The sequence below is a fragment of the Girardinichthys multiradiatus genome, chromosome 2, assembly GCF_021462225.1.
Source record: "Girardinichthys multiradiatus isolate DD_20200921_A chromosome 2, DD_fGirMul_XY1, whole genome shotgun sequence".
Classification (NCBI taxonomy): Eukaryota; Metazoa; Chordata; class Actinopteri; order Cyprinodontiformes; family Goodeidae; genus Girardinichthys; species Girardinichthys multiradiatus.
In genome coordinates, this window is record NC_061795.1 from 10,598,395 (window position 1) to 10,742,573 (window position 144,179).

Sequence of the window (144,179 nt, forward strand, 5' to 3'; positions counted from 1 at the left end):
GAGAAGAGGTCCAGGGAAGGTGGATGATATGGTCCAATGTTGAAGCTTTCATCGTGCTCAGGAGAGAAGTGGATCTCTGCTCGGTGGTTGTAGAGATCCCTGTATGGTGTTGGCTCACTCATTCTCAGGATACGGTTCTCAGTGTCTGTGAGCTTGCTGTTATCCCCCCCCGTATATATATCATAGGAAGGGGGCGTGTCCTCAGAAGAGGGTTTGTTTTAGACGTAAAACAGGAAACGTCAGCGTTTTTTTCACTGACATGACATCGATCCAACTGCGTGAGTTGTGGAAAAGGTCGAAAAGACGCTACGCTGTCCAATTTCACTCATCTTTGCCCAAGCTTCAAACGGCAGAGCCAGCATTGTCTTGAATATGCCGCAGTCCTGATTGAAAGCCTCCAACACAAATAGATCTGAGGGGTTCATCCGGTTGTTCCTGCGTCTGCTTGCCCGAAAAGACCAGTGACCATTTTCTGTGGTTTTTGACGCCCACACTGCGCTAAAGAGAGGTTCTCTCTCAGCTATTTCAACATCGGATGGTACATGAAACATTCTTGCCCATTTTGCAGGTCGAGGAGACAGTTCATTTTCCTCTTCTTCTTCTTCCTCCCTGTCCTGCATTGAGACTGCTTCAGAGCTATCATTAAGGTGCGGGATTGCAAACCTTAACACAGCCCAGTTGCTGTGGGTGAGAGTACACAGAGCCATTGATCAATTAAATACCTCGTATTGATCTGAGGCTGGATCTCGGTGTAAATTTTATCTCCGATCGATAGCTGCGTCATCGGGGCAGAAAATAAGTCCAGCTCTGCCAGCGTGCACTCTGATGATTTGTTATGTAAAAGAGCCATTATTTACATATATCAAAACTTCCGTCCTCTTCGTTTGTCAGCTCCAACTGATCTCCTTTTTCGTGTTTGTCGTTGTTTTTTAACCATCCTTAAACGATCACCAGGGCGTCTTGTTCTGGGTCTTTTGGATAAAACCATAATTCCTGAACCTTCTTGACCTTCGGTGTGTGTAGAACCACTCATTTTACTCACGGCTCTACCTATGACATCCGAAGCTATATTTGATGCAGCCGTTTTAAGATGGGGTTTTGCAATAGCAAATACTTTTTTAACCAGAGGGGATACGAAGCAGAATAATTTTGAAAATAATGATCCAATTCCACGTCCGTACATTACCGGAGCCCCATAAAAACCTGGCAGATTACCGCCTGATTGACTTACATAGTAATTTACAAAGCGATTTGGATCACGTCTCAGACTTAGCTGTGCCATGTTCTCTCTTGCCTGCTTGATACAGTGTTGAAGGACCAGGGTAATATGAATGATAACCAATCAGTCTTAGTGGTTATATATATCTCTGGAATAGTTTATTCAGGCTACGTTGTGATATCACCGGTCTGAAGTGTAGTCTTATGATGGTCTTTTCGTAGACGAAATTTACAGGAACGTTTTGGTCCAATTTAATTTCTATATTGATATTTTCAATATGTCTTCTGGAAACTGGAAGGTAGTGGGCGGGGTTAAACGTCAGAGTAACCATATCACTGAAGTCGCCTTGTACTTTGACGGTCCGCAGTAAAGGTGCAAAAGTGTCGCCTACTATTTGTGGGCTGACCACGTCGCTGTAGCAGTATAGGTGATAGAAACCAGCCTTTATATCTGCTGGAAAAGGAGCCAGTTTTGGGTCAGATACATGAATCCATTCCCCTGGTTTCACGCCCATTATATAAGCTAGAGTGCTGAAGAAACGTATTTCATACAGACTGCTGCTTGAAATGCAAGTGGGTAATCTGACCCACGAACTCCCCAAATATAGACAGTTTATAAAATGTCCGACCAGAGAGGACAACATTCTGGATCACTGTTATACCACCATCAGAGACGCTTATCACGCCGTCCCACGTGCTGCACTGGGCCAATCCGGCCACATCATGGTCCACCTGATTCCTGCATACAGGCAGAAACTAAAGCTCTGCAAACCTGTTGTGAGGACGACAAGGAAGTGGAGCAGTGAGGCTGTGGAGAATCTCCAGGCGTGTTTAGGCTGTACAGACTGGGATGTGTTCAGGACTACTACCAACAGTCTGGACGAGTACACAGAGGCTGTGACTTCCTACATCAGCTTCTGTGAGGACAGCTGTGTACCATCATGCACCAGGGTGAGTTACAACAACGACAAACCCTGGTTCACAGCTAAACTCAGAAGGTTAAGACTGGATAAGGAAGAGGCCTTCAGGAGTGGGGACAAAGACATATACAGAGAGGCTAAGTACAAGTTTGGCAAGGCAGTGAAAGAGGCCAAACGACTGTACTCTGAGATGCTCCAAATCCAGTTCTCAGCCAACGACTCTGCGTCTGTCTGGAAAGGGCTCAAGCAAATCACCAACTACAAGCCGAAAGCCCCCCACTCCATCAACGACCGACGCCTCGCCAACGACCTGAACGAGTTCTACTGCCGCTTTGAAAGAGAAAGGGACAGTCCTGCAACCATCCCCCACGACGTCCCCCAACAGCTGCAGCCACAATCCACCACCCCCACCTCCCCAACCTCAAGAGGGGCCTTGGCACCTCCAACCCCCACCCTGAAGTTCCCCCCCACCAGCCCCCTACCCACGCCGAGGACGGCTCTTTCCATCCAGGAGAGGGACGTCAACAAACTCTTCAGGAGACAGAACCCCTGGAAAGCTGCTGGTCCGGATTCTGTCTCACCAGCCAGCCTGAAGCACTGTGCTGATCAGCTGTCTCCAGTCTTCACAGACATTTTTAACACCTCACTGGAGACATGTCATGTGCCAGCCTGCTTCAAGTCCTCCACCATCGTCCCTGTTCCCAAGAAGCCAAGGACCACAGGGCTTAATGACTTCAGACCCGTCGCCCTGACCTTTGTGGTGATGAAGTCCTTTGAGCGCCTTGTGCTCTCACACCTAAAAGACATCACCGACTCCCTCCTGGACCCCCTGCAGTTTGCCTACAGAGCCAACAGGTCTGTAGATGATGCAGTCAACCTAGCCCTTCACTTCATCCTCCGGCACCTGGACTCCACAGGAACCTATGCCAGGATCCTGTTTGTGGATTTCAGCTCTGCCTTCAACACCATCGTCCCAGTTCTGCTACAGGAGAAGCTCTCCCAGCTGAGTGTGCCCGACTCCACCTGCAGGTGGATCACTGACTTCCTGTCTGACAGGAAGCAGCACGTGAGGCTGGGGAAGCACGTCTCTGACTCCCTGACCATCAGCACCGGTTCCCCCCAAGGCTGTGTTCTCTCTCCTCTGCTCTTCTCCCTGTACACCAACAGCTGCACCTCCAGTCACCAGTCTGTCAAGCTTCTGAAGTTTGCGGACGACACCACCCTGATCGGACTCATCTCTGATGGTGACGAGTCTGCGTACAGATGGGAGGCGGACCATCTGTTGGACTGGTGCAGCCAGAACAACCTTGAGCTCAACGCTCTAAAGACAGTAGAGATGGTTGTGGACTTCAGGCAGAACCCAGCCCCACCTGCCCCCATCACCCTCTGTGACTCCACAATTGACATTGTGGAATCTTTCCGCTTCCTGGGAACCATCATCTCCCAGGATCTCAAGTGGGAGCCAAACATCAGCTCCCTCATCAAGAAAGCCCAGCAGAGGATGTTCTTCCTGCGGCAGCTGAAGAAATTCAACCTGCCAAAGACTATGATGGTGCACTTCTACACAGCCATCATTGAGTCCATCCTCACCTCCTCCATCACCATCTGGTACGCCGCTGCTACAGCCAAGTATAAGGGCAGGCTGCAGCATGTCATTCGGTCTGCTGAGAAGGTGATTGGCTGCAGTCTACTGTCGCTCCAGGAACTGTACACCTCCAGGACCCTGAAGCGGGCAGGGAAGATTCTGGCTGATCCCTCCCACCCCGGTCACAGACTCTTTGAGACTCTCCCCTCTGGCAGAAGGCTGCGGTCCATCCGGACCAAAACCTCACGCCACAAGAACAGTTTTTTCCCATCTGCCACCAGCCTGGTTAACAAAGCCCAGAAACCACCCTGACACTCTCCCTTTCCCCCACACCCCCCCTTTTTTGCTGACAGGACACCTGTAACCTGTAACTCTATGCGTTACATTAACGCTCAGCATGGACTCCTGCTTTACTTGCACTGCCATACTTGCACAATGATCACCTGCACTGTTGTATTGCTCTTGCATCTTATACTGCTCTATACTTACTCTCACTCACTTAAAACTGTGCACATATATTTATATTATATTGTAGATATGTTTATACTGTTAAATTTGTACTGTATTGCACCGACTACGCCAAAACAAATTCCTTGTATGTCCAAAAAAGTTTTTCTGATTCTGATTCAAATCTCTTTTGAACTTTGCTAAATTATTGCGGATACCCGAGTTCATTTTTTTGAAAAACAGTTCCATCTCTGTCTCGAGTTGAATAATGCTGTTATAGTAGCCACTTCTGATCCTTTGCGTATTGATCTCCACATCACCAACCTTCCTCCATTCAAAGTAGGCATCATGATCCGGTAAATTATGCCATGTATGAGGGTATGAAATCTCTGCTGATGCAACCATCCATTGGCCTTCTAAATCAATATGTTGAGCTACATTTACACGGAAATTCGAACTGGTATTATTTTTAAACACTTCCATGCTAGCGTTAGAGGGAAGGGTAACGTAAAAGCCATCATCCTCTACCTGACGGTTCATGATGCTGTGTCAACTGTGAGGTTTAGTGCAAACCTTTTTATACGTTTCGAAGTTCATTAAACCTGATCCAACTGTTGAATTTCTCAGGCCAGTTTTTCCAGCTTACAAAAACCTGTTTGACTCCCTTGACCGTACGTCGTTTTAATATTTTTTCCACTTGATACATCTTGTCGTTAAATATTTTTACTTTTTGAAGTTCCTCTGCTTAAAAGGAACCCTCGATAGGTTCTCCATCCAAATCTTTGAGTTTGTATACAGGAGGAGATCGGGGTATCCGCTCATACACTGTAAACACTTCATCCGTAAAACTCTGTTCGTATTTTTTGTCAAACACTCCACGGACCTTGGATATTCTGACAAGATACCCTTGTTTAAACGTTGTCACTGAGTCCTTGCAATATCTGTTGGACTTGACATCATACAGATTCTGAAACACTTGAAAGGCATTTTGTGAGGTCACTTCCATAGGGCTCATTTTAATGCTGGTGTGGTAGCTGTGGTTGTAGCTTCTAGCTAGGTTTTGCAGGACATCGACCGGGTGTTGTTAACTGTAAAATATCTCCACATCCTTGTTTTTAATGTGCGGTTAAATCTCTCGACCACCGAAGCTTTTGCTTCACTCGCTGTCGCAAAATGTTTCTCCATTAAAACCTTAAATTTCTTGTTAAAAAATTCTTTACCAGCATCAGTCTGAAGTTTTTTGGGGATCTGACTTTCTTTAAAAACTGATTCAAATGCCTTTACCACCTCAGCGGCTGTTTTCCTCTTCAAAACTCGTACATACGCCATTTTTGAAAAGATGTCAATGACGGTTAATAAATAATTATAACCATCATTTTCCTTGGCCAGAGCGTGCATGTCACAGAGATCAGCCTGGAACTGCCTCAATGATCTGGTGACAAAAACTCTGTTTCTCGGGAACTTTATTCTTGCAGGTTTATGTAGAGTATAGGTATCTTCTCCTGATAAAAAATCTTTAACTTTTTCAACCGCAACCTTCTTTCCCGTTTCATCTTGCATAACCCTCCTCAGCCTGTCTACACCCCCAAAACTTCACGGATTTGAAGGGCTATAATATACTTTCTTCATCAACCGTCTTCCTGCCATCTCTGCCTTATACTCACTTTGACGATTACTTGTTAAATAATGAGAAAAAAACACACCGGAGGGTAGATTTATCCCTTTTTTCTATTTTTGTATTTAATAGTAAAAAGAAAAAAAAAAAAGAAGAAAAATCATATAATGCAAATTAATTAAAGTACTGGAATACTAAAAATGAAACAACAAGTCATCAAACGTGAGATCAGTTTGTCAGTCTGTAGCACTCTGAAACAGAGTTAAGTTGTTTGAGGTGTTTATCTTCGACCATGCGATCATAAACGTGCGCTATTGCACTGTGAATGCCTTGTACCGATTTCAGTTTATATAAAACCGTCTCTGCAATCGTTTTCACTCTGAAGTCATCCGCTTGTATGCGTCGAAGTATCAGAAGATTCTGAATAGCAGGAACGAGTTTGGGGGTTACGAGTCGTCGTACGATGCGTTGAAAGTTGACTTGGTAATAATCCTCCCCCAATACCTCCAGGCATTGGTGCTGACGCTGGCTCGGGTGGTTCGTTATGCACCCATTGCAGGTTTCTCTGAGATAGTTCAAAGAGGTTATGTTGAATAAATGAAGTATCGCTGTTTTCACCGTATTGATGAGGGTGGTTGAGAACCAACCGTCAATTTCGTCCCCCTGGTTACTCTCATCCTCCGCTGAAGGCTGAGGGTCCTGCATCGGTTCCAGGGTTTGTGTAGGGGCTTTGGTAGAGGGTGAGTAGCTGGTAGCTACCTCATCCTCCACGACCACCTTCATGTCTTCAGGCAGGACATTCGCGTCTACAGACTCCTGAATAGCCATGAATAGTGGCGATGGTGAGTAGAGGTCTGGAGAAAGCGGTTGATACATTTTCATGTTGTATCCTGTAGGTGATGCAGGACTGAAGTGGGTCTCTGAGAATGAGGACGTTGAGGTGGATGGTGAGAAGAGGTCCGGGGAAGGCGGATGATATGGTCCAATGTTGAAGCTTTCATCGTGCTCAGGAGAGAAGTGGATCTCTGCTCGGTGGTTTTAGAGATCCCTGTATGGTGTTGGCTCACTCATTCTCAGGATTCGGTTCTCAGTGTCTGTGAGACACTCCACTTTCAACATCGGATGGTATATGAAACATTCTCGCCCATTTATTTTGCAGGTCGAGGAGACAGTTCATTTTCCTCTTCTTCTTCTTCCTCCCTCTCCTCTTTTTTTTTTAGATGTATTAACGCCTGAAAAACATACAGATTATTAATAACACCCTTAAACACACCCCCTGTGTTTTAATTGGTTCATTTAAGGCCTTCCCCGTAACACCCTTAAACACACCCGTGTTTTCATTGGCTCATTTAAGGTTTTGCCCCTAATGACGACAACCAATCAGCATCCATGGTTACGCCCCTCGGACACACCCCTGTTGACCCCATGACCTCCCCACCCCCATCACCCATGACCCCCCTTAAGGTCAAAGGTCACCTGTCAAAAAGTTTGATTAAAGGGTGTATTTTAGACTCTAACTTTGTACAGAACAAAGGATTCAATGAGAATATTTCACTCGTTCAGATCTAGGATGTGTTATTTGAGTGTTCCCTTTATTTTTTTGAGCAGTGTATATATATATATATATATAAAATATAGACAACTCTTTGAATGAGAAGGTGTGTCCAAACTTTTGGTCTGTACTGTAACTAAATGACATGTAAGAGATATGATGTAAAAATGTACAACCTTTAGAGATAACAAAATCTTAAGACTTTTTATGACTCTTTAAGACCAGGTAGAAACATATATGCAATCTCTTTTGAAAAAGTCAATGCCAAGCGTCCTGCACGTTGTTGGGCTGTGAGCACAACCCCCATTTGTGGATGTCAGGCCTTCATACCATCCTCATGGAGTCAGTTTCTAACTATTTGTGCAGACACATGCACATTTGTGGCCTGCGGGAGGTCATTTTGCAGGGCTCTGGCAGTGCTCCTCCTGTTCCTCCTTGCACAAAGGCAGAGGTAGCGGTCCTACTGCTGGGTGGTTGCCCTCCTACGGCCTCCTCTACGTCTCCTGGTGTACTGGCCTGTCTCCTGGTAGCACCTCCAGGCTCTGGACACTACACTGACAGACACAGCAAACCTTCTTGCCACATCCTGGATGAGCTGCACTACCTGAGCCACTTGTGTGGGTTGTAGAGTCTGTCTCATGCTACCATGAGTGTGAAAGCACCACCAACATTGAAAAGTGACCAAAACATCAGCCAGAAAGCAGAGGTACTGAGAAGTGGTCTGTGGTCCACACCTGCAGAACCACTCCTTTATTGAGTGTGTCTTGCTAATCGCCAATGATTTTCCCCTGTTGTCTATTCCATTTGCACAACAGCATGTGAAATTGATTGTCAATCAGTGTTGCTTCCTAAGTGGACAGTTTGATTTCACAGAAGTTTGATTTACTTGGAGTTATATTGTGTTGTTTAAGGGTTCCCTTTATTTTTTTCAGCAGTGTATATATATATATACACACCACCAGAACATGACTACTGTGTGCAGGCAAGTATAATATTATAGATGTGATTAATGTTTGAGGGGTATAACTAATTGTCATATTTTGTGAGCACCATCTTCTAATTCTGCATATTTCTGATTACATCTTAGTGATGTGGTCCAGCCGGCACTTTAAACTTGATGACGTGGACAGCGGAAAAAGGCATCACAAACATCTGCAGACCACCTATTTGTAATTTTCAAAATAAACTGTGTTTAGAAATTTAAATGAAGTTGATGTATTGTTAGGTCAAATGGAAATAAAATACATTGGTGACAAAAACAATATTGAAATTTATTAGAACAGCTTAAAACTTTAAGAAACTATCTGAACAAAACTTAATATTATTTCTTATATAGCACCTTATTTCGGGACCATTATTTCTAAGATGGAAAAACAGTCTGTCCATTCTCTGTGCCCTCTTCTCCTCTGCTTCTCTCTGTGCCCTCATGTCCTCCCTGATCAAATCCATCATCTCTGTCCCTCTTTCTTTTCTGAACCCCTTCCTGCTGGCTCACTGTCTTCCTTCTCCGTCTGGTTGCCCACCGCTCAGCTTGGCCCTGGAGTGTCCTCAGGGATGGAGGCAATTAGAACAGGAGGTGTTGTGGAAGGCCTCTGCTCCACCACCTCATCCATAAGGACAAACCAGGGCCAAGTAGCAGCAGTGGGCTTTTCACTGTCTCCCTCTCCTGACCCTGGATACTTACAATCCTAAAGTTAGAAGAACTTCTGAACATACTTTATATTTCCTTTTCATATTGTCCCACTTTTTTTTTGGCCTGCAAAGGGTGACCTTCCCCTGTTGGCCCATTTTCTCCAGAACTGTCCTAAACAAACAAAAGGAAAGAGGGAAAACCAAAAGAAGTATGTTAATCACTGGATGGATATTTATGAAATTAACTTTCATAGGAGTTTTTGAAACTGGACAGAAACTGACTGCAAAGAATGTTGTTATTGTACCTCCAAGCCACGGTGGCTGAGTTTTTAGCTCCAGTAAAAAGGTGGTCATTCTCATCCCTGAGCTTAATAAACTGGCCCGTCTGCTCCTTTGTCCCTAAACAACAAAAACAAAAAACATCTTGCTTAACATCAGTGTAAAATAGCCTTTTTAAATTTTCCATTTGTCTTAATTTGCAGAACATATTAAAATATTTCTATGCAAATGCCTAAAACAAGCTCTTTCAAACTTTTCACTTCTTTACTGAGATTTGCTTGCATTTGAAATGTATTTCTCTTCAGCTGTTCCTGGAATCACGAATTATAATGCTAGCTGAATTATAAATATACTTTTAAAAACACATATAGCACATTTATTCATCAAAAATGAATATTTAAAAGCTTATTTATTCTCAATCACACTCTCCAGCGATACGGTAAGATTACATAAAATTGTCCATTTATTCAGGTTAACTTTAATATCACCTGTAATGTCAAATCCACTTACATGAACAAATGACACAATACATTAAAATAATACTAACATAAACTGTTAGAAATCACTTGTGTTTAACATTCACTGTGATGACTGGTAGCAGGAGCTCAGTGCCGACAGTCCGGTCAGATCTCTACCGGGCTAGCTCGCCCACCGCAGGTAGGGCTGGCGAAGCAAGCCGGCAGTTACTACGGTGGGAGTGGAAAACTCAGAACACATCGGAGCACGTTTGAAATTAAGCGATGTCTTGATAAATCAAGCAGATTTTTCACGTCTACACAGTTATATTCCCGCACTAAAAACATTGTAAAAGTTCATTTGTGTCACAGAAAGTGTAATTTTTCACAGTTTACTCACAGCTTTTGCCACTGTGGCCCGCCATGGCTGCCCCTGTTTGACCAAACCGCTTCGACACGCAATGAATCATGGGAAAAGATGGACCGCGAAGGATACTCACAACTCATCCTTCAAATCGGGCCAAAGAAGGACACTTTTGTCGGCAGCATGTGACAGACCATACGCGCGCTGTGATGTAATCAGCCCACTAGTACGCACTTGGAAGGATCCAGCCCCTGAATTGGGACACACCCTCGGCCTCCTCCTTCCTGTATATTGACCAATAGGAGAGGAGCTGGAGAGAAGAAGGCAGCCCTCCTCATTTGCATAATGAAGCAGAAATGCATACGGTAAAGGAAAAAGAGAGATGAGGAAATGTAAAAAGAACAAAGGCATGTGTAAGGAAAAGGAAAAAGAAAACATTTACATTTCTTGATGAAAACGCATGTGTAAAGGAAAAACAAAACATTTACATTTCTTGATGAAAACACATGTGTAAGGAAAAGGAAAAACAAAACATTTACATTTATTGATGAAAACGCATGTGTAAGAAAAAGGAAAAAGAAAATATATATATTTCTGCTTTTATTTTTAATTTTGTCAGGATCGGTCCTCCATAGCTGGGTGACTTTTAAGTGATGAGATTATGTGGAAGTGGGTCTCAAAGTAAAATTTACGTCAATTGAAAAGTTACTCTTATGATTATTTACTCCTAAATGCAACCTAAATTCTCTAAACCATGTAGGGTACATAACACACCAGTAACACGTAAGTAAGACTTGTGATAAAATGTTGCCGCCTCGAACTGAGTGACGCAGTAAGACGTCCGCCCACAAGGCCTGCCTTTTTTTCCGTGCGCGAGCTCGACAGTCCAAAGTATAAAGAAACGCGAGCGTTATTATCAGTGGAAAAAGTAGACTCTGTAGGAACCACCGTGCGCTGACAGAAGTAGCATTCCTCCTAGCTAACTGTCCCCTAAGGATAAACGGACCTCTTTCCAACTTCAAGAGAACCCATCTTAAAATGGAGTGGGAATTCTGGATTTAAAGCGGAGAGGACTTGAAATGGGTGGTCTGCTGGCAGAGCTGCTGCTGTGGAGTTGCTTGCTGATTGCGGTTGATGGTACGTAGAGTTCTTGTCTTTTTTTTTGTTGAACCGGGGTTGTGTTTCAGAACGTTGTAGTTGGGTTGTCTTGCGCTCTGTTCTTCTGCAGTGTCCCCTTAACTGATTCACGGCCGTCCGTCCACAGCCGTACCTTGTAAGAAAGTTGAGGCTTTCGTGTCCCAAGGGTATAGCACAAGGTGGGCCACTGTAGTTCCAACGATACTCTCCAACTTTATTTTGGTGTTTTTCACACACTGGAGCGTAGTGTTTCTGTGGGGCTAAACTGCCCTAGTACTTGGTGCGGTCGGTTTAAGACTTTCAGTGTCTGGGTGAATAGAAAGTTAATAGGCACCCTGGCTGTTTTCTCGGGCCTCTCAGCTTCCAGCCATTGCTGCTCGGTGTCGGGTGTCAGGCAGCTTTTCTGCGTTAATGATGAAAAGAGCTCGGCGTGTTTATTTGGGAAAGAAAACGCCGTTAACCTCAGCAAAGTTATCCCCTCAGGATCCGTTCCTTTATTATCCATTCTTCGACTTCGTCTGATTTGCGGTTCTCCAGATTAGATTTAAGACACTTTTGTGTCCAACTTACCAGTGCCTTGCGAAAATATTCGGCCCCCTTGAACTTTTCAACCTCTTGCCACATTTCAGGCTTCAAACATAAAGATATAAAATTCAAATTTTTGTGAAGAATCAACAAGTGGGACACAATCGTGAAGTGGAATGAAATTTATTGGATGTGTCAAACTTGTTTAACAAATAAAAAACTGAAAAGTGGGGTGTGCAATATTATTCGGCCCCCTTGCATTAATACTTTGTAGCGCCACCCTTTGCTGCAATTACAACTGCAAGTCGCTTGGGGTATGAAATTCTTGCCCATTCTTCCTTGCAAAACAGCTCGAGCTCAGTGAGGTTGGATGTAGAGCGTTCGTGAACAGCAGTCTTCAGCTCTTTCCACAGATTCTCGATTGGATTCAGGTCTGGACTTTGACTTGGCCATTCCAACACCTGGATACGTTTATCTGTGAACCATTCCATTGCAGATTTGGCTTTATGTTTTGGATCATTGTCTTGTTGGAAGATAAATCCCCGTCCCAGTCTCAGATCTTTTGCAGACTCCAACAGGTTTTCTTCCAGAATGGTCCTGTATTTGGCCCTGTCCATCTTCCCATTAATTTTGACCATCTTCCCTGTCCCTGCTGATGAAAAGCAGGCCCAAACCATGATGCTGCCACCACCATGTTTGACAGTGGGGATGGTGTGTTCAGGGTGATGAGCTATGTTGCTTTTACGCCAAACATATCGTTTTGCATTGTGGCCAAACAGTTCAATTTTGGCATCATCTGACCAGAGCACCTTCTTCCACATGTTTGGTGTGTCTCCCAGGTGGCTTGTGGCAAACTTTAAACGAGACTTTTTATGGATATCTTTGAGAAATGGCTTTCTTCTTGTCACTCTTCCATAAAGGCCAGATTTGTGCAGTGTACAACTGATTGTTGTCCTATGGACAGACTCTCCCACCTCAGCTGTAGATCTCTGCAGTTCATCCAGACTGATCATGGGCCTCTTGGCTGCATCTCTGATCAGTCTTCTCCTTGTTCAAGATGAGAGTTTAGAGGGACGGCCGGGTCTTGGGAGATTTACAGTGGTCTGAAACTCCTTCCTTTTCAATATGATTGCTTGCACAGTGCTCCTTGGGATTTTTAAAGCTTGGGAAATCTCTTTGTATCCAAATCCGGCTTTAAACATCTCCACAACAGTATCTCGGACCTGCCTGGTGTGTCCCTTGGTCTTCATGATGCTCTCTGCGCTTTGAAGAGAACCCTGAGACTATCACAGAGCAGGTGTATTTATACGGAGACTTGATTACACACAGGTGGATTCTGTTTATCATCATCAGTCATTTGGGACAACATTGGATCATTCAGAGATCCTCACTGAACTTCTGGAGTGAGTTTGCTGCACTGATAGTAAAGGGACCGAATAATATTGTACACCCCACGTTTCAGTTTTTTATTTGTTAAAAACATTTGACACATCCAATAAATTTCATTCCACTTCACGATTGTGTCCCACTTGTTGTTGATTCTTCACAAAAAAATTGAATTTTATATTGTTATGTTTGAAGCCTGAAATGTGGCAAGAGGTTGACCAGTTCAAGGGGGCCGAGTACCTGCACTGTAGTTGACTGGTGAAATGTGGTCAAAGTTTGTTGAGTGACTCTGTGCTTTTACACTATCTGAAATTACAATAAACTTCCTCCAAGTTCCTCTATCTAAAATAGATTTAAGTTGTTTATGTGAGCATTCTATTCTCTCTCTTTTTCATGTCCTGTATATTAAATTCCACTTCACAATTGTGTCCCACTTGTTGTTGATTCTTCACAAAAAAATTGAATTTTATATTTTTATGTTTGAAGCCTGAAATGTGGCAAAAGGTTGAAAAGTTCAAGTGGGCCAAATACTTTCGCAAGGCACTGTAAATGTATATTGATGTGTTTGATGTTAAATTCTGTTAGTTTCAGCATACTCTTGTACATTTTTGATGCAAATGGTAGACAGTCTGCAGCTTCAATGCATAAGTGTAAATTGAAGTAACATGCTGTGTTGGATGATGCGTCTCTTATTAAATTATTTGGTTGATTTAGCAAACTATCTTTAAGATGCACCACATTGACAAGCAGTTCTACCGGGGATTTTAGACATGACAAACACATGCAGCGTTTGTGTGTGTTGCATTTGGAAAATATTATGCATGACTTCATATGACAATCTACCCTTATTTATGTATGTTTATGTAAATTACATCCTATCCAACAACAAAACAAAAAAACAGCCCAATCTCATAGACCAATGAAACTAGTCAAATTTTTCAGTTAAACTGAAATATACACTCACCGGCCACTTTATTAGGTACACCTGTCCAACTACTTGTTAACACAAATTTCTAATCAGCCAATCACATGGCAGCAACTCAATGCATTTAGGCATGGTCAAGACGATCTGCTGCAGTTCAGAGCATCAGAATGGGGAAGAAAGGTGATTTAAGTGACTTTGAACATAGCGTGGTTGTTGGTGCCAGACGGGCTGGTCTTAGTATTTCAGAAACTGCTGATCTACTGGGATTTTCACGCACTACCATCTCTAGGCTTTACAGAGAATGGTCAGAAAAAGAGAAAAATATCCAGTGAGTGGCAGTTCTGTGGGCGCAAATGCCTTGTTGATGGAGAGGTCAGAGGAGAATGGCCAGACTTGTTCGAGCTGATAGAAAGGCAACAGTAACTCAAATAACCACTCGTTACAACCAAGGCATGTAGAAGAGCATCTCTGAACGCACAACATTTCGAACTTTGAGGCTGATGGGCTACAGCAGCAGAAGACCACACCGGGTGCCACTCCTGTCAGGCTCACCAAAATTGGACAATAGAAGATTGGAAAAACGTTGTCTGGTCTGATGAGTCTCAATTTCTGCTGCGACATTCAGTGTCAGAATTTGGCATCAACAACATGCAAGCATGGATCCATCCTGCCTTGTATCAATGGTTCAGGCTGGTGGTGGTGGTGTAATGGTGTGGGGGATATTTTCTTGGCACACTTTGGGCCCCTTAGTACCAATTGAGCATCGTGTGAACGCCACAGCCTACCTGAATATTGTTGCTGACCATGTCCATCCCTTTATGACCACAGTGTACCCATCTTCTGATGGTTACCTCCAGCAGGATAACGTGCCATGTCATAAAGCACGAATCATCCCAGACTGGTTGCCCTCCACTGTCACCAGATCTCAATCTAATAGAGCACCTTTGGGATGTGGTGGAATAGGAGATTTGCATCATGGATGTGCAGCTGACAAATCTGCAGCATCTGTGTGATGCTATCATGTCAATATGGACCAAACTCTTAAAGGAATGTTTCCAGTATCTTGTTGAATCTATGCCACGAAGGATTAAGGTAGTCCTGAAGGCAAAAGGGGGTCCAACCCGGTACTAACAAGGTGTACCTAATAAAGTGGCCGTTGAGTGAATAATCCTGTCTTCCGATGAAGAGTGACTGACATTGTTGCCATTGATTATCCTGTTTTACAAATAGCTTTTCAAACCTTTGTGTGAAACCTGTGCTTGTACAAGATACAAACAATATAATTCTAGAACATGTCGACTAAAACTAAACCGATTGGCTTTTCCTGCTTTTTGTTGAGGCTTGGGAAGCTTATTCCAATGTGATCGATTTTCAATTTCTCTCCAAGCACTTCAACAATAAAATTAAGTTAATAACCAACCACAAAATTAATTCTGCAAGGCAGCTTCCTTGATGGAGTTTGAACCTATCGGAATTTGATTTGAATTGTTCTCCATATTTAAGCAGCAAAGCACATGCCCTTTGTCAAATTTTCACTAAACTCAATGAACCACAATAATGCAAGCTGTTAGTTTATGACTTTATAGATAAATTATAGGAATAAAATGAGATTTATTTTAAATGAGATTTTATACTTTTGTACAGAAAATGTATTTTAAACAGAAATATATAGTCAAACGAATCTAATCATATAAACAGATTCAAGTTCATTTACACACCTTTCAGTTCGATCCTAGTTATAAATGCAGTCAAGTTTAGTTTGTTATAGCAATGGTTAAAACCCAGCCAAGTGTATTGATTCACTTCTCACCAAAACTTTCTTTAGTAGTTGTATTTACTTATTACAGATTTCCAGTTGCTTCAACTGTATCATATAATCTTAAGAATAATAAATGGTTAATTAACAAAGGAAAACACCTTGTAGATCATTACCGAAACGGTCCAAACTGGATTTTTGTTCTGTAAGTGCATCGGTTTCAAAAAGTGACTACAAAGAAAAAATGAGGATAATAAATCTTCTGGGAAGAGTTAAGGACAAGGCAGACATAACCTAAACAAGAGGTAAACATATGAGTCAGAAGGAAGATAATCACAGATGGTCAGCCACGTACACATGTAAGGTAACGCAGACGGTCAGAACACAGAAGGAAAGCCTTTGGCTGTCTGCTTTGATTTCTATGGGTTCAGATCACACATAAACAGAGATATGCTCACACATTTACTTGTCCCAACTGGAAAAGCGTGAAGAAAATCACTTCCTTCCTTTCAGCTAACCCTAACCCTAACATTACCCCCTCCCCCAACATGCCATCTAAAGGCCATTAAGTGGTTCCTCTCATTTTGTTCTACTTCACTGTGAGGATTATAATTATTGATTAATGAATATTTATCAACAATTATAATTAAAAATCATAAATCAGGAAAATAATTTCTTAACATGTCCTCTGGTGTTGTGATTATGGGCTCAAAGCTCTTAAGAATTACAATTAGTTATTTATCATTAGCAATTGATCATTATTAACCAAAACCACTAAATGTCACTGTTTATTCAACTGCTTCACCAAAGGTGGGGGAACTTCAACCTTATTTTGACAGATAAATCACTCCTGCACGAAATAAACACAAATGCTTCTCTTAAATATATATGTGAAGATTTATTGAAGCCATATAGCCCTGATATACCACCATTCTGGTCCAAAAATCGTCACCTAACTAACAAGGCCCAGACCGCAGTTGCATTGAATGGAAAAACATTAAAAGTCCAACTTCTAACTCCTGGCTGATTTGAGTTTAGCCAGACAAAACATGCACCTTGCTGATGGCATCCGCTCAATTCAGCTGCACAGCAAATCAAAACAGCTCAGCATTAAACACTTCAATCACTATTGCATGGAACAAGTTAATACCTTGGATTAACTACTGGTGATTCTAAATCACCTTAACTATGCCTGACCCTGCCCAGACCTCTAAATACACCTATCCAATTTAATATAAAAAAGAACAAAATTACTTTGACGTTGATTTCTTATCTCCACTGGTTGAGTATGGGTCAGGTCTGAAGGTAAACGAGGGGGGGGATCACGTGTCCGTGATCAACTCTAAAGAAAACTGGTAAACCTCTCATCACTTAAAACTGTGCACATATATTTATATTATATTGTAGATATGTTTATACTGTTTAATTTGTATTGTATTGCACCGACTACGCCAAAACAAATTCCTTGTATGTCCAAAAACGTACTTGGCAATAAAGCTTTTCTGATTCTGATCTGTCCAAAAGGGGAGAACATGAAGAACCATTTAGCTGACTGAATCACAAGGGGAAACTCCTTTCCTTGGAAATAAAACCTCTGTGGGGTTTTCACCCGGCAGGGATATTATACAAACCTACAAATTGTGAAGAAAAATGAATGAAATTTGCCAACTTCTGTGTAATGACTTGACGGTACTACATCTATGCAACAATGCACTGAGGTTATTTACAAAGAATTGTGTCATGTGGATGACTATTTGCTGAGAACCTGTCATTTAAAATGTGTTTTTGAAGAAAATCTTCATTAACTGTTCTTAATATTTACTGTACTGTAGCCAGACATACATTACATTGCTTAAAGTGTTTGCTTGTCTGCAGCCTTGTGTCTTCTGGCAGAGCTTACTACAAGGTTTAGGAGTGTTCTTATGGGAGTGTTTGACCATTCTTCCAGAAGAACATTTGTGGAGTCAAACCCTGGATAAGAAGGCCTGGCTCACCATATCTGCTCTAGTTAAACCTAAAGGTGTTCTATTGGGTTGAGGTTAGGACTCTGTGCAAAGCAGTCACGTTCTTCCACTTCAGACTCGCTCACCTGTGTCTGTTGGGGACCTTGCTTTTTGCACTGATACACAGTCATGTTGGAACAAGAAGGGCCCATCCGCAAACAGATCCAATGAAATTGGGAGCATGAAAATGGCCAAAATTTTTTTGTAAATGGAATTTTTTGGAGTTTCTTTCACTGGAACTTAAAGCATTTTAAACTCCCGAGAAATAGTCCCACACTATATTCTTCCCTCTGCAACAAGCTTTACATGTGTAGTCTGACTACACAATGTAGTCAGACAAGCGTCATTCTTCAGGCAACTGCCAAATCCAGCATTGTCCACTGGATTGCCAGAGAGGCATCATTCATCACTCCAAAAACAACGTCTCCACTACTCTAGAATACTACATCCAACAGTTGCATTGCCCTTAGTAATGTAAGGTATGGATGCAGCTGCTATGCCATAGAAACTAGGGCTGAAACAATTCATTGGATCAATCATAATTAATTGATTATTGAAATAATTGTCAACTAATTCAGTAATTGAATAATCATTAACTGGAGTATAAAGAGTATAAAACCATTTGCTAAAAGAATAACCTACTCAGAGCAGTAATTAGGCCAAACTGTACAAAATATATCTACATTTTGCATTTAATATTAAAAATGTTCTAATATTCTCTATCCAGAACTCTTCTTCAACTAGTTCAAATTCTGTAAAAAGTCTTAATTTTTACAGCACCTTTTTCTGTCCAATTATTTATCGGTTAATCGAAAAAATAGTCTGCAGATGAATCAATTAGCGAAATAATCGTTAGTTGCAGCCCTCATAGAAACCCATTCCATTAAGCTTTCTGCACATTGTTCTTGAGTTAATCTCAAGGCCAAAGGAAGTTTGGAGGCTGGTAGCTACTGACTAGAGGGTTGGCGACATGTCTGCACTTTATGCTTCAAATTCTCTGACCATACTCTGTGGTTTTATGTGGTCTACCACTTCATGGCTGAGTTTCTGTTGCTTAGACTGCTTCTGCTTTTGTCATTGCTTTGTATCATATCACTAGATCATAGTCGTTTCTCATCCCATAGTAGGCCGGCACCCAAATTTATTGTTATCACAGTGTTACTGTACACAATAGGAGTATCGTGACTGCAGATCATGACTTCAATTTCACAAATGATAACTAAGATTGTCTTTTGTATTATAGCAAAGGAACTTTAAATGTTTACATTAGAAGATCTCATTGAGACATTTTCTTTTGATTAAAAAGCTAACAGTTTTCTTGGACTTGCATACCTTTTGTCCAGAGACAAGTTGTTAAAGGGGTGTTTTATTCTCAGTTTGTGCTGGAGACTCCAACAAGTGTGCTGAGAGAGAATATCCTAAAACTCAGTATTTGTTGTGCCTGAGTGCATCAGGTCTGTCAATCCGAACCTGTTTTATAATCCAAAACTTTAATCCATGGAAAATATAATTGAGCAGAAAAATATTTCTATCCCTAGCAGATTTAGATTTAAACTAACTCTTTCATGTGATCCATATGTTTCTTCTGACTGGAAGTAATACCATTTTGGAGAAGCCCAGCAAGAGTCCGAAATCTGATAGAAATCCATCTGTGCTCCATCTTTGGATGGAGCTAAGCATTAGGGCGATGCCAAGGAGGCCTTCCACCCTAAAAGGTTTCAAGCCATCACCAAAGATTATGTATGGGGTATGAATAATTTTGGGTTTCAGGGTTCTCACCAGGAATTTTTATGAGCGTGGCGGGGGGTGCGAGAAAATATTTTGAATGGGGGTGGGCACGCAACGCCGCTTATACCCACCCTTTGAAGCTGACATTTAGAAAGCTTTACCGTTAGTGGTTGCAGAGGGTCATAGGGTGAAAGGAAGTGGGAACAGACTCAGCACATGCGCTATAGTCAACATCAAAACCACATGGAGGAAGCCCAGATGTCAGTCAGAGGGCCGATACGCTCATAAAAAATTAACGTATCGGCCTAATTTCAGCATAGCGGCATCAACTTTCAGCGTAGCGGCCTGCTATGCTGAAATGCACTGGCGAGAACCCTGGGTTAGGTTGCATTTTTTGACAATTAAATCTGATTCCTTTACAGGAGTGTGTCTGATAAATAAAACCGTTCTGCAGTTGTTGGAAATCTGCAAATCTTGATCAAAGCCACTGGACTGTTTTTATATGCGTAAGTCATTAATGCGGGTATTCATTTGCTGATTTTTCAAACTCGTGTCTGTTCTTCGGTTTATGCGTGATTTGGGTCGATTCACCTGCTTGTTGCTCCAGCTACACAGATATCATCTGCAAGTAAAATCAGACATGCATTCAGCTGCAAAGTTATTGTGATATTGTGCTATTATGCTAAGCTAACCAGGTTTACTGTTCCCTTCACATTTGTTTCATAAATTTCCAAACACATGAGATTTAGTGTCTCTCAAATCTTTCTTTATCACTCTTTATGTAAACACAAGCATGTTCAATTCAATTTATTTATATAGTGCCAATTCACAACACATGTCGTCTCAAAGCACTTCACAAAAGTCAGGTACATACATTCCAATTAATCCTAACCATTGAACAGTGCAGTCAGATTGTTATTTATTCAAATTGGATAAAAGTTTTTCTATCTAAGGAAACCCAGCAGATTGCATCCAGTCAGTGACTTGCAGCATTCCCTCCTCCCAGATCAGCATGTAGAGACAGTGGACAGTCACTGGCGTTGACTTTGCAGCAATCCCTCATACTGAGCATGCATGTAGCGACAGTGGAGAGGAAAACTCCCTTTTAACAGGAAGAAACCTTCAGCAGAACCACGACTGACTGACTGGGGGTTTGAGAGAACAGTGCAGAGACACACAAAGAATACAGAAGCACTGATCCAGGAGTACTTTCTATGGGAAGGAAAAGTCAATGTTAATGGATGTAGCTCCTTTAGGCATTTCACCTAGAAAGAAAGAACAGATAAACTCTGAGCCAGTTTTCAAGGTTAGAGTCTGAAAGAGAGCACATATAATTAGTTACAGTAAAAGCTATAATTATAATATAATATATTATAATTATAAAATATAAATCAATTGCTATATCTAGGAGAGAGAAAGGGTTAAAAACTGAAAGACAGAGCCATGTGGATCTTCGGTAGAGGTTGAGCATTAAGTTGTTGCCAGCAGAAGGTTGGACAATGCCCCTCTCCAGAAAGGTATCACAGGTAGATACAGAGTCAGGCCAGGTGTAGCTTCTAGGAAGAGAAAAGATAGAGAACATAAAGTTAAAAGCTGAAATAACAACAAATAATGCAAAATTGGAGAGTAGTGTGAGAATGTAGCGAAGAGGGTGAAAGTGGTCATGATGTCCTCCAGTAGCCTAAGCCTATAGCAGCATAACTACAGAAATAGCTCAGGATAACCTAAACCACTCTAACTATAAGCTTTATTAAAAAGTTAAGTTTTAAGCCTAGCCTTAAAAGTAGACAGTTTGTCCATCTAGAGCCCACTGATGGCCATTGTTATACTAAAAACCACAACGATTGGGATACCTCTCTCTGTCAGATTGACCATAACCATTGGAAAAGAGAGGGGGTCATACAGGTAGCAGAAATGGAGGGTGTGTTGTGCAACTGTGATAATTGTCCCCCTTGAAGCATGTCGGTGCTTAAAAAAACACAACTTTTACCCACTTAGAAATCATGGAGGGGTCTGAAATTTTCATCTTAGGTGCATGTCCACTGTGAGAGACATAATCTAAAAGAAAAATCCAGAAATCACAATGTATGATTTTTTAATTTATTTGTGTGTTACTGCTGCAAATAAGTATTTGAACACCTGTGAAAAATCAATGTTAATATTTGGTACAGTAGCATTTGTTTGTAATTACAGAGGTCAAACGTTTCCTGTAGTTTTTCACCAGGTTTGCACAAACTGCAGCAGGGATTTTGGCCCATTCCTCCACACAGATCTTCTCCAGATCAGCCAGGTTTCTGGGCCGTTGCTGAGAAACACGGAGTTTGAGATCCCTTCGAAGATTTTCTATAGGGTGCAGGTCTAGAGACTGGCTAGGCCACTTCAGAACCTTGATATGCTTCTGACTGAGCCACTCCTTGGTTATCCTGGCTGTGTGCTTCGGGTTATTGTCATGTTGGAAGACTCAGCCACGACCCATCTTCAATGCTCTAACTGAGGGAAGGAGGTTGTTTCCCAAAATCTCGCAATACACGGCCGCGGTCATTCTCTCCTTAATACAGTGCAGTTGTCCTGTCCCATGTGCAGAAAAACACCCCCAAAGCATGATGCTTCCACCCCCATGCTTCACGGTAGGGATGGTGTTTTTGGGATGGTACTCATCATTCTTCGCCCTCCAAACACGGCGAGTGGAATTAAGACCAAAACGTTCTATTTTGGTCTCATCTGACCACAGAGCTTTCTCCCTTGACTTCTCTGAATCATCCAAATGGTCATGTGCAAACTTAAGACAGGCCTGGACGTGTGCTGTTTTAAGCAGGGGAACTGGTGCCATGCATGACTTTAAACTATGACGTCTTAGCGTATTACCCACGGTAACCTTGGAAACATTGGTGCCAGCTCTCTTCAGGTCATTGACCAGCTCCTCCCGTGTAGTTCTGGGCTGATTCCTCACCTTTCTTAGGATCATTGATATGCCACAAGATGAGATATTGCATGGAGCCCCAGTCTGAGGGAGATTGATAGTTTTGTTTAGCATCTTCCATTTTCTAATAATTGTTCCAACAGTTGATGTTTTTTCACCAAGTTGCTTGGCAATTGCTCTGTAGCCCATTCCAGCCTTGTAGAGGTCTACAATTTTGTCTCTGGTGTCTTTGGACAGCTCTTTGGTCTCAGCCATGTTAGTAGTTAGTCTTACTGATTGTGTGGGGTGGACAGGTGTCTTTATGCAGCTAACGACCTCAAACCTCAAATTTAGAATAATAAGCGGAGGTGGACTTTTTAGAGGCGGACTAACAGGTCTTTGATTGCTATAATTTTTGCTGATTGGCAGGTGTTCAAATACTTATTTGCAGCAGTAACACAAATAAATTATTAAAAAATCATACATTGCGATTTCCGGATTTTTGAAAAAAATTATTTCACAGTGGACATGCACCTAAGATGAAAATTTCAGACCCCTCCATGATTTCTAAGTGGGAGAACAGGGTGTTCAAATACTTATTTTCCTCACTGTATGTATTGATAAATAAATAGAAACTTGAAAAATGTTGAGATTTGTATTGTGTGAGAGAGGAATTGGTGTAGGACAGGCTTTCCTATTATATTTAAACAACAACTCCACTTCAAGAATGATTCAAATTTGGCTAGTTTGTAAAGGTGGAGTCATTTTATTTTTAATTATGGCAATATCATTGCCAACCAATTAAAATCATCGTACTGGAGAACTTGTTAGATACAGCACACAGTATTGGTCTTATAATAACAACACTACATAGTCAACAGAACCACATCTATCCAGTGACCTTTATTGAATAGCAGAAGTTGGTGCATCCAAATCTGTTTTTCATTAATTTGTTAAACTTGGCTAAATACAACAAATGTGACTCAAAAGAGTGACTCAAATCCTTCTCTTATTACTGAGAATTGACTAAACTTATTATTAAATCGAGCCAAAATTTGTATGTTCAAATACAGCACCTGTGGCTTGAGGCCAACCAGTTTAAATTTTTTCAAGAAGAGTTGTCAAATATCAACTTATTAAGGGACATCTACCCAAACACCAGTGGAGGACCATGTTTATATTCAGGCAACCACGCAAAACCTTTTGGATCTACAATGATCTACACATCTCTTTACTACAATAAATCCGATTTAAAGATTGCAAACTTAGTTTATTGTTGAGCTGGTAAAAAAAAAAATCACAATTCAGTTTTTTTGTGACATTAGGTTTTTTTATGATTTTTTTTTTTGTTTGTTTGTATTTTGCTTGCAACTAATCTTTACTTGAAGACTTTGGCCCACGTGTCAAAAGGTTTGGGCAACCCTGCCCTAGGTGCAGAAGAATCCAACAAAGCACATTTGCTGTACAACGTTCAGCCTTTCTGTCATCTCATGTTTCTCTTCCTGTTTGAACTGCAACCTGAATAAACACCAGATTTCCATCTATAGAAAATTGTTTCTTTTTGAAAACTGAAAACCTTCTTGCACTTTTTTCTGCTTCTGATTTCATTTTTAAATACCTCATTACCAATGAAAATAGCTTGAAGGCATCTTTCATCAGTTCTAGTATCCGTATGCTAGAATATTGTTGTTAGTGTGACCTGGTAGTGCTTATGTACAGGTCCTTCTCAAAATATTAGCATATTGTGATAAAGTTCATTATTTTCCATAATGTAATGATGAAAATTTAACATTCATATATTTTAGATTCATTGCACACTAACTGAAATATTTCAGGTCTTTTATTGTCTTAATACGGATGATTTTGGCATACAGCTCATGAAAACCCAAAATTCCTATCTCACACAATTAGCATATTTCATCCGACCAATAAAAGAAAAGTGTTTTTAATACAAAAAACGTCAACCTTCAAATAATCATGTGCACTCAATACTTGGTCGGGAATCCTTTTGCAGAAATGACTGCTTCAATGCGGCGTGGCATGGAGGCAATCAGCCTGTGGCACTGCTGAGGTCTTATGGAGGCCCAGGATGCTTCGATAGCGGCCTTTAGCTCATCCAGAGTGTTGGGTCTTGAGTCTCTCAACTTTCTCTTCACAATATCCCACAGATTCTCTATGGGGTTCAGGTCAGGAGAGTTGGCAGGCCAATTGAGCACAGTGATACCATGGTCAGTAAACCATTTACCAGTGGTTTTGGCACTGTGAGCAGGTGCCAGGTTGTGCTGAAAAATGAAATCTTCATCTCCATAAAGCTTTTCAGCAGATGGAAGCATGAAGTGCTCCAAAATCTCCTGATAGCTAGCTGCATTGACCCTGCCCTTGATAAAACACAGTGGACCAACACCAGCAGCTGACAAGGCACCCCAGACCATCACTGACTGTGGGTACTTGACACTGGACTTCTGGCATTTTGGCATTTCCTTCTCCCCAGTCTTGCTCCAGACTCTGGCACCTTGATTTCCGAATGACATGCAGAATTTGCTTTCATCCGAAAAAGTACTTTAGACCACTGATCAACAGTCCAGTGCTGCTTCTCTGTAGCCCAGGTCAGGCGCTTCTGCCGCTGTTTCTGGTTCAAAAGTGGCTTGACCTGGGGAATGCGGCAGCTGTAGCCCATTTCCTGCACACGCCTGTGCACGGTGGCTCTGGATGTTTCTACTCCAGACTCAGTCCACTGCTTCCGCAGGTCCCCCAAGGTCTGGAATCGGCCCTTCTCCACAATCTTCCTCAGGGTCCGGTCACCTCTTCTCGTTGTGCAGCGTTTTCTGCCACACTTTTTCCTTCCCACAGACTTCCCACTGAGGTGCCTTGATACAGCACTTTGGGAACAGCCTATTCGGTCAGAAATTTCTTTCTGTGTCTTACCCTCTTGCTTGAGGGTGTCAATAGTGGCCTTCTGGACAGCAGTCAGGTCGGCAGTCTTACCCATGATTGGGGTTTTGAGTGATGAACCAGGCTGGGTGTTTTAAAGGCCTCAGGAATCTTTTGCAGGTGTTTATAGTTAACTCGTTGATTCAGATGATTAGGTTCATAGCTCGTTTAGAGACCCTTTTAATGATATGCTAATTTTGTGAGATAGGAATTTTGTGTTTTCATGAGCTGTATGCCAAAATCATCCGTATTAAGACAATAAAAGACCTGAAATATTTCAGTTAGTGTGCAATGAATCTAAAATATATGAATGTTAAATTTTCATCATGACATTATGGAAAATAATGAACTTTATCACAATATGCTAATATTTTGAGAAGGACCTGTATGATGCATTCAATGATTGGAGAAAGATCAGATTTTTCAGGTTCCAAATGTTTGCTTTTTTTTATTTCATAGTTTATTGTGTCACAGTTTCAAAATTAGAATCTGAGTGTTTCAACATTAATTGGTCATTGTAGTGACCATCTAATGTGGATTCATTTTTCTTTAAATATCTGCCTGTAGAATGTCATAAATGTCTCCTGAGTTAGAAAACAACCTTTTAAATCGAAACTAAGCTTATCCAGATGTTTTTTTGCCTTTACGCTTGAATAGCTTCACTAGAATTCTGCTTTCTTAAAGGTTGCTTCTTTTCACACTGATTGCATGTATCTGCCATTAAACACTTCAGAAGTTCTAAAGGTCATGGTCATGGCTTTTAATGATTCACTGACAGAATGTCGAACTCCAATACTAATGTGAAACAAATTCTAACATGCCTAAAAATGAGAAGTAGAGATGCACCGCTCCTAATGTTGTGGCCAATCTCTCATCCCAGTTTTTTTTGTTTTTGTTTTGACCTTCTGACATAGCTATTGGTCTGTTCCAATTTCTTCTTATGAATTCTGAGTATATCTCATACTGTAAAACATACGTGGGGTAAAATATGTATTGAACATGGAGCTGGCCGATAAAACAATAACGGAATGCATCGCAACAGAAACTTAAACAATATCAACAGACAATACGTCCGAGTAGAATGTTCAATAATTTCACTGAACTCTGATCCAGAACTGCATGGCATTCTGGGGGATGTAGGCAGAGGAAAGACTTCAACCTCTCGACCTCTTACAACCCAGCTAAGCAAGGTTGCTGGCATAAACTAACTCACTTACTTGTTGGTGAGCTAGCAACAACCAGTTTAGTAACATACGCAGTAGCAGTTTCATGTTTCGCCACCGGGCCTCATAACTGCTTAAAAATAAAAAAGAACGGCGTGGAGTGTCCGAAGAAAATAAGTGCAGCAGCTTCAGAGGAAATTGTGGATTAAAGAGGAACGGTTACGTCACCGGTTTGGCAGTATTTCGAATATTGTAAGTTAGACAAGAGTTACACCGATGTTGTCTGCAAACTATGCAAGTTCATCGTCCCTATGAAGTCTGGCAATACGTCAAATTTATTTTACCACCTTAGCCGTTCTCATCCAGTGGAGTACAGCAGCATCAAACAGCCAAGGACACCTGGCAGTGGAACAACACAAGCAGCGACAGACAACCCTTGAAAGGTACTCAGCAGCAGTGCCATATGACAAAACATCAAAACCGCTCAGCATACTTGAGAAGTCTGGCTACAAGAATCTTTTTTATGTGCTTGACATCCGTTACATTCCACAAGGTCGAAAGCACTTTTCCAAGATGGCTATTCCTAAGCTTTACATGATGTGCAGGGAATCTGTGGAAAAGGAGGTGCTGTCAGTAAAGCACTTCGTGACTACCTCCGAAATTTGGTTAAGCCTTTTATGCGAGCAATATATCAGCTTGACAATTCATTTCAATGATTGTGACAGGATTCTGATATCAAGATGCCTGGAAACTGCCTATTTTCCCACAGGGGAGCGAAAAGCAGAAGGCTTGAAGGAGGCACTGTTGTCCTGGAATCTGATTGAGGAAAAAACGATGTGCATCACCACAGACAGCGGGGCAAATGTAGTTAAGGGATCTTTATTGAACAACTGGACACAGCTGCAGTGTTGTGGCCATCATTTGCACACAGCAATTGGTGAGTAGCATTCTGTGTTGATTCTTGTTAACTTAATTAGCCAATAGACTGACAGAATAAAAGTTTTAAAATGCTTTTATTGTTATCATCATTATCATCATTATTATTATTCTCTCAGTTTTTGTTGATAATAATAATAATAATGATACTAGTAATAATAATAGTTTTATGATTGTATTATCATTATTATTATTATTATTATTATTATTGGAAGCAGCTGTACTTACTGATGTCACTTAACCTAGCTTTATATAAGTTATTTACACTGTATTTACACTTGTATTTCTGCAGGTGTGACAGGAATGGACACAAGAGTGGAAAGGGCTATTGGTGTGTGTAAGAAAGTGGTCTCTGCCTTCTCCTACTCATGGGAGAAAAAGAGGGAGCTTATTAAAGCTCAGGAACGCCTCCATCTCCCCAAACACCAGCTGGTTACAGAGTCACCAACCAGGTGGTGCTCAAGACAGAAGATGGTGGCAAGGTTCCTCGAACAACAAAAGGAAATCACTGAACATCTGTCCTCAGACAAAAACAACAGGCGCCTGATCCCTACATGGCAGGACATTGATGTTTTTGAGTCACTGCAAGAGACCTTAACTCCTCTTCTGGAGTTCACAGACAGTTCCCTTTCTGGGAATCATATGTGTATCCTATGTGAAGCCAGTGTTCCTCCTGTTCCGTACAAATTTGCTGAAGGAAAAAGAGCAGGACACCAAACTCACAAAAGAGTTGAAGATCACGATATTGACTTAATCAGAAATATCCCGACTTTGCAACAGATGATCCCCTCAACATGGCTGCCTTTGTGGATCTTAGATTCAAAGCATAGTACATCAGCCAGGAGAAGGTAGAGGCCATTAAACAAAGAGCAGTGTCTGAGTTATTGGATGAAGACTCATGGCTATCATGAGCAGAGATTTCAGAGGGACCAGTGGACCATGGTGCATAAGGAGGAGCTGCTACTGTACAACCTTTGCACCTGGGTGTAAAGAAACAACTCAAATCATTGGGTAGTTTCTTCAAAAAACAAAGTCAAGACGATTAAGAAGATGCCTTGCCTCTGAAATGCAAAAAGTTAAAAGTGACCTAGAAAATTGATGCAGACAGTGAGTCTGACCCCCTGGGTGGTGGAAGCTACATGAGTGGAACTTTACAAAATTGTCTCAGCTTGCCAAAAAAAACCATTCCAGCCACCACCACCCCCTCAGAAAGGATTTTTAGTACTGGTGGTAATATTGTCACATGTACCAGGGCAGTCTGAAAACCTGAGATGGTGAACCAGATTGTTTTCCTTGCCCCAAATCTGCAGTGAAGCCATGGCTGAATAGTGCCTGCTTGAGTTATTCTTTTTCATATGCTGGTTTAATATTTTCATATTATGACTGGACTGGGTATCAGGTTTTTGTTTCATGTCACAGATGCTCAAACAACCTTAAGTTTATTCTGATTTCTATGTTTACCAAATACTTGGCACTGTGCACATACTTTAAAATAATTTGTTAGACAAGTTTGTTTATTGCTCCTTATTGATCTGCAATTGTTATTTGTGTATATTGTTACATAGTGCCAGATAAGATGAAGCAGTTTTCCTTTCAAAGACACCATGTAGAGTTTTTTTTTTTGCGTTATTTTTATAATTTTATGCTGGTTTCATACTGAAATATTACTGTTTGTGACATTTCCACATTTTGTATGTTTATTTATTTGACAGTTTTTCATAGTTGTGTTGACCTCTTTTTTTAAAGGTACTCGTACTCGTCGTCTTCCGCTTTATGCGGGACCGGGTCGCGTGGGCAGCAGACTCAGCAGAGACGCCCAGACCTCCCTCTCCCCAGACACCTCCTCCAGATCCTCCGGGGGGAGCCCAAGACCAGGCCAGCTGAGAGACATAGTCCCTGCAGTGTGTCCTGGGCCATCCCCTGGACCTCCTCCCGGTGGGATGTGCCTGGAACACCTCCCGAGGAAGGCGTCCAGGAGGCATCCGATATAGATGCCCGAGCCACCTCAACTGGCTCCTCTCGATGTGGAGGAGCAGCGGCTCTACTCCGAGCCCCTCCCGGATGGCCGAGCTCCTCACCCTATCCTGCGGAGGAAGTTCATTTCAGCCGCTTGTATCTAGGATCTCGTTCTTTCGGTCATGACCCAAAGTTCATGGCCATAGGTGAGGGTAGGAACGTAGACCGACCGGTAAATCGAGAGCTTCGCTTTTTGGCTCAGCTCTCTCTTCACCACAAAGGACCGGCACAGCTGCCACACATTACTGCGGCAGCCGCACCGATCCGTCTGTCGAGCTCCCGCTCCATTCTTCCCTCACTTATGAACAAGACCCCGAGATACTTGAACTCCTCAACTTGAGGCAGGAACTCCCCTCCAACCTGAAGAGGACAAGCCACCCTTTTCCGGTTGAGAACCATGGCCTCGGACTTGGAGGAGCTGATTTTCATCCCTGCCGCTTCACACTCGGCTGCGAACCGCCCCAGTGCGTGCTGTAGGTCTTGGCTAGAGGGGGCCAGTAGGACCACGTCATCTGCAAAAAGAAGAGACGAAATCCTCTGGTCCCCAAACCAGACCCCTTCCGGCCCTTGGCTGGGCCTAAAAATCCTGTCCATAAAAGTTATGAACAGGACCGGTGACAAAGGGCAGCCCTGCACCGGGTACAGGTCCGACTTAGTGCCGGCAATGCGAACCAAACTCCTGCTCCGCTTGCACAGAGTGACCCCCAGTAAAGGGCCCCCGATTCATACTCCTGTAGCACCCCCCACAGGGAATCACAAGGGACACAGTCGAATGCTTTCTCCAGGTCCACAAAACACATGTGGACCGGTTGGGCAAACTCCCATGAACCCTCGAGTACCCTGCAGAGGTTGTAGAGCTGGTCCAGTATTCCACGGCCGGTACGAAAACCACACTGCTCCTCCTGAAGCCGGGGTTCGACTATTGGCCGGACTCTCCTCTCCAATGCCCTGGCGTAGGCCTTACCAGCGAGGCTGAGGAGTGTGATCCCCCTGTAGTTGGAACACACCCTCCGGTCACCCTTCTTATGTAGGGGGACCACCACCCCAGTCTGCCAATCCTGAGGCACTGTCCCCGTCCGCCACGCAATGTTGAAGAGGCGTGTCAACCATGACAGCCCCACAACATCCAAAGACTTGAGGTACTCAGGGCGGATCTCATCCAACCCCGAAGCCCTGCCACCGCGGAGCTTTTTAACCACCTCGGTGACGTCAGCCTGGGTGATGAAAGACTCCAACCCTGAATCCCCAGCCTCTGTTTCCACCAGGGAATGCGTGATGGCAGGATTGAGGGGATCCTCGAAGTACTCCTTCCACCGCCCGATAATGTCCCCAGTTGAGATCAGCAGCTCCCCACTGTAAACAGTGTTGGCGAAGCACTGCTTCCCCTTCCTGAGACGCCGGACGGTTTGCCAGAATCGCTTCAGGGCCAACCGGTAGTCCTTCTCCATGGCCTCACCGAACTCCTCCCAGGTCCGAGTTTTTTTCTCTGCCACCGCCCGGGCCGCGGCACGCTTGGTCCAACGGTACTCGTCAGCCGCCTCAGGAGTCCCACAAGCCAACCACAGCCGATAGGACTCCTTCTTCAGCTTGACAGCGTCCATTACTGCCGGTGTCCACCACCGGGTTCGGGGATTGCCGCCGCGACAGGTACCGCAGACCTTACGGCCGCAGCTAAGGAATCTATGTCTTCAACATCCCTCGGAATCTGGTCAAAGCTCTCCCGGAGGTGAGAGTTGAATACATCCCTGGCCAAGGGGTCCTCCAGACGTTCCCAGCAGACCCTCACTATGCGCTTGGGCCTGCCAAGTCTGTCCGGCTTTCTCCTCCCCCAGCGGATCCAACTCGCTACCAGGTTGTGATCAGTGGACAGCTCAGCCCCTCTCTTCACCCGAGGGTCCAAAACATGCGGCCGAAGGTCTGATGATATGACAACAAAGTCGATCATTGACCTCCTGCCTAGGGTGTCCTGGTGCCAAGTGCACTGATGGACACCCTTATGTTTGAACATGGTGTTCACTATGGACTATCCGTGACTAGCACAGAAGTCCAATAACAAAACACCGCAAAGATTCAGATCGGGGAGGCCATTCCTCCCGATCACACCTCTCCAGGTGTCACTGTCGTTTCCCACGTGGGCGTTGAAGTCACCGCAGCAGAATAATGGAGTCCCCGGGGGGGGCACTATCCAGCACTCCCGACAGGGACACCAAGAAGGCCGGGTACTCTGCACTACCACTCGTTCCGTTCCGTAGGCTGAAATGATAGTCAGAGACCTCTCCCCAACCCGAAGGCGCAGGGATGCGACCCTCTCATCCACTGGGGTAAACCCCAACACTAGACGGCTGAGCTGGGAGGCGAAAATCAAACCCACCCCAGCCCGCCGCCTCTCCCCATGGGCCATTCCAGAGTAGAAGAGAGTGCAGCCCCTCTCGAGGAGATGGGTTCCAGAGCCCACGCTGTGCGTGGAGGCGAGCCCGACTATTTCTAGTTTATATTTGCACCAGTCCCTCACGGTTCCCCCTGCAGGTGGTGGGGCCACTGGGGGATGGTCCTGCGTCTCTCGCTCGGGCTTGGTCCGGCCGGGTCCCGCGAGGAGCAACCCGGCCACCAGGCGCTCTCCGACAAGTCCCGACCCCAGGCCTGGCTCCAGGGTGGGACCCCGGCTCCGCCGTACCGGGCAACGTCACGTACCTCAATTTTGAAGTCGTCATGAGGGGTTCTTGAACCGCTCTTTGTCTCACCCGTCACCTAGAGCCTAGAGCCATGGGAAGACCCTACCAGGTGCATTTAAGCCCTAGACAACATAGCCTCTAGGATCATTTGAGCACTCAAACCCCTCCGCCACGTTAAGGTGGTGGTTCACCTTAACCTTTCACCTTTAAAAGTGAAAGGTTATATTTAAAATAAAAGTATTCAAATTCAGCCTTTTTTCTCCTGGTCCTTATTTCATATAGGTAAAACAAAAAACAAATCAATAATTATCGATATCAACTGATATGAAACGCTTTTATCGTGATACATTTTTCAATCAATTGAACACCAAAATTTTTCTCAGTCTCAATATGTGTAATGAGGTTTCTAGCTGCTTTTCCATTGCTTGTAGAAACCCCCAGGCTTTGGAAAGCCCAGGTCGCATTTCAATACAAATTTACCTGGGTAATTTCACTTTTCCGGTGCTTTACTTTTCACGGGTAAATGGTCCTACTCTTGACTAGGTCTTTTCAGCTTTCCCCAGGAATTGTTAAAGGGGCGGGGTTGTGTGTGGTGAGGCTTGGCACCAGCAGCCACTGGCGGAGGTTAGTATACAAATTAATTGTTTTTATACCATTAATTTGTAACAAAAAGTAGTTTTAAAATGTTTTTAAGCAAGAAAGTTGACCTCAAAACTTGATCTGTGCAGTCAGTTTATCAAGAATGAGCCTACTTTGAAATTGTTTTTTGAAGTTTTTTGAGCTGCGGAGCTCCGTTTTTAGGCTGGTCTGGCTGCTAAGCTAAGCTAACCGGGTAGTTGGACGGGAACTTCCCCACTTACTGCTGCCTGATCTCGGCCCACTACCCTCGGATTTCCTGCTACCTGTTATCTGTTTGTGGCGACTAAAAGTTAATATAGAGCCTTTAGTAGGTATGTGGTGAATACCCGCATATACCAGAAAATAAAACAATATTTTTCGCCAGAAATTTGGCATTTTAAGTTTCACCACAGTTCTGAAAGAAAAATGTTTTAATGCAGTGCTGATGATCAGAGCAATTGAAATTTTCCATGTTCATAAAAAAAATACACATTTTCCTAAGATTGTCTATTTATGTAAAACCTAACTTAGTGAAGTATGAAATCTTTAATAATTTTTATGTTTCATAGTTTTAAACAGACAGCTCTGCAAGAGGAGAGACAAAAGTTCCAGGTTTGGATGCAGTCTCCCAGAAGCTCCTAGTGATCTTCATCCTCATGTTCTGCCATCTTCTGATCTACTCTCTATGCATCTTCTACTTTATAGAAATGTAACCTGATGATAATAAAAGAAAAATAAGTGTGTTAATCAGTGTTTAGTAGCTATTGTAAATTACTCATGCAGTTGTAAAGCAACAACTCTGGCCAGATGGAGGTTGGTAAAAGAGTTAATGTAAAATAATGATTTACTATGTTGATATTTGACAACTTAGAACTTTTCTTGTTATGGACCCAGAGCAACTTAAGGAATAATGGAAATAATTATTTTTTATTCTACATTTTATCAGTTGACATAAAAAAAATATTAGTTTTTAAATGGAGTAAAGGAGTATTGCCATCTGATAGAATGAAGGTGTATTGCAGTTTTCTTCACAACTTCCCCATACGTCATTAGACTCATTTAAATAAATGGTGCAGGGCTCTCTGGGCAATGGAAAAAGAACATACAAGATTCCTATTATTCGGGTAAAACAAATCCTGGGGCTTTCAGTGGAAAAGGTGCTATTGACATTAAACTCCCACCAGATGTCAGTAGACATCAAAGAAATCACAGCAAATTACTGTAGTCTAAAGTTATGGATTGTGAAAGGGAATTAGTATTGAACATACTTGCAGAAACTTATTAAATACTATGTGGAAAAGCCTTTCTGAATAATGTCAATTTCAAGACTGTCTGTATGAAGAAACTAGTCCCATGCATTGCTTTTTCATGATATTGACCTGTTTCACATAAACCCATTCTTTCATCAGATCTTAAATGTTTTGGAGTTCCTTTCTATGCACTCTGATCTTCAGTTCTTTCCATAGATTTTCAATTGGATACGTCAGGTGATTAAATGTAGCTTTTTTACTTTCTTTCAAGAATTCAGCTTTGGCCTCATCTGATAACACTTTATTCTCCTGGCATTTCAATGATTTGTTCAAATCTTCTGCAGCAAACATTAAATAAGTTTCAACATGTTTTTCTTCAGCAGTGGAGTCTTGGGCAGTGATTGTGCATAAAGGCCATTGTAGTTGAGTGCATTATTTGTTTTGTTTTTTCGCAAGAAAATCTGTACCTGTTATTTTCAGGTTATTTTGAAGTTCTTCTGTCCTAATACTCATACTACACCCTACGCTTCTCTATGAAGTGTATGCTTTGTGAAAGTGCTTGTAGGGGTTGAAGTGCGCAGGTTACAAACATGCAAAATTGGAGAATTGGGACAGTAGGGGTTACGTCATCAACTTGCACCTCTGCACCGTAACTGCGACATCAAAAATCGGGATCTGTCACTGTTTTCGCATTCCTGCTGCTAAGAAAAATATTTTAAAACTACAACAATCAATTGTTTTAAGGAGAAGAAAGTGCAGGAAGCGAAAGAGGCTTATACATCAGACTCTCGCTTGTTTGAAAGGTAATTTCAATGTTATGGGCTACTGGAGGATCTGGAGAAGATCTGTATGGAGAAGTGGTCCAAAATCCCTGCTGCAGTGTGCAGACCTTATCAAAAAGGAAATGTCTGTCAACTATAATTGCAAACAAAGGTTTTTGTACCAAATATTAAGTTTTGTTTCTCTGATGTATCACATACTTATGTTATGCAATAAATTGCTAATTAATTACTTAAAAATCACACAATGTGATTTTCTGGATTTTAGTTTTAGATGCCGTCACTTACAGTTGAAGAGTACCTATGATAAAAATTAAAGACTTCTACATGCTTTGCAAGTGGGAAAACCTGCACAATCTGCAGTGTATCAAATACTTGTTCTCCCCACTGTATATGGCTGTCTGTCCTTTGTCTCTGCGTTGCCCTGTGATTGTGTAACTGGTGACCTGGACCTCTAGCTCATTGACCGTTAAATCCCCTCTGTTACCTTGGAGGGAAAGAACATCTTTAACATCATGTCATTGTCAGTATTCATTCTATTGCATTTATTATGGGAAAAACACACTTTTGTTTGATAATTAGTAGCAATCATTTTACATAGATTTATATTAATTTCAAGGTATTTTTGGTGTCATCAGACAAACATCAGCTGATTGTCTGATGTAATGCCACAGAAATATTTGTTCTATTCTTACATTGGAACACAGTCACATTATGAGGTAAATTAGTTGGACTATCTGCTTCGGTTGCCAGACTTCAGTCAGCTGCTTGTTGTTGCTTCCCAAAAGAAGTTTTAAGACCGTGACATTAATGAGCCAGCTGCTCATTAATGCTATTAATGCACAGCCAGAAGTGGGGAAAGGATGGTGCTGTGCTACTCCATCTTCCAAACAGTCCCAGAAAACTTTCTCTGGATCACAGTAAAATGATCTTAAACCAAAGGAAAGTTTTGGCATAAAATATTAGCAGTTTTGAAACTAATATTTAAAAGTCAATTCGAAATCAAGTAAAGTTTTTTTTTAATGTCAGAAAATGTATCATTATGGTGAACTAATAGTTATTTTCTTTTTCAGGCTCACCTCTTCTCCTCTTTGCCAATCGGCGAGATGTGCGATTGGTTGATGCAGATGGTCTGCGGGGTGAATCAGCGATTGTTGTTAGTGATCTTGAAGATGCAGCTGCGGTGGACTTCCTGTTTGATGAGAACCTGATATTTTGGACAGACGTCAGTGAGGAGGCCATCAAACAAATCCATTGGAATCAGTCATCTAATTGTACGGCAACATATTGTTTTTTTAGTTTTTATTATCTTGGTTAAGGTTGTCCTCTCCCTGAAGCCTTGAAATAGGAACACACTAATTGCTGTTTTCTTTGCCCATTTCTAGGTCCATATTTTTCTAAAACTATTACCTTCTGATTTTAATTTGGTCCATTTAGACCTTTCTCCTAGAATTGTAATTTCTTTTCATTTTCATTTTAGGTTTTAACCTTCTCTTGGTTTTTAGAAACCTAAAACTGAAGGTGCTTCAGGTTACTAAGCAAAAATACTTGCCAAACCAGACCCAACTGACAAGTAGGGATGGGTCATCACAGTGTTTAGAGAGAACCTGAAAACATTTTCACCTTGATAAGAAATCATTATCCAGCAACAATAATGATAAACTCTAATTAATGAGATTTACACCCTGCAAAAATTGACTGGAACGTTTGCTGTTGCTTATATGATTGCCTGCTGTCAGCTCCATGAAAGCAGAAACTTGTGGGGCTCTTATGTCAGAATTTGATAAGAATATGTGATGTGCCTCCAGTACTGCGTATTTATTGAATTAGATTTTTCACATGACTCTATATAATATCCAACTGATCTTCAATTGTATTCAAACAGAAGAAAATCTGTTACAACTGGATCCATTGTGAATGACAACTAACTAATAATGATTTACTGTAAAATCAATATTTAGGGTTTTCCTTTGCCTTCTATATTGCACTTCATAAAAGTAAACAAATTTCATATTTTTCACATGTTTAACCAGCAGTTGTACCTCACAGAACAACTTTGACATGCATGTTAAAGAGCAGCAGACAGATTTCTACCTGGACCCACAGAACATTATTGTTTCCTGTTAGAGCACGTTTTAAAACCTTACAAAAATCAATATTTAACATCTAGTGCTAGCAGGAATTGGCCTGTTGTTGTTAGTTCGCTGATTTGAAAAAAAGAAATCTAATCTAATCTGCTGCTCACTGGTCAGTCTAATTGATCCCAAGCAATTTGTTTGTCTTTGACTTACCTGAAAATTCATCATCTCCTAGTAACATTACATCTGAGTGTGTGCTGTTCTCTCAGCCCTCAAGGAGGCTCTGGGAACTGGCCAAGCAGTGGTAGTGTCGGGACTGACCAGTCCTGATGGGTTAGCCTGTGACTGGCTGGGGAAAAAGCTCTACTGGACAGACTCGGAGACTAATCGGATTGAAGTGGCCAACCTAGATGGTACCTCCAGAAAAGTCCTGGTTTGGATGGACTTGGACCAACCCAGGGCTATTGCCCTTCACCCTGGCCAAAGGTAACCAAATACACCACACACACACACACTCCTGTGTAGCTCCTGTGTAGCAGTGTCAGTAGGTGTGTTTGGACTGTTTGATCATAACCTTTTTTGTGTCTCCCACTGTCTTGTTCCTTTTTTGTGTCTCCCACTGTCTTGTTCCTCCTCTGTTTAGGTATTTATTGTTGTAATGTAAGAAAAAGCACTGTAGGTGGCAGCTGTATTGTATTGTTAGTGTTACTGAACTTTGTGAACATTCCTTTCTTTTTTCCAGATACATGTACTGGACAGACTGGGGAGAGGAGCCTCGGATAGAACGTGCTGGGATGGATGGCAGCAGCAGGTATAAAGTGTAGAATGATGGCAGATCTGGAACTGCATGCTTTGATTGAAATTGAAATGTACAGGATTATGCTTCTGATCTCCTCTCATGGTGGCCATATCCTCACATACAGACCAGTCTCAGTCCTGACTATTTCCATTTGTAGAGATCCAGACAGTTGAGTGAAGAACAAGCTATAGAACACTTGGAACTTCGGCTCACACCAGGGTTATTTGTTGAACTGTAGCTTGAATGTTGTACATCTCTAGGATAAAAAATTATATTTAAATGACCAAACTAAAGGGCAAAAAAAAATACATCTACATTGTGTACATATTTAAATCTATTCAGCAGTTGTATGAAAATAAACCAATAACACTAACTTTACTTATCCTCTCCTGTCTCCAAACAGGAAAGTTTTAGTAAATGAGAACATACATTGGCCCAACGGTCTTACCATAGACCTGATGGAAGAGAAGTTGTACTGGGCCGATGCCAAGCTCAGCTTCATTCACAGAGCCAACCTGGATGGATCAGCACGGTATGCTTTATATTGCTGGATGTGAATGAAAGTCTCTGAATTACAGTTTGTATTCAGATATCTTAAAATACAAACAGGTAAAGTTAATGTTAAAATATATCATGCTTTCATTTGTTTGTTTGAGGAGAAAACTGATTTGACTTGTTTTATTACCTTTTAGATGATTAAACTATTTAATTTCATTCAGACACCTCTCTTTTTCCATGAGGTAAAAAGCCATCATTGACAGTAACCTTTGCTCCAATGTGTACATTACTTAGAAGTTGTCAGTGTCAGTGGACAGTATTGTTTGCCTATCTAAAACAGTAGCTAATATGGAAACAGAGAAGCTGCGCCTTAGCATCGTAAATGAGCTACGGAAAGTCCTTTTCCCACTCAGTGTTATTCTTGTAAACTTTTCCCTTCTCAGATGTAGCTTGGCTTGGTGCAGTTTGTGTTTTTGTTTCTTCTTGATGGGCTCGTTTTTTTTTTTTTTCGAATAAAGTTATGATATATCTCTTCATTTTTCCAGCATGAAAATCCTGTTTCCAATAAGGCTAATTACACTGATGAGGTAACACTTTGTTGTAACAATAGACTACAACCACTGTGTAGCATAGTAACGTGGCATGGCTTCCCCTGTCGCATCTTCCATACAGTAGAGGAAAAAAAACAAAAGCATCTTGCAAAAGTGTCGCATGAGCGAATAATCAATCGCACAGACAGTTTTTTCATAGCACATGCGACATAAATGTTACACTGTACAGCGCTGTCTCATTTCCATCATGTCAAACAAGTACAGTGGCTTGTAAAAGTATTCATACCCATTGAACTTTTCCATATATTGTCACATTACAACCATGAACATAAATATTTAGGCCCGAGCAGGAAAACTGCAAGGGCTTATTGTAATCGCTCGAATTCTTATTATTAGGCCCGAGCAGGAAAACTGCAAGGGCCTATTGTAATCGCTCGAATTCTTATTCTTTTTTCCGTTGCGTCTTTGCGGGGCAATATGGGGACTTTGCCAAGCCCCTAGATGCACACGCTTTTACCCAAAATTGTCCCCCAACAAAAATTCTTGATCCTTAATGTCGTCATCAGTGGGCGTGGTCTAACCACTTAGACACGCCCCCAAACGTGAGATAGCCCGAACCGTAAGTTGTAGAGATCTGAAATTTGGCACAATGTTAGAGCACCTCAAAACAAGAAAAAAAGTCTCTTGGGGGTATGCCCTAAAATGCACAGGAAGTCGGCCATTTTGGGTCAAAGGCCGATTTTTGCCCGTTTTTCACTTTTACTCACCTCGGACTTTAACAAACTCCTCGTTGGGATTTTGAGCTATCGGGTTCATATTTGGTCAACATGCAGTTAAGGGATGAGGGATTAAAAGTTATCAAAATCGTGAGTTTTTGGCCATGTTTAGGGGGCGTGGCCGGGGCACGAACTTGGCGTTCGCGCCGAAAGTGAAAAATTGCAATAACGTTCCGAAAGAAAATACAAATCACACCAAAGTTGGCATGAAGGAGGGCCTTCGGCTTCCCGACGATCCTATGGGGTCATATGCTGACATCATCAAAGCCACGCCCCCTCAGAACCGGAAGTCACTTTTTTCACTTGGAAAGGTGCCTCTCTGACCCTCTTCACCCAATCAACTTGAATCTGTGTCAGAAGACAGATAACTAGTGGGTCTAATTTCGTTTGAAGCACAGTAACGTTTCATAAAAGGGCGTGGCCGTGGCGGCGCTGCGAAGTCAGACGTCACGCCATGGCCATACGTTTGGCTCTAATTTCCACATAGATCATCTGATCTGCACCAAATTCAATGTGATTGATCCTTGTCCAGTCCCCAACAGAGATCTGATGACATATTCGGTGGGCGTGGCCTAATTCGTCCACAGCGCCCCCTACAAAATTAGAAAAAATCAGCCCCAAGCCATGCTTTGACCGAGGAATCTGAAATTTGGTACACATATGTAACTTCTCAGGACCTACAAAAACCTCTATTGGAGCATTGGTCCAAACCCAACAGGAAGTTGGCCATTTTGGATTGAAGTTGCCATTTTGACACAGTTTTGACCGTTTCTGGCACGCATATCTGAGCCAACTCCTCCTACAGCTTTTGACTTACAGACTTCAAAATCACTCAGTATACACTTAAGGCACCGGGGATTAAAAGTTATCAAAAACATTTTGATACATGAAAGCGTGTGGGCATGGCCACGCCTCAAAATATGACTTCTCGCCATAAAACACTAAATTGATAAAGCTCCTACAAGGAAAGTCACAGACAAATAAAACCTTCTGGGATTGATCTGCCTCTAGGCCTCAACAATTTTCACTTGTCAGATGCTGACATCATCGAAGCCCCGCCCCCTGACAACAGAAAGTGTCCCGTTTTCTTTTACAGAATCAGTGTTTGATGTTCTTCACCTAATCAATGTGAAACTGTCCCAAGTAACAGGTAACATGATGGTCTTAGACAGTCGCCAGTACTTACTGCTTTAGCTGGAGGGTGTGAATATGATGGCGTGGCGAATTCTGATGTCACGCCACGGCCATACGTTTGCCTCTAAATTACACATGCATGGTCCCATTCACTCCAAAATGAATATGCTTGATCTTTGTCAGACCCCAAACAGCTCTATTGGATTACATTTCAATTTGGATCAACAGCGCCCCCTAGGACACTTCAAGGGCTATATCTTGCGCTGAGGGGTGCGAGGGCCTTCAAAGCTGCTTGCAGGTTTCTAGTCATTATTCCGTTGCCTCTTTGCGGGGCAATATGGGGACTTTGCCATACTCCAAAACTCACCAAACTTCACCCAAAATTGTCCCCCGCGTGAAATTCTTGATCCTTAATGTCGTCATCAGTGGGCATGGCCAAACCACTTAGCCACACCCCCAAATGTGAGATAGCCCGAACCGTAAGTCGTAGAGATCTGAAATTCGGCACAATGCTAGAACTCCTCAAAACAGGAAAAAAAGTATCTTGGGGGTATGCCCTAAAATGCACAGGAAGTCGGCCATTTTGGGTCAAAGGCCGATTCTTGCCCCTTTTTCACTTTTACTCACCTCGAACTTAAACGAACTCCTCCTAGGGATTTTGAGCTATCGGGTTCATATTTGGTCTACATACAGTTAAGGAATGGGGGATTAAAAGTTATCAAAATCGTGAGTTTTTGGCCATGTTTAGGGGGCGTGGCCGGGGCACAAATTTGCCGTTCGCGCCAAAAGTGAAAAATTGCAATACCTTTCCCAAAGAAACTCCAAATCACACCAAACTTGGCATGACGGAGGACCTTCGGGTTCCCGACAATCGTATGGGGTCATATGCTGACATCATCAAAGCCACGCCCCCTCACAACCGGAAGTCACGTTTTTCACTTGGAAAGGTGCCTCTCTGACCCTCTTCACCCAATCAACTTGAACGTGTGTCAGAAAACAGATAACTAGTGGGTCTAACTTCGTTTGAGGCACTGGCCATGGTGGCAGCGCGCAGTCAGACGTCACGCCATGTCCATACATTTGCCTCTAATTTCCACATAGATCATCTGATCTGCACCAAATTCAATGTGATTGATCCTAGTCTAGTCCCCAACAGAAAACTGATGCCATATTTGGTGGGCGTGGCCTCATTCATACACAGCGCCCCCTAGAAAATTTCAAAAAATCAGCACCAAGCCATGCTTTCACCAAGGAATCTGAAATTCGGTACACATATCTAACTTGGCAGGACCTACAAAAAAGTATCTTGGAGCATTGGTCCAAACCCCACAGGAAGTCGGCCATTTTGGATTGAAGTTGCCATTTTGACCCTCTTTTGGGCGTTTTTAGCCTGCATATCTGAGCGAACTCCTCCTACAGTGTTTCACTTAGAGACTTCAAAATAACTCAATATACTCTTAAGGGATTGGGGATCAAAAGTTATCAAAAGCTTTTTGATACATGAAAGCGTGTGGGCGTGGCCATGCCTCAAAATATGACTTCTCGCCATAAAACACTAAATTTATATAGCTCCTACAAGGAAAGTCACAGACAAATGAAACCTTCTGGGATTGATCTGCCTCTAGGCCTCAACAATATTCACTGATCAGATGCTGACATCATCGAAGCTCCGCCCCCTGACAACAGGAAGTGTCCAGTTTTTCTTTAGACAGTCAATGTTTGATGTTCTTAACTTTATCAATGTGAAATTGTCCCAAGTAACAGATAACATGATGGTCTTAGACAGTCACCAGTACGTACTGCTTTAGTTGGAGGGTGTGGCTATGATGGCGTAGCGAATTCTGATGTCACGCCACTGCCATACGTTTGCCTCTAAATTACACATGCATGGTCCGATTCACTCCAAACGGATAATTCTTGATCTTTGTCAGCCCATAGACAGCTCTATTACATTACATTGGAATTTGGATCAAGAGCGCCCCCTAGGTCACTTCAAGTGCTCTATCTCCCTCATATATCCTCGGATCCATTTGAAATGTAGTATACGTGATCCTGAGTTAATGATGGACATTTTCACACAGTCAATTGATGATGTTGTTTTAGCCCCGCCCACAAACAAACAAGCGACTGCAGCGTCCTTCTGGAAGGTCCGATTTACTCGAAATTTTGAATGCTTTTTGCCAGACCGAAACTCTGCATCACCGAAGATCATATGACATGTTGCTCACAGTACCACTTAGTGACGACGTGTTGAAGTGAAGCGGTGTCATCGTCAGTGGCGTGTATGAGGTGATGCCAGGCTCCTGCGGTCGCTCAACAGCCCGAGTTGCGCTGAGGGGTGCGAGGGCCTTCAAAGCTGCTTGCAGGTTTCTAGTTGTTGTTAGATTTTTATGTGAAAGACAACCACAAAGTGGTGTACAATTGTGAAGTGGGACGGAAATTATACATGATTTCTTTTTTTCTTTTTTTACAAACAAAAAACTGAAAAGGGCATTGTTCAAAAGTATTCAGCCCACCTGAGTCAATACTTTGTGGAACCATCTTTTGTTGCAATTACAGCTGCAAGTCTTTTAGGGTATGCCTCTACCAGCTTTGCACATCTACTGACTGACATTTTTGCCCATTCTTCGTTGCAAAACAGCTCATGCTTAGACAGATTAGATGGAGAGTGTTTGTGAACAGCAGTTTTCAGATCTTGCAACAGATTCTTGGTTGGGTTTAGGTCTGGACTTTGACTGGGCCATTCTAACACATTAATATGTTTGGTTTTAAACCATTCTATTGTAGCCCTGGCTTTATGTTTAGGGTCGTTGTCCTGCTGGAAGGTGAACCTTCGCTCCAGTCTCAAGTCTTTTGCTGACTTTCTTCCAAGATTCGAAGATATTTGGCTCCATCCATCTTCCCATCAACTCTGACCACCTTCCCTGTTCCTGCTGAAGAGAAGCAGTCCCAGAACATGATGCTGCCACCACCATATTTGACAGTGGGGATGGTGTGTTCAGAGTGATGTGCTGTGTTAGTTCTCTGCCACACATAGCATTTTGCATTTTGGCCAAAATGTTCAACTTTGGTCTCGTCTGACCAAAGCACCTTCTTCCACATGTTTGCTGTGTCTCCAACATGGCTTCTGGCAAACTGCAAACGGGACTTCTTATGGTTTTCTTTTAACAATGGCTTTCTTTTTGCCACTCTTCCATAAAGACCACATTTGTGCAGTGCACAAGTAATAGTTGTCCTGTGGACAGATTCCTCCACCTGAGCTGTGGATCTCTTCAGTTCATCCAGAGTCACCATGGGCCTCTTGGCTGCATCTCTGATCAGTGCTCTCCTTGTTCGGCCTGTAAATTTGGCTGCACGGCCTTGTCTTGGTAGGTTTCCAGTTGTGCCATACTCTTTCCATTTCCAGATGGATTGAACAGAGCTCCATGAGATGTTCAAAGCTTGGGAAATCTTTTTATAGCCTAAGCCTGCTTTAAACTTCTACACAACTTTATCCATGACTGGTGTGTTCCTTGGACTTCATGATGCATGTTGGGGGGAAGGGTGGAGTGGATTATTTTAATTTCCTTTATCTTCATTAAGGAAACCTGTTTTCACACAGAAAGTTTCGAGATGCAAATAAATCAAATCTGTATTCAGAAGGTTTTTGTACTTGTAGTACAATTCAGTTTGGTTAATTCAGCTCATATAAATGCATTTTTATGTAATCCAGCCAGAGAAGATTCATATGGCAATAATGCTGCTGTCACCAGTAAACTCCCTTCCTATTACTTCTGTTATAAGATGGTACAATACTATGGTCTTCTGTTCTAAAACTTTTCATGTGGTGTTTACTCAGCAAGCAGAAGTTTAATGGGCTATGATAACTTGTGCCCTTGTTTAATAGATAAAATACAAATGCAAAGTTTTTTAGGGTCTTAAACTTTAAATGCTAGCAGACCATATTTAATATTCCTCTGAAAGCTGCTTTTTCCTAAAAAAAAAATTGGTAATGGAGTAAGAAACAGCATAGCTATGCTGACAGATTTAAAGAACAATAAAGAATAGTCCAACACAAACAGAGCTGTGGAATGAAGGCCCCACTTAAAACCAACAGCACTCTGCACACTCCTGCTTAGCTCTTTGTTGACTTCTCTTTGTTTAGTTCTTTCATGAAATCTTTTTTTTTCTAAATCCTGACATATTTCTCTGTCTCTCTTCACTAAATTAACAAGATATATGAGGCCAGAGCATATTAAAGCACATTTGTGCTGAGGTCATCAGTTGCCAAATAAGAAAATGAGAACACTGATAGTTTAGGAGGACTTTGATCAGTAGAGATCAGGTGAGATTTCCATTTGTAGCCTGGAACTGTTGTGCACTTCCGGGTTTGGTATATATCATTCACCATGTCTGTTTTCTCCTTTTATGTGATATTTATACTGTCAATAAAAAGGCATTAATGTAAAACAAATGGTCTACCCTTAAAAGTTTGATTCCTTTGTTGATGTTTGTAATCTATATATGTTCAAATGGTACAGATTTCATTATTTATTAAACAGATCTGAAATTCTGCCGTAGAAACTACTGTCTGCAAACCTCAATAAAACTGAGCAAGGTTGTGAAGGAGAGTGGGCCAAAATGGAATCTGTTGTGTGTTTTTGTTCACTCGAGGTTAATTAACCTGGTAGGAATCAAATCAAAGTTTGTGAAAAAGCCAGCCTAAACCTCTAAATGGGGGGTACTTTCTTCTTTGCAGCCCTGCAAATATTAGATTGAAACATGGTGAGCATTTATACATAGAACGTCTTTCTCATATGCTAATCCAGGATGGGATTCCAGGTTTATAGGTTAACAGGTTAAACTAATGATTAGAAATTTTAATCTCCTAAATAAGGGAAATGTTTCTATATTTCTGAGGTTATTTTGGTAGAATCCTAAATACAATTCCCAGTGCTATCAATCTTTTTTGAACTTCCAGAGAACCAGTGGTGGAGGGTACCTTGACCCATCCTTTTGCACTTACACTGTCTAAGGAGACGTTATACTGGACTGACTGGCAGACTCGCTCCATCCACGCCTGTAACAAACACAGTGGAGACAAAACCAGAGAGATACTCAGTGGGATTTATTCTCCAATGGACATTCAGGTTCTGGAACCCTATCGACAGCCTTATAGTAAGTGGAATATTCTATGTGTGTGTATGTACTTTAGGGAAAGCTTAATATGACGCTGAATCCATTATTAGTCTTATTGATCCTGATTATTGGATCTTTCTAAAATATGCATGAGAAATTCTGATGTGATGTAAAAGCTTTGCAGATTTTTGACACAAAACCAAAAAGTTCTTCTCTGAATGTGTGGTAAATTAGAAATGACATTATAAAACAACAAGATTGCACCCTGGTTCATAGATTCAGATTGTTCAGCCTGATCTTCCTTTTTTTATTTCTGTCTTTTTCCTTGTTGCATTTTAGTTATAACTCCCTGCAGTAACAATAACGGAGGCTGCAGTCACCTGTGCCTGCTCTCTCCGGTCCAGCCTTTCTACAGCTGCGCTTGTCCCACAGGAGTCCAGCTTAAAGCAGATGGAAAGACATGCAAGCCAGGTCGGATTTCTGTTCATATAAACAACAACTAATTCAGCACTACATCCTCTAATAGACTGTACTTAGTTAGTTAAATAGTTAGCTGTTTTAAAGGCGGTTTTACTGCATTATTAAGGGGATAGTTGTTACTGCCAGAGTAGACTCAATGAATGCGCTGAGCGGAAAAACAGTAAAAAAGCTAAATATATTTCTATACCACAGTTGCTTGCTTAGCAAAAAATAGATTTAACACAAGAGGAAAGTATTACAGCAGAATATGTAAAAGACTGTCCAAACGTATCAAGTTTATTCTTTGTTATGAATGTAATTTTTTCCATAGCCATCCCGAGTAGATACTTTCTGTGTTCAGAATGGGATTACTTGTTAAAAACAAATTGCAAAAAATAAAACACAATTACGGGTGAATTCATAGAGCCCCAAGAAAGTAGAGGCGTTTGGGACTGGGCTTGGCTCCCAAAGTTATTTTAACACATGAACTTTCTAATGAAGGAGCTGAAAGCTGTGGGAACAAGCAGCCTCTGTTTCTTTGACAGAATCTGATGAACTGTAGCCCTAACGGTGTGCTATCGCTGATCCTTAAGTTGTCTTTGGTGTTGAATTTTGATGCGACACAGGGAGTATCTAATCTGGAGAATAGGTACAAAGATATTCCAGGAGACACATGGGAGCTCAAACTGACCAGCTGCCCTGTTGATTCCCACGATGTTAAGACAACGGAGCCTTATTCTGGTAAAACAAAACACTGTCGAAAGGTTTGTGTGTGTCTCTAAGGCTGGGTAATAAATCTGAATGAGGCATGCCAACCAATCGCCTGGCCACTGTTGACAATAAAAACAACAATGCTTTACTGTGTCAGCCTGCAGTTTGTGCAGTTTGGGTCTGTCTTTGTGTGACACTAATTAGTTTTGCTTGGCTGGTTAAATTGAAGTGTTTGTCATTGTGCTGGCAGTAGAGTGTGTGTGTGTGTGTGTGTGTGTGTGTTCCTGTCTTGGCATCACAGTGAGAACCATTTTCCCGATTTCACCATCAAATTGAGGACCGTTTGTACCAAAGTGAGGGCATTTTGCTGGTCCTCACGACCTATTTTGCTAACGGTTAGGTTTAGGACTAAGGTGTGAATTGACTTTAGGTTCAGGTTAGGGTTAGGCATGCACTGGTAATAGTTAGGTTTAGGGTTATTGTCAGGGTTAGGGCATAGAAAGGGTTGAAAATGACTGAAAATCAATGGAAGTCAATGGGAGTCAACACATGGTCCTCACTACATATAGCAAAACAAGAGTGTGTGTGTGTGTGTGTTTATTTGACTCTTAGTCAGTTGTCTTGAAGGGTCTTAAAAGGAAGTCAAGCGAAGACAAGAGTTGAGCTGCAGATGCGTTCTCTCTTCTATTTATTGTCTTCCTTGATTTTTCCAGCCTGCTTTCACTCATTTATTCAAGAATGTTCCTCTCTGTGTCAGATCGGATTGGGACCTAGTTGGTGAAGATGTAATTAGTTATGAAAGTGTAGTTGGAACAAGAAAAACCTTTTAACTTACAGGATTATTGAATGTATTTTAAGCTATTAAATGATTTGATTTTTGGTTGTATGGTTATTGATTTTTATCGGTTTGAAGGGAAAGATTTAAAAATCTAGATGCATTTAAACTGCTTCAAATTTGATCTCTACGGAGTGATTGTGTTTGGAGTTTACTGTGTGCCTTAAGGTTGACTCTTCAGGTCCTTTAGGCAAACAAAACAAAATTTCTCAGAGCAGAAAATAAACCATCCTTGTAAAGCATAGCCCAGACTTGCTACTTTTAATCATTTGATTTTGGGGACACTATTTTAGAGTTGGCTAAAAATATGCCTCTCCTGTGCTGTCTAACTGTCCAAAGTGGAGATAAATAGAGAGATCAAGCGAGCTGGAGGAAGTGATAGAAAAATACAGACTGAGGGGGTGAGTAAACACAGACTGTGTTACTAACTGTTAAAGATGCAAAAAGATTCGGATTGCCCTGATTCTATAAATTTATGTGTGCATATTGTGGACATAATGAAGACATAAATGGTGCAGCTTTAAAAGGCTAATTAATCATTAATTAGTAATAAATCAATAAATAATCATATGTGTAGAAAATCAGTTCAAAAGCACACCTCGATGGGGGAGTTCAGAACAACAGAACACCGTCATTGGGCTGTATGTGTCCGTGAAGCTAATGTTTAAACAGATAGCGTTAGCTTGTGTCATGCAGGAGGTCTACTGCTTTACTGTTGCAGATACAGGAGCTTTACCGAACTTTTTTAAGTTCTCAAACATCGCTGTCGCAGCGTTAGCGCAACTAGCTTGTGGTAATATTCAGCATTTTGTTTTGAGGCAGACAGACAGACATTTTCTTCTTTTTCAAGAAGAAAACGAAAGCATTGTTTGTGCAGTGTTCCAAACAATGCTTTTGTGTTTGTCTTGTTAACTAAGGAGGTTAGCATATGTCTTTGTTTCTGGATGTTCTCGCCATGTCAGTAAAGTTTAAACATCCAGCAGCAGCTCATTGTTTTGGTCAATTGAGGCTGCAGGAAAGAGAGGTTCTGTGTGTCTCTGTTATTAGAGTGCTGCAGCCGAAGAAGTCCAGCAATCTGGACAAAATGAGAATGGGTCTGTTTATATCAATTTTGATGCAAATAAGTATCTTTGAATAATTCATTTTCTAGTATCGATTTATATCGAAATAACTATAATGTAGACAATCCTAGTATTTACATGCAAATAAATTAACACTTCAAGAACAGCTTCAGGGTCATAAAGGCCTTTTTACAATTTTGGTCAGAAGATTGAAATGTGTGCACATGAATGCAAAATGTCAGATTTCTGAGCACCTTTTAAATGATAGTAAAATTTTATAGATTACTTTTTAGTCCACATGAAGCCAAATACTTCTAGAGAAATGTTTTTTGGTCAGATAAGATACAATGTTTGCCATTGTCAACATAACAGGAAGTAGCTTCAGAGGGATCAAGGCGAGGCTTCAAAATCTAAGAACCTTCTGGCAACTGCTAAGCCTAGTGATGTAATATCATAGTGTGGGTCTGTTTTGTTGCCATCGATAGTGGTGTTATGCACAAAGATGATTGATGAGCAATGGATGAATACATGGGGTGTAACAGTACTGAAAATATCCGCATTTTGGACTGCAGCATTCAGCCAGTCCAAAATACTGCACAGCATGAGGTACTACATGTCATAATGTTGTATTTTTGTGTGATGGACCAAAAGGCAGACAAGCAAGGAGAAAAGCAGAGTAGGTTCGAAACTCCTTCTTTAATTTAAAGAGAGTCCACTTACATGCAGGCGAGGTGCTGGATGACAGGATAGTCCTGATTACAAAGCAATTTTAAACTAGAACTTAACAGGATCCGGAGCAAGAACGAAATCCAAAAAGATGTTACGACACCGCGTGGAACAAAGGACGAAGGCAAACTTAAATACACACAAAAGTGGACATAAAACAAAAGGGCAGGTAATCAGAGGAACAGGGAACAGGTGAGACAAGGAGGCAGAGAAGCAGAGAGAGCAGGTGAACCTGATAGGGACAAATGAGGACATGGAGGAGCTAGACGAAGAACAAAACTGTAAACACACCCAGGGATCAGAACATGGGGGGAACAGATCTATAAATAATAATAATACAAACACAGTCAACAGAAGGGAACCTAGGAAACAGAACCCAAAAACAAGGACTTAAGGACTAACCAAACAGTAACAGAAAAAACACCTGACTAAACGTAACTAATTACAGAATCAAAACCACATACAATAAACTGAACATAACCTAAAAAATAAGACACCAGAACGGGAACTCAAAGACTAATCATACTGGACAGCAACCACCTAACTAAAACGTAAACAAATACAGAACCAAGAGACACACTGTGACACTACAATAAATTGGTACTGTTGAAGTTTCCTTAGGATGTACCTTTATACCCCTAAGAATTACAGATAAAGGAGGATACTTTTATAACCAGTTTGGTTTAAAAAGATCTGTTTGGTTTTGAGGGTGTGGTAATTAAACTTCAGGGATGGGCGTCCCAAAGACCCAACACCAGTCCTGGTGAAAATTTGTGAGCTCTGCCTCAAAGTCAGCTCTGACCTGTTTAAAAAAAACTCTGCCAGTTGTGTCAGGAAGAACAATGAAATATCCAGTCAGCTAGAGGTTTGATGGCTGCAACCGTCTCCGTCCCAGTCTCAGGTATCTTGCAGACTTCAACGGGTTTTCTTCCAGAATGGTCCTGTATTTGGCCCCATCCATCTTCCCATCAATTTTGACCATCTTCCCTGTCCCTCCTGATGAAAAGCAGGCCCAAACCATGATGCTGCCACCACCATGTTTGACGGTGGGGATGGTGTGTTCAGGGTGATGAGCTGTGTTGCTTTTACGCCAAACATATCGTTTTGCATTGTGGCCAAACAGTTCAATTTTGGTTTCATCTGACCAGAGCACCTTCTTCCACATGTTTGGTGTGTCTCCCAGGTGGCTTGTGGCAAACGTTAAACGAGACTTTTATGGATATCTTTGACAAATGGCTTTCTTCTTGTCACTCTTCCATAAAAGCCAGATTTGTGCAGTGTACGACTGATTGTTGTCCTATGGACAGACTCTCCCACCTCAGCTGTAGATCTCTGCAGTTCATCCAGACTGATCATGGGCCTCTTGGCTGCATCTCTGATCAGTCTTCTCCTTGTTTGAGATGAAAGTTTAGAAGGGACTTCTGGATCTTGGTAGATTTGCAGTGGTCTGATACTCCTTCCATTTCAATATGATTGCTTGCACAGTGCTCCTTGTGATGTTTAAAGCTCAGGAAATCTTTTTGTATCCAAATCCGGCTTTAAACCTCTCCACAACAGTATCTTGGACCTGCCTGGTGTGTTCCTTGGTCTTCATGATGCTCTCTGCGCTTTGAACAGAACCATGAGACTATCACAGAGCAGGTGTATTTATACGGAGACTTGATTACACACAGGTGGATTCTGTTTATAATCATCAATCATTTGGGACAACATTGGATCATTCAGAGATCCTCACTGAACTTCTGGAGTGAGTTTGCTGCACTGAAAGTAAAGGGGCCGAATAATATTGCACACCCCACTTTTCAGTTTTTAAAGTTAAAAAAGTTTGACACATCCAATAAATTTCATTCCACTTCACGATTGTGTCCCACTAGTTGTTGATTCTTCACAAAAAAGTGAACTTTATATTTTTATGTTTGAAGCCTGAAATGTGGCAAGAGGTTGACCAGTTCAAGGGGGTCAAGTACCTTCACAAGGCACTGTAGCTGACTGGTGAAACGTGGTCAAAGTTTGTTGAGTGACTGTGCTTTTACACTATCTGAAATTACAATAAACTTCCTCCAAGTTCTTCTATCTAAAATAGATTTAAGTTGTTTATGTGAGCATTCTATTCTCTCTCTTTTGCATGTCCTTTATATTAAAAGTGTTATTTTTATTTATGACTTTTTATTATTATGACTGGTGATTACAGTGAGGATTGGACAAACACAGAGACACAGATTGAACTTGTTAGCACACTGTTAACTGAATTACTTTGTCGGCTACAAATATATGTTGCTAAATACAAAGATCAATTGTGTGTCTTGTTCAGGAGCAGAGCAGGTTTTGTTGCTGGCTAGAAGGACAGACTTGAGAAGAATCTCACTTGATCTGCCAGATTTCACTGACATAGTACTACAGGTGATCACACTCACACATTTACAGGACTATAGGACTTTACTGCTAGAATTAGGCTCTCAGGTCTTCATCACTGTTCCTCTTCTCATGCAGGTTGATGACATTCGGCATGCTATAGCTATAGACTATGACCCGGTTGAAGGTTTTGTCTATTGGACAGATGATGAGGTTCGGGCCATACGGCGATCCCACATTGATGGCAGCAATGCCATGATACTGGTTACCATGGACATCAACCACCCAGATGGCATTGCTGTTGACTGGGTGGCCAGAAACCTTTACTGGACCGACACTGGCACTGATCGGATTGAGGTACACCAACACCTTTTTTGTAGGTCTTTGACTAATGTTATGTATCTTTAAACATGTCTACAAAACATAGTATAGTTTGAACATTTGCATTGTTGATGTCATTTATAGGGCACTGAATCTCTGCTCTATGCAACCGAACATAGATAACACATAGATAACAGTGTCCAGTCCTAGCACTGGCCGGGAGAGGATGTGTTCGCTGCTTCTCTGCCTGAATTAATTTGTTTACTGTTATTTATTGTGTGCGTTGCACAGCCTGCTGTCCTTGGGCCTCGCTGCGGTCCTGGATGCTGGTTTGGCAGCATCCTGGTGGCTCTGTGTGATGCTGGATCTCCCTCCTCCTCGGTTAGCATGATGCCAAGCTATTCTGCTGCGGAGTTGTTGAGCTTCAATAACGGCAACATGTTTGATGGTCCCCTGGACATTTCCATCATCAAAAGACTGGACCATCATGCTCCTGTTAGAGAGAGGAGAACTGCCTTTTTATACTCTGTCCCCAGGTTTACTCCTGAGCTGAAAAAAAGGAAGGCTGCTGATCGAGTGCTCGAGATACGCTTTTTAGCCTCTGATCTGCTAGTCCACAGGATAACTTATCAAAAGCACCACTCAATGCATGCCAGGTCTCTCAAGGAATCCACCTCTTTATTCTATTCATCCAATATCTCAGATAATTCTGGTAATTCCAAAGTACTCTTTTCCTCCATTACCCATTTCCTTCAGCTACGATCAGCATTAATCATTGACCTTACCATTGACCTCTGTGATAAATTTCTCTCCTTCTTCCATAGTAAGATCCAGACAATTCGATCAACACCCATCCCCCCCCCTACCTCTTCTACCGATTCACAGCTCAGGAGCCCTCCCCCTTTTTGCTCTTTCCCAAATGTCTGCGTGGAGGAAGTTGAAACCCACAGCGCCATGAAACCCACATGTGATGGTGGCTCTTCTTCTTCACTTCTCTTCTTTCTGGATCTGTAGCAGCCTTTGACACTGTTGACCAACACATCCTTCTCTACTGCCTACACCACTTTGTAGGACTCACTGGCACTGCCAGTGTTCATGGTACTTCTTGGGCGCGTTATCAGCAGCTACGGGGTCTCATTTCATTGCTATGCTATTGATACCCAACTGTACCTTAAGCTTGGAGCAATGTGAGACCCCAACTATTCCATGTTCATGATTGTCAGCACCTTTACCTTGCCAATTCTCCTCTCTTTGTACACTAACAGCCTGTCTAGAGGAGATAAAGACATGGATGCAACAACATTTTCTCCATCTCAACAGTCCAAAAAACTGAAGTGATTCAGCATTACCCTCTGGCCAGAACATTTCTCTTCCCAGTACGGTCACCAATCTTGGTGTTGTTTTTGATCCACAGTTCACATTTAAAAGGAATATTTTGTAGATATGCAAAATCTCATTCTTCCACCTCCAAAATGTTGCTAAACTCTGGCCTTCACTCTCCCTCTCTGATGCAGAAAGGCTTGTCCATGTCTTTGTCTCCTCCTGACATGACCTTTGCAATGCACTTCTCATTGGGATTCCTGGCAGGAACATACAGAGATTACAGTACGTTTAGAACTGCGCTGCCAGGATTTAGATGAGAGTGCGAAAACATGATCATATTGCCCCCATTCTATTTTCTCTTCACTGGCTTCCTGTCTCCACCCGGATCATCTACAAAATCTCTCTGCTTACCTTCCAGTGCCTGCATGGTAATGCGCCATCTTATCTGAAAGACCTTCTCACCCTTCACTGTCTTTCATGCGCTCTGCATTATTCCAACACTGACCTTCTGCACAGTCCCAGGACATGATCCCGCACCATGGGAAATCGGGCCTTTTTCTGCACCGCCACCTCAGCTGTAGAACAATTTGCCTCTACATCTGAGGGCTCCACAGACCTCGACACGTCACAATTATTTTTACCTGCTGTTTTTAATGGCCTCCTTTTAAATGCTTTTTCCTGATTTTTATTTCTTTTGCATTTAATGGCCTCAAGATTTTTGTTGTGTATTTTATCTGCATTTTAAGGACCCTGTTTTTATTTTATTAGTTGTTTTTCTCTTTCTATCGACTGCGACACTTTGAGATTTTGTTGGAAATGTAAAGTGCATTGCAAATAAAATTGATTATTATTATTATTAAACTGCTTTGTACCATTGTTATGTTCTCTTATAGGTCACCAGGCTAAATGGAACATCTCGAAAAATTTTGATTTCAGATGACCTATATGAACCCAGGGCCATTGTTCTGGATCCTGTTAACGGGTAGGTGTTGGGTTTCTCAGAGGGCAACTTCTTTTAATAAAGATCTTTTTTAAGGTAAAACGGCTTTGATTTGATCACGTTCAAGATTTTTCCTTATACTAACACTAGAAGTTCATGCAAAAATGGAACAAATTATTTTATCATCTGTAGCAACTGATTTAAAATTAATGACAGAAATAAGGGATTGGCAGCTAGGGGTAAAAGAAATTCAAAACCAGGACTTTCTTGGTTGCATGTTTCCTAGTATCTTATCTGTCTTATCTCACTGTTTTTCTCAGTGTTATGTACTGGACTGATTGGGGTCAGCATCCTAAGATTGAGCGAGCAAACCTGGATGGAACAGATCGGGTGGTCCTGCTCAACAGCTCTCTTGGCTGGCCTAATGGGTTAGCCATAGACTACACAGCAGGAAAACTTTACTGGGGAGATGCTAAAACTGACAAGATAGAGGTAAGTTCAACAGCATTCTGAAAACATCAATATGTGGCCTCCTTTAGGTGCTTAGCAAGAACTAGATTTAACACAGTAGGAAGAATTAAAGATTTTTTTTTTAACCCGCTAAATTTGAACTTGATTATCATCAACTGTAACAGGATGAGGGAAAGTGGCAAAACAGCTCAGTACAAAATCAGATACATTGGAGTGATTTACTTCTGTCAGAGTACTGGGGTAGGTCTGTCACTTAGGAGGATTCAAGCTCAGTTTCAGCTTCCCCTCCTAAAGGTCCTTGGAGAAGCACTGAAGCTTGCTTTGTAGTGTTAAAGTGCTCTTAGTGATCAGTGAAAATCCAGAAAAGTGCTCGTAAAATTTGCCAGAGAATTCTAAAATGCCTTTAGGGAATGCCATTGTGATGGTAGACTCTCTCTCTCTCAACATAACACCAATAATGTGTTTATCTGACTGATTGCTTAGATAACGTTAAACTAATTCAGAGCCTTTCACAGAATCCCAGGACTTACATGAAGAACTAGGAACGACTAAAACAAACCACCATCATCTTTGAAGTTCCATAAGTACAGTGCAAGAACAGAATAACAACGGTTTGTCTGGCCAGGACATTTCATACTTTATAAGAACTCAGGTCCAGAAGTCCTGAGAGGCCCTTATAGGCTCCCACTGCAGCATCTGTCAGCTTGAATGCTAAGAATGGGCTGATGTGGGATATTCCATACATGAGTATAAATATGCCACTGTATCACAGTACTATCACAAAAATGGTTAACCCAAAGCAAGAATTATTACAATGCAGCTGCTAAAGAAGTGGTTATTTCTAATGCTGTCTGTGACATTTATTTACTGTTGTTAATGGGAACACAGCTGACAATTAGCCATTTCATATATTGTTGACTATGAATTCAACATAAGTTTTTTTCTGCTAAAGATTGTTAGAAAAATCAAAAATTGAATGCTACTTCAGTCACAAGTAGTCAAATAAAAAGTAAGTAAGTGTCGGCTAAAACAGTTGGTCACTTTAAAAGATTTTTAACAGATGTACAAAGTGGAAGAAGACTAAAGTAAAATATGGAATCAACACTTGATGAATTTATGTATTTGTGCAGCATATTACAGCTTCTTGCCTTTCAATGAATAAATAATATTAGCCAGCTAAGTAGTAGGACTCAGCTAGACCACCTGCTCTGCTTGGCAAGCAGCTGTCTTTCTTTCTTACAAAATGACTGCGAATGGTGCATTAATGCATTGAAACAGGTAGTGAGTGGCGACACTGCAGGAGTCTCCAGCCTCCTTGGAACTTTCTCTGACATAAAGGTCTTTAAACAATGGGAGCACTATGAACATTTTTATGGTTTTCAAGCCATAGCTTTGTAGAAACCTGGAGACTGGTAACTGGCCTATGCCTAGTAGGAAACATGTCCACTTCAAATGTCTGACCAATCACACAGTATTTGTCAGACACTGTACAAGAAAAAAGTTCTGCCCAGAAAATATGTCAAAGATGAGTTGCATGAAATCCCAAACCATGGCCATAAGAGCAGAATAATGTAATCTGGTTCCTGCAGACCTGGAGAGAGAACACGTGTATCTGTTCTATGTATTGACCTTTACTGAGCAACTCAAGTCCAAGTCACCATCTCTGATCACTTCAAGCTTTTTGTCAATCTGGTGCTGATAACATACAGCAAGATGGTCAGCAGAAATTAGCTTCTGGTACAGGGTGGGAAGATGCTGTTAAACAGGTTCTTATTTATGTTGATGTATCTTGAAAAGTCATTTTAAATAGGTGCAAATATGAAGTAATGACATGCATTAATAACATGTGAAGCGTAGTGATATTTTTAGCAAATGTATAATATTTATTGATGCCTCTTTGAAACATTTTTGAGTGCTGGGAAATGTCCAGGAAATGTTCAGTTTTCTATGGCACAATGTTAGCAGTGGATAAGTACCTGTAGCTATAGCTGAGCTATTTGATGTAATGCCCCCCCACACCCCACCCCCACCACAACTCTTAGATCTCTGTTTTCTCCTTCATCCTGCCAACATCACACACTATGTCTCCTTTTCTTTAAGACATTGCATCAAGTCTTAGACTTCTTTTGTCTATTTGTTTTTTGCTTTACTTAATTGTTCCTGTTTTTTTTCCAAGTATCATTTTTTTCTTCCAGCATTTTCCTCTAATTTACCCAGATTTTGGCTGTGACGTTGCTGTATATCTGTGACTATATCTCTCAATGTTTGCTGTGGTAATGTTTGCTACTTGCATTGCAGCAGAAAGAGAAAGGGAGAAGAGCCACAAAACAGTGAATAGCCAAGTTTCTGGCTGAATGCTTACCAATTGAAATGGGGCAGCTGCTGTCTCTCACCCTTCCTCCCAGCCTCAGTCAGGGTGAAAGGACAAACTTCAAAGCCCTTTTCTCTACATTTTAACCCTGTTTTTATCTTGTTGAATCAAAATAGATGATAGAGGGGAAGATGTTTTCATTCTGACCTTCGTGGGTGTTTATGTGAGCTCTGTTTTTGCAAGGAGTTTATGCAGGAATCTATGAGCCCTAAAAACCCACAATGAGATGCGTTTACCGTCCTACTGAAGGAAAAACTCGTGGTTTAATAAAACTTTCCTCTTGTTTTCATGTCATGATAATTTCCACTATTTCAGGGGTTATTTCTTTCAGGCCTTGAAAAAATGCAGCCAGTTTGATCTGCTAGATTGATGTTATCATTAAGGTGTCATTTCACCTTCAGTGTGATGTGTAACAAGATCTCACCATGTTATACTGCCATGATGTTATAGAACAGCAATAACATGGGCGTGAAAGGATTGTTCTCATGCTTATTATGTAATTATCAATCATTAATGAATAAACATTAATATAAAATAAGGTATGGGCACAGATCACTGCAGTCTAAGTAAAAGTGCCTTGGATAAAAAAAATCCATATCAGCAGATATTTAAATTCAGATGTGGAGATCAAATCGGAACCCATAAGTCATGGATTGGAGCATCTCACCTGAAACCAATATTTGTTGAGCAGTTTGGGCTTTTTTGTTTTGTGTTGGACCTTTTAATGTAAATTTAGATTGAAAACTTGCAATTTGTCGATGGCTGATGGGGACAAAAGAAAACACCCTAAAAATTTTAGTCTTTGAGTGTGTTTTTTTGTTTTTTCTTTAATCGTTGCCCGTCTCAAAGGATGAAGGTCAGAATATGGTTGGGATTTTCTTCTGGTTATGGTAAGGTCTTTGAGCAGTGGTCATGGCTGAGATAAAGTTGCAGCAACTTAATTGCTACTCAGTGTTTTGTTCTATGAGAGTCAAACAGAAAATTGAACAGCATTCAACATTTTAGCGAATAATATGGACCCCTTTGGATTGCTCGGACTCCCTTCTTTAAAAAAAGAACGTGATATGTTGTTTTCTGCATGTGCCTTCTCAAACACTCTCACAGATGCATATGAAGCACCATCTTTGTTGTGGGCATGCAGATTGAGAATGTGTAGCTCTATTAAGTCACACCACTGAACCACATTGTTGAGGGCATTCAGTGTGTAAATGTGTGTTTGTGTGTGAGGTGGAACGAGGGTGGTGTGTACTGTGTAATTTCCCCTCCATTGACATGATTCTTATGTTCTTTCTTACTTGCTTCAAATAAAAACTAAACTGTTCCTCAAATATTTTGTGAAGGCACAATATTCAATGATTATTCAGCTTTTGCCTTACTAAAAAGCTAAAACAAAAAATTTAATTCTGGACCCTATGCACCTGGAATGGAAATAAGAGCGGCTGAGTAAAAGCAGACACACACAGTTGAGTGTGAAGGCATGTCTTATTGGTGTTTGGTTTAACCTTTCAAAGCTTGACACAATAATAATAATTTTTACTAACTGAACAGTTTGTTGGCTGTATTTAATGAAACCATTTTTTTAAATATCACTTAGTTTTTTCTCTTTTTTTGTGTCTTGCATCGATGACATCATCATAACCAATTTTCAGAATTCCCATGCATTTTGCATTTTTATGAATCATGTTTAAAATATATTTGGCAACATATTTCCTCAATACAGCAGCCTTTTATGGAAAGTACTAACTCTGGTAAAGAAGAGCGGTCTCAGAAATACTTGGAATAAAAATGTTTGGTGTTGTACGGTTCAGTGAACTGGGCTGTGTGGGATTCAGGTTTCTCCATGTAAACTATTCAGTGATGGTAGGACACCTCTCTGCGTGTCTGATGAGACCTTTGTTACTTTTCTGTTTGCTTTTTTCTCCCTGCCTTTTTGTTCTTTCCCGTGTGTCCATCAAGAAATTAAGCATTCTCACTTACGAAATTGAATCAGAAAGGGGGCAGTGAAAATCACTCTGCCGGCACCTAGTTCTTCCTGAAGCAAATCCAAAACAGAGAGAGAATGGGTACGAGAGGAGGAGAGGAAGTAAAAAGGGATTCGCTCTCCCATCTTTTCACTGAGTCGGCCATGTCTAATTTTTACCCATTAATAAATGAATAGTTTCTTTGTGCAAGGGTCAGGAACCCCTTGGGTTCAGAGGTCCCTCAAAGTGACTGTTGTTTTTTCTGTTTGCTTGCTCATAGCCTGTGAATGGATATTTAAATGAGCATTCACTAAGCATAAAGAGTGATCCACAACTGCCGATCACAACATTAACTCCATTAGCTTGTATGTTTTAGTTTAGAGGTTATTCTAGAAAAAGTAAGGACTATGTGAGGTTGTAAATGTCAAAGTCAACACTTGATGATTACATTAAGTGAAAGACTGGTTGTGGGAAAGTCTGTGAGAAATCTGTTTGAACAGAGCATTTCTAGTTCTTTTACTACATTTTGTGGGACAGGCCTGTAGGGGTCTAGGCTGTGTTTTCAGTGGGTGTATATTCAGTTGTTTCTGTCATTAAATACCACTCAACTCAAAAAGCTGTGATCAGGTTTTCAGAAGTTGTCTGGTATTTCTGTCTAAGAAGTGACTTCCAGAGTCTTGATCGTTAGTTTGTATTTGGTTAGGTGTGTAGTAGGGATGGGTGATCATAATTCTATCACAATTTTCCTATATTAAAAGGTCCAAGAAATTTTCTGAATGGATTAGTTTGCACATTTTTACCACCTTATATCAAGTATAATTGACATGTGATGCATTAACTTAAGACTATTATACCATGTCTCAAACTGTTTTTCCTAACTCAAAAGAAATTAACATTACTCTCATTTAAAGACCTCTGTTGCACACAGTCGTATAAATACATGACATTTTGTATTATCATTGCTTTTAGGGGTGAAAGATATACAGGGGTTGGACAATGAAACTGAAACACCTGTCATTTTAGTGTGGGAGGTTTCATGGCTAAATTGGACCAGCCTGGTAGCCACTCTTCACTGATTGCACATTGCACCAGTAAGAGCAGTGTGAAGGTTCAATTAGCAGGGTAAGAGCACAGTTTTGCTCAAAATATTGAAATGCACACATTATGGGTGACATACCAGAGTTCAAAAGAGGACAAATTGTTGGTGCACGTCTTGTTGCCGCATCTGTGACCAAGACAGCAAGTCTTTGTGATGTATCAAGAGCCACGGTATCCAGGGTAATGTCAACATACCACCAAGAAGGACGAACCACATCCAACAGGATTAAATGTGGACGCAAGAGAAAGCTGTCTGAAAGGGATGTTCGGGTGCTAACCCAGATTGTATCCAAAAAACATAAAACCACAGCTGCCCAAATCACGGCAGAATTAAATGTGCACCTCAACTCTCCTGTTTCCACCAAAACTGTCCGTCGGGAGCTCCACAGGGTCAATATACACGGCTGGGCTGCTATAGCCAAACCTTTGGTCACTCATGCCAATGCCAAACGTCGGTTTCAATGGTGAAAGGAGCGCAAATCTTGGGCTGTGGACAATGTGAAATATGTATTGTTCTCTGATGAGTCCACCTTCACTGTTTTCCCCACATCCGGGCGAGTTACGGTGTGGAGAAGCCCCAAAGAAGCGTACCACCCAGACTGTTGCATGCCCAGAGTGAAGCATGGGGGTGGATCAGTGATGGTTTGGGCTGCCATATCATGGCATTCCCTTGGCCCAATACTTGTGCTAGATGGGTGCGTCACTGCCAAGGACTACCGAACCATTCCTGAGGACCATGTGCATCCAATGGTTCAAACATTGTATCCTGAAGGCGGTGCCGTGTATCAGGATGACAATGCACCAATACACACAGCAAGACTGGTGAAAGATTGGTTTGATGAACATGAAAGTGAAGTTGAACATCTCCCATGGCCTGCACAGTCACCAGATCTAAATATTATTGAGCCATTTTGGGGTGTTTTGGAGGAGCGAGTCAGGAAACGTTTTCTTCCACCAGTATCACGTAATGACCTGGCCACTATCCTGCAAGAAGAATGGCTTAAAATCCCTCTGACCACTGTGCAGGACTTGTATATGTCATTCCCAAGACGAATTGACGCTGTATTGGCCGCAAAAGGAGGCCCTACACCATACTAATAAATTATTGTGGTCTAAAACCAGGTGTTTCAGTTTCATTGTCCAACCCCTGTAAATCTATTTTATAACGCATCAAGGTTCAGATATGGATGATACTGACTCCATTAACTTCTAAACTGAATTATCTTAGTGTTAGTCTGTAAGTTTATTTTATTCTATAAGTTTACTTTATTGAAAATATTTTTTACAACAAGAAACACGTTGAGAAGAAATACAAGAAGGAAACATAATACAGTTGAGATCAAGTTAATGGACTAAATATATGTAAAACAAAATACAAATATATAGAATGAAACAAGGTGGGTCATCAAATTAGTAACGTAAAAAGAAAAGATTTTTCGACTAAAAACATTGAATTGGGAGCATAGACTTGAGGTAAACACTGTCTTTTTGTTTTAGAAGATAAAGTAATATTTGAAAGAGTATCCTTGATTATCGAAAAAATATTTTTTTGTATGTTTTACCTCAATAAAACCAAAGATCCTATCTTCAAAATAAAGTTCAAACTCTTTTCAGTTATGCTGACCATAATCCAATGTACAGATGTCTCGCAAAGGTTTGTGAGTATAAATTCACTTCAGTATAAATTCACCAGAGCAGGTGGACGACAGAATCACAGAAGGCACAATTAACATCAGAGTAATTATGAAATTTAAGAAGGAAAGATTTAACTGGGTAACATTGATTAAGTAGTTTAAAAGACACTTCCTTGACCTTATTAACTAAGCACAACCTTTGAGGCAGATTCCAAATTTCTTCCCACTTTCAGACAAGTGGGAACTGGAATGCTATCACCTCGGAAGTAAGAACTATCAAGGTGATAGCATTCCAGTTTCCCGCTTGTGGAGGAGAATAGATTGCATCATGATTGCATCCTAAAAGATATTTTAGCCTTCCAACCTTTGAGAAGATGTTGTTAGGAATACAATTCCACAGTGAGCTTTGCCTTTTTTATAATTATCCTGAACCAGTTAATCTTGAAGGTATCATTTAGAGTATTAAAATCTAGAAAACTGCGTCCTCCATTGGTCTGTTTTCATAACAGATTGTTTTATACAGTGTGTTCTATTTTTCCTTAAACATTTAGAGAGTATCTAGTAGAGATCAACTGATAAAGGTTTTTTTAAGGCCGATACTGATTATTTTGACATCAGTTTAACCGATCCCAATATGTGCTGCCAATCTTTTAAATTTTGTTTGAGGGGAGCCGATTCTTGAAGCCAATATTATTTCTTCTTCCTCCGTTTACATGATAAAAATGACAGAATGATATCAAATGCTACACAAGTCTCAATTTAAACAAAAAAAGAAATATTTATTTACAGATCGAAAACAAAACTTTAACAGTTGATTGCAAATGGAGGGAGCGGCATTGCATGCATTTCACGTGATCTCAAGGCATAGCCGCTCAATGCACTAAAGAATCGGCAAACGCATGCAGGTATCGGCCAATGCCGATAAAGGAAAAAAACGCTGATATCGGCCGGCCAATATATCAGTCTTTCTCTAGTAACTAGACCTATTTCTTTTATTGTTTTACTGTCTGTATAATGAAGGGCAGCGTAGGTGAGCCGAAAGATGCCCTCTGCTTTAGTTATTAAGGTTCAACCCTTCAGGTACAAGTCCCTCAGAAACCCTTTATTGAGTCTTGTTTTTTTTTTCTAAAGTTTGAAATTCTTGTACTTTTCAGATTTTTGCTAGTACAGACTCCTAAGTATGTAATTGTCTTTGTGATAGGAATATCAACCGTTGAGAAATATCAGGGTCTTTTACAGCAAGGGGTTCAAACTTATTGATATTCAAATACAAACCAGACACTTTGGAAATAGCCTTTATTTTATTCAGAGCATATAATACTTGAGTGGCATCATTTTAAAAAGACAGTGGTGTCATCTGCCTGCTGACTGATAAATATTTCATGCGCTTCAATTGTTCTTTTAAAAGACTCATTTTAATGTGAACAGATAAAAGCGGTGTAACAAGAAGGAAGAGGTAAGTGGAAGTTGGACACCCCTGCCTAATTCCTCATTTAAGATCAAATTGTGCAGAAGGGCCTGAACCTGATTTAACTGAGCCATTTTTATACAAGGTATGAATAATGCTGTTAAACTGAGTCAAACGTCTTATGGAAATTTAAAAGTAAGATGAAGCTATTATCAGTAATCAAGTAAGAATAATCCAAGATATTTAGAATCAATCTAATATTGGATTTATCCCTGTAATTCATAAATCCAGACTGATGAGCAGTTCATACACTGCTCAAAAAAACAAAAGGAACACTCAAATAACACATCTTAGATCTGAATGAATGAAATATTCTCATTGAATACTTTGTTCTGTACAAAGTTGAATGTGCTGACAACAAAATCACACAAAAATCATCAATAGAAATCAAATTTATTAACCAATGGAGGCCTGGATTTGGAGTCACACACAAAATTAAAATGGAAAAACACTACAAGCTGATCCAACTTTGATGTAATGTCCTTAAAACAAGTCAAAATGAGGCTCAGTATTGTGTGTGGCCACCACGTGCCTGTATGACCTCCCTACAATGCTTGGGCATGCTCCTGATGAGACGGCGGATGGTCACCTGAGGGATCTCCTCCCAGACCTGGACTACAGCATCCGCCAACTCCTGGACAGTCTGTGGTGCAACGTGACGTTGGTGGATGGAGCAAGATATGATGTCCCAGATGTGCTCAATCGGATTCAGGTCTGGGGAACGGGCCGGCCAGTCCATAGCTTCAATGTTTTCATCTTGCAGGAACTGCTGACACACTCCAGCCACATGAAGTCTAGTATTGTCCTGCATTAGGGGGAACCAAGGGTCAACCGCACCAGCATGTGGTCTCACAAGGGGTCTGAGGATCTCATCTCAGTACTTAATGGCAGTCAGGCTACCTCTGGCGAGCACATGGAGGGCCATGCGGCCCTCCAAAGAAATGCCACCCCCCACCATTACTGACCCACTGCCAAACTGGTAATGCTGAAGGATGTTGCAGGCAGCAGATCACTCTCCACGGTGTCTCCAGACTCTGTCACGTCTCTCACGCCTGGTGTTCTCTGGCAAATGCCAAGCGTCCTGCACGGTGTTGGGCTGTGAGCACAACCTCCATTTGTGGACGTCAGGCCCTCATACCATCCTCATGGAGTCGGTTTCTAACCGTTTGTGCAGAAACATGTAAATTTGTGGCCTGCTGGAGGTCATTTTGCAGGGCTCTGGCAGTGCTCCTTCTGTTCCTCCTTGTACAAAGGCGGAGGTAGCGGTCCTGCTGCTGGGTTGTTGCCCTCCTACGGCCTCCTCCACGTCTCCTGGTGTACTGGCCTGTCTCCTGGTAGCGCCTCCAGGCTCTGGACGCTATGCTGAAAGACACAGCAAACCTTCTTGCCACAGCTTGCATTGATGTGCCATCCTGGATGAGCTGCACTACCTGAGCCACTTGTGTGGGTTGTAGAGTCCGTCTCATGCTACCACGAGTGTGAAAGTACCTCCAACATTCAAAAGTGACCAAAACATCAGCCAGAAAGCATAGGTAGTGAGAAGTGGTCTGTGGTCCCCACCTGCAGAACCACTTCTTTGTTGAGTGTGTCTTGCTAATTGCCAAAGATTTCCCCATGTTTATTCCATTTGCACAACAGCATGTGAAATTGATTGTCCTAAGTGGACAGTTTGATTTCACAGAAGTTTGATTTACTTGAAGTTAAATTGTGTTGTTTAAGTGTTCCCTTTATATTTTTTTTAGCAGTGTATTTATATAAGTGTAATTAATCTTTTAGTTGGTGTGGGAGGGAAAGATTCTTGACATATAAAAAACAAATTTAATAAGAATGGAGCTAGTACTAATGCAAATATTTTATCAAATTTTGATGTTAACCCATTCACTCCAGGAGATTTCTTAGGCTTAAGACTGTTAATAGAATCAGTGAATTCTCATAATATTAAAGGAGAATTTCAGCATTTGTAATTTTGGTGCGACTAACTGATTCCAAAAATCAGGATGCTTATTTTTCCACAATATTGAGATGTATACAACATGCTGTAAAATTCTGAGTAAAAAGTAGATCTATTTTAGGTCACCACATACAGCATCACCAGTTTTCAGTTGATGGTGGGAATTAAATTTTGAATAGTATCTTCCAATCCATTTTTGTCGTGATCGCATAAAGGTGCCCTCAGCCAGACAGTTTTTATCCTCCGGTACAATTGCTTGACAGATTGCAACGGCGAGAATATCTCTCCATCTCAGTGATTTGATCCTACATATCATCAGCGTGCTTTTTTTCTCCATGGTAAAGTTGTTTGACAAGAACAATTTAAACTTTAATCAAGCTGTTTCCCACACGTACAGAGCGCATGGCTTCTTTTAGATCCGTTATTTCAGGTCTCTTTTCTTGGATTAGTGATTCCAGCTTGTCAAAACATGCGATAAGAAAATTCCCGGTACTAATCACATCTGATGAGTTGTGTGTGTGTTCCCTTTCTTGTTAGGAGGTTTTGGAGTAACAAGCATAGAAGGGATATCAATTTCATCTAGCATACTGATGTTTTTAAAGTGATAAAAACAGTTAAAGTATTGCATCACCAGTGGTGCTGTGAGTGTGAACCAATTGAGATCAGCAAATGAGAGTCACGTGTGTCTAAAATTTTCTCATCTTTGAATTCCTGCTCTTCTTCTTTTACTACTAAAATGTGCTACTCTTACATCTCATCCTCTCCTCCTGCTTTTGGTATGCTGCACGCATCAATCTTTACACATCAAGTGAACTGCTCCAGGGTCTGGATAAACTGTGCCAAGAGCGGCAGTTGTAAGCATGGCAGGGTACGGTTCTCTGGTCTGTTTCAGGGTCTGGATGAGTTCACACCAGCGTAATCCACTCCAGAAACTGGACTCTGGCGCAGCACAAACCCTTCCAAAGGTTTTGTTGTGAAAACTGTTTAGAGTTTGTTTGCTGGGATTGTCAGATTTTTTTTTTTTGTGCAGGTGTAAAAGCTCATCCAAACTCTGGTGTGGACTAAATGAGCAAAACCTTGTCCATCTGAAAAACCCAACTCTTGGTTCACTTCCAGATGCACCTTGGTGTGGTATGCTTAGAGTTGGAAAACAAATGACTGTCTAGCAAACCAAAGAGAGAAAATAAACCAAAGGGGGAAGTGATGTATATGATTTATAGACATAGTAAATGTGACCTAAAACTTTTACATTTGTGCAGTACCTCACTTTGCCTTTCTGGAACCACTGTAGGAAGTCATAGTCTCTTGCTCTCTGCTGTTTTTTATGTACTGCTTAATTTGGCTCATGTATACAGACCAGTTCCTCCCCCAACTGAGTCCACAAGACTGTGAGAACTCACCCTGAGATTACCATGCCTTTTTAGATTAAAGATGTAATGGTACGTATATTCGGTACAGCCCGGTCGGTTCGGTATGCACATGTAACATACATAAACAGTGTTGTTTTATACCTGAACACATGCACAGTGTTCGTGTGCAATGCAAAGTTCTGTATCTGTAATGGCTGGTTCGCAGGACCCAAAATAACAACCGTACACAGGAAGAAACATAACAATTATGTTAATGAATTGCAGTTGGTAGGAGTTCTGGACCGGTGACAAGTGTGCTCTGAGGTGACTGGAAAGAAAGGAGGAAAGTTTTGACTAGGCTAATGTCAGACGAATCAAAAGTGAATGACAAAGAAATCACTAATCTCCGTACCAGCTTCACTCGTGCTCTATTTTGAGTGGGTGGATCCCTTCCCTTAGTGATAGCCAGGTGGTGAAATCTCCAGGGAAAGCCCATTTGGCAAGTAATGTCCCTCCAGGTGGGGACAGTCCTAAGCGGGTAATCCTTTTCCTTCTCAGGTGTGATACAAGAGGAATCTCCGAGATCCATCAGGGAGCAGGCAGAGACAAGAGTCGAATATTATACAATGTAATGCACCATATTTTTGTTTCGTAAGGGATCCATCCATTGGTCCTTCCAAATCTCAATTTAGCGGCCATATTTAACTTGTTTCTCTTGATTAAAGCGAACCGCAAACATACTAAACCATGAATTTATAACTGAAATATGTACCGGACTGCAATTTACGTTATACCCTAATTTAAATGATTTGGGAAGGTCCACACGATGAAGGTGGTGAACAGGCCAAGTTCATCTGTTCAGACAATTATATGCAGTTATAAATTGTATGGGAATGTCCAGTAATCATGCTGTTCAGAAAGATGATTGGTTATGTGTCCCAAAGGAATGTTGTACTGCCATGGGCTAGTCATAGAGGAAAAAACCAGTTCTCCAAAAGCAGCATAAAAAGTCAGATTACACAGATTGCAGTTTGCAAATAAACTCGAGATTTGAGACATCTGTTAAAAATTAAAATGTTTCACCATAATGGCTATGTTTTTGATGTAGTAAAAATTAATGCCAGCTATAAAGTCATGCTGTGGAGGTTTTTTGCTGCAGGAGGGACTGGTTGCATTTCACATACTACATTGGTGTGAAAAACTGTGTAGTTGGGAAAGAGTGTTTGTGAGCCACTGGTATACAGAATTTTGTAGTGAGTATTCAAATGATTAAGTGGCTCAAGTGTATACAGATCCTTACAAGACACTAGTAACAGTGACAAAGTAACATTGAGAAGCTTGTTTAACCAACCTTATATGGGTTTTCTGGTTTGGGTTTAGCCTTTGCAGCGAAGAAAAGCCCAGGCCAGGTTGGTTTGTACACCATTTTCCCTCACTAGATAAAATCACAATTCGAAAACAATTATTTTCTATTTTATCATGTTATCTTGGTCCGTTATTAAAATATACTTGATGATTTGAATTATTTGACAAGCAATAACTGCAAAAATCTTTAAGGAGGCATATACTTTGTCACAGCACTGTCCATGGGCTATAACCAAGACTTGCTGTAGGTACTCACGTGCTGTCTAAAAAAATTAGTAGAAGACTATAGAATGTTGTTTTATGAAGGAGACGGCTTGTTGACCAGAATAGGACAGGAAGTGTTGTGCAAGGTAATTGAAAAAGCCAAAACATTTGGACATGGCTAAAATCTAAGCCACCCAAACTGACATACAACAGCTATTTCTTGCCAATGTATGTTTCTTGGAAGCTAACATGAATTATTATTATTGCTGCATCCCACCCTCACCACAAAGTGAGAGACGGCTGTGTTTTTGTTTTGACTGAAAACTCTACAGTGATTTTTCTGAATCAGCTGACCAGTTAGAGGCAAACAGACAACGCAAGTAAAAAAGCAGACCGCTCAGGAAGAATCCCAAGTAATGGATTTTGTTTGTTTGCTAGAAATTGTGGTCTTCCAACAACATTGTTCACGACTAGTAAAGTATATGTTTTTAAAATAACAGACCTTTAGCTATCCAAGAGAATTTGCAGCCTCTCTGAATATGGTCGTTTAAATCCCTCCAAGTGCTAACACCTTCAAGGCACAGGCAACTCGTAAATGCCATTAGTAAGTTTGAAACTGTTTATCTTGACATTTGTAGTTTGTGGAGATTTTAGACATGCACACTTGAAGATTCAGTATATCAGGAGAGTTTTGCAAGCACTTCCTAGAGCCTGTTCAGAGAGGCTGCCACCCACGATGATTTGTATAGAAATGGCCCATGTTCTGACCATAAAGGAAAGGCTGTCCTCGGACTTCCATTTGGAACAGCACCTGGATTGCCAAATTGTAAATGATCTCCTAACTGACCCCAAAGTCATTCTACTTTTACCCCTCAACAGACCTAAAAAACATATTTATTTTTAAAAAGGCCAAGGTGTCAACTATACCTTTTAAAGCCTGGGCAGCATCAGAGGGCATTTTGAACTATAAGGTGGTCCTGGATTGCTAGTGAGTAGGCACTAAAGTCAACCTGAGGTTTTACTATAAAAAGTAATTATTTGAAGCTGATTGACTGAAAGGTAAAAGAACAACTAGCAATTATCAGAGAGGACATAGTTAAGGCAAACAGCTGTCTGGGTGAAGCAAAGGCTACAAATCAGGAGCTTAGAGGAGAAGATGCAGAGCACAAATGGAATGATGATCTATATGCTAAAGCTAGACATGATGTTGGAGGAAATGTTTTCTGACCTGAAGATTTACAGGGTGCTTTATGAGACAGAGGAGAAATCACTCATTATAACGTCCATTGATGAACTGTTTCGAGAATGGCTTGACCTCATAAAAGAAATGCCTGACTTTCAGATATCGTTCTGCTCAGCAGGACCATCAGTGGGTACACCACCACGCTCTTTATAGTTAAGTTTATTAATTGGTCCTATTCAAAATATGAAAGAGCAAGGGATTCAGATAATGTGAAATAAACGAGTATTACGTTTTGAACCTGTATACATGCTCCATGGTGCAACTTTGAAAAAGTAAAAGACAATACATTTAATATTGTTCAATTGCAAGACAAAAGCCTGGAAAGGTACCATTAGACTTGCAACTTAGAAGAGGACTCCAAAATGTTTAGATGGTGTGCTTATTACTCTGTGTTTGCACCCAGCTGGGAAACTGAATTTTTAAGTCTTAAAACAAAAGCATAATTTCTCCACAAGAGAACTTCCCAGATCTTTGAAGCACTCAGGGGAGATAACTGACTCGGAACAGATGACATTCATAAATCCTTACAAATAATAAATCAGTTAATTTAAAACACGAAAAGACACTGGGATTAAGACAATTCTGGGTATCTAAAAATATACCTTGAATTAAGGTAAACCAAGACCTATCCAAAAATTATCTCAATATGATATAAATTAACAGATTTTTCCAAGAAAACACAAAAATACATAAAAATTACCATTTATTTTCTGAGTTGGCAAAATATGTGGTGAGCGACAACATCTAGGCCCCATTTCAGAAAGCAGGGTTAGTGAGAGCTTAGTAAGTTCTGGGGTAAGATGTAAATACCCTGGGTTTTCAGTTTCACACAGCCAGGTAGTCAAGAGTCAAGTTATCCCTGCAACCTACTCTGGGATACAACCCTGCTCGGTAGCATGGTTTATTGAAACTACTTTGGGTTGGGTCTACGTTTTAACTGAGAAATGGCAAGATCTTTTCTGGAGGAGCCTGGAGATGTTGGAGCGCAACTACTCCCCAGAAATGTATGTCAGAAGAGGGTGATCAGGCCGAGATTAGACATCATTGTCTGAATGAATATATTTTCGAGTGTTACCATTTTTCGCCATAGTCAATAATTGATCTCAGTAATATTCTCAGCTCCGTTTTGTTTGTATAACAAAGGTAACGCAGAAAATCCTTTAAAGGCAACTGTCATGCTGTCAGGAAAATGTTACTGTACAGCAGAGGTCCCATGATATCTATTATACATTAATTGAAGTCAGATTGTCCCTGCAGAGTGGTTCGTGCCATTGCCGGTCATGGAGGACACTGGGGTTTAATCCCCGATGGAGGTTGTATTAAACTTGTTTTATTTTACTATAATCAGACACAAATAGCTTAGGTTTAGTTACATTTTATTTTAAACAAAGCCCCTTGGACATTTATAAGTAGCTTTGCAATCTGAAAAACTAGGCAAGTAATAAAAAGAAGAATCCCACAGGATTGCAGGTATTGAAAGCAGTAATTTAATCTTTATCACAATTTGAGACTTCAACCATTATTTCTTCATATATTTCTGGGTTTTCAGACATAATTGGGTGCATATAGGACAGTTACATTCACTGCTGCTTCACTAAATAAAGGAGATTATGTTTTTTAGGTTTTATATTATATTGCACAGTTTTTACATTGATGCTATGACCAATGTCACCTGACTATGCTGCACCTGATTTAATTAATCTAAGTATGCCTGGTTGAAAACCGAACAGTGTGTTCAAAAATAAATGTCATTTATCCTGGGTGGGTTCTCCTTTACTATACCGCCTTATTGTGATCCTGACTGGTTCTTAAAGCATTTAGTCTTATAACTTCTTCTATGGTTTTAGTAATGTATAAACCTGTATTCTCATTGCCTTTTGCTTTGTTGCTGGCACACCTGAATTTCCCCACAATAAAGAATGTTCTATTCTATTCTACTCTATTCTATTCTGCTCTGTATTAAATACACTTAACCGATACAAATGTAGCTGACATAGCACAGTATGATTTGCCAATCACTTCCCAAACTAAAGCCAATAGTCCTTTTTTAGGTGTTCTTTATTGGCTCCAAGTGAAATACAGTAGTTATTGATATTTTGTTCAAACAAATAAAATCATCCACCTCTGTGGGCACCTCACCCATATTTAACTGATGCTCCAGTAGTTGTATTTTGTGTTTTCTGTAGCTGCATTTTTGGGTCTTCCTTTCTGATTACACGTTTCTCTGTTTTCTTGTAAGTAAACCTTGTAAAATCACAAATCACACTCCCCCATTGACTTAGTTTCTTAGCTTTCTGTGCACTGGACACTAATGTTATTTATATTTTAATACATAGAAATTAAAACCATCATTTTCTTTTATTTTTGTATTGTTTCCGGAGGCACCTCATACAGTACTCGGGTACCTTAAAGACCAGAGCTTTTTTAACAAATTTATTTTGTGGGACGCAAAAAAACTAGGAAAAAAAAGGGCGCTCAAAAGTTTCTGTGCCTCTGTCTTTAGCTAGGTTTACACTTGACACACTGAATGGGGCGCCAGGGGTCGTGAACAGTGAGATGCACTGGATGCTGAACAGAGCCAGCGTGCCACAGTTCTTCATTTCTTACATCTGTTAAAGATGCACATTCTTTTTTCTTTAATTGTGGCTTGAAATATAAAACATATATTTAAATCAGTGGAATCCAGCAGTCTATGTTCATTTACTGGAGTCATGTTGATCCTACACCAACCTGCAAAAGCACTGGCAGTTTCTTGTAGGGCATACAACTTCTGTCTGAGTCTGCATGTAGAAACTAACCTATAGTCTTCTTCTTTCTCTGTCTCAGGTTATCAATGTGGATGGCAGTAACAGGCAGATTCTGCTGGAGGACAAGCTGCCTCATATCTTTGGTTTTACTCTGCTGGGTGAGTACATCTACTGGACTGACTGGCAGAGCCGCAGCATTGAAAGGGTCCACAAAGCCACAGCTGTGCGAGAGATCATCATCGATCAACTGCCAGATTTAATGGGCTTAAAGGCTACCAAAGTCACAGAGACCTATGGTAAGGTTTGCAGACTTTTGAGCAGTGAATAAAGATACAAAACAAAATTATGGCATCTGAAATATGTTTGTGTGTGTGTGTGTGTGTGTGTGTGTGTGCACGCACCCAGGTACAAATGGCTGTGCAGAGAATAATGGTGGGTGCAGCCATTTGTGTTTTTGGTGTGAGCAGGTGGTCCGCTGTGCCTGCCCCATGGGTCTAGAGCTCCTCTCTGACTTCCGGACCTGTGTGGTGCCAGAGGCATTCCTGCTATTCACCAACAGGTACAACTACCTGATGAACTACTGGTCTCAATAAACATAAAAAAACAGCTACACAATATATTGAATCACGATTGCAAATGGCGGTTTCGCTGCACAATTTGGTATTCTAGTATATTTTAAGTGCCATACATGCACATTCAGCATGGTAATAATATATTTGGCCTTTTGGTTATACCTTTTACTGATGCCCATGCTTGTGTTCTAATTTAGTAGCTGAAATGAGCCCACAAAGAGTATATGATGAAGGGAAATAAAGAAAAAAGTTAGGCAAATGTAAGGTATTTAAAATCATTAATGCAATGTTCAGGAATCAGTCGTGTTTTTTTTTTCTGCTATCATGCTATCCTACTAGGTATCAGTGTTTACACCAAAAGCCCTTTTTCCACTGAAAGCCCCAGGATTTGTTTTACCAATGTAATAAGTATCCTAGGGAATCTCGTATGTTTCTTTTCCATTGCTACGGACCATTTATTTAAATTAGCCTGATGGCGTTTGGGGAAGTTGAGAAAAAAACTACAATACACCTTCTTTCCAGCAGATGGCATTACTTCTTTATGCTGTTGTTTCAACTGATGAATGATAGATGATGAGCAGCTTTAGAGTTATACAGTGGATTAATTCCTTCCATTATTCCTTAAATTGCTCTGCATCCATTAGCAGGAAAAGTTTAAATCATTTTACAATAAATACTTTTCCCAACCTGCATCTACACTTACCGGTCACTTTATTAGGTACACCCTGTCTTAGCTGACAGGAGTTGCACCTGGTGTGGTCTTCTGCTGCTGTAGCCCATCAGCCTCAAGGTTCAACATGTTGTGCGTTCAGAGATGCTCTTCTGCATGCCTTGGTTGTAACGAGTGGTTATTTGAGTTATTGTTGCCTTTCTATCAGCTCGAACCAGTCTGGCCATTCTCCTCTGACCTCTGGCATCAACAAGGCATTTGCGCCCCCAGAACTGCCGCTCGCTGGATATTTTCTCTTTTTCTGACCATTCTCTGTAAACCCTAGAGATGGTAGTGTGTGAAAATCCCAGTAGATCAGCAGTTTCTGAAATACAGGTCCTTCTCAAAATATTAGCATATTGTGATAAAGTTCATTATTTTCCATAATGTCATGATGAAAATGTAACATTCATATATTTTACATTCATTGCACACTAACTGAAATATTTCAGGTCTTTTATTGTCTTAATTAGGATGATTTTGGCATACAGCTCATGAAAACCCAAAATTCCTATCTCACAAAATTAGCATATTTCATCCGACCAATAAAAGAAAAGTGTTTTTAATACAAAAAACGTCAACCTTCAAATAATCATGTACAGTTATGCACTCAATACTTGGTCGGGAATCCTTTTGCAGAAATGACTGCTTCAATGCAGCGTGGCATGGAGGCAATCAGCCTGTGGCACTGCTGAGGTCTTATGGAGGCCCAGGATGCTTCAATAGCGGCCTTTAGCTCATCCAGAGTGTTGGGTCTTGAGTCTCTCAACATTTTCTTCACAATATCCCACAGATTCTCTATGGGGTTCAGGTCAGGAGAGTTGGCAGGCCAATTGAGCACAGTGATACCATGGTCAGTAAACCATTTACCAGTGGTTTTGGCACTGTGAGCAGGTGCCAGGTCGTGGTAAAAAATGAAATCTTCATCTCCATAAAGCTTTTCAGCAGATGGAAGCATGAAGTGCTCCAAAATCTCCTGATAGCTAGCTGCATTGACCCTGCCCTTGATAAAACACAGTGGACCAACACCAGCAGCTGACACGGCACCCCAGACCATCACTGACTGTGGGTACTTGACACTGGACTGCTGGCATTTTGGCATTTCCTTCTCCCCAGTCTTCCTCCAGACTCTGGCACCTTGATTTCCGAATGACATGCAGAATTTGCTTTCATCCGAAAAAAGTACTTTGGACCACTGAGCAACAGTCCAGTGCTGCTTCTCTGTAGCCCAGGTCAGGCGCTTCTGCCGCTGTTTCTGGTTCAAAAGTGGCTTGACCTGGGGAATGCGGCACCTGCAGCCCATTTCCTGCACACGCCTGTGCATGGTGGCTCTGGATGTTTCTACTCCAGACTCAGTCCACTGCTTTCGCGGGTCCCCCAAGGTCTGGAATCGGCCCTTCTCCACAATCTTCCTCAGGGTCCGGTCACCTCTTCTCGTTGTGCAGCGTTTTCTGCCACACTTTTTCCTTCCCACAGACTTCCCACTGAGGTGCCTTGATACAGCACTCTGGGAACAGCCTATTCGTTCAGAAATTTATTCTGTGTCTTACCCTCTTGCTTGAGGGTGTCAATAGTGGCCTTCTGGACAGCAGTCAGGTCGGCAGTCTTACCCATCATTGGGGTTTTGAGTGATGAACCAGGCTGGGAGTTTTAAAGGCCTCAGGAATCTTTTGCAGGTGTTTAGAGTTAACTCGTTGATTCAGATGATTAGGTTCATAGCTCATTTAGAGACCCTTTTAATGATATGCTAATTTTGTGAGATAGGAATTTTGGGTTTTCATGAGCTGTATGCCAAAATCATCCGTATTAAGACAATAAAAGACCTGAAATATTTCAGTTAGTGTGCGATGAATCTAAAATATATGAATGTTAAATTTTCCTCATGACATTATGGAAAATAATGAACTTTATCACAATATGCTAATATTTTGAGAAGGACCTGTACTCAGACCAGCCCGTCTGGCACCAACAACCATGCCACGTTCGAAGTCACTTAAATCACCTTTCTTCCTCATTCTGATGCTCGGTTTGAGCTGCAGCAGATCTTCTTGACCATGTCTACATGCCTAAATGCATTGAGTTCCTGCCATGTGATTGGCTGATTAGAAATTTGCGTTAATGAGCAGTTGGACAGGTGTACCTAATAAAGTGGCCGGTGAGTGTATGTACATGGAAAATTTAAATTTCTCTGATCATTAGCACTGCACTGCATAAAACATTTGTCTTACAGAACAGTTTATAATTAATGCCTACAATAACTTAAAACAAATTTCACAAATTTCCGGCGAAAAATATTCCGTTTTATTCTCTGGTATTTGTTGTTATTCACCACATACCTACTAAAGGTCCTGTATTAACTTCCAGTCACCACAAATGGATAACAGGTAGCAGGAAACCCCATAGTGGTGGGCCAAGATCAGGCAGCAGTTAGTGGGGAAGTTCCAGTCCAACTGCATGCTTAGCTTAGCTTAGCTTAGTTTAGCTTAGCTTAGCTTAATTTAGCAGCCAGACCAGCCTATAAAACTCCGGAAAAACATTTCAAAGTAAGCTCATTCTTGATGAACTGACTACAAGTTTTGAGGTCTACTTTCCCGCCTAAAAACATTTTAAAACTACTTTTTGTTAGAAATTAATGGTATAAAAACGATTAATTTGTATACTAACCTCCGCCATTATTTCTGCTGGTCGTGCCAAGTCTCGCTGCACATAACCTGGCCCCTTTCACAAATCCCGGGAAAACCTGAAATGACCTACTCAAGAGCAGGACCATTTACCCGGGAAAGCCCCGGGAAAGTGAATTACCCGGGTAAATATGTATCAAAATGTGACCTGGGCTTTCCAAAGCCTGGGGCTTTCTACAAGCAATGGGGCTAAAGTCTAAAACTGATCTCATTGTTTTATTTTAAAGCAAAAACATAAAATAAAATAATACATAATTATTATTTAAAAAATAATAAAAACTAAAATACTGTAAAATATTGATTAATGCAGTCATAATAGTGTTAATAGTTTATCATTGTTTTTTTGTGTGTGTTTTGTGTTTTATTTAGTTGCATAGATTTATGGAAAAATAAAAAGCCTAAAACAAGCTAATATCTGTTTGGGCTGAGTTAGCTGCCCAACAGACATGCTGATCTTAGCTTGCCAGCTGTTGTATTAAATGAGTGTTACCTTAAAAGTAATAAGTGGCGCTGCTGCTTTTGGTTCCACACTGTGGTTTTCCCAAACAGCCAGGTTTAGGAGCCTTCTTTCAGCCAGTTGACCAGAAGTGTGCAGTAATGGGTATGGTAGGGGCTAAGCTGCAGGAATCTAAATTAATCTGGTCAGTCAGGGGCATTCTCTGTCATCTCATTAAAAGTACTATAAACTTTAGAAACAGTATGACAGAAAATGTTTGCAGCTTTGAAATCGTAGCTGTTTCAGATTTCATTGAGTTGTCTGAACTGACTTTGCACAAAAGCAAACAATCTCCAACTTTCCACACAGTCCAACTCATTCCATGTCATGGCAGCAGGTAAAACTGCCCTTTAAGCTAACTGAAGGTTTTGGCAATGCTCAGTGCTGTGGCTGAATGCATCATGGAGCAGTTAACAGATGCAGTTCTAGCTGTTTGTGTTGACTTTTTGCTTGTTTACTTAATTTTTCCTCGACCCTGTTGTTAAAAGTACCTGCTGTAATTCTCTGCTCTGTCAACCTTAGGTTCTCACCTGTTAACTTATGGAGCACATGGTTCAGATGATTCTACTATGCTGAGTTTAATGTTCCATGAACTGTCTGTGCCTCAGTAACTGCTTTTGTTACCCAGTGCCTGGTTTTGAATGGACCTTTTCTGATCTATTGTTCTCCTTAGGGACAGCATCAGGAGCATTTCTTTGGGTACGAACAGCAATGATGTAGCCATCCCCCTGACAGGAGTCAAAGAGGCCTCCGCTCTTGATTTTGATGTTTCAGAAAGGAGGATTTACTGGACAGACATACAGGCCAAGGTAGGCTAGGCTTTGCTGAAATGGTCATTAATAAATCTAGGTTGTGTTTGAAGAGGAAAACAAGCACTTCTCTCACTCACTCTGTCTGTCAGACCATTAGCAGAGCATACATGAACGGCAGCTCCGTGGAACATGTTATAGAGTTTGGACTCGACTACCCTGAAGGCATGGCCATTGACTGGATGGGTCATAACATCTACTGGGCAGATACTGGCACTAACCGCATCGAAGTGGCGCGGTTGGATGGCCAGTACAGACAGGTTCTATTCTGTAAGGATCTCAACAACCCACGCTTGCTGGATAACCCACGATCTCTAGCGCTGGACCCAGCCAATGGGTAGGACTCCAGTATTTAATTACCACTTGACAATTAATTACCAGTCTTGATGTTGGACTTCAAACATTCTCAAGTAAGGCAAGACAAGGCACAATTATTTATGTGTACCACATATCAGTGACAAAGCAACAACTTTGCTCTAACAAAAAAAAAGCTACATTGCAGTGGCATCATAAAGGAAAGAAAGAAGGGAAAGAAAAGTAGGACTAAAGTTGGGTAAACGAGACCCCTGTTGGAAAATCTAATGTTTTGACCCATTGATGCACTCTGTGCTTTTTGGTTCACATTTTTTCACTATACAGTCAAATGTTTCTCCAAGGGGAGGAGGTTATTCCTTAGCAATGCTCTGACCAATTATGCATCTTGATAATGATGTAATATTCCTTTAAAACTTGGTCCCGAAGTTCCTAACTTTGCATAAAGTTTCAGCGCCAGGTTTCAGAGCCACACTGAATCAAAGTAAGACACCTAGCCAAGTGGAAAACTTTCTTAAAAGAAAATTACTCCAAAATAAACAGTTAAGTGGGGGATTTTCTGGGCTGAGAGATGTGCATGGCATTACACATCTAAAAACATAAATAAAATCATATATAATACAAGTCAGTGTTTTACAATGTGGCTGAAGAAGCTAAGCTGCAGCAGACAAGCCAGCAGGAGGAGATAAAGGGCAAGAGTTTGAATTTAGATGTAATTCATCAGTCATATTTAATGAATTAGGAAATTATTGAAAGGTTCATTTATTTCACTAACTCCATCACTAAGTGAAACACATTCTGTAGATTAATTCCACACAGACTAATGTTTTTATACCTTTATTTCTGTTTATTATGATAATTTTCAGTTTCTAGCCAATATAACCATGACATTTAAGATTAGAATATTACATCAGAACAATAAAACATTTTAATACAGAAATGTTAGCTTAATGAAAAGAATGTTTAATACCTGCTTAAAGGTTGTTATTCTCTAAAGGTTCTTTTAATCTGAATAATGGGAAGTGGGAGAGGTCTGGAGGGTCGTTTAGGCCTGAAACAAGCTGCTCTCTTTCATGCCTGTCACATTGTTTTTTCTTCCATTTAATTTTTATTGGAAAATTATGAACCAGAACCAGCAGAGGAGTTGAGAGCTTGGCAATTCAGAAAACCAAACAAAAACTGAAAGAGACAATATGAAAATGAGTTTAGGATGCAGATATTTTATTCACAGATGCTTCAGTTCAAACCCTGCCACTGACTAAACCTCAGAATATCAGAGCTTATTTAGCGACTCAGTATAGTACATTTAACATAGCAGCTACTGGATTTATTTATCATTTACTGACTTATTTGAGGTTTGCTTATGTTTCTCTTCCTAAAGCTGTGTGTATTGTCTCCACAGCTACATGTACTGGACAGAATGGGGTGGTCGTCCACGCATAGCCAGAGCCTATATGGACGGCAACACTATCATTTCGTTAGTGGATAAAGTGGGCCGAGCCAATGGACTGACTATTGATTATGTGGACCATCGTCTGTACTGGACTGACTTGGATACATGTATGATTGAAAGCACCAACATGCAAGGTTTGTTTTCACACATCAATCATTGTTAACCAGGCAGCCAAGCATTGCCCCTGTTCCTGTAACACATCCTGTACTCTGCAATGACACTTCAACATATATATTGAATAACATTACACACTGCATACAGTACTGTGAGAAAGTATTTGACCCCTTACAGATATCCCCTGTTTTATTTTGGGCAAAATTAAATGTTTTACATCATGCAATGAATGTTATCAGACAAACAGGTAAATTAGGTAAATACAGAATGCATTTTTCATGACGTTTTAATTTATCAAGGGAAGAAAAGTTATCCAAACCAACCAGGCCCTGAAAAAATGAATCCCCTACTTGTTAAATCATAAATTAAGTGTCATTAACCACAGTAATGGAATGAATGGATGAGATAAGTTTGACTAGCCACACCCAACGCTTACTTCCACACCTGTAGAATCAATAAATCACTTAAACAGAACCTCTCTCAACATGAAGTAGGCTTAAAGATCTCAAAAAGCAACACATCATGCTCTTTTGGAGCAGATGGGAAATTAAGTGACTATTTGTCTGGAAAGGGTTTACACATCCATTTCTCAAGCTTTGGTACTCCAGGGAACTGCAGTGAGAACGTTCATCCACAGATGGCAAAACATGGAGGGGAAGCTGATTGATGAGAGGATGAAGAACTCTTGAGCAGTTGCAGTGATTTGTGATTTGTCCTTCAGGCCTCCAGAGGGAGGTTATTGTGGATGACCTTCCTCACCCCTTTGGACTTACTCAGTATCGGGACTTCATCTACTGGACCGATTTTAACCTGCGCAGCATTGAACGGGCTGATAAACGCAGCGGGGTTAACCGCACTGTTGTCCTGCAGGTACTGATTCTTTTGGAAGCTGTTTTAGCAAGTTCTATGACTTAAAATAATTATTTAACAGCTGAAAAAATATATATTATAAATTACTAGTATTCTCACTAGAGATGCTGACATTTTTGTGATTCCATAGGGTCAACTGGAACTGATGCTCGACATCCTGGTGTTCCACTCCTCCCGTCAGGATGGCACCAATGAATGCTCCCAGAACAATGGTAACTGTGCCCATCTCTGCCTTGCTACTCCTGCTGGGGCCCAGTGTCGCTGTGCCTTCCACTACAACCTAAACCCTGATGGGAGAAACTGTAGCTGTAAGTACAGAGATTAGTTATCCCCACACAGCAGTGTGGCTTTGGCTTAAATAGTGACAGTATAAAGTTAGCAAATGGTTATTATTCAGTTTTTAGGTTTTTTTATATAGACCTTCTGGTGCTCCTCATCAGACATAAGCAGAATGTGGTGGTTGTGCATAAACTCATTCATTCCAAATAATTAACAGAATGAAATTAAACATTGATGGTAACTTTTATTTTTTGTTAAAAATGCCTGTTCTACGTTTTAAAACTAATATTTATTTAAAGATGTGGGACATACAGGGGTTGGACAATGACATTGAAACACCTGTCATTTTAGTGTGGGAGGTTTCATGGCTAAATTGGACTAGCCTGGTAGCCAGTCTTCATTGATTGCACATTGCACCAGTAAGAGCAGAGTGTGAAGGTTCAATTAGCAGGGTAAGAGCACAGTTTTGCACAAAATATTGAAATACACACAACATTATGGGTGACATACCAGAGTTCAAAAGAGGACAAATTGTTGGTGCACGTCTTGCTGGCGCATCTGTGACCAAGACAGCAAGTCTTTGTGATGTATCAAGAGCCACGGTATCCAAGGTAATGTCAGCATACCACCAAGAAGGACGAACCACATCCAACAGGATTAACTGTGGACGCAAGAGGAAGCTGTCTGAAAGGGATGTTCGGGTGCTAACCCGGATTGTATCCAAAAAACATAAAACCACAGCTGCCCAAATCACTGCAGAATTAAATGTGTACCTCAACTTTCCTGTTTCCACCAGAACTGTCCGTTGGGAGCTACACAGGGTCAATATACACGGCCGGGCTGCTATAGCCAAACCTTTGGTCACTCATGCCAATGCCAAACGTCGATTTCAATGGTGCAAGGAGCGCAAATCTTGGGCTGTGGAAAATGTGAAATATGTATTCTTCTCTGATGAGTCCACCTTTACTGTTTTTCCCACATCCGGGAGAGTTATGGTGTGGAGAAGCCCCAAAGAAGCGTACCACCCAGACTGTTGCATGCCCAGAGTGAAGCATGGGAGTGGATCAGTGATGGTTTGGGCTGCCATATCATGGCATTCCCTTGGCCCAATACTTGTGCTAGATGGCGCGTCACTGCCAAGGACTACCGAACCATTCTTGAGGACCATGTGCATTCAATGGTTCAAACATTGTATCCTGAAGGCGGTGCCGTGTATCAAGATGACAATGCACCAATACACACATCAAGACTGGTGAAAGATTGGTTTGATGAACATGAAAGTGAAATTGAACATCTCCCATGGCCTGCACAGTCACCAGATCTAAATATTACTTTGGGGTGTTTTGGAGGAGCGAGTCAGGAAACGTTTTCCTCCACCAGTATCACGTAGTGACCTGGCCACTATCCTGCAAGAAGAATGGCTTAAAATCCCTTTGACCACTGTGCAGGACTTGCATATGTAATTCCCAAGACGAAATGACGCTGTATTGGCCACAAAAGGAGGCCCTACACCATACTAATAAATTATTGTGGTCTAAAACCAGGTGTTTCAGTTTCATTGTCCAACCCCTGTATTTTGAATCACTTTTTATGCTGAAGGTAGATTGAAGTGTTGCTGTGTATAAGGGTATGTGTGTGTGGTTCATTCTTACTTGATTGGCCTCTATTCAAGGGCTTTCCCAGACTTTCTGCATACTTACCTATAGTTACAACTATATTGAAACTCTGCAGACCTATACAAGGTTCTCTGTTCTGTTGAGCTAAGGTTGTGTTTTACCAGTTTGCACTGAGCAAATCCATCTCTTGTATTTACATATAGAATCATATGCCCTCTTACTAGTATCATTCTGAACATCTTATGGCCATGACCTCCTCCCCCTCTCTGTCTCCAGCTCCTTTAAGTTTCTTGCTCTTCAGTCAGAGGGCCAGCATCAGCAGGATGGTGTTAGGAGATCAGAGTCCTGACATAATCCTTCCGATCCACGTCATGAGGAACGTCCGAGCTGTCAGCTATGATCCCCTGGAACGGCTGGTCTATTGGCTGGATGGACGACAAAACATACGTAGGGCCAGAGATGATGGATCCATGGTAACACATCTACACAAAGAACTGTTAATAACTCTAACAATAAAACGGTTCAAATGACTTAAATGTTGACCTTGTTTCCTCTCTGTGGTCATCTCTAGTCCTCAATCATAGTAAGCAGTCCTGTTCAACAAGTAGACAACCAGCTTCATGACCTGAGCCTTGATCTCTACAGTCGGCACATTTACTGGACTTGCGAGACCACCAACACCATCACCGTTCAGAAGATGGATGGTCGCATTATCGGTGTGGTTGTCAAGGATGATACTGATAAGCCAAGAGCCATCGTGGTCAACGCTGAGAAAGGGTACATTTTGTTGTTGTGCACACTGGAGCAGTTCAGAGTGACAGAGAGCTGTAGTAGTTTTATCCCCTCTCCACAGGTACATGTATTTCACTACAGTCCAGGAGCACTCTGCTAAGATTGAAGGAGCAAGTCTGGATGGAACAGAGAGGGAGACCTTGTTCTCCACTGGTCTGATCAGACCTGTGGCTCTGGCTCTGGACAACAGGCTAGGAAAGCTGTTCTGGGTTGATGCTGACCTCAAACGCATCGAGAGCAGTGACCTGACAGGTGAGTTATCATTAACATAGGCAATGATTTTCCCATCTTTGATTAGTCATTCAAGCTTACAAATTTAGATCATTTTGATCCCCAGATGGTAATCTGAGTTCTGTTAAACCCAGGTGGGGATTCTGGTCTCAGAATTAATTTGCAAAAACAAAGTCTTCAGACTTGCAGGCTTGAAACCGGACTTAGACTCATAGTCTTAGACTGGACTTTCATTAACAATCTTTGTCTTGTGTAATCAGGACTGAGAGTAAGTCGTTATGTAAGCCTACAGTTCTAACAGCTGGGTGCGTTTGATTTATTTGGTGGGGAAATTGTGGACTTCAAGGTATTAACTTCTCAACAATCTGTTCATGTTATTCGCTCAGAAATGATCAGACAGAGGTCTCTTCAACTGAACTCTGGCTGAAGTGACTTTAAGTCATTTCAAAACAATAAAAACATACCTCTGACTTCTTAAGAGCTTGACATACCTCTAAGTTCAGCTGGACAACCGCCTCCTACTTACAGATTTTCACCACAGCCTTTTAGGGGGTGATGCTGCCCTGGTTTATACACTGTCTACTCTGTCTAAAAGGGGTAGAAGGATAAAACAAAATGTCTAAATGTTTTTTTCTATCATCTCTGCTCATAAACTGCATTTATAACACATCTGAACTCCTAATAAACTTTTTCCCTTCTTTTCTATTAATTGAACTTTAACTAGTAGCCACAAGTTTATACGGTCCAGTTAAATAACGTTTGGTGCCATTTTGTATTGATTTGTCTTGGACAACTAGAGTTTTAGGTTACATGTGTAGCTCACAGCCAGGTTAAGAGATAAACAACCTGAACTGGAAAAAAACTGCCAATCTATTCTCTCAAAATTTATTTAAAATAAGTTTAGTTATTGTTTTTCTTTTGCTCATGAGTTGATCCACAGTTTGGTGTGTGCTTGGCTCCACCCTCTGACTGGGACCATGAATGCCCCTGCTGGCACATACAGCCAACGTAGTCGCCACAAACAGAGCTGCAGGCAGACACCCACTAAGGAACCCTTGTGGACCTTAGGGGATGGGTACAGATAATGTTATGTATGTCGCTCAGGCTTCCATTCGAGTAGACAGTGGAGCAGACTAGGAGGTGCTGTTAAGCTAGTTGCATCATAATAAAAAAAGTATGAGGGACCAAAAATGACAAAATGAAAAATAAATATGTAAATAAATAAATACACATATAAATGTATTTATTTATCTATTTATTCATTTATTTTCTCATTTTTGTGCATTTATACATTTATGTATGTATTTATACATTTTATACATTTATTTATTCATACATTCATTTATTTATACTTTTATTTATTTATTCCTACATTTATTTCTGTATTTCTACATTTCCACATTTGTTTATTTCTGCTTTTCTGTCTCCGTATGTTAATGAGGTGGGTGGTTGCCTCTAGAAAACCAGCACCTCTCTGCAACCACAGCAAGGCAGACAGTGAGCTATAATCGTATTTTCCTCAAAACGAGACTAACACCGTGCTGGGAGACTTGCATTGGCCCCTATGCAGAGCTCGCTGCTCCTCAAATGCGCAGGGACCGTCTGCAAATTGCAACACCAGAAAAATGTGATGGAGAAATATTCAATAAAGTCGCCAAGGAGAGGTGTATTGTCATTAAAATCATTGTATGTGTATGTGATGTCACTTTATTCATACTACATTTCTTGGATTGGAAATTAATACTTAAAAAAAATTGGAATTTCCCAAAGACTATAGCCTAAAAAGCCAAATATTCAGTAGAATATGCATAAAATGGTCAATAACTTCACTATAGCATGTTATAGTGCCAACAAACTCATAGCACACAGAGAGCACCTCATCTTGATCATACTACAACTCTCACTTTAAGAAAATGTACTTAAATAGTTTTTTTGTAATTGTTTTACCATTAAAATAAGTATAAAATGGTCAATAACTTCACTATAGCATGTTGTAGTGCCATCAAACTCATAGCACACATAGAGCACCTCATCTTGAATATTTTGAATAAACATAACATTGCCTTTATTGATGCAGACTTGCTTATACTGATAATAACTGTATTACAACCAAATAATATTAAACTTTTCCTTTACTGTTTGCAGTGTGTCACAACCTGAGATCAGACACCATTACATGAGCACACAAAAAAGTCTTCCATCTTGTTCATGCAATATGACATAAAATAAAATCACAATGAATAATAAAAATCCCATTATTAAAGAAGCCCTTACAGCTGCACACAAAATCCTGTTCACCTGAATACCATTTTCTGTCTTGTTTCTTGCATTATGATGGAGACTACAGTGGGAATTGCCTGTGGTTTTCAGTTTTTTATTTGTTAAAAAGGTTTGACACTTCCAATAAATTTCATTCCACTTCACGATTGTGTCCCACTTGTTGATTCTTGACAAAAAAATAGACTGAATCTTTATGTTTGAAGCCTGAAATGTTGCAAGAGGTTGACCAGTTCAAGGGGGCCAAGTACTTTCGCAAGGCACTGTATCTGTTACTGCTTGTTTGCTCCTCAAAATATAACAAATAACACATTGTTATTTTATTTATTTATTAATGTATTATGAAGCTACTATACATAAAATCATAGTTTAATTGAAAATACTAACTAGAACTAAAATATATCATTCCAGTTAAATTCTTCTTTTGTCAGTGAGCAAGTTGGAGTGAAGTGGAGCCTGCAGGCAATTCCCACTGCAGTCTCCATCATAATGCAAGAAACAAGACAGAAAATGGTATTCAGGTGAACAGGATTTTGTGTGCAGCTGTAAGGGCTTCTTTAATATTGGGATTTTTATTATTCATTGTGATTTTATTTTATGTCATATTGCATGAACAAGCTGTAAGACTTTTTTGTGTGCTCATGTAATGGCGTCCGATCTCAGGTTGTGACACACTGCAAACAGTAAAGGAAAAGTTTAATATTATTTGGTTGTAATACAGAGTTATTATCAGTATAAGCAAGTCTGCATCAATAAAGGCAATGTTATGTTTATTCAAAAGATTCAAGATGAGGTGCTCTCTGTGTGCTATGAGTTTGATGGCATGCTATAGTGAAGTTATTGACCATTTTAAACAAATGTTAGAACCACCCACCTCATTAACATACGGAGACAAAAAAGCAGAAATAAATAAATGTGGAAATGTAGAAACACAGAAATAAATGTAGGAATAAATAAATAAAAGTATAAATAAATGAATTATGAATAAAAAAATGTATAAATAAAAAAATGTATAAATAAATGAATGAATAAGTACATAAATGTATAAATGCACAAAAAGGAGAAAATAAATGAATAAATAGATAAATAAATACATTTATATGTGTATTTATTTATTTTTATATGTATTCATTTATGCATTTATATATTTGTATGTGTATTTACAGGGGTTGGACAATGAAACTGAAACACCTGGTTTTAGACCACAATAATTTATTAGTATGGTGTAGGGCCTCCTTTTGTGGCCAATACAGCGTCAATTCGTCTTGGGAATGACATATGCAAGTCCTGCACAGTGGTCAAAGGGATTTTAAGCCATTCTTCTTGCAGGATAGTGGCCAGGTCACTACGTGACACTGGTGGAGGAAAACATTTCCTGACTCGCTCCTCCAAAACACCCCAAAGTAATATTTAGATCTGGTGACTGTGCAGGCCATGGGAGATGTTCAATTTCACTTTCATGTTCATCAAACCAATCTTTCACCAGTCTTGCTGTGTGTATTGGTGCATTGTCATTCTGATACACAGCACCGCCTTCAGGATACAATGTTTGAACCATTGGATGCACATGGTCCTCAAGAATGGTTCGGTAGTCCTTGGCAGTGACTAAATCAACATCTCCATAAAGCTGGTCAGCAGAAGGAAGCCTGAAGTGCTGTAGAACTTCTTGCTAGATGCCTCGTATTGTGAAGTGCTGCCACTTGACAATAGGGCCAAAACTAATGCAGAGTTACATTTCTTGTTTTCTTCCAGGAGCCAATCGTATTGTTCTGCAGGATTCCAACATTCTTCAGCCAATGGGACTCACAGTTCTTAGAGATCATCTGTACTGGATTGACCGGCAGCAGCAGATGATTGAAAGGGTAGATAAACTGACTGGAGAAAGCCGCACACGCATTCAGGGACGGATATCATACCTGACATCTATCCATGCAGCAGAGGAGATTGACCCGCAGGAGTTTGGTACAGATCTGTTGTTCTTACATCATTGATCAGCCAATTGATTGATGTTATGAGCTATATCTTTGTTGCTTCTTCTATCCAGCTTCCCACCCTTGTTCTCGAGACAATGGAGGTTGTTCTCACATCTGCATTGCAAAGGGTGATGGAACATCTACCTGCTCCTGTCCTATGCATCTGGTTTTACTCCAAGACCTTCTGCACTGTGGAGGTAAACCACAGCCCACAATAACAGTATTAAAGTACTCCAAAGAAATAGGTTCACTGATATAACGCCTTGGGAAATGGTTGATACCTAATGATTTTTTTCACATTTTATTGCATCACTGATAGGTATTATTTAATCAACTCAGAGGTAAGGAACGACACAGAGTCAGTTTTACTTGCGGCAAGGGTAGCTGTGCACTACAGACTACGAAGCATTAGCCCCCTCTCTCTTTATTTATACATGCTTGGTCACACACAGTTCAAACATCATTCAGGGTGGGTGTGTGTGTGTGTGTGTGTGTGTGTGTGGGGGGGGGGGGTCAGAAAGGTTAGGGTTCATTTGTCTTGATTATAAACAAACAGAGGAAGTGGGAAGTGGGGACCTGGTGAATAGCCCCCAGATGCTGCTAATAAAATAATAAAATAATAAAAGCATAACTCATTCTTGTGACCATCTCCCTTCCTGTAACATGTAAGGAGGAAAAGCACTTAGATGAGTGATAAACAATACAAAAGATATAAAAACCCTAACAATCACAAAACCAAATTTATCTATATTCCATTGTGATTTAAAGTGACATCAAATGTTCATGATAAATCCAATTACATTTATGGAAAATAAACATTAATAAAACATTTCAAAAAGTCAATTCATGCCACTGAAATGAACAGTTAAGATATTTGCTCATAAATGTCACCAAAAAGACATTTCCAGACTACTACTTTGTGCTCCTTTATGACGTCAAAGGGGAACCCCAGCCATAAAAACTGACTGCTGCTACAAAGGCAGCAACACAGACAGCTGTGAATAATCTAATATTTCTTCAGACATATTTCAGTCACTATCAGAGAGACGCAGCAGAGTCAGGAGAAGAAAGTCAGCTTTCATCAAATGGCAGAGCAAAAATGCTGCAGCCTGCAGATGGCCATTTAATTCCAACAGAGTCTATTTTTCACGGATGCCGGAGCACGGCCAGAATCAATATACATAAATCATACCACACCAATAGAAAACAGAACGAGCACAACATTCGGATTTTCAAAATTGTTTCCTAAAGACAGACTAGATCTCGCTATATTAATAAATATACATATATTTATATGTACACATGTATATATTAGCAGCTGTCAACATTAGATCAGTTAGATGATCTAACCCTAACCCTAATGTTAATGATCTAACCCTAACCCTAACCCTAACCCTAACCCTATACCAAGGTATTATAAACCAAGCAATTAAACATTAAATGCATCAAATATAGTTTCTCTGCACTCAGTGAAATCACCCATTCTAGAACAATACACATAAAAATATCTGAATGCATAAAACAAAAAATGAAGCAGTTTAACTGGTTTAACTTCCACAGAATGAGTTGTTTTGGACTTGCTATCACTGGCTTTATTGAGCGATCTGTGTATGGTTCTTGGAGCTCCTCCGGACCGGAGCAGATACAGTGTAAATCCAGGGTTACAGTATATGAGTGAAACAACTGGAGGTGAAGTGAGCAGCATGGAGCAGTAGCAGCAGACACAAGGGATGATTCAGGATCTGAAGACACCACCTGGTGTCTATTTATTAGAATTCTTAATAATACAAATAATAATTTTGTATCTTTAAATATTAACAATAACTGCTGATATCTAAATGTACTTTTGTGACAAGGAAGTGTTCTTACCTGCGGAGCCTTCATCCATTTAGCAACAGCTGCAACAACATTTTCTTTGGAGATCTTTTCTCATCAGATGTTCTGATGGCTATACACTCTGCTTCAACATTCTCCTTCGTCTGTCAGATATCCTGACCTCTGACACCATTACTCTCACCATATCAGACGTTTCTTGTTCGAAGCAGTTTGCAGAGAACTCCTCCAATCATAATTGCCTGTGCTTGGTGGGACCAGTGGGACCCTCCTCAGTTTTCCAGCTCTGAACCTCTTTGCTTCAGGAAAGTAGTGCAGAATAACGGCTGTTGTCGTAGTATTGCTGCCATCACCAGCAATGCACCGTTTCACCATATTAACGCTGTTTTAATGCAGCTTGGCTTCTACATAAACCGCTTGTCATTGACACGCACACAGTGAATGACCGGAGGCTTCCCCTTAGTTGTCATTTCCCAACTGTGGACTTGTAAAATTTAACATGGAAATATGTTTATTTTATGTCACCATTGTCTTTAAGCGGGTCTTTAACCCTAATATCATGTCTCTTACTACCCAATTCCTTCAATATGAAGATGTTTTCTTTCAACTTCTGCATTTCTAGTTCTAGAATTGCGCTGCTCAAGGTGGCAGCAGGTTGGAGTAGCTCTGTTACTTTTGATTCTGATTTATTCTTTTTTGGGAACTATTCCTCTTGTGGTGGATACAGTTGATTTTTTTTGGATGACTGTCCACTCCAGTGTCGGATGCTGTGCAGCTTGGAGGATTTTTCTTAATACTTTCTATTTTTGGACATTTGTTATGATGCATTGCCATGGCAACGGGGTTGTTTCTTACAACCGGGAGCAGCTGATTAATATCTCAAAAGCTCAAATAATACTTCAGCTACAACCCCAAATCCCTGATGAGTTGAAAAGGAGACGCCGTGGATGCAGAGCAGGAGCCAAGAGAAGAGAGAGAAGGAGGAAGTTCAAACCATCTCTTCTGTCGATTTTGATGGGCAATGTGAGATCGTTGGGAAACAAGTTGGATGAACTCCAAGCCCTACAAAGGACCCAGCCAGAGTACCGGGCATGCAGTATCATGTGTTTTACTGAGACATGGCTGCAGGATCATATCCCTGACTCCAGTGTCTCTCTGCCGGGCTTTTTAACCATACGAGCAGACAGAGATTTAAGGAGTAGCGGCAAATGTAAAGGAGGTGGACTGGCAGTACTTGTGAACAACAGATGGTGTAATCCAGGACACGTTACTGTGAAGTGTCATCTCTGCAGTCCAGATATTGAACTGTTGGCAGTAAGTTTTCGTCCATATTATTTACCCAGAGAGTTCACCAGTGTTATTTTGGCAACAGTTTACGTTCCACCTTCCGCTGTTGCCGACACTGGATGTGATGCCATCAGCTCAGTTGTTGCTAAGCTACAGACACAAAACCCCAATGCTTTTGTGGCAATTTCTGGTGATTTTAACCATGCTTCACTCTCTGCTACACTTCCAACGTTTCAACAGTTTGTCAGCTGCTCTACCAGAGAAAACAAAACATTGGATTTGTTTTATGCAAATATCAAGGACTCATACATCTCTACAGCAAGACCTCCTCTAGGCAAATCAGATCACAATCTTGTTTTTTTCTGCTCGAAATATAAGCCCCTTGTTCAGAGGCAACCTGTAGTAAAGAGGACTGTGAGAAAATGGTCACAGGAAGCTGAAGAAGCTCTGCAAGGTTGCTTTGAGGCTACAGACTGGGACACACTGTGCCAGCCACATGGAGAGGACATCAATGTCATGACTGAGAGTGTAACCGACTATATAAACTTCTGTGTGGATAACATCATCCCCACCAGAACCGTGAGATGCTTTCCCAATAACAAACCTTGGATCACCAGTGACCTGAAGGACCTGCTTAACAAGAAAAAAAGAGCCTTCAGAGAGGGAGACAGAGAATTATTGAGAAGTATACAGAAGCAACTTAAAGTCAAGATAAGAGACAGCAAGGAGGTGTACAAGAAGAAGCTGGAGAGCAAGCTCCAGCAAAACAATATCAGAGATGTGTGGACAGGGATGAAGAAGATCACAGGCTTCAAGCAGAAGGATGATCAGACCGATGGAGGTCTGGACAGAGCCAATGAATTGAACACATTCTTCAATAGGTTCAGTTCAGAAACAAGCTTCGCATCCTCCTTTCCTGCTCACAGCCAAACAGACATTCCACCTTCCTTTGACCCACAGGACCCACAGCTGTCCAGTAACACCTCACATTTTTTATCTTCCACCTCAGCCCTAGACCCTTCTGCTTCTACATGTTTGCCTTCAACCATATCAGAAGATGCTGATACTTCCTTTGCTTCCCCCTTCCACCTATGTGTCTCAAGAAGTCAAGAAGACAACTGGAGAGACTGAATAGGAATAAGGCTGCAGGTCCAGAACATGTCAGCCCTAGAGTCCTGAAGGCCTGTGCAGAGCAGCTCTGTGGGATTCTGCAGCACCTCTTCAACCTTAGCCTGGCCCAGAAGAAGGTTCCGGTGTTGTGGAAGACCTCCTGTCTTGTTCCGGTACCAAAGAAAACTCACCCATCAGTCCTCAATGACTATAGACCTGTTGCCCTGACATCCCACATCATGAAGGTCCTAGAGAGACTCCTGTTGGCCCACCTGAGTAAGCAAACAATAAACTATCAGGACCCCCTTCAGTTTGCTTATCGCTGTGGAGTTGGAGTTGAAGATGCCATCATACACCTGCTTCAACAAACCCACTGTCATCTGGACAAAACCAGTAGCACTGTGAGGATCATGTTCTTTGATTTCTCCAGTGCATTTAATACAATCCAACCTGATTTGCTTTGTCAGAAACTCCAGAAGACTTAGGTGGAGGCCTCAACAATCTCCTGGATCAAAGACTACCTGACAAACAGACCACAGTTTGTGAGACTGAAGGGTTGTGAGTCTAACCAGGTAGTCAGCAGCACAGGAGCACCACAGGGGACTGTACTCTCACCATTCCTTTTCACTCTGTACACCTCAGACTTCCAGTACAAGACAAACTCCTGTCATCTGCAGAAATACACGGATGATTCTGCAGTCATGGGGTGGATCAGAGATAGACAAGAAGCTGAGTACAGGAAGGTGGTGGACCGCTTTGTGGCATGGTGTGGAAACAATCATCTCATTTTGAACGTGACTAAAACAAAGGAGATGATTGTAGAATTTAAGAGAAACAGGAATAAGTCAAAAACTATTTCTATCATGCGAGAAGAAGTGGAGGTGGTGGAGGAGTATAAATACCTCAGTATTCACCTGGACAACAGACTAGAGTGGAGATGCAACTGTGAAGCCATCTACAAGAAGGGACAGAGCAGACTGTACTTCTTGAGGAAGCTTAGGACTTTTGGTGTTTGCAGCAAGATGCTGCATATCTTCTATAAGTTTGTTGTGGAGAGTGTCATCTCCTCTGCCATCATCTGCTGGGGAAGCAGCATCAGAGCCAGGGACTTAAAAAAGCTCAACAAGCTGATAAAAAAGGCTGCCTCTGTTCTGGGGACTCCTCTGGAACCTCTGGAGATCCTTGTGCAAAGAATGGTAAATGGACTGAATTTATATAGCGCCTTTCCAGTCAAACAGACCGCTCAAAGCGCTTTACACTAGAGCCACATTCACCCAATCGCACTCACTAACGCTCACACATTCATACACAGATCGGTAGGTTAAGTGCCTTGCCCAGGGGCACATCAACATACAGCAGGAGGAAGCTGGAATCGAACCTACAACCTTCCGATTGCAAGACAACTACTCTTCCTACTGAGCCACAGTCGCCAGGATTCTTCAGAAGAACATTATGGAGAACCCTGAGCATCCTCTTCATGAGACTGTCCTACAACAACAGAGTGTCTTCAGTCAGAGGCTTCTTCAGATCTGCTGTAAGACGGAGCGCTACAGGAGATCCTTCCTGCCCACAGCCATCAGCATCTACAACGGCTCTTTGAGGAAACCTTCATAATATGAGCTATAACAACATTTAATTTCCTTTTGGGATTAATAAAGTATTTTTGAATTGAATTGAATTGAATTGAATTTGTGAGAAAAGCGTGTCACAGGCACTTGTGACCAACACATATGAAGTGAAAGGAAAATATAAAGAGCGTATCATGCATTTCTGTTCTGCCCCGTTGACTCTGATGCCCCTAAATATTATCCAGTGCAACCAGTTGCCTTCACTAGTCCCCCACTTAATAAATAGAATCCAGTATATTTATTCTCAGTCTAAATGCAACTCTTCTGTGAAGGCCTCTAATGGTTTGTTAGTGTACAAACAGCATCATGAAGACTAAGGAACACAGCAGACAGCTTTAAGTAAGTTTAAGAGGTGGGCAGGGGACTGTTAATGAGAGAAGCATCCAAGAGTCCCACGATAACTCTGGAGGAGCGGTGTAGTTTCATAGCTCAGGTGGGAGAATCTATTTGCGGACCTATCAGTTGTGCACTCCACAAATCTGGCATTTATGGAAGAGTGGCAAAATGAAATCCTTTTGTTGAAAGAAACCCAAAAGAAGTCCACCCAGAACACCCAGTTTGCCACAATCCGAGCTAACCTGAAAAAGAAAAAGCTCTGGTCAGATCAGAGCAAACTTGAGGTTTTTGACCTACATGCAAAACCCTATGGGTGTTAAACTAACAATGCACCTCCCCTTAAACACACCACAGTTAACGTGGTGGTGTAGCATCATGATGTGGAGATGCTTTTCTTTTAGCAGGGACAGAGAAGCTGGTCAGAGTTGATGGGAAGATGGATGGAGCAAAATCCAAGACATCCTGGAAGAAAACCTGTTGGAGGCTGCAGAAGACTTTAAACTGGCTGGAAGTTCACCGTCCAGAAGGACAACCCTAAAAACACAGCCAGTGATACAAAGGAATGGTTTAGATCAAAGCATATTTATTTGTTAGAACGGCCTAGCAATGTCCAGACCTAAATCTAACTGAGGATCTGTGCCAAGAGTTGAAAATTGATGTTCAGAAGATTTCTCCATCTATTCTGATGGAACTTGGGCTATGTAGCAAAAAAGAATAGGCAAGAATTTCGGTGTCTAAATGTGATAAGCTGGTAGAGAAATTCCCTAAAAGGCTTGCAGCTGTAACAACAGTGAAACGGGCTTTCACATTGTCTTGACTCAGGTGGGCTAAATACAAACGCATCCCACACTTTTTCAGGTTCTTATTTATAAGAACTTGTGAAAACCCTTTTTTGTTTAGCCTTACATGTATACACTACTTTGTGTTGGTTTATTTTACTCTGTTTTTGTAAAATGTACAAATTATGAAAATGTTTAAGGTTCTTAACCCTTCTGTAAGGCTCTGTACATGTTCATGGGAGTGGTGGCGTAGTGGTTAGAACAGGAGGTTTGTGTTCCAGAGGGGACACAAAGGGCCAGGTTCCAATCCCACAGATTGCCACTCTGGGTCCCTGAGCAAGACCCTTAGCCCCAGAATGCTCCCCGGGCGCCGCACAATGGCAGCCCACTGTTCCCTATAAGGGATGGGTTAAATGCAGAGGACAAATTTTGTTGTAATGTACATGTGCAATGACCAATTAAGATTATTATTATTATTCTCTCTTTGCATTTAATCCAACTAGCTTCTTTGCTCTTCCTTCTTTGTGTTCTTCTCCAATCATCTCCTGCTTCTCCTGTTGCATCCTCCCTCCTGCAGAGCCTCCCACCTGCTCCACTGAGCAGTTCACCTGCTCCACAGGAGAAATTGGCTGTATACCAATGGCTTGGCGTTGTGACGGCTTTCCAGAGTGTGATGACGGCAGTGATGAAGAAAATTGTCCCATCTGTTCTGCCTTCCAGCTCCAGTGTGATGAAGGAAGCTGCATTGATGCTCAGAAACGCTGTGATGGAGAACCTGACTGTCCTGATAAGTCAGATGAGCATGAATGTAACAGTACGTTCACACACTAGTAACTTTGATGAGGTGTAGCTGATAATGGCTAGACCATATACCTTGCACTTCTCTCTGCATCATTTGCAGTAGTAGTTTCGCTGGAGTCTGCACTGAGTCGTTTTACATGCATTCCTCTCCTCACATTTAGGTTCTGTCCTAGGTCTCGTCCCCTTTGTTACAGATCCTTACTGTACATGTACAGGTGTTGGACAATGAAACTGAAACACCTGGTTTTAGACCACAATAATTTGTTAGTATGGTGTTGGGCCTCCTTTTGCAGCCAATACAGCATCAATTCGTCTTGGGAATGACATATACAAGTCCTGCCCAGTGGACAGAGGGACTTTAAGCCATTCTTCTTGCAGGATAGTGGCCAGGTCACTACGTGATACTGGTGGAGGAAAACGTTTCCTGACTCACTCTTCCAAAGCACCCCAAAGTGGCTCAATAATATTTAGATCTGGTGACTGTGCAGGCCATGGGAGATGTTCAACTTCACTTTCATGTTCATCAAACCAATCTTTCACCAGTCTTGCTGTGTGTATTGGTGCATTGTCATCCTGATACACGGCACCGCCTTCAGGATACAATGTTTGAACCATTGGATGCACATGGTACTCAAGAATGGTTCGGTAGTCCTTGGCAGTGACGCGCCATCTAGCACAAGTATTGGGCCAAGGGGATGCCATGATATGGCAGCCCAAACCATCACTGATCCACCCCCATGCTTCACTCTGGGCATGCAACAGTCTGGGTGGTACGCTTCTTTGGGGCTTCTCCACACCATAACTCTCCCGGATGTGGGGAAAACAGTAAAGGTGGACTCATCAGAGAACAATACATGTTTCACATTGTCCACAGCCCAAGATTTGCGCTCCTTGCACCATTGAAACCGACGTTTTGCATTGGCATGAGTGACCAAAGGTTTGGCTATAGCAGCCCGGCCGTGTACAGGTCCTTCTCAAAATATTAGCATATTGTGATAAAGTTAATTATTTTCCATAATGTCATGATGAAAATTTAACATTCATATATTTTAGATTCATTGCACACTAACTGAAATATTTCAGGTCTTTTATTGTCTTAATACAGATGATTTTGGCACACAGCTCATGAAAACCCAAAATTCCTATCTCACAAAATTAGCATATCATTAAAAGGGTCTCTAAACGAGCTATGAACCTAACCATCTGAATCAACGAGTTAACTCTAAACACCTGCAAAAGATTCCTGAGGCCTTTAAAACTCCCAGCCTGGTTCATCACTCAAAACCCCAATCATGGGTAAGACTGCCGACCTGACTGCTGTCCAGAAGGACACTATTGACACCCTCAAGCAAGAGGGTAAGACACAGAAAGACATTTCTGAACGAATAGGCTTTTCCCAGAGTGCTGTATCAAGGCACCTCAGTGGGAAGTCTGTGGGAAGGAAAAAGTGTGTCAGAAAACGTTGCACAATGAGAAGAGGTGACCGGACCCTGAGGAAGATTGTGGAGAAGGGCTGATTCCAGACCTTGGAGGACCAGCGGAAGCAGTAGACTGAGTCTGGAGTAGAAACATCCAGAGCCACCGTGCACAGGCGTGTGCAGGAAATGGGCTACAGGTGCCGCATTCCCCAGGTCAAGCCACTTTTGAACCAGAAACTGCGGCAGAAGCGCCTGACCTGGATGAGCAAAAGGCCGCTATCGAAGCATCCTGGGCCTCCATAAGACCTCAGCAGTGCCACAGGCTGATTGCCTCCATGCCACGCCGCATTGAAGCAGTCATTTCTGCCAAAGGATTCCCGACCAAGTATTGAGTGCATAACTGTACATGATTATTTGAAGGTTTAAGTTTTTTGTATTAAAAACACTTTTCTTTTATATTGTCGGATGAAATATGCTAATTTTGTGAGATAGGAATTTTGGGTTTTCATGAGCTGTATGCCAAAATCATCCGTATTAAGACAATAAAAGACCTGATATATTTCAGTTAGTGTGCAATGAATCTAAAATATATTAATGTTAAATTTTCATCATGACATTATGGAAAATAATGAACTTGATCACAATATGCTAATATTTTGAGAAGGACCTGTATATTGACCCTGTGGAGCTCCCGACGGACCGTTCTGGTGGAAACAGGAGAGTTGAGGTGCACATTTAATTCTGCCGTGATTTGGGCAGCCGTGGTTTTATGTTTTTTGGATACAATTCGGGTTAGCGCCCGAACATCCTTTTCAGACAGCTTCCTCTTGCGTCCACAGTTAATCCTGTTGGATGTGGTTCGTCCTTGGTGGTATGCTGACATTACCCTGGATACCATGGCTCTTGATACATCACAAAGACTTGCTGTCTTGGTGCGCCAGCAAGACGTGCACCAACAATTTGTCCTCTTTTGAACTCTGGTATGTCACCCATAATGTTGTGTGCATTTCAATATTTTGAGCAAAACTGTGCTCTTACCCTGCTAATTGAACCTTCACACTCTGCTCTTACTGGTGCAATGTGTAATCAATGAAGACTGGCTACCAGGCTGGTCCAATTTAGCTATGAAACCCCCCACACTAAAATGACAGGTGTTTCAGTTTCATTGTCCAACCCCTGTAGGCTTCCAGTGAACAATTTATGGAACAGAGTTGTGTGTTATGTGAGACTCTTCCCACCCTTTCTGTTGTTCTATTGACAAATTGTTTGATTAATATATTAACCCTATTTTATTTAAGAATTTGGGTTGTTCACATTTGATTTATAAATGTAACTGAATAAAATAAATTTAAATAGGATGAAGTAAAATTGGTTTGAGCTTCTCCACAAAGTCTTCAGGAAAAACTGTAAAATGTAGCCAATAGACAGCTTTCTGCAGAATGTGGCAGCAGGTTCGTTTTTGGTCAGCAGCTGCAGTCACTGCTGTTATTTTGCTAACTAGCCTTTAGGTGTGTTGTCTCTCTGCCTCCCTGCAGAGGATTATTATAGGTTGTATCAAAAAATCTTGGCAGCCTTAGATCCTTGCTTAGTTTGGGAATTAGGAAATTAAAAGTCTAAATAAAATTAAAGTCTAAAAGTGAAGTATGGTAATATAGGTAAATGTATGAAGACATTAAACAAATTTCTGCCTAACTCCAAAAAATGAGGAAGGAATACATAATACCTTAACTCAGAATATCAATATTTTGGACGCTTTGGACAAGTATTCATTATGCGTTCAAACCTTTGGCAGGTGAGCAGTTCTGCCTGCCTGTCCAAGAGTTTTATGTCTCACACCTGAAACAGCGATTACTTGTATTGTTGACTAAAGTGTGGACTGTGGTTCTGTGACTCTGGATCTAGTTGTCCCACAAGTCTACCTCTCCTCCTATGTTTTAGCTGTCTGCCCTCCCAACCAGTTCCGTTGTGGGGACAACCACTGCATCACTAAAAAACAGCAGTGTGACAATTATTCCGACTGTCTCGATGGGTCTGATGAGCTGGCTTGTGGTAAATATTCAGATAGTATAGCTGCAGTTTTTCTCATTAAATTAATCTAATCCTTTTTAATTACTGCAATGTAACTATCTGTCTTCTTGTAGATTATATTTCTCCCTCCTCGAGCTTCATTCCTGGTAATGAAACCACAAACCCCATTGGTCCAGTCATTGCCATTATTCTTCTCATGTTTGTGATGGGAGGAGCCTGCTTTGTCTGCCAGCGTGTGGTGTGTCGACGTTACAAAGGTCCTAATGGGGCTTTTCCTCATGAATACATGAGTGGAACACCTCATGTGCCCCTCAACTTCATTACCCCCAGCAGCTCTCAACATGGTACCTACCAAGGTTGGATCAGTATGTTAGCTTTAGCGCTGTGAAATAAAGTCAATCAGCAATTATGTTGGGATGTTAATAAATGATGCGTGTGTGCAGGTATCTCCTTTGGAAAGTCCACAATGAGCTCAGTCAGCTTGATGGGCAGCAGCAGCAGTGGAGCCCCTCTCTATGACAGGAACCATGTGACTGGAGCTTCATCCAGCAGTTCTTCATCTACCAAAGGAGCCTTCTACCCAAAGGTACACACAACAGCACACACAGTCAGCATGCACATAGCGTGTTTGCTGCTTACTCCAAAGTCATCTAACATTTACATTTTCTGATTGTAGATCCTGAACCCTCCTCCATCTCCGGCCACAGATCGTTCTCTCTACAACACAGAGATCTTCTATTCCTCCAACAGTGCATCTACAACCAGATCATACAGGTCACTTACTCACAAACCTGTCACTTGCATAGAGTCTAATTCAGTTTTAACTAAAATATAACAGTCAAAGCCTCAGCTGGATTATGGTGCATTCAGACCGAACGCGATTTGAGCGTGAGGGACATCTGGTTGTCATGCAAAGTCTATGTGAATGCATGTGTCAGAATTTCAAGAGGTCCTGCTGCGCTTTTCACACGTCTGGTACTGCGCGTTTGTGATACGTTTGAAGCGCGCAACCAATCAGAGAAGCTCAACTTTGTGACATAGTGACATATTTTAACATGGGATGGAACGACCATTTTACTCCTTACAAGTCATAAACCATGCCTGAAGGCTGAAAGAAAAGGACACATCAGTTTTCTGAATTACACATAGGCGTTGCGCTGAATTTTATAACATCCTAAATCAGCTGATCACACATAAAATCAGCTGTTCTGACGCACAAATATTTCCCCCAAAACACACAAAACAATACCACCATCAAACAGTGTTTGTCAAATTTATTGACGGTCCTTAAGAGAACCAGCATCTGCAGGAGGAGGGAGCAGACAAGAGAGCAGCTGCCCGTGATCAGACTGTCTGCCTCGGATCAAACAGGAGAATGTCCCGCTGTATCTGCAAAGTGCAAATATCCAATAACTAACTTCATGAAGGTCAACAAACCCACTATCATCTGGACAAACCCAGCAGCACTGTGAGGATCATGTTCTTTGGTTTCTCTCGTGCATTTAACACAATTCAACCTGATTTGCTTTGTCAGAAACTCCAGAAGAATCAGGTGGAGGCCTCAACAATCTCCAGGATCAAAGAGTACCTGACAAACAGACCAGGGTTTGTGAGACTGAAGGGTTGTGTGTCTAACCAGGTAGTTAGCAGCACAGGAGCACCACAGGGGACGGTACTCTCATCATTCTTTTTCATCTGTACACCTCAGACTTCCAGTATAAGACAAACTCCTGTCATCTGCAGAAATACTCGGATGATTCTGTAGTCGTGGGGCAGATCACAGATGGACAAGAAGCTGAGTACAGGAAGGTGGTGGACCGCTTTGTGGCATGGTGTGGAAACAATCATCTCATCTTGAATGTGACTAAAACAAAGGAGATGATTGTAGATTTTAAGAGAAACAGGAATACATCAAAAACTATTTCCATCATGGGAGAAGATGTGGAGGTGGTGGAGGAGTTTAAATACCTCAGTGTTCACCTGGACAACAGATTGGAGTGGAGATGCAACTGTGAAGCTGTCTACAAGAAGAGACTGCAGACTGTACTTCTTGAGGAAGCTTAGGACTTTTGGTGTTTGCAGCAAAATGCTACATATCTTCTATAAGTCTGCTGTGGAGAGTGTGATCTCTTCAGCCATTATCTGCTGAGGTAGCAGCATCAGAGCCGGGGATTTAAAAAAGCTCAACAAGCTCATAAAGAAGGCTGGCTCTGTTCTGGGGACTCCTCTGGAACCTCTGGAGATCATTGTCCAAAAAGGATTCTTCATAAAACGAAGAACATTATGGAGAACTCTGACCATCCTCTTTATCAGACTGTTGTACAACAACAGAGTGTCTTCAGTCAGAGGCTTCTTCAGATCTTCTGTAAGACAGAGCGCTACAGGAGATCTTTCCTGCCCACAGCCATCAGCATCTACAACGGCTCTTTGAAGAAACCTACATAATGAGCTAAAACAACATTTAATTTCCCTTTGGGATTAATAAAGTAGTTTTGACTTGAATTGAATTGAAGTGACATCGACATCTTGCTTTTCTTCCCATAATAAATTACCAACAGACCATTTAGGGATGATAGTCCACGACATATCTATCTATGAATGCCCTTAAGTGTTGAATCTGAAAGTAGAAAGGTGGAGCCACTCCAAATGTTCAGAATGCTTGGATGAGTGAGTGTTCATCAGTGTGTAATCTTGCCTGTGATTAGGCTACAGTATCAAATGAATGGGAAGGTAATGTTGGAGCGTTTTTCACCTAAGGCATACTAATTACTGTATAAGGACATAGGGTAGATTTACCATATTGTAATGGAGGCATTAGAATTTGTTAACTAGAGAGATTCAGTTATTCCGACAGTTAACAGTATTATCTATCTATCTATCTATCTATCTATCTATCTATCTATCTATCTATCTATCTATCTATCTATCTATCTATCTGTCTGTCTGTCTGTCTGTCTGTCTGTCTGTCTGTCTGTCTGTCTGTCTGTCTGTCTGTCTGTCTGTCTGTCTGTCTGTCTGTCTGTCTGTCTGTCTGTCTGTCTGTCTGTCTGTCTGTCTGTCTGTCTGTCTGTCTGTCTGTCTGTCGTTCTGTCTGTTCTGTTTATCTAATCTATCTTTTTTAAAGAAGGAACAGACTGAAACAGAGCTCCCTTCATGATTTATCTCCTTTATTTTCCTCCACAGACCTTACCACCCAGTCCGTGGGGGCGCCCCACCTACCACCCCCTGCAGCACAGACGTCTGTGACAGCGACTACACCCCCCACCTCCCACCCGCTGGGCTGCCGGTATCAGCAGGGTGCTGGAAGGCCTCCAGCCACACTGGCCATGGCAAACCTAATAAATACTACATGGACCTCAACTCAGATTCTGACCCGTACCCTCCACCCCCCACCCCACGCTCTCAGTACATGTCAGCTGAGGAAAGCTGTCCCCCGTCCCCTTCTACTGAACGATCCTACTTCCATCTGTGCCCCCCTCCTCCTTCCCCTTGCACCGACTCATCATGACCTTCCCAACAGCCTGAGAGCCCTGTGAGAAACAAAGGGATGAAGCGAACTCACTTCCTTGTTCTAGGATAAACTAATGTGCCAACAGTCAGCCGGGGGCTGCCTTATACGTGCCACTTTACATGAACTAGGTGAAGTGCCTTGCTCAAGCTCTGCCCATCCTTCATTTGCCATTCCAGTCATCCTCAGGATGGCTCCTGTTGTGACCATCACCTTAGGAAAACTGCCATGCTGAAACGCTCTGTAACTTGCTGAAGGTTGGGCTTTTGAGACACCGCCTGCTTTGCCTCAAGGCTTTAGAAAACAAAGGATGAAAGAACACAGTCACCACCTTCTTTCTCCACTTTCATTCCATCAAATGAGAAAAACAGTCATAAGAACAATTTTTCATGAAATAAAGATCCTGAAATGTCAAGTCGTTCCTTAACACTTCAGTGTGGAAGTTTGGACTGCCCAGCTGAAGAAAACAGGTCACTAAGACTAAAGCCCAGCCATATGCTGAGCCCCTATTCCTCCTGTCCCCAGGATTGCAGTATTTATCTGCTCACCTGTCAGAATGTTTCAGACAGATGGCAGCAGCAGGGCACATTAGATAGTTCAAATGTTGATATTTTACTAATGGAACACAAATGCCTCTTTTCCATTTGCGGTTCCAGCACCGCAGGGCTCCACTTGCTATACTACATACGTAAGCTGTTGTGTTTCCATTGACCCACCAATGGCTGGAGATCTGGCTTGAAGTCCCGCCGTCAGCGTCGTGCCGCTATTAACCCCTACTGTCTTTGGTGTGAGCCTACCAAACAGGTAGGTTTCAAGTACAAACATACAAATTAAAATAAGCACCCACCATTGCACAGCATGTCCTCCGAGATGATTTTGAACCACCGCCACAGCTTTCGGTTTAACCCAGTCCAGCTATTGTGGTCCTTAATATTTTTGTAGTCTTACTTGAGTTTTTGATCCTTTTCCGGTTACGATGTGAGGTAAAATGCATGGCTTGTCATTCTCTCCACTACCTCGGTTAACACTTTCTCATACCGCTGCCATATGGCTGACCTAATAACCAATCAGTGAACAGCAATCTGTTCAGGTCACATTTTGGCCCTGCTTAGCTCCGATAAGACCTGCTGGCGCAGGTACCAAGAAAGCCAGTACCGGCCAGAAAAGCCAGTAACTGAAACGGTCGCAAAATGGGCTGAGTGGAGCCAAAGTAGAACCCATGGAAAAAAGGCACAGAGTGTGAATGAGCTGATGATTGACAGATGAATGATTAGATAGGATGTATCCAACAGGCTTCCCATGCAGTCTGGAAATGCCTATCTTAGTGTTCTGACTTCCTTTTTTATATACTGTCTTGTGTCCTTCCTGTCTTCTTCACCCCCTTTCCTTTGTCTTTTCGTTTTTCCTTTATTTCTTTCTGTATGTCCTTTTTTACTCACCTATTTTCTTCCTTCTTTGTTTCGTTTGCTCGTGTTTTCCAGTCCTTCCCTCTGTCCTTCAATCTTTATTTGCTACCTTCCTTTTTTTGTCCTATTCTTTCCCCTTCCTTTATCCTGTGCTTCCCTTAATTTCTTCCTTGTTTCTGTACTTTCCTCCCTTCCTTGCATCCAACTACTCTTCCTTCCTGTTTCCTTCCTACTTTTGCCGGTGTAAAAAGTCCCTTCCTTCTGTCCTTTGACCCTTCTTTCCTGTTTATGTTTTTGGGAATTCCATATTTAAATTCTTCCCACTGTAGAAATATGTTCCATAAAGGCATGGTGAACTTTAGAATTGTATATTTTAAAGTGAACATAAGGAACCGAGAACTTGTTTAGGAACCAGTATGTGAGCATCTCTGAATGTTAACTGGATGGATGTAAACAGGTGAATGATTATGCATGAATGAACGAGTGCACGGATGCAGCAGGTCCAGGATCCAAAGCTTGACATGGAGGCTGCAGCCATGAAACTCATCACCTGACTCCAGCATACCAAATGAGCAGGAACATGTCAAGCCTTTGTATATATGTGGGATGAGGTCAGTGACTGAGTTGTGAGAAGTGAGAGCATACCTTTGTGAATCTGAACCTCAGTCCTTCTTCTCATTGTCCTGTTTACCAAAAGTACTTTTGCTGCTATTATGTACAGAATCAACCAGATACTATGACATGTAATTACACAGAAATGCCAAAATGATCATTGTCATCCTGACGATAGATTATGAAGCTATTTTACACCTAATATCAAATTATTCCTATAACATTTTGTCTCATTAGTATATTTCTGTGTCAGTGTGTGTTCTGAAGATATTCTGCACTTCCTGCTGTGCGTAAATCAGCTGAAGGGTTAGTGTGCTTCAGCCGGAACCCTCTTTCATCACACAATGATCTCAGAAACAGCATTTCAGAGTATCAAGGTGTAATAAGGTGTTAATTCTCCAAGCACTTGTTTTGTAGCTATTAATGAACTTGTTGAGTCTAACAGAGGAAACCCTGCTGTGGCTACAGAGGACTAGAAAGACCTCTACACAGAAAACATTCTGTAGACACTGCAAAAACCAAACCAAAGTATGATTCACTTCTATCAGTTACTTTTACATTGACCTTGATTTTTGTCACATTCTGTAAAAAAAATATATATATAAATGTATTGTGGTAAAATTCTGTAATGCTTTTTGTAAAGGCTTCATGGAATATTTTGATGATCCCCACAATCATTATTTAGATGTTGGTGATATAGAAATACATCACACCATTTAAGAATTTTAAGATCACTTTTCAGTTTGATAAGAAAACACCACCACTGATATGATTGTTTAGCCGCATTGGACACCTTATAGTGCCGTGACACAGTATTTACTTCCTCACAGATTTCTTCTATTGTTGCTTCTTTGTCCCACTTAAATGTTTCCGATCATTAAACAAATTCAGTATCAGACAAAGATAACCTGAGTAAATACAAAAATCGGTTGTCAAATTATGATTTTATTTATATAGAGAAAAAAGCTGTCTAAACCGACCTGACCTATATAAAAACTAAAAAAGTAATTGCTCCCTAAATCCAGTAACAGATTGTGTCACTCCTGGCAGCAACAGCTGCCATCATGTGTTTGTGAGAACTGCCAATGAGTTTTTTCCGTCACTGTGGAGGCCCACTCTTCTTTGAAGTATTATTTTTGCTTATGGGCCATTCAGAGGTGGGTTTGGTGGTGTGCTTCAGCTCATTGCCCGACTTCATAACCCAGGTGGGTCCAAGCTTACCCTCCAGGGACAGTGTTTCTCATCTGTTCTTGAATTGTCTCAGATCAAGACTTTATGCAATTGTTTTTGAAATATTTTGGGCTACTTCATTTTGTCAAATAGGTTCTATTTAAAAGATTTATTGACAGTACAGGTCTGACAGTAATCATGCCTGGATGTGGCAAGGGTTATTGAACTTAAAAATGTGGTTTGATTTATTGTTAATTCATAATTTAACAATAGGTGCAGTTCTCGTAAGACTCAGGTATACTTGAAAACTGTTTACCTAATAAATGAAATTACTATTTGAAAAATGCATTTTGTATTTATTCAAGTTATGTTCTCTGATATTAAAACATGTTCATGAACTCAAAAACGGGAAAATACTTTTTTTAAAACTATCTCCAAGTACATACCTTTCTGTAAAAGAAAAATAATCATTTCAAGTGTAATAACTTTAGAAGTTCCGCCTGAATTTAAATCAGCAGTTTGTAATACTGAGCTGGTTGTGGAGAAAGCAGCCATGAAGGGTCAGTGTTCTGTCTGGAACACATTAAGTGAGAATCAAGGCACTGTAGTGTCCCAGTAAAAGATTTAACCAACATCTCTAAAGAAAAACAACCTCAATAACATGCCATGAGCTCATTACTAATCCTTTCCTGCCTGGCCACATTGATGCTGATGCTTGGTGACTGACTTCATCAGTCTTTAGTTGCTGTTGTAGCTGAGTAGTATCTTTCCCATGTCAGAGGGAACCCTGAGCAGCACAATACTTATATTTCAAGGGCTAAAAACCACTTCTAAATTTCTGTGCGTCCTATCTCAGCTTTGAATGCTTTGTGTGATTTACAGTCCCGATTTTGTTTGTATCAAAAGCATTTTATATAATAAATTTTTTTTTTAAAGAATGTTGTCATGTTTGTTTTTTGTGCCCTTATTCATCAACTGAAGTATTGTGTAGATCATAGAAAAAAGATACTGTTTCTATGGGATAATGTTAAATCAGCCTGGCAACTTTGACCCTGTTTGACCCAAGGCTATTCCTCGTTGTCAGATTTAACCTGTGCTCTATGGTTAATCAGCTAAACTGTAAGGCCTGGCAGTTGACACCCACCCATCCTACTCCAGAGATTCTACATACAACAGCTGGACATTAATCCTAATTATGTGGGTGGGATTTATGCCCAGTTAGGATATGTAGTCGGTTTGCAGGTTGACTTAACATATTGTTTTAACTGATTAGTATAAAAAAGGATTAAATAAATAAACTACAAATATGCAAAATATAAAATAGATCAAGTAGACATAAGCACATGAAATAGATAAACATTTAAAATAAGTACAATAGTATAAAGTGTGTAATCGTACCAGCAGTTTTGCATTTGAACAGCCTCAGGCAGCAGTCAGGTGGTTCTTTTTATTGTGTCGGTTCTGTTTGCCTGCAGGCAACAGTTCAAATCATAAAAACTGTGGAGTTTGACAATGTTCAGATTCTGCTTCCTGTGAGCCCCTGGCAAAAATCCAGGACAGAAGTTGGGATCCCTGCCTGACCCTGTCAGATCTAGAATGTCATAATGATGTTGACAGGAAGCTTGTTTCAGTTTAAATGCAGTCTCTTTTGGGTTCATTCTTAGTGTCTATTTCATACTTATCTGCATTAACAGTTGCAGAGGCATGCTGCTGCTCTGTTCCCTGCTTCCTACTTTGCTTGCTTACTGCCTTTTTCCATTTTTTTATGTTCTGTGCTTCTAATTTCCACTTTTTAATGTTTTTCTATTTTCTGTATTTTGGATTTTAATTTTATGAGATTTGTTTGATTAAATAAACCTCTCTCTGCTGAAAGCAGATAGTTGTAGCAGACTGCAAGGATTATGTCTCTTTTCTCAACAGAAGATTTCCCAGAAAATATTAAACCTTCTACAGAAGACATATAACTATCCACCAACACATGAAGTTCCATCAGACAGATTTAGGAGGACCTTCAGAAAAGAGCAACTATTAGCTCTCAGTGGAAGCCAAAAGGGAGACCAGATCTGAAACACCCAGCGAGTTTGGATTTCACCAACTGGCCAATAATAGGATCACATCTGGATTACAGCCTGAGGACAAAACAAAAGCAATTAAAACTAAAACAACAGACTGAGGCGACAAAACCAGTTTGACCTACTTATCCAGAGTGCTGGACATACCTCTGATAATCAATAGAAGCATATGTAACATACTATATTCCGTTATTTCTCCAAAACTCTACAGTAATATTATGAAATATTTATTCTGGTTATAGTATAGATGACCCTTTAATATAATCTGAAGAGATTGTGTTGTCACCTCTCATGAGTTTGAAATACATTCCTGAAAGTAACACAAATGCCTATACTGGTGAGCATTAGTAGGTATTAGTTCACCAAACATCCTGAAATTATTAAATATTCAATTTTTTTAACGTAAAACATGTATGTGAAAGTTGTAAAAATGTCATAATATAAATGTTCTAAAAGTTACTTTCCTGTTTTCCTCTTATTTTCTCAACCGTTGCCAGGATCGGCATCCTTTCTGCTCCATTACCGTAATGCACCTTGTATGTGCGAAGCGAATCTTTAAGAGAGAGCTAGCGTCGGCTGGTGTGACCAAGTATTTCTGACTAATTGGCTCACTTGACCTAGCAGGTAGCAGAAGGAATAAACATAGTTGTCAATATGCATAAACAGACTGTAAAGGGCAACTTTTAAAGAGAGAACAGGAGGAAGAAGGGTTCTGGGCTAAAGCCCCCAAAATATCAAGACCCTAAAAACGCCCTTTAAGTACGCACCAACATTATAGTGTGACAAAATTGAGTATGTGCGAGCTCCACCTTAAAGTGGAGGAGGGGTTTGAGTGCTCGAAAGATCCTAGAGGCTATGTTGTCTGGGGCTTAAATGCCCCTGGTAGGGTCTCCCATGGCAAACAGGCTCTAGGCGACGGGTCAGACAAAGAGCAGTTCAAGACACCTTCATGAGTACCATAAAATCGAGGCACATCGCCCGGTACGGCCGAGCGCTAGTGCAGAGTACCCGGCCTTTTTGGCATCCCTGTCGGGGGTGCTGCAGAGTGCCCCTCCAGGGGACTCCGTTATGCTGCTGGAGGATTTAGACACCCACATGAAAAACGACAGTGACACCTGGAGAAGCATGATCGGGAGGAATGGCCTCCCCGATCTGAATCAGAGTGGTGTTTCATCATTGGACCTTTGTGCTAGTCATGGATTGACCATAATGAACACCATGTTCAAACATAAGGGTGTTCATCAGTGCACTTGGCATCAGGACAAGCTGCTGACCTCAACTGGGGACATTATTGGGCGGTAGAAGGAGTACTTTGAGGATCTCCTCAATCCTGCGATCACGCATTCCCTGGTGGAAGCAGAGGCTGGGGACTCAATGTTGGACTCTTTCATCACCCAGGCTGAAGTCACCGAGGTGGTTAAAAAGCTCTGTGGTGGCAGGGCTTCGGGGGTGGATGAGATCTGCCCTGAGTACCTCAAGTCTCTGGATGTGGTAGGGCTGTCACAGTTCACATGCCTCTTCAACATTGCGTGGCAGTCAGGGACAGTGCCTCTGGACTGGCAGACTGGGGTGGTGGTTCCACTTCATAACAAGGGTGACCGGAGGATGTGTTCCAACTATAGGGGAATCACACTCCTCAGCCTCCCTGGTAAGGCCTACGCCAGGGTATTGGAGTAGAGAGTCCAGCTGATAGTCAAACCTTGGCTTCAGGAGAAGCAGTGTGGTTTTCGTCCCGGCCGTGGAACACTGGACCAGCTCTATACCCTCTGCAGGGTACTCGAGGGTTTATGGTAGATTACCCAACTGGTCCACGTGTTTTGTGGACCTGGAGAAGGCATTTGACTGTGTCCCTCGTGGTGCCCTATGGGGGGTGCTCCAGGAGGTTGGAATCGGGGGGCCATCCGGTCTCTGTACAAGTGGAGCAGGAGTTTGATCCGCATTGCACTAAGTCGGACCGGTTCCCGGTGCATATTGGACGCCGGCAGGGCTGCCCTTTGTCACCGGTCCTGTTCATAACTTTCATAGACAGGATTTCTAGGCGCAGCCAAGGGCCGGAGCGGGTCTGGTTTGGGGACTAGTGGATTTCGTCTATTCTTTTTGCAAATGACGTGGTCCTGCTGGCCCCCTCTAGCCAAGACTTACAGCATGCACTGGGGCGGTTCACAGCCGAGTGTGAAGTGGCTGGGATGAAGATCAGCTCCTCCAAGTCCGAGGCCATGGTTCTCGACCGGAAAAGGGTCTCTTGTCCTCTTCAGGTTGGAGGGGAGTTCCTGCCTCAAGTGGAGGAGTTCAAGTATCTCGGGGTCTTGTTTATGAGTGAGGGAAGAATGGAGCGGGAAATCGACAGACTGATTGGTGCGGCTGCCGCAGTAATGGGGACGCTGTGCCCGTCGGTTGTGGTGAAGAGAGAGCTGAGCCGAAAAGCAAAGCTCTTGATTTACCGGTCGGTCTACATTCCTACCCTCACCTACGGCCATAGGTCTCTATTCCTATCACATGCGGTTTTGCATAATTTTTCTAGGCACACTGCACCACTGAACCACTTGGCTGGTAAATATGTGCACTTTGACTTCCCAGATTATCACAGAAAAACACAGATGAGGGCAATAATTTTGTTTCTTCCCCTTCTCAAATTGATTCTCTTGTTCATAGTGTTACTTCCTTTTTGCGTGCTGCATTAGATAATGTAGCCCCCCTGAAAAAAAAGACAATTATTCATAGGAAACTGGCTCCCTGGTTTAATTCAGGGCTACATACTTTAACGCACAATGTTAGTGTTGGAGAGAAAATGGAGCTTTACACACCTAGAGGACTCATACTTAATCTGGAAAAATAACCTAACATATAAAAAGACACTTCACCAAGCTAGAATAGGTTATTTATCATTACTAGAAGAGATTAAGAATCATCCTAGGTTTCTTTTTAGTACAGTTGCAAACCTTACACAGAGTCATAGCTCTGTTGAGCCATCCATTCATAAACACTGAAAGACAGGGCCAAGTGTATCATCTGTAGAAGATGAGCATTAAGTTGTTGGCAGCAGAAGTTTGGACGATCCCCCCTCCAGGAAGGTGTCACCGGTAGATACAGAGTCAGGCCAGGTGTAGCTTCTAGGAAGAGAAAAGAGAGAGAACATAAATTTAAAAGCTGAAATAACAGCAAAAACTGTAAAATTGGAGAGCAGTATGAGACTGTAGCGGAGAGAGTGAAAATGGTCATGTCCTCCAGCAGTCTAAGCCTATAGCAGCATACACAGAGCTAATTCAGGATAACCTAAGCCACTCTAACTAACCAAAACGAAAATTTTAAGCCTAGCCTTAAAAGTAGACAGGGTGTTTGCCTCATGGACTAAAACTGGGAGCTGGTTCCACAGGAGAGGAGTCTGATAACTAAAGGATCTGCCTCCCATTCTACTTCTAGGAACCGCCAGTAAATCTGCAGTCTGAGAATAAAGTTCTCTGTTAGGAACATATGGAACAATCAGATATCTGATGTATAATGGAGCTAGATCATTAAGGGAGATATGTGAGAAGGAAAATTTTAAATTCTATTCTGGATTTAACAGGAAGTCAGTTAAGGGAAGCTAAAATAGGAGAAATATGATCTCTCTTTTTAATTTTCATCAGAACTCTTGCTGCAGCAATTTGGATAGTCCAGCCTTGAAGTAACAAATGCATGGACTAGTTTTTCCAGTGTCACTCCTGGACAGGATATTTCCTTGCCACATTTTGGGCTTCAAACATAAAGATATAAAATTATAATTTTTTGTGAAGAATCAACAAGTGGGACACAATCGTGAAGTGGAATGAAATTTATTGGATGTGTCAAACTTGTTTAACAAATAAAAAACTGAAAAGTGGGGCGTGCAATGTTATTCGGCCCCCTTTCGTTAATACTTTGTAGTGCCACCCTTTGCTGCAATTACAGCTGCAAGTCGCTTGGGGTATGTCTATCAGTTTTGCACATTGAGAGACTGAAATTCTTGCCCATTCTTCTTGCAAAACAGCTCGAGCTCAGTGAGGTTGGATGGAGAGCGTTTGTGAACAGCAGTCTTCAGCTCTTTCCACAGATTCTCGATTGGATTCAGGTCTGGACTTTGACTTGGCCATTCCAACACCTGGATACGTTTATTTGTGAACCATTCCAGTGTAGATTTGGCTTTATGTTTTGGATCACTGTCTTGTTGGAAGATAAATCTCCGTCCCAGTCTCAGGTCTCTTGGAGACTCCAACAGGTTTTCTTCCAGAATGGTCCTGTATTTGGCCCCATCCATCTTCCCATCAATTTTGACCATCTTCCCTGTCCGTCCTGACGAAAAGCAGGCCCAAACCATGATGCTGCCACCACCATGTTTGACAGCGGGGATGGTGTGTTTAGGGTGATGAGCTGTGTTGCTTTTACGCCAAACATATTGTTTTGCATTGTGGCCAAACAGTTTGATTTTGGTTTCATCTGACCAGAGCACCTTCTTCCACATGTTTGGTGTGTCTCCCAGGTGGCTTGTGACAAACTGTAAATGAGACTTTTTATGGATATCTTTGAGAAATGGCTTTCTTCTTGCCACTTTTCCATAAAAGCCAGATTTGTGCAGTGTAAGACTGATTGTTGTCCTATGAACAGAATCTCCCACCTCAGCTGTAGATCTCTGCAGTTCATCCAGAGTGATCATGGGCCTCTTGGCTGCATCTCTGATCAGTTTTCTCCTTGTTTGAGATGAAACTTTAGAGGAACAGCCGGGTCTTGGTAGATTTGCAGTGGTCTGATACTCCTTCCATTTCAATATGATTGCTGGCACAGTGCTCCTTGGGATGTTTAAAGCTTGGGAAATCTTTTTGTATCGAAATCCGACTTTAAACTTCTCCACAACAGTATCTCGGACCTGCCTGGTGTGTTCCTTGGTCTTCATGATGCTCTCTGCGCTTTGAACAAAACCCTGAGACTATCACAGAGCAGATGCATTTATACGGAAACTTGATTACACACAGGTGGATTCTTTTTATCATCATCAGTCATTTGGGACAACATTGGATCATTCAGAGATCCTCACTGAACTTTTGGAGTGAGTTTGCTGCACTGAAAGTAAAGGGGCCGAATAATATTGCAGACCCCACTTTTCAGTTTTGATTTCATCTGTATCTATAAAAGTAAACAGATCTTAAGAAAGAAATAACCTTTGCCAGGATGAACGGTCCAGCAACGTTGGTTTCGTACGCCTCCATCATGTCCTCTTTCCTGGTGGATGACATTGATGCTGGTGCAACTGGTTTGTTGATAGCAGCGTTATTGATGAGGAGGTTCAACCCAGCGGGTCCGATCTGCCGGCTCACAGCCTGGAAGGCAGCTGAGATACTGCCTTGATCTGCCATATCTGCAAATGGACGGGAAAGCATTTTACTTTGCCAAGTTGGTAAGTTGGTAAACCTTTCATTGTCCGGCCAGGTGATTGTAACTCCACAATATGAGCAACTCTGATTTTCTAACATATTCAAAGCAAATCATTCAGCAGGATAAGAGGGATACAGGTCTGGGCTTAGTTTTACAGCCTGACATAACCTCTGACCAGACAGCTGTTCCTGTTCACTAAAGTTAACCATTTGACCATGAGTTCTGTGAAATTTGACCATTTCATTTCATTTAGGCTGCTATGTTCTGATATGTTTTGTTCCAGTACTTCACTGATAATCACTAATCCAAAATAACAGCCTTAAAATTGATGTTTTGCTTTTTCTCTCTGGTGCTTCCTGTTCATACAATCTGCCTGAGTGACAAGAAATGGCAAGGAAAAAAACTCTATGGTATTGCTATAGTAGATACCACGAGGTTGAAAAGTTCAAGGGGGCCGAATACTTTTGCAAGGCACTGTACATTCAAATTAATCCTAACCACTGAACAGTGCAGTCAGATTCAGTTATTTATTCAAATTGGATAAAAAGTTTTTCTATCTAAGGAAACCCAGCAGATTGCATCGAGTCAGAGATTTGTAGCATTCCCTCCTCCTGGATGAGCATGTAGAGACAGTGGACAGTCACTGGCGTTGACTTTGCAGCAATCCCTCATACTGAGCATGCATGTAGCGACAGTGGAGAGGAAAAACTCCCTTTTGATCCACGAGTACTTTCTATGGGAAGGAAAAATAAATGTTAGTGGATGTAGCTCCTTTAGACGTTTCCTCTAGAAAGAAAGAACAGATAAACGTTGAGCCAGTTTTCACGGTTAGAGTCTGAAAGAGAGCACATATAATTAGTTACAGTAAAAGCTCAGTCAATTGCTATATCTAGGAAAGAGAAAGGGTTAAACACTGAAAGACAGGGCCAAGTGGATCATCTGTAGAAGGTGAGCATTAAGGTGTTGCCAGCAGAAACTTGGACAATGCCCCTCTCCAGAATGGTGTCACAGGTAGACATAGAGTCAGGCCAGGTGTAGCTTCCAGGAAGAGAAAAGAGAGAAAACTGAAATAACAGCAAATACTGTAAAATTGGAGTAGTGTGAGAATGTAGCGAAGAGGGTGAAAGTGGTCATTATGTCCTCCAGCAGCCTAAGCCTATAGCAGCATAACTACAGAGATAGTTTCAGTTTCAATTTCAGTTTATTTATTCATATAGTGCTTATTTACAACAATGTCGTCTTAAGGCACCCCACAAAGGGGCCGCCAGAGAGGCCAGATCAAACCACCGAGTGCCAGAGCCCGGCCAGAACCCGGCCACCCCAGAACGGGCCACGTGTAGCGGCACTAAGTAAAATAATAAATAATGTCCTTCTAGAGCCCAGTGATGGCCATTGTTATACTAAAAACCACAAGGATTGGGATACCTCTCTCTGTCAGACTGATTATAACCATTGGAAAAGAGAAGGGGTCATACAGGTAGCCGAAATGGAGGGTGTGTTTGCACCTAAACTATAACTGAGCCAGTTTAGGCTAAACCTTACTCCCCCATACTCCATCCAACAGGGAGGGAGGCAGAGGTAAAAAAAAAATAAGGAAGATACCCTGAGCCACTCTAACTATAAGCTTTATCAAAAAGGAAAATTTTAAGCCTAGCCTTAAAAGTTGACAGGGTGTCTGCCTCACGGACTAAAACTGGGATCTGGTTCCACAAGAGAGGAGCTCGATAACTAAAGTATCTGCCTCCCATTCTACTTCTAGAGATTCTAGGAACCACCAGTAAACCTGCAGGCTGAGAACAAAGTTCTCTGTTAGGAACATATGGAACAATCAGATCTCTGATGTATGATGGAACTAGATCATTAAAGGCTTTATATGTGAAGAGGAGAATTTTAAATTCTATTCTGGATTCAACAGGGAGCCAATGAAGGGAAGCTAAAATAGGAGAAATATGATCTATCTTTTAATTTTCATCAAAACCCCTTCTGCAGTATTTTGAATCAGCTGAAGACTTTTAACTGTATTTTGTGGACATTCTGAAAGTAAAGCATTACAATAGTCCAGCCTTGAAGTAACAAATGCATGGACTAGTTTTTCAGCGTCACTCCTGGATAGGATATTTCTAATTTTGGCAATATTCCGGAGGTGAAAGAAGGAAATCCTACAAACCTGTTTAATATGGGATTTAAATAACATGTCCTGGTCAAAAATAACACCAAGGTACCGAAGGTCAATTTATTGCCATCCAGATTAATTGATTGACTAATGAGTTTCTTTTTTAAAGACTCCGGTCCAAAGACAACAACTTCTATCTTGTCTGAATTCAAAAGCAAAAAATTTAAAGTCATCCAAGTTTTTATGTCTTCAAGACATGCTTGTAGTCTATCTAACTGGTTGGGCTCATCAGGATTTATGGATAAGTAAAGCTGAGTATCATCAGCATAACAGTGAAAATTTATTCTATGCTGCCTGATAATTTGACCTATTGGAAGCACATACAGGTCCTTCTCAAAAAATTAGCATATTGTGATAAAGTTCATTATTTTCCATAATGTCACGATGAAAATTTAATATTCATATATTTTAGATTCATTGCACACTAACTGAAATATTTCAAGTCTTTTATTGTCTTAATACGGATGATTTTGGCATACAGCTCATGAAAACCCAAAATTCCTATCTCACAAAATTAGCATATCATTAAAAGGGTCTCTAAACGAGCTATGAACCTAATCATCTGAATCAACGAGTTAACTCTAAACACCTGCAAAAGATTCCTGAGGCCTTTAAAACTCCCAGCCTGGTTCATCACTCAAAACCCCAATCATGGGTAAGACTGCCGACCTGACTGCTGTCCAGAAGGCCACTATTGACGCCCTCAAGCAAGAGGGTAAGACACAGAAAGAAATTTCTGAATGAATAGGCTGTTCCCAGAGTGCTGTATCAAGGCACCTCAGTGGGAAGTCTGTGGGAAGGAAAAGGTGTGGCAGAAAACGCTGCACAACGAGAAGAGGTGACCGGACCCTGAGGAAGATTGTGGAGAAGGGCCGATTCCAGACCTTGGGGGACCTGCAGAAGCAGTGGACTGAGTCTGGAGTAGAAACATCCAGAGCCACCGTGTACAGGCGTGTGCAGGAAATGGGCTACAGGTGCCGCATTCCCCAGACCTGGGCTACAGAGAAGCAGCACTGGACTGTTGCTCAGTGGTCCAAAGTACTTTTTTCGGATGAAAGCAAATTCTGCATGTCATTCGGAAATCAAGGTGCCAGAGTCTGGAGGAAGACTGGGGAGAAGGAAATGCCAAAATGCCAGAAGTCCAGTGTCAAGTACCCAGAGTCAGTGATGGTCTGGGGTGCCGTGTCAGCTGCTGGTGTTGGTCCACTGTGTTTTATCAAGGGCAGGGTCAATGCAGCTAGCTATCAGCAGATGTTGGAGCACTTCATGCTTCCATCTGCTGAAAAGCTTTATGGAGATGAAGATTTCATTTTTCAGCACGACCTGGCACCTGCTCACAGTGCCAAAACCACTGGTAAATGGTTTACTGACCATGGTATCACTGTGCTCAATTGGCCTGCCAACTCTCCTGACCTGAACCCCATAGAGAATCTGTGAGATATTGTGAAGAGAACGTTGAGAGACTCAAGACCCAACACTCTGGATGAGCTAAAGGCCGCTATCGAAGCATCCTGGGCCTCCATAAGACCTCAGCAGTGCCACAGGCTGATCTCCTCCATGCCACGCCGCATTGAAGCAGTCATTTCTGCAAAAGGATTCCCAACCAAGTATTGAGTGCATAACTGTACATGATTATTTGAAGGTTGACGTTTTTTGTATTAAAAACACTTTTCTTTTATTGGTCGGATGAAATATGCTAATTTTGTGAGATAGGAATTTTGGGTTTTCATGAGCTGTATGCCAAAATCATCCGTATTAAGACAATAAAAGACCTGAAATATTTCAGTTAGTGTGCAATGAATCTAAAATATATGAATGTTAAATTTTAATCATTACATTATAGAAAATAATGAACTTTATCACAATATGCTAATTTTTTGAGAAGGACCTGTATATAGTAAAGAGAATTGGCCCAAGTACTGAACCCTGTGGTACTCCACAATTAACCCTGGAGATGATTTATCATTTACATGAACAAACTGGAATCTGTCAGACAAATAAGATTTAAAGCAGCCTAGCGCTGTTCCCTGATCCCTACAGCATATTCCAGCCTTTCTAAGAGAATATTGTGATCGACTGTATCAAATGCAGCACTGAGACCTAAGAGGACAAGTACAGACACAAGTCCATTATCTAAGGCCATAAGAATATCATTAGTGACTTTCAGCAGAGCTGTTTCAGTGCTATGATGAGCTCAGAAGCCTGACTGAAACTCTTCAAACAGGTCATTGCTGTGTAAATGCTCACACATTTGATTAGCAACTATTTTCTCAAGAATTTCAGATAAGAATGGAAGATTGGATATAGGTCTGTACTTTTTCACGTCATCTTGATCAAACGAAGGTTTCTTAAGTAAAGGTTTAATTACAGCTACTTTAAAAGCCTGTGGTACATATCGATTTACTAAGGATAGGTCAATCATACCTAAAATGGGGCTGGTAATCAGACGGAACACTTCCTTAAATAATTTGGTTGGGATTGGGTCTAACATACAAGTTGAAGGTTAAGATGAAGCTAATATTTCTGATAACTCAGGAAGCTCCACAGGATCAAAACAGTCCAAACACAGATCAGGTTCTGCAGGTATTTCCAATGTTGTCTCACTTGCTGAGGATGAAGTTATCATCTTCGGGAGTATGTCAAAGATTTTATTTTTAATAGAATCAATTTTATTTAAGAAAAATCCCATAAAGTCATGACTGCTGAGAGCTAAGGGAATGGATGGCTCAACAGAGATATGACTCTGTGTAAGTTTAGCAACTGTACTAAAGAGAAACCTAGGATTATTCTTGTTCTCTCAGGGAGAGAGCCTTAGTTTTGCTGAAGACTAGTCTTAAGTCATGGTACTCTGCGGGACCTTGGAGAGATCAGGGATGTCATCACCAAAAGTACTAGACTCTGGGGAGACCCTAACAAGTAGGGCTGACTGAAGGCAGGTGGAGTGGCAGTTATTAGACCAGGCTTCAATGCGGAGCTCGGACCAGTTTACATGGGAGTTATGTCTTTGCAGCAAAGGAAAACCAAGAACTAAAGATGTTTGAGAAATCGGAAACTCAAAAAAGGAAATCATTTCCCTATGATTCCCGGAGAGAACCAGTTCTATAGGCTTGGTCTTATGTGTAGTCCTATGCAACCTCCGGCCATCTGAGGCTGAAACCAAACGAGGCGTGGTAAGAGGCTCTATCTCAATCTGGGCCTGTTCTACCAAATCCCGATCGATTAAATTCTGCTTACTGCCGGAATCAATGAGTGCTGACGAGTTCTGTGTGAGCTGATTAACAACTAAGGTGGCTGGTAATGTAAACCTGGGGGCTACAAAATCATTAGACTGGTCCGTTAGCTCCCCCAAATGCACTAATGGACCCTGTCTTTTGGCTGGGTGGGGCAGGTTGGGCAGGTGGTCAGAAGAACCACAGTAAAAACACTGGTTGCCCTGTTTGCGCCATGGTCTCTCCTCAGGGGTCAGGTGAGTATGCCCCACCTGCATGGGTTCAGGTTCAGGCAGAACTACCTGAGGAAGAGATCTAGCAGTGGGTAGAGTGTTTACAGGGAGAGAGGAACGAACCATCAAACGCTCAGAACGGGCTCTCCTTCTCTAATGCATACGAGCGTCTATCCGTGTAGCTAACAAAATGAGCCCATTGAGGGTCTAAGGCTCGTCAATCAGGGCCAACTCATCCTTCAGAGGCTCATCTAAAAACTGGAAAAAAGCTGTTCTAAGGGCACTATCATTCCAGCCTGAGGCGGCTGCTAGCATACGAAATTCTATGGCTAACTCAATGACAGGCCTGTTCTTCTGTTTCAGTGCCCATAACTGGCGAGAGACACTAGTCTGGTCTGTTTCTGAGGAGAAAGTCTGCCTAAATTGCAATAGAAAACCCCTACAGTTTCCTACTTCACTGGAGAATTTCTCCGGATTGGGGGAAGTGACATCACGAGATTGCGGAAGTCATTGTGAATCTGGAGCTGCCGCAGCGCCCTCAATGGACACGGAGGTCTGAAGGCGTAAGGAGTGCTGGAGCATAGAAGCAATATGATCTAGTTGGTGATTGGTCTGTTGGAGTTGTTCTGAAAGTGAGCGAAGTGTTGAATCGTGAGAGTGGATCTGGTCTGAATGTTTAGACAAAGTTCTACTGAGATTCTCTGCTGGGTTAGTCTGACCCAGTCTCGAATCTAACTGAAGTCTTGGTAGTGGAGAGCATGCAGAATCCGAGATCAGAAACACTAGGATCCAAAGCGAGACGAGAAATCGGTCAGAAAAAAAAAATCGTAAAGCTTGATCAAAGTACTAAGACTAAGCAGGGCTTGAGCTGGTTACCACGTTGGCACAACACTCAGGCGAAGAGTTGCTGGTAGCCTCGGCTTAAGTAGCGTTCACAGCAATCAGTAGATGGAAGATACCTGTCCAGTTTCCTCCTGCAGCTCCGGCACCCTCTGCTGGACGAATAAGGTTAGCAGCAGGCAGAACAGATAGACTCCCAGATCCCGACAATAAACAGCCATTTGCATTCAGATTGTCTCCCTATATCAGGATGTTTCCTGTCACCACAGGTATTTTCTGGCATTAGGTTTCAAATATTAGAGGTACAATATTTAATATAAACAAACGTTACTCTTATTATTACTCTTAATATCATGTAACACCATCATTAAATGATGCTGCTCTCATTACTTCACCATGCCTGCTTGATGGCACCAGCCACAAACATACGTGGGACGTAGCTGTGCAGCATTCCGTGATGAAGTTGGAAATGTAACCTGTAAGCACCAGTCTACAAGCCAAAGAAATACAATCAGAATAACTTCTAAAAAATTATGTAAATGAACATACTGCTTTGCTTTTCATAGAAAAATCAAAACTGTAATTATCAATAGTTTTAAAAGTAACTGTTGTGTAATTACATATTTTCTTTGGTGTGCTGCACAGTGGAGCAGTTGTTTGCAGTGTTGCCTTGCAGCTAGAAGGTTCTAGGTTTGAATCCTGGCTGTTACGGCCCCCCCTCAAGTTGAAGGAGGGAGAACACACAGGACAACCACAATAAAATGTCATAGTCTTTGTAAGTGTGGTACAATGGGATTTATTTTTCTCTTTTCAAAAACCGGACCCCAAAAGGGTTGAACAACCTGTGCGCACCACAAACCTTGAAACAACGATGGAGAACAAAGCATGTGCCAAAAAGCCAGCCAGGTGAAGCCACACCCCCTGCCCTACAGGTGAGCAGTTTATGTAGAGCTGCCTGATCGGCTCCCTCAAGCCAATCAAGGCAAATTGGCATCACCCTGCAGTCTGAACCTGTGAGAGACAGGAGACACAAGGGGCGGGGGAGAGAAAAACACACAGTCCAGCAGACATGTAACACTTGCCTAGGATCTAAAGGGAGTCTGCATGTTCTCCCCATGCATGTGTAGGTGCACTTCGGATACTCCGGCTTCCTTAATAAATTGCCCGTATGTTATGTTTGGTGTTTAGAGAAGGACCCAGATGCAGATATGGACTTGTAACAGAATAATAATAAAACGTATAAGTGACGAGGTACAACGAGAACACAGCATACAGCATGGGTAGAAAACAGGTTGACAAACAGAGAAACAGAGTTTATGGCAGGAGAATAGAAAAATCTGGCAGTGAAGAATGAGAAATCAGGAGCTTAAATATTGCCGCTGGGTATTTAAGTCACACAATGCCATTGTTTGTAATTAGATACCCCCCAACCTTGTTTGTGCCCAAGCATTTATGTTCTGTCCAATGTCTTAAGATGTTTTTTTCTATATTTCCTTGTGATGTTCTTTCCTCATAATGCCATCAATTCTGTGAAGTGCACTAGTCCCCCCTGCAGCAAATTGTAACCCAGGCGATGTGAAAGTTCCTTAAAATCAGGTGAAACAGATAAAATGTGAATTGAGGCTGATAAGAATGCTTAAAGTTACAATAAAAAGATTACAATAAAACAACAAAAACCCACAGGTAAACATTTCTAAAAAGCTAAACGTTCAGCTTTGCTTGGTCCCAGAAGGAAGAGGATTTGTCCGAACCATTTTAAAGGGCATTGGAGTAGACACACACCTCTAAAACGCAAGACATGAGGGGCATTTCCTAAAAGACAAGGCACAGGGCATTCTCATGAACTATATTGAAGGAAGAAATGACTTACTCACTCACGAGAGCAGAGCCCTGGGGTCAGCTGCTTTTTTCTGCTAAAACAGCCACCACCACTCCTGCTGCTCCTCCTGATGGCTTTCTTCTGCTCCATGTCCCTTGCTGCTGCCCTTGCCCTCCTCACCCTGCTTGTTGTATTCTAGCTCACCCTGCACCTGCTGGTCTCTTCAACGTGACCTCCTCAGCATGGCCTCCTGTTGATCTCCTCTCCTTCTTAGGGCAGGGATCCTTTATGTTTTACCTGTCTGCCATTTCCTCTAACCCACCTCTAACGGCTTCCTGATAGGTAGTCCATTGTGAGGGTGCAACCAACCAATAAAACAAACTAAAAACTTTAGAAATAAAAATGAAGCAAAAAAATAAGACCGTGCTAAAAATCCGAAAAAAAACATGCAATTAAATAAGTTTCACCCTTCGACAAAAATGCTCCAAAGCTTTTGTGTAAACCTCTTTTGTCTAAACTTGCCAAAGTAGGAGAGTGGCGGTCTTATCACTGAGCTAAAATAATTAACACAGAACTCAGAAATATCTCTCTTCTCAGCCTTCATGGGAGGGAACTTTTATTTCTTACAGCGCACAAAAACATCTTCATCAAAATCCCAAGAATCCCTGTTTTTCAGTCCTTAAAGGGCCGTTTTTATACAGATACAAAGCATTGATGTGTATCGGGTTCCTCTTGACCAATTGGAATCATCATACTCATTTACGTAAAACGTTTTTGGCGTCGACAACATTAAATCTCAGTTGGGGTTCCGGGAATCCAACTTCAGCCCAACATCTGGAAAATATCAGATTGACCTACGTGATAGTTTACAATAACATTCTCATTATTTTGGTCAACTCCTCATTCCTGAGCTAAACTGGACTGCTGAATAGATGTCACACTGACCTGGCTGAACTGCAATAACAAGCCCATCCATTATTCCTCAAGACAAGAACTTTTCCCTAGTGTACACTGTTATCAGAAGGCCTGCATGTTTACTCAGAGTGAACAATTCTTCACAGAATTCATCTTATAATGGTAAAAACAATAATAACACTTTTAATCTAATCAAACAAAGCTTTAAGCTTCCACACCAATGGTCATTATGGCCAAATAATTCAATTTTATTCTAATCAGACCACATGTCTCCAACAATTAAGGACTTTTTCCCTGACTGCATTGGCAAAGTGTAATTTGGCTTTTTATGTTGCTTTAAAAGTTATGGCTTCTTCCTCTCTGAGTGGCCCCTCAGTACAGGACTCATTTCATTGGATATTGACATTCACTTACTAGCTTCAGTCAGCATCTTAACAAGATGTTTTGATTTTGTTTTGTGATTTTTGGGACCTTGAAATACATCCACAAGTGAGCCTCCATTTAACTAAGATGTTGTGAATTACACTATCAGAAGCTTACAAAGCCATTACATCATTATTTGGGCCTTCCCAAATTGTTTTAAGGTATATTATATTGCAGGGAAATCATAACGCAGTTTGAAGATTTGTCTGTGTTGGACTGGCGACCTGTCCGTAGTGGGGTGTACCCTGCCCCTCACCAAATGACTGCTGGCTTTGTGACCCTGGAATACAAATGATCTCTTTGTCTGTGTGTTACTCTATGTTGTGGCATTGAATACAGGAAGGGTTTTGTCTGATTTACTGTCAGACAGTGGCACAGTTGTCTTTTCAGACAGCGTATGTAAATATGTGGTTTAACTGTATGTTATTAAATTCACACAAAAAAAATCCAAAGCAAAATAAATAAAATGTTGTTCAGCTGAACAAATCATTGGTTCAGATTTAAATTTTAAAGCTGATAACAAACCTGTCTCCCACAGTCATGTAGTTGTTATAAAACACATGTTTTAAAACAAATGTTTAGCGCCTATGGAGCCCAAATTTAAACCAGCTCTGTCATTTCCATCTTTGCAGGTGTTTCTTTCCCTCCTTCAGAGAGCTGCAAAGACAAAGGTCCAAGGTAGTATCTTTTTTATTTGCATACGAGTTAGGAACTCTCATCTGGAGAATATCTTATAATCACTATTTTAGGATTTGATGCATGTTTTTATTTTCCATCTTTTCATATTAGGTGATGAAATGTCCTGCAGAAGGTCAGCCATCATCAACATATCCACTCTTATCTCATCCATGGAGAAATGTCCAGAAACATTTGAGATGGCACAGATGCACTCGTACAGGAACAGCAAGGTAATGGATCTCATTATGGTTCCCTGGGGTCTCACTGCCTTAGAAATTACTTTGGAAACAAATCTAGGCTGATAAACACCAATGACTTTGAGATTCTGACATGATGTGTAGCTTATTAAGATCTTTTTATACTATGTAATAAAAGTTATGTTCAAGTGATTTGTTAATTCTACAAATTTCGCAATTATCAGGTTGTTTCACACCCTGAACTCAACCTTTTTGTTAATTTAAAGTTTAACCCACGGGGTTGGTTCTGATAGCTTTTATCCCATAATAACCAAAATCATAATTTTTATAAAGCTGCCTTTTTACCCTTTTTATCTTTGTCTGGAATTTTTTTTAATAAGCTGAAACATTTAAATGTGATAGTTTCGGACGAATCAAACGAAATGTGGAATTACGGAAATTATTTGTTAAATTAAAATGTGTTTATAATGTAACAAACTGTGTAAAAGTTCAAAGTGTATGAATTCTTTTGCAGGACCATATACACTATATTGCCAAAACTATTGGTTGAATAAATTCCGGTGTTCCAATCACTTCCATGGCTGCAGGTGTATAAAGTTTGGTGTGGAGAAAACTTGACTGTCCTGCACAGAGTCCTGACCTCAACCCTCTTGAAAACCTTTGGAATGAATTAGAGCAGAGACTGCAGTTCTGGTTTTTTCATCTAACTATGAACACACTCCTAAACCTTGTGAAGATGTTTAGAGAATGGTTAAGGTTGCTATTGCTGACAACAGTGGAACCATCAACAAATTGGATCTTATAAAGAATAAGATGTCATCTAAGTTCATGTAAAAGTAGATAGACAAATACCTTTGGCAATATAGTGTGTATGACTGTTCTGATGTTTCAGGCAGCACTGAACATGCTGGCTTGTTGTCAAGCTGAAGACTTGAAGATCCATAACATCCTGGTCACGGCTATCCACCCAGGCTGGGTCCGCACGGAGATGGGTGGTGAACAGGTCAGGGCATGGAAACTTGTGTGCCTTATTACGTGTGCTGTGAAACAATAGGTTTGGTTTAACCATTAATAAGTGTCAAAGATCATTATTAGCAAAGTTAATAATTTTACATAACATTAATTTTTACAACATTAAGTCTGGCCACCACCAGATTATCAGAAATAACCAATCAACACTCAGTCAGGTATTGTTTTATGAATACCCGTCTGGTGAGGTGTGGTATTATAGAACAATAGATGGAGTGCATTTTCTCACTGGAGTTCTTAAATGGTGTTGTAATTACAAATATCAATATATTATTCTGTTAAGGGTTGTCCTGTGAATACCAGCCCAATAAGGTGATGGTATTAGGACAAAATTGAAAGGAATGAGCCAAGCTCTGGCGTTATTGAACAGCAAAACTCTGTACACACAGAATGAATTCACACAATTCCTTAAAACAAGAATTTATTAACAAAAATAGTAAACACAAAGTCAAATATATTTTAATCAACAAACTCTTTACCATACTAAAACAACCCAACTAAACTACCAAGCAAAATGAAAGAATAAGGAACACCAATGGGCTATGTACAATATAAATAAGTGAATCAAAGATGGTTGAAAACTATGACCAAAAGAGTGAAGCAACATTAACATGCAATGTGATTTTGGTTTGAGAACCAAGGATTATCTTGGAGAATCTGGAAATGACGTTAAGTTAGTCTTGGAATTAACTTAGGCAATAATTGGTACAGTATATCTTCAAACAACCATTCACAATGTGAGATCAGATTAAACATTATTTTAATAAAATAACATTTTAAAGAATAATTTGCTGAATAAAACCAACCTTCTGGATGACTAATTCTCAATGGTGTTGAATTAACTGCCTTTTATGTATTAAAGTAATATTAAAAAAATTATTAAGGATATATTAAAATATTTAAGGAAATATGAGGACCAACAACCCTTCTGGGTAAATGATCTTCAGCTAACTCATAAAGTGGGCGAGCAAACAAAAAAAGCTATAAGCTTCTTTTGTTAGCTCTTCTCTTCTGCTCTCGGTGGGGTTAGACACTTTTCCACTCTCTCCTTGATCCTCCCCCATTTTTGCCCTGGTTCAGCTTTTTGTCTATGTTCTTCTTAGAGCCTCTATTCACATATCCTCCTAATTTGTTCATTATGGATTTGGTCAGCTGGTCTTTCAACGCAATCGATAAAATTGTCTTGACGGGAAGACAGGATAAAGGGGAACCCTCTTGTCCAGATGAGACGTTCTTCTCCGGATACGCAATGGATTCCTGGCAGTAGTGGAAGATTGTGTGTGTAGCACTACTTAATGTACCAAGGGACTAGACAGCATATGACATCAGAAGACTAAATTCATCTACTGGAGCTGTTGTCAGTAATCAATAAAAACAATGCAAAAGAATAACTGCTTTCAATACCATGTATTTTATTGAAGAGAAAATTAAAGTGAACACCACAAGACACAAAACATACATAGAACCCAACAATAAATACAAAATATATATACACAGTACTGCAGTAGATCTTCCATATGAATGTGCACGAAAATCCTAAATTTCCCCTCCGGTCAGCACAATGTCTGACTGACACATATTTAAATAGTTCATGGTCTGATTATCCAGATATTTAAGATGAAAATGTCCAAGTGCAATTTGCTCCCAATGAAGAAGAGATGAATAATGGATTGTGTGTCGGTATAGTGAGAAGGAGGGGGAAATACTGTGGACCATCAGCCTCCTACCAGTCCAGTATGGAGTGAATTTCAAGTTCTCCTGGCCCAGCCAGTTGTCAGAAGCTCGCCATCCTTTAACCCTAAAAAGGGTCAACTGGCCTGTATTGAATTAAACAGGACCAGTAAATTAACAGCCTGCTAGTTAACTAGATGGTTTTCCAATTACATACAGAAATAAATGCAATTATATCCACAATCAAATTTTTAAGACAAAATAAAGATATCAGCATTTATCTCATTATCTTAAACACACATATATTAAATTTAAGAAGTAAATGTTATATCATGTAACAATTGATGATCAAACAATTAGCATCGGCTACCACCACCAACATGCTAAACAAACAAAAGAACATTGTGTTCACTACTCATCAATTCCATATATAGTTCAATGCATGACAGCTTCATGGCTCCAAGCTCACTGGGTATTCAGATCTACATGATTTTTATATTGTGAGTTTAAAAGTGCATAACAAACAAAGAGATTAACTAATTGTTTGGAAGCACAAACCTGTAGCTCCTTTGTCTCCAGTTCTCCCCCTCACACCTGATTGGGAAAGCTGGAGCAGGCCTGAATAACCACTTCAGGTGCAGTGATTGGCTGAATGCACTGTGTGACTAACTGTCACTCCAACCAATGGAGCAGCAAAGGCGGGATTAAGGGCAGTTTTTTCCTGAGTTTCTTTCTGGGTTACATGTGTCTGACAATAATGTCAGTCGAGGACGTGGAAGATTTGTACATAATTGGATTTCTGATAACAGGATTTTTACATTTTGGAGTTGGCGGTTACCTGGCTTATCAAAAGATTTGTAAAACATCGGCAGCTGTTCAAAGCACTCCAAAGCTGCCTGGGATGTTTGAAAGGATCTATAGAGCTCTCAACACTCAGACTGAAATGTTAAGAGAGCGGAATTGCAAGCTGGACGCGATCCTTGAACAGAATCGCAGGCTGGCTACGTTTCCCGGACTCAAAGGTGATATGATTTAATCTTGGAGAAAGTTGTATGCTCAAGATCTTCTGAAAGTACCAGAAATTTGGCTAGTTGGATTTGAAATTGGGAATGCCAGTAAGACTTTGAAGGCAGCGAAAAATCACAGCTGGCCTGAACCAGAACATTTATTGTTTGTCTAATTCAGGCGCCCCAATATGACCTTCACAGTCTTCTTATCAAAACATTTCTCCTGGATGTTCTGTAAATACGACACTCTGCCCCAGCAACCCCCCCTCATCTGTGAACTGAACTGTATTTCTTAGTCAGAACTCAATGATTGCTTTGTCAAATTTCAATTAATGCAAATTAATGTTATTATGGGACTACAACTGCATTATACCAGCGAACCCAAGGATCATTCTCTCTTAGCACAAGATGCTTTCCCTTACGTAGAGGACTTAATGATATAATTACCTATTTAGAAAGATTGGTTTAGAACCAGCTCTTACCAGTAAAACCCAAAGGATTATTAATTTTATCTACCTTCTATGTTTGTTTTCTTTGTGATTGTATGGTAATTGTTCTTCCTCATGTACAGTGCTTTGAAGGTCTTGTTACTGAAAAGCGCTATATAAATAAACTTACCTTACCTTATAGCTGGTTACCAGAATCAAACACATGCCTTTAAAATACCAATAATAAAAGAGTCGAAATGCATAAGCGTGGACAGCACATTATGGCCGATCTTCTGTGTTTAAAAACCACCCTTCAAATAAAGTTTGTCTTAACTTAAAAAAAAAAAAACACAACACAGAACATATCCTTAGTTGAGTGCTTGTCTGCTGCTACTACTTACTGAGGTTCTCAACACAAACAAAAGCAAATGCCATTAAACGAACATTATTTAGATCATTTAACTCTAAACTAATCTTCTCTGCCTAAACACTACCTCTTCCATAAACCGTGCTGGGGAGAAGTTGTCCCGGGCGTTGAGGAAAAACATCCACTTTTGTGCAAAAGGGTTAACTTGCAGCTAACCTCCATAGCTGTGGGCCACGGCTTTTAGCTGGCCCGGCCAAAACGTACAACAAAGGCACGTTCAGCTCCTTGAGTGGCCACGATGCAGCGGGGCAGCATTTGCTATGATGGGGTCCCGGCCTTCTTTTCCAGGCCGTGGAGAAATCCACTTCGATTAGGGCTGCTTCTGGAGGACTCAGAAGAAAAGCCAAGTCAAGCTTGTCTCATTACACCCTTTATATGAATGAATGCCGGATACTCAAACAGCAAATCATTGCTTAACTTTGTTGCATGTAATCGTAGTCACTCTGGATCCAAGTTGAATAGTTATGTCTGCTTGCCAGCAACAGACATACTTCTTTGTCTCGCCTTCTAGCTCCGCTGGAAGGCGAGACAAAGAAGTATATCTGTGTGGAAGAGATCTGTTTGTTAGAACGCGGGTTTTTATTCAAACAGTGACCTCACGGGAAATCCGCTGTTACTCCTGTTCCTATTCCTGGCTGAGCTGGAAGTAGGTTAATGCAATTTATTTTGAAAGTTCCAGAAAAATTCTTACTGGCTTTTAATGTTGTAACCCATGGCTGGGGTCCTAACAACGGCAATCTCTGCACACATATACAGAATAAACCCAAACAACTTCTCTCCAAAATACAAGAATTTCTTAATAAAATACTTCAACTGCAAGCTAAAAGATTTCACCCAAGAAACTATTTCACTACTAAGCAAACTGAAATGGATAAGGAAACTAATAAATTACCAAAAAAATGTAAATAACAAGAATAAAACTTAAACCAATAAAATGATGCATTGATATCATAGTTCAATGTGAATACATATGTATGTAGAACTAAGGTTTGTTTTAATGAATAGGGAATGAGCCCAAATAGTTATGTCTAAAGGTCTTTTAGATCTAAAAGCTAACAAAGAATGACAATTGCTAGGTGTTTAAATAACCAGTTCACGATGCAAAGCAAAAGGGAAAATAAAAAGAAATCAATAAAAGAATATCAAAAAAACTATTTGCTGAATTAAAAATAAATAATATTTGCGACAATTGATTCTTGATGTTGTTAACTAGCCATCACAGTAACTGACTGAATGGAGTGATGGACTACAAGACAGTGGTAAAAATAATTATGGACTCAAAAGATGACGAACAAATGGACAGTTGGCAAAGTTAATTAGCGTTACCAGTTAACAGCAAAGAAAATTGCGGCTCTATTTAGCAACCCCTATAAGTCCCACATGTACTTTTAAGTACTACTAATACAAATATCAATGTGTATAAGCGCTGGCAGCATGCTATGTTCGATCACAGGGCAAACAGAGGGACCTGTGTGATAAACACAGAATAACTAATGATGGCTACCATCTTAGCATAAGCAGAGCTTTAGTTTTAGGATTGGCAACTGGGATAACAAAGACACAATTTAGCAATTTATCTGCGGTTTCAATACCGTGTTCTTCGGACGGTGGGGAAAATTTTCTGTGTTGACGTAATCAGAGAGACTGTGTCTTGGGGAATCTATTCTCAAATTCTTTGTGTAGGAGCTCAGACAACCAGGTTCAGGCAGCTAGTCGTACTTTTGGCTAGGTTACGGTCACCGGTTGCACACAGAGCAGACCACACTTCCAAGGTTTTCTTTAAAAATGCAGTCTTGCACTTGGCCAGTGAGATCAAGAGATTCACACGTGTGTCGTCCCCAATGCAGCCTGTGGATAGACGCTGCGCACTTAGGCCCTGATCTTCAAAGATCCCAAATAAGAAGTGCTAAATTGCTTGTAAAAAAAAAAAAATTGCACGTGCAATAAGTTGGTGTGTTGTGCGCGATCTTCAAACATTGAGTGTTCAATGGATAACAGGTGTAGACTGCCCCATTTAAATGAGGAAATTGCGTGTGCAACTGGCTGTCTGCTACTGCCCCCACCAGAAGAAAAGACTTTTTCCTCCTCTACCTCTCTGCTCCTGCTTTTCTGGACAGTTACAGTTTGTTAACCTTTCTTGTCACTATTCACAGCAGCAGGTTTGTCATTGCAGCCTCTGCCGTAATGAGACTATTTCCCTTCTCTGTTCATCTTCGCTGGGTGCTTCTGAGGGTGGAACTGCGCATGCCGAAGGCTGAGTTTGAAGTTATTCTGCCAGAAGATGCTTTATATTTGTGGTCCGGACAGACCCACTGAGGCAGAGTCTACATCCTGCTTTGCTTTTAATCAAAATATTGGATTACAGGCTATTGCGCAGGAGGGCAGAGCTCTAACCAAAGTAATGGATAACATAATTACAACATAATTACAAATGCAATCCAATTAGTACCTGGTTTGTGGATCAGCTTTGTGAGCGCAAACAGGTTTGCGAGTGATTTTGTACATGCAAACCTTTTTGAAGATCAGGCCCTTATTGTTGTTGCTTATTGACATCACGAGGGAAACAGTGGTTTGGAACTCCTTCCTGTGCATGAAAATGGGTTAATATTGTACATTCTGGGAATCAGAGTTTTTACCAGTCCACTTTGTTATACACAGATAACAAAGCGTGTAGTTCAATTTGTGTTCCCTCCTATGGTTTGGCCCAACAGGTGATAAAAGGTGAATTCATTATTAAAACCAACTCTACTTTTTACATTTTGTAAAGGGTGGAGCTCCTAGGATGTTATGTTCTCAGGTTATACAGTGGGCACCATGACTGGTTTGGATTGTCCAAAACATGATTTTTCACAAAAAGGTGGTTATTTTTATTTCCCACCTAGAAACATTTCAGTATCATATCATGTCTGTTCAGAGTTCACTATAAAAATTATTGGGTCTTTATCACTTTCATTTGTGTTATAAAAGTAAACATCTGAACAACTTTCAATAGTCAAAATTTAAGATCATAATTCAGCAGCTTGTTGACTCACCTTTCCTAGTAATGATTCGACCATTCAAACATCAGTTTTGACCTACTCTTCTTTTCTGAATTGCTTCATGTCTTTAAGGTTTGCACACATTTGTTTCTGCACTGCTGGACATCAACAGGGCAACACCGACTTCTCTTTTCCAGATTTCTTTTTAAGATTTCTTTAGTCAAAGCAACTGTGGCTAAAACTGCATCACTGTGCAGTCCTGTCCTGTACCTTTAACACAAAAAACTGCTTAAAAGCATATGCCAGTTTCTAATATCAGTCTGAGGAAAGTTTGCCTCACTCCTCACTTTTTGCTGTGAGAGGTTTGAGGGGTTTCTTGCATGTTTGGCCAGTTTCAAGTCACCTCACTGCATCTGAATGAAATGAAGATGTGGGCTTTGACTAAGCTCAGACTTTCCATTTTTTATACAGTTTTTTTGTGGTTGTCTTGTTGCAGGGTCCTTTTCTGCTTCAGCTTTAGTTTTTTTAGAGATGGTTTTATATGTTTACCAAGTGCCTTAAGATACACAGTAGTAATAGTAGTTCAAGATGTGATGATTGTAAATCTGCCAGGTCCTGCTACAGCAAAGCATCTTCAAACAATGATAATTCTGGCTTTATGTTTTACATGGCAGCCATGTTGGTTCCTATCAGTGAGAAGGGACATTTGTATGGATTGTATGTCACTATTTCACAAATACAATACATTTTTAAAGCTCATTATAAACTCAATAATTGAAGAAATTAAACACAGTCAGTCAGTCATTTTGTACTGCTTGTTCCATAGTGGGTCGTGGGGAAGCTGGTGCCTATTTCCAGCAGTCTATGGGCGGGAGGCAGGGTACACCCCGGACAGGTCGCCAGTCCACCACAGGGCAACACAGACACGCAAAGGACAAACAACCACATACACACTCATTCGCGCATAAGGGCAATTTCAAAAAACCAGTTACAAACAGTCATGGTTTTGAAATGTGGGAGGAAGCCATGCATGCATGCACGGAAAGAACATGCTAACTCCATGCAGAAAAACCCCCGGCCAGGAGTCAAACCCAGGACCTTCTTGCTGCAGGGCAACAGTGCTACCAACTGCGCCACCATGCAGCCCAAAATAATTCTACACATTGAAGTTTAAAATCTACCGTTGTGTTCAAATTAAAAGCAGTGTGTTTTAAAAAGTGAATAAAGTTAAAAATCATTGTGATAGCGTTTATTAGGAACAGATGGTGAAACAGGGAAATAAAAGGTAACTGAGGGAGGATGACTAGTTACAGTCATGAGCAGGAAGTCTATGGAAGTACCTGAACAAATCTAAGTGAACTGAGTAAGTAAACAATGTGTAAGGATTATGATTATTGATTAATTAATATTTATCAAGAAATATAATTTACAATCATAATTTAAGAAACATTAATTTCTTAACCAAAAATCTTTACTTACCAATCAAAATCAGAGATGTCCTCTGGTGTTGTAACTGTGGCTCAAAGCCCTTGATAATTACAATTATTAAATTCTCAGTAATAATTGATAACTATTACTAGATGTCACTGTTTAATCAACCGCTTCACCGAAATGTGGAGAACTTTGACCTTATTTTGACTGAAAACTCACTCTTGCTCAAAATAAACACAAACGTGAACATTTATTAAATCAACAGCCCTGATACACCCCGCTATTCTGATTCAGTAATCTTCACCAAATCAAGCATGCAAAGTTCTACACAAACGGGGTAAAATAATAACTAAACAAGATAAAACAGCATTGAGTGTGTATGAAAATCAAACCAGCAGTTATGGCAAAACAAGAGGAAATATGGTGCTGAACGGAGCTTTGGGAGACCTCCTTTGGCGAAAGGGGAAAATATGACTTGACCGTCAGTAGTCGACTGGAACACAAACAAGGATGGCAATTCCGTCTCCTTGAAAACTCCGTGGGGTTTTTGGTCACTTGCTGAATTCAAGTCTTCGATCGGTAAAGTGAAGTTTCTGGCCTTCCTATTCCAGGAACTTCTTTCATGAATTTTTCTTCTCGTTGGCCAATGGGGGAGAATGAATGAAAGTCCACGTGGGATTTTCTTCTCCAAAATGATGCGCTTCAGTTGTCAGATACCGGTCCGGTTCCAGCGTGAAAAGCAATGGTATCTCCGGTGCCCTTATATAGTCCACTGTGACATCAGAGCTGCGACGCAAGCCTGCTGTGAGTTGTGGTTGCAGCTGCAATTCCTGCTGAGAGTTGTGGTAGCAGCTGCAATTCCTGCTGGGAGTTGTGGTAGCAGCCTATCCTGGGGTACATCATGGCAGCTGACGCTGGAAGGCATAGTAGCGCACATATGGTCCAACATTCAGCAACAAATGGTCCAACATTCCCCTGTTGAGGTAAAATAATGCTATCACTGATATCCTTGCGGCCTCAACCTCTCCCAGTCCGGATGTCGTGAGAAAGAACAGATGAAGAGCAGAAAATTAGGATTAATGCAAGTTTAATTTGGAAGATAATAAGTCCAATGATTTCTAATGCAAAATGAATATACAAAATAACACATTGAAGGAAAAGTACAACAAGAAGAGAGAATTTACATATGGGCCCTTACAGAGAGAGATGGATTTTCAGCAAAGCATGGCTGTCTTTACCCAGATGTCTCTGTCATTACAAGTTTTCAGTACATCTTTATACTGTGGACTTCAAAGTTTACTGACTGTGCCTTCCCTTTTTCCATCAGGTGTTGTAAATCAGCCAAGCTCCCTTGTGGCATCTATACCACGGCCAAAAGTTGACATTTATTGCTTTATTGTCCCAACAGCCAGCTTTTACGGCTTGCAGCTGCCGAGAACCTAACCCCTGTTTCACCTTGTGCCACCCTGACCCCTGCTGTGATCTCTCCCCAAGGCTCACTCATGTCAAATCTCAGTTTAATGTTCTCACATGCAAACTAAACTAATAACATGAAATTACATGATTTTAATTCTCAACAATTCCCCCTTTTGACCTCTGCAAAAGAGGTCAATATTCAAAAATGTAGGAATTACAGTAACAAATGCACACCAAAAGATTAGTACTCTGCGAAGTGACAAAGGAAAACCATGAATTACAACTGGGCCATTAATTCCCAACCTTCAGTAACAATATTTTGCATCATATTATATGGAGTTGCATGAGTGCGTGCCCCTTTTTCAATAGTTGACGTTATGAGTCGTACTGTAATGGAGCGAATACATGGCACACAAAAACATCCACACGTTACTAGAATACCAAAAATACAGACAATGAATTCAGCAATGAGATACTTACCAAAGGTGTTGGTGAACCACCTCCAGTCCCCTGCCAATTCCTGAATATTCATGCATTTTCTTAGTATGTAAGCCTTCTAATGCTCGAGTCCCTGAACCATCAGGAGCAGAATTGGAGCACATGTCACCAAATATTGCACACACATCTCCCTTTTCAGCCAACATGTCCAGAGCCAGTCTATTCTGCACAGCCATAAGATAAGTAGGCGCCAACTGTTCTGCCAATCCTTCAACCGCATCTCGTGTCAGATTTGCCAACCTTAAGACATTGTTATATATGTAATTGATCCTGCCTACATTTTTATTTGGGGTTACAGAAAAAACTGCTGAAATTACCGGTACATTTTCAAACCCCGCTGACACTTGATCAACTAATTTAAACTGCTCTGGAACTCCACGTGGAATACCAATTGCATCAATATAAGTTAACGAGTTGTCCATAAGATCAAAGGATCTGGTCTTCCTCACCATTCCTCCATGTGGTGATTTCTCCCCCCACAGCCGTAAGGGAGCCACTAGCCACACCTTTGCACAGCTTTCTACTGCCCTAGGGGAAATTTGGGCTAATAAAACACTTCCACCACAATAGTAATATAAACCTTCTCGGGTCCAGTGTCTTACAGTGCCAGCTGGGTAAGTTTTGTTGCACCATGATGGAGAGACAATTCCCAATTTTAACTGTGGTTCTTCTGTAACCCCTGTAAAATTGAAACAGGGGTAATCATATCCCTCACTCTGAGGAGAAAAAGGGCCAACCAGTGAGCTATTACTAATAACCGGAAACACCTTAGCTAAGGTATGACATGCAGGGTTTTCTTTACCATGAGTTAACAGAATCATGCATTTAAATCCAAGTGGATCCATCCTCTCATATATGGGAGCAGGTACAGTGACCAGAGTGGGTCTAGCAGCCGCACATGCTATACAATTGCTCATGGCCGACTCACGTGCTGTCTGAGCCATCCATGTCAACCACAAATTGGACTGTGTAAATCCCAGAGCCCCTTGGATAACATCTTCTGGGGTTAAGGTGTTATAGTCTATCTGAACCACAGGAGTTTTCACTTCACCACCTTTGGGACTGGAGGGATGCTCATCACTCTGGAAAACATCACACGTCAATGTCATTCTTAAACCTCCTCCCACATATTTCCATTTAAAACTAACATACCAACATGCATCACCATTTTTATTTTTTGGATCAGATCAATTCCATTTACCCAGGAGCTTATAACCTTCACACACTGTGGGATTTATTCAGAAATGTTGATTCAAAGTCATACATCCAGTACAGAAAACAACAATAGCATAACTAATGCTTCAAAGATTAATTGACAGACAAGACCCCACATTCAATAATCACACAATCAAAATCAAGAGTCACATATGTTCCGATTCCCAGTCCTGAATTTATCTGTTGATTAGTTGAATATAATGACTCCTTGTAGTGGATAAATCCTCTTGAAAACCAAAGGAAAAAGTCTCTGTAGTGGATAAATCCTCTTCTTTTAATCTTGAAAACTAAAATAAAAAGTCTCTGGAGTCGATAAATCCTCTTCAGCTCAGTGCGATCACACCGGTGAGCCTCCAGGGGATTATTATGCCCCTTCATGACACCTCATGCTGCTTGTGACTTTGTAGGCTCCTCAGCTGGTGCACACTGGCTCCAATGACACCAGATTTCTCCTTTTCCTCTCAGACAAACCGCATGAGATGTTCTTTCCAGGACTTGGAACGGGCCTGTGAACCTGGGTTCCTGGCTTGATGATGACTTTGAGCGACAGCCAGTTGACTCCTGGTACCACAGGGGAGCCTCTTGTTTCCTCAGGTTCTCTGGAAAATTCTGCCGCTAGGGTCTGCAACCCATTAAAGAATGTGTAAGAAGACAATTGTGCAAATTCACCTGTTTGTCCTGGTATTCGCTGTGCTGGTCCCAGTCTGCAGTTCATGTGGGGTGTAACCTGTGGACTGATTAACAGACATCCTGACAGACATTAAAACCTCTAGCAAAGCATCCACTCAAATTAATTTGGTCTGTGCTCAGATTTTAGCCAATTTTGTTTTCAATGTTTGGTTCACTCTTTCAACCTTGCCCTGTGATTGAGGATGATATACTGTACCAAGAGCATGTTTCAGTCCCAACATTTGCTCCACCTGTTGTAGAACTTTGCTCCTGAAATGAGTTCCATTATCAGATCTTATCTTTTCCGGGAGAATGTAATGATTAATTAAACATTTTACCACATACTTACTGTCTTCCTTTCTTGTGAGCCATGCCTCAGGCCATCCTGAATATCCATCCACACAGACCAACCTGTATCTATATGCTCTCGCTGTGGATACCATGTCTGTGTAGGCAATGATGATCTCCTTCCCAGGTGGGGTGTAGTTTTTAAACTTACCTGGAAATGGATGTACAGTTTTGGATTAAATTGCCCGCAAATAGAACAGTTCCTGATCTTCTCTCTCACCATATCTTTTAAATATGGGTGCCACAATTGTTCTGGATTGATAGGCACCTGCAAAATACCTACATGTGATGTTCCATGTGCCTCTTCTGAAATGTGTTCTCTCATGTTTGGTGGCTTCACAACTTTTATCACCAGGGCCTTTTCTCTTCCACACAGTAAATTCCTTAAGGGGAGAACCCTTTTGATGTTATTTGACATTTTCCAAGTTTAGATGTTCAAAGGTCTCAGCTTCAACACTTACTAAATTGAAGCTGCATGCATAACTTGCTACTTTTTAGGCAACAACAAGGCTCAAGCCATAAATCTCATTTAATTTTCATGTTTGATTGGCTTTTGTGCTGCAGTCACAAATCCACTTCTCAACCATTGTTTCATATCAACATGTCTTTTTCCATATTATCTAGCATACAGCTAACATACTGAATCAACTGTAACGATGAAGCAACTCAACCAGAACCCAAAACGCAGCCAGACAAGAGAATGGTTAACCAAAAGTTTTAATATAAAAAAATAATAATAATAATTGGGTAGAAGAGGTTCCAATGAAGCGGTCAGACAGGAAGGACAGGAATGGAGGTTTATCAGGAAACTGAAATCCAGCCAGGGAGGAAGAGGAAGTGGACAACAGGAGGTCTTGGGGGTTCCAGGAACAAACAGGAGACAGAGAATATTTCCACCAACCAGATGCAGAAGCGGGAGACAATCCAAGGTAAAGCACTGGAGGGTTTCAGGCAGGGGTAGTCCAGTAATCCAGAGACAGAGTCAGAGACAGGCAGGTTTCAGCAACGTGAGGTCAGGATATTTCCGAACAGCAGAAGGACAAGGCAGAAATCTGTGGTCAAAAAACAGGCAGGATCAGATAACCAGAAAAAACTCTCTTGAAACATGAATCAAGGCTTGAAAGCTGTGACAGAGGCAACAGACGATCTCGCACTGAGCTGGTGACGAGCAGCTGATTAAATAGGAGCAGCCCAGTGCAGGTGAAGGCAATGAGTAATCAGCACAGTCAAGGTGGAGCTGAAGGGCTGGAAATCATGAACTCTATATCCCCCTTTTTCTGCAACAACATTGTTGTTACAGAAACATCTAAATAAAAAAGATAGACAGTAATCCTGCAGCTGTTTAAACTTAATGAATGATTCCTCGCGTCTGTGTTCCAATTCAGTGATGCATTAAGATTTTTCCAACCCTGCTTTTTTACCAGAGCACTCAGTGGTGCTGTCAAACCAGTGTACTCAGGGACATAGTTTCAGCTATTGGCAGTCTAACCCAAAAATGACAACAAATCTTTGTTTGGGATGATGTAAAATGGCAGATTTTTGTGCAGAAAAAATATGGGTTCCTGTTGTTGAAATAACTATTCCTAAAAGTAACCTGTATTCTTCAATCTGTTTTTCATTTTACGCACTTTGAAACCTTTTTTTTTTTTTCAAGATGTAAAAGAATAGAGTTGGTAGCTTAAATACACGCGGTTGCTGTTCGGGCTGTAATCAGAAACCACCTCCGCTGGCAACATGCAGTCCTGGAGCTGCTGTTTGAGAACCTGATTTGAGAACCTGACCCGGGGATAAGGCAAAATCTTGAGGCAACCTGGTGTCTCTCAATTGCTGATTCCTATAAGTGAATGAGAAGACATCCCTGTAGTGTTCAGCTAGTCAGCTGTCGGAACTATTAATTTTTTATCTTGTTCTTTTAGTCTGATGACTTGAGTGCAAGGTTAGAGATATGTGAGATACAGCTTCATCAGACATTTCATAAATGGTTTAGAGGAAATGTTCCATAGTTTCTTTTCTAAAGTATGCCTCGAACTGTTCCTGAAACCAATCTGTTTGTTTTCTCATTTCTGTCATAAAACAAAGTCACACGTGGCAGAGCAGGTACTGGGGCGCAAGGAGCCAGGGCCCGAATCCAGGGTTTCCAGATAAGGAAACTGGACCTCACCCCAGCACCAGAAGGGGTTTCAGGCTCAATGAAGCCCTGATCAATGTCCACACAAGGCTCCTCTACAGCTTCAGGTTCCATCTGGAAAAGTCACAACCAACCCATCCATGGAACATAGTAGTGTTGCTCCCAGTGCAATCAAAATGTCTCTACCGAGTAGATTCACAGGTGTGTCAGTTTCCAACCATAGTGTGAAGAGGTGTAAACACAGCCAGAGTCTGTTTCACCCCATCAGAGAAGACATTTTAGTGGATGGAGGAATGTTCAATGTGGAAAACGTGGCTTCAGTGTTCACAAGAAATAGCAATGTGTCCCTTTAATTCCACTGGAACAATGGGTTCTGCCTTTTTCCCATTGTCTGGACCTCTCTGTGGGGTGTGTCACTGTGGTATGATTGATGCATTGTGCGGTGACAGGAGCTTGTTGTGTCAGAGGAGGTTGATGCAAGGATGGAAGAGCTTCTTCTGGATGTGCCCCATAACGCTGAGGGCAGCTGCATGATCCGTCTGCCCACATACTAGTCAGGAGGAGGAACCAGCTCCTCCCTGTCCACTCCTTCGTCTGGCCCTCTTTCCAAACGGCCCACCCCCGGCCTGGCCACGAGGACTATATGGGTGTGACTCCAACTGGATAGGTGGAGCCAGTTGATATACATTGGTAGGAGCTAGGAGGTTTTACCACCCCCGAACTGCTGAAGTGGGCGGAGATGTAACAAGAGCCATTATCCAATTTGTTTTGCATGTGGTGTACCAAATGTCTGTCCCACCTCGCGTGACCAAACCTTTCTAAAACTGGGTTTCCTCGCATTGTTTTTCTTCAGATCTTCCATCCATCACAGTTTGTCTAAAATATTGAACTCCATCGAGTCACTGTCTGTTTGATACAAGTGTCTATCGCCTCAAAAAAGAAACAACATGTGTTCGCCTGTCTCAGAAAAATTAAAACACGATGTCTGAATCTTAGATGGGAACATGTCACACAGCGCGTCTCCAGCCACAGTAAAATAAGGTGTTGCGTTGCATTAATGAGAGACGTGGGCCGCATTCTCAATAAGGTGGAGATCACTACGTGAAGTGCTGCGACCCAAAAGTTGTCTGAAATCTCCCAATGCTAAAGTTATACCAGCTAATAATCTAACTCTTCTAACCATGGCCTCAGTAAACGGATTATTAGGGTGGATGTACGGTGGTGAAGGTGACACCTCGGTGTCTGTGTTTAGTTCCTTGTCAGCTGCAAACAGCTGCATTAAACGCTTCCGATTTCTCTCTGCCTTGTCCTCCACCTTTAGTGCATATTTGCCCTTATTCAACACACCCTCTGACAATTTATAGGTAATTTAACATTAAAATAATATAGGACATATTGTACCCGTTCTCTGTCTCGACTGGTTTTAGACTGAATGTAACTTATTGTAAACAAAAAAGGTTTACAATAATTGTACTGTTTATTTTGGTTATAAGCTGAATGAAGAACAAGGAGAAACAGAGTTTAGGACTGAAGAAAAATAATGAATAACTGAAGCAAATAATGACACATTTCGAGGTATTTAGAAAATAACTTAATCTGAATTTTGCTGACAAACGTTTTAGCCCATTCCGAGTTAGCATTCAGGTTTTATCACTATCTTCGTCTGGGTTATACCGCTCTGCTTCCACCTGTTCCTGAACACACCAGCCTCCCACTCTTCGGATGGCTCCGCGGTTGCTCTGAAATGAGCCGCAAATGCGCAAATAACTATTTTTGTCTTCTCCTTTTACCTCATTGTCAGGTTATTGTGGAGCGAGACGTGAGTATATGAAACACAATTTAAAAAGCTGATTGTTTTTAAATAAAAATGTGAAGTCCAATACCATTTTGTGGCTGCATCTTTTAATATTTCTAACTGTCTTTTATCAAGAAGCCTGCCCAGGTCTAACTACGCGCCGGGTTATACGTATTTCCCTTCACATTGACAGCATTTTCCAGACATTCTTTCACTTTATTAAAGTCGTGTGAACCTATATGATCAATCCAAATACGCTGCAATTCATCTATTTTGTTTTGCAAGGGGTTTCCAACCATTTCCCCTGTCAACATCCTCCTCAAACACCCTATAATACTTCTCCATATTACTATTTGATAACTGCAGCACAAAACCAACCAGTGTTAGAATCACAATAATTGTTTCCTCAAGATTTCACAAACAGCTCATATGATGATGTCACCACTCGCAACCCAACACACAGTCACACATAAACATACACGTATACACACACTGTGCACTGCAAGGAGAGAAAAGGGAAATACAAAGAAAGCAACGTAGACAGCTGAAATCCCTACGGTTACCGGCTACAAAGAGAAAGGGTTTCAGTTAACTGAGTGTAACATTTAGGTCCTAACCAAGGGAGTTACCCCGTACCTCAACGGCCACACATTCTAGTCGCTTATCGACTCCGGCGGGGCAGACCGTCCTATAAGTGCATCCTGTTTGAGGTGAGCGCAAACCTCCGGGTGAGCCAACCCGTTCCTAAGTCCAAACGTCCCCAACTAAACTATATCCACGTTTTGGGTGAGCCAAATCCCAAGTGTGGAACTCTCAGCACGATCCGCGACACCACGTCCGGTAGAAGGGTGGCTAGGCCAGCGACCAGCTCTGGGGCACAGAGTTTTTTATCCTAAACACTCTTCTAAACCGCCTCTGCGCGGCCCTTTAAATACACCTCAGGTTCATCACATCATACAGCGGAGAAACAGCCAAGTAAAAACCACTTACCCTTGTCCCCGCTGATGATGCGATCTCCTTCGGTTATGCTCACGACATCCGGGTCACGGCACCAAATTGTTGAGGTAAAATAATGCTATCACTGATATCCTTGCGGCCCCAACCTCTCCTAGTCCGGATGTCGTGAGAAAGAACAGATGAAGAGCAGGAAATTAAGATTAATGCAAGTTTAATTTGGAAGATAATAAGTCCAATGATTTCTAATGCAAAATGAATATACAAAATAACACAATGAAGTAAAAGTACAACAAGAAGAGAGAATTTACATAAGGGCCCTTACAGAGAGAGATGAATTTTCAGCAAAGCATGGCTGCCTTTACCCAGATGTCTCTGTCATTACACGTTTTCAGTACATCTTTATACTGTGGACTTCAAAGCTTACTGACTGTGCCTTCCCTTTTTCCATCAGGTGTTGTAAATCAGCCAAGCTCCCTTGTGGCATCTATACCATGGCCAAAAGTTGACATTTATTGCTTTATTGTCCCTACAGCCAGCTTTTACGGCTTGCAGCTGCCGAGAACCTAACCCCTGTTTCACCCTTGTGCCACCCTGACCCCTGCTGTGATCTCTCCCCAAGGCTCACTCATGTTAAATCTCAGTTTAATGTTCTCACATGCAAACTAAACCAATAACATGAAATTACATGATTTTAATTCTCAACACCCCTTGGTTCAAAGGGTGAGATAAATTGCAGTCTTTGAAGCTACTGGGACCATTCTGTCCTCAGTTGAAAAATCAGTGATCCGTGGCAAAGCAAAACAAACAGCAAAACTGTCTGTGTTCCTCAAAAGCCTATGATTGGGCAGGATAGAGGTTAGCCTGGGCAGGGCTAAACACTGACTAACTCATACCTTTCTATGTTGTTCAATGAGAAAATACAAAACAATTCACATCATCATTACATTCTTTTGGTCATCGGCTTTGGTAACCCTGAGACAAAGTGAAAGAACAATACAAAGATACAGTACATATATATGTATATATATAAAAAAACAAAATCATGGTTCATAGCTTAATCGTCCAATTTCCATTAGGCACTGGAACCTGCCTGTGTCATTGGCAAAGGTGATGCTATGAACCATGGGGAAATAAATGTGAGGGAGTCAATCCTGGTTTGTAACCGACTATACATGTGTTATCTTGACAAAAAACAACATTAAAAACAGGTTTAGGCTCAAACACGTTAGCTCTTTCAAATGATGATGGGGTTTAACATAACTCCTGTCTCTAAACTATCTAGATACGAAAAGAGAGAGAAAAACTATTGAATTGCACAACTTAGGCTATAAGCCAGGTGTGTTTGTGGAGGTTGCAAGGTGTCTGCCGTGGTGGACTTTAGGATTTTCTCTACAAAGTTCAGCAGAACTAGGCAAGTAGGTATCTGTGCCTTGGATCAGCTGTCTACAGATGAACCAACCTCTCTTAATAAGATTTTGCATGTAATCTCTGGCAACGTGTGTGTCCATTAAATCATTCTTAATCACTTCTGTGAGAGTCTGCTGTGCATGCAGAGTGTTAATGGAAAATTATCATGCCAACTTACAGTTTAACACTGTGTCCTAGAAGGTAGTTATATTTTTAACTGTTTCTGTTGAAGAACGTCCTACGCACTGGTCTCTCCTTTCCTGGACATGGAGACAATCTCTGTTCTTGGGGAGGAGAGTTCGATGCAGAACTTCATCTGGTTCAGCAAAAGAGCAGCAGCTGGGATGACGGTGTCAATCTTTTCTGACAAGCATCCAACCCTCTTAATGAAGCTGCATGTCACAGTTAGAAGGAATTTGTTACTTCCTGCTAACTTTGGAGCTGGTTCGACCCGGTTGGTCTGAAGGTAGAACCAAAGTAATGTAACCCCCTTCGCTGAAGCCGAGGTTGACTGATTGGCTGGGATGGCTGAAACTGGCAGCAAGTTAAGCATCCTTGGATGTAGACCTGAGTGTCGTGAGACATTGGAGGCCAGTACGCCATCTGTTGGAGGGTGTTCAGTGTGGCTTTGTAGCTCCTATGGTCCCTTCAGGAGAGCAATGGGCGTAGGCTAATGTGACCCCCCTTTGGTCTGTTGGAACAATGTTGAAAGCATGGGAGAGCTGTTTTATGACAATCTGCACACTGGAGGTGCACACTGTCTGTCTTAAGGAGAGGGCGGAGCCCGTCTGCTAAAAGGAGTGTGTGGCTGTGTTGTGCCCCAGTTAAGAGGAGATCTTTTTGGCACAAGCGGTCATACAGCTCTCTACTGGTTGATGAATTTTTGTCTCCCCATCTGACCAAATAGACTCTGATGGCTGTGAAGACTGGGTCCACGCCTAGTCATGCTGACAGGAATTTCGGGTCTGGTTTAACTGGAGGGTCGGCTTCCTGTTTCAAGGGTTGTGGGGGCGTGGTGGCCTGGCGCACTGCTTCTGTCACCATCTTGCGTAAGGCATCCTCCATCTCTTTCCCCATAATCCCTTCTGTGTATCGGTTCCACCCTTTTCCATCAATTTTACCTTTAGGCCTCGCCTGATGGTCAGGTCGTCTGTTTGACCGGAAGTGGTCTGGGAACTTTGACTGTGGTTGGTACTCAGTACCACCCCTCCGGTCCAGTTGACCAAACCTACGTTGTTCCCTGAACCTGTTCTTAACGTGGGTTCCTGTTGAAGGCATTTCCTGACATTCTAACGCAAGGCTGTTCCTTTCCGTCTGTATCTATAAAACCCTGTCCTCGCCCTCTGATCCCTTGGTCGGGTGAGCACGTGTTTCCCATGCCATCTGAGCATATTTC

The 144,179-nt window shown here is 41.3% G+C and overlaps 1 protein-coding gene and 1 long non-coding RNA gene across 3 annotated transcripts; one reads left to right on the plus strand and one right to left on the minus strand.

The window, feature by feature from the left end:
* The first annotated feature begins 10,781 nt into the window (after nucleotides 1-10,781).
* Nucleotides 10,782-106,370, plus strand: lrp5 (low density lipoprotein receptor-related protein 5). 2 transcript variants are annotated; one of them, XM_047389537.1, is made up of 29 exons: nucleotides 10,782-11,204; nucleotides 35,865-36,065; nucleotides 37,139-37,355; nucleotides 37,612-37,680; nucleotides 38,072-38,200; nucleotides 45,588-45,784; nucleotides 46,085-46,216; nucleotides 51,849-51,937; nucleotides 52,028-52,246; nucleotides 54,427-54,515; nucleotides 54,794-54,965; nucleotides 72,415-72,631; nucleotides 72,741-72,894; nucleotides 77,467-77,602; nucleotides 77,695-77,939; nucleotides 79,317-79,501; nucleotides 80,203-80,351; nucleotides 80,482-80,659; nucleotides 82,523-82,719; nucleotides 82,818-83,023; nucleotides 83,100-83,290; nucleotides 87,299-87,508; nucleotides 87,591-87,716; nucleotides 95,070-95,306; nucleotides 98,650-98,760; nucleotides 98,853-99,083; nucleotides 99,183-99,325; nucleotides 99,416-99,513; nucleotides 101,923-106,370. In XM_047389537.1, the coding sequence occupies exons 1-29, from the start codon at nucleotides 11,147-11,149 to the stop codon at nucleotides 102,245-102,247; spliced, it is 4,911 nt and encodes a 1,636-aa protein (XP_047245493.1). In that variant the 5' UTR covers nucleotides 10,782-11,146; the 3' UTR covers nucleotides 102,248-106,370. The 2 variants fall into 2 exon arrangements, with proteins under 2 accessions (XP_047245493.1, XP_047245485.1); XM_047389529.1 differs by having other exon boundaries at nucleotides 10,784-11,204; nucleotides 98,853-99,095.
* Nucleotides 106,371-125,796: 19,426 nt separating this feature from the next.
* Nucleotides 125,797-126,725, minus strand: LOC124861544. Its single transcript, XR_007036662.1, has 2 exons — nucleotides 126,638-126,725; nucleotides 125,797-126,225 (listed from the first exon to the last, which is right to left on the minus strand). It is a non-coding gene; the product is annotated as an uncharacterized LOC124861544 (long non-coding RNA).
* Between the last annotated feature and the right edge of the window lie 17,454 nt (nucleotides 126,726-144,179).

Coding starts and splice junctions, on each gene's coding strand:
- lrp5 (XM_047389529.1), top strand. CDS start 11,147: ATGGGTGGTCTGCTGGCAGAGCTGCTGCTGTGGAGTTGCTTGCTGATT. Junction 83,291..87,298: donor CGAGAGCAGTGACCTGACAG/GTGAGTTATCAT, acceptor GTTTTCTTCCAG/GAGCCAATCGTATTGTTCTG. Junction 98,761..98,852: donor GTCTGATGAGCTGGCTTGTG/GTAAATATTCAG, acceptor GTCTTCTTGTAG/ATTATATTTCTCCCTCCTCG.